This window comes from Hevea brasiliensis, chromosome 14, assembly GCF_030052815.1.
Source record: "Hevea brasiliensis isolate MT/VB/25A 57/8 chromosome 14, ASM3005281v1, whole genome shotgun sequence".
NCBI classification, from domain to species: Eukaryota; Viridiplantae; Streptophyta; class Magnoliopsida; order Malpighiales; family Euphorbiaceae; genus Hevea; species Hevea brasiliensis.
The window spans coordinates 84,685,292-84,829,470 of NC_079506.1; the positions used below are offsets into that span (position 1 = coordinate 84,685,292).

The following is a 144,179-nucleotide window of genomic DNA, read 5'->3' on the forward strand; positions in this document are numbered from 1 at the left end:
TAACTATGATGAAAAGAGTAAGATACAATCACTCAAAACCTCAAGTCCTAACCCGTGTGTTTTCTGAATATCTCACAACTATTCCACAAAGTCCATACCATGGGGCGTTGCCCTACACCTCCAAAGAGATTAGTGATGGGTTTCAGGCTCGGGTCTATCGCCCTTTGTCCTCTGCTACCACCACAGATCTAACTTTTTATCCTAATCGGATCGCAGCGCGAAAACTTTCCGGTCTGATCATTATTCGAGTCCGTGAAAAATATATCTAAAATTCAAGCCATAAAAAAATAACAGAATCTTTATGCTGTTCTTCATCCATGAAATTAAAGCAGAAAGAAAGACCGCCCACTACCATCTTGTAATTAATTTAAGCAGCCTACAAGTTTCCCCGGAAATTTGATAATGAAGGATATCTATTTACCAGATTATGAACTTTTCATGATGCTTCTTCGTTACTATGACGAATGTTGTAGTGCAGATGCTGTGCCAAAACTAATGTAATCTTTGATATGTTGTTCATGCAAAATCTCTATAGTTTAAACTTCACCATTATCACTTTCATTGCTTATCTCCAGCATCACTATTGTCATTATAATATAATGGAAGCGTCGTCTCTACTAACACCAACAACAATTTAAAGTTCCAATTTCCAAGAATTATTGTTCATTTATGCATGGGAATCAACTACTAATTAAGCTTAATTAATAAAAGGGAGATTTAGCTTTCAAACTTCAGTAGACAAGTATGCAAACCCTAATACATGACATAGAAACTCAACTATATTGCTGGATTTGATCTTATTTATTCCACGAGAAGTGAAACCTTGATGCATACATTTTGCATAGTCATTTAGGTCTAATTTCATAGCTATTTTATTCTATTATTAGTTATTTTTAGCTAATTTCATTAGTTAATTAGTTAGTTTTCCATAATTGTCGATTTTGGATTAATTTGTATCTTTTACTTTGTTTTGTAGGAAAAATAGTGTTTTTGAAGGACTGAAGAGAAATTTTGCCATTGAGGAGTGACTTCTACAGCCAAAGATGTCAAAAACAAGTTTTCAAGCTGAAATATGCATTGATCAAATTGTGCATAACTTGCCGCATAAGCTATGCAGATCTGCATAAGGAGAAAAATTACTGTTCCAGAACCAACCGAAATGTGCATAAGGAGACTGCATAGCTTATGCACATTCTCGCCTCCCTTATGCACCTTCACGGAATTTTGCATAGCCTATGCACCAAGTCATGCAGTTTCGCATAAGTGAACCAGAATCAGCCGAAAACTGCATAAGGGACTGCATAACTTATGCAGTCCACTTATGCAGTCCCATAAAGAGTTCATTAATGAGCTGGCAGAAGATTTCCTCAGATAATTCCTCCTAGAACATACCATTTTAGGGCTCCATGTCAGAAAAATGCTATAAATAGTCTCATTTTCCCATTTTAGAAGGGGAGAAGGAGTAGAAAAGGAAAGGAGAAGAGAGGCAGAATTTGAAGAGTCACTTTCACCTTCCACACCATTTTCAACCAAGATTTGCAGATTTCTTTCTTCCCTTATATTTTTCTACATTTCTAGTGTTTAATTTCTTATTCCTTAGCTTAGATTAAAGCTTTATTTCCATTTAAACTCAATATATCTTGTAAGCATTATGGATAGTGAGTAGTTTTACCTTTGATTCTGGAGTAAGAGCTGTAATATTTGAGATATTTTGTGGATTTTGATTGGGTAATCCATATTTTATGGTCTTAATGAGTTTTATTCATTTCTTGTGTACTTAATGACATGCTTAGTGTAGGATCCCATTAAGTGATGTTCTTAATCCATGGTTGAGGCACCGAAAGGAGAAGGCCTTGTGATAGATAATCAAGGAATTGGACTTAATTAACTTAGACCTAGAAATAGGCTAAGGATTAAGAGGATTCACAGATTAATTAAAGAACTTAATGGGTCTTAATTAACTCTAAGTCCACGAAAGTAGGATTAGATTGATTAAGACACTCTTAGTCTCACTCGAAAGGGAATTCAAAGGATTTAAGAATTAATCTCCTTAAAACCCATTAGTTTCATAAGATTGGATAACCAATTTAAAATCCCAAAATAGCTCGGATATGAAATCCCGAACTCCGGAATCGCTTTTTTACCATTGTTAATTTCTAATCGAATTTAATTACTTGCCATTTTGAATATTGCCATATTTGAACTTGCTTATTTCAATTTGATGAAATTTTAGTTTAGTTAATACATTGTTAGATAGATTATTCATTTTGCACATATAGATTTCATACTCCAATACCCATTCAATCTATTGTTTTAATTTTGAAATTAGTTCAATTTAGTCAACTTTTTATATCAAAAATTCAATCATTAACACAACTCCTCGTGGGAACGATATCTTTACTATATTACTTGTACGACCCGTGCACTTGCGGTAGGGACGCATCAAACCTTTATCAGAATCCACAGGAGAAGCAACGATCAGTTCTGAATGAGGTTCAGGCCAAATGAAGGCAGAGATGGCCAACTCTCTCTTGTAACCCAAGTCTCCTTGAATAGGCAACCCATAATATTGAAGAAGCATGTCAAGTTTCCACTCGGGCATGTACTCGTATTCCTTCTTGGTGTAACTTGGGTAGTGAAGAGGAATCTTGAATGTCTTACTTCCGCTGAATTCTTGGCTGGTTCTTATCATCATCACCGACTTATTCTTTATGAGTTCCACTGGTTCTTTAACCTCTGCCAATTCCGAAGCTGCCGTGGTCGTGCACCTAGAGTCCGGGAAAATTACCGTAGAAGTGTGCCGTGAGAAAGAAAATACGGAAAAAGGGTCGATAATCCAAATTTTACCGAAATGGGGTGGGGAGAAAATAAAGACGCTAGTCAAGATAGCGTTTTAGAGTGGGATGCTATCAACAATAGCGTGCAGAGAGCCAGCAAGCTTGGACGCTAGTCAAAGAAGCGTCCCACTGCCTGCACGCTAACAACAGAAGCGTCCAACTCTCCTGCACTCTAACAACAGAAGCGTCCAACTCCAGTAACACATGCGGGACGCCACTAACACAAGCGTCCAGCAGTATTCACGTCCAGAACGCCAGTAACACAAGCGTCCAAATGCGGGACGCCACTAACACAAGCGTCCAGCTGAGATTCTCTGCATCAACCAGCCCCGTCGCCTGCGTGTTGGTCATGCAGCCCCGTCGTGCAGCCCCGTCTCCTGCATCGCGTGCCCGTGGCGTCCCGTCGTGTCCCGTCAAGGCAGAACCACAGTGGACGCTTCTCAAACTAGAGTCCCAAGCTCCCACTGATTTAAGCACCACTGCCTCTCTCGTCTCTCTCATTCGTCCCTCTCTTTTACTCCCTTTCTTCTCCCATGTTCAAGCTGCTTCTCCCTTCTCGCGGAACTGCTTGTTGAAGCAGGTGGTGGAGGTGTTCGGTGGACCAAGAAATTTTGTTGTGCTTGCATCCTGATACGTATTTTAGTTTTTTAATGAAATAAATATATATTATATTTAAATATTTGAGTGTTTATATTTGTTTAAATATGCATGCATTATTTAAATATTTGAGTGTTTATATTTGTTTAAATATGTATGCATTTATACGTAGTTGTTGAGTAATATTTTACAAATGTTAGGTGATATTGTCATATATTAGAAGAAAAATGAGTGATTTATTATTAATATTTTGAAATGAATTTTTTTGAATAATATATATATTTAATTTTTATAATTTTTAACTAATTTATAGATAATCTTAAAAATTAAAAGAAATATTTTTAACAAAAAAAAAATATATATATATATATATATCAATAATAGTATAATATTTTAATAAATGATGAAATTTATTAAAAATATAAAATTTTATATAAAAGAATAAATGAATAGGAAAATTCTTTTATGATATATTATATAAAAGAATGAAATGAAATAGATAAGATAATAGTATATTCTTAATAAAAAGTTTAATTATGAAAGAAAATAAATTTAATGTAAATTAGAAATTTAAGGATAATAGGAAAAGTTAATTTAATCTAAATAGTGGTTTAATTGAAAAAAAAAATTAGTACTAGGTTAAGATTCGAAAGATATATATATATACTTTGAAAAATTGTAAAAGTTAGTGAAAAAAAGAGAAAAATAATAGGAAATTTAGTTTATAATATATTATATTAAAGAATAAAATAAAAGAGATAATATAATATTATATTCTTAATATAATTAAAAAAAATTAATAAATACCATAAATAGCCGAAATAAAGTTTATATTAGTTAAAACATAAAAGATATATTTTTTTTAAAATATAGTAGTTGAATATGTAGATTAGAAATATTTAATGTTAAAATTATAGAAAGAAGAAAAAATTTCAAGCAAAATAGTGTTTATAATATTTTATAAGAAATAATGTAGAGAATATATAATATAAATGAATATTATTAAGTTGATAGTTCAAACAAAAATAAAAAAATAAAAGAAATTAAAATAATTGAATATTTATGGTTATCCTAATCGATTATGAGAATTCAGAAAATCAAAAAATAATTAAATGAATCGAACCAGAAAACCAAAGTGGTTTGATTCATTTTATTATTTTTTTCCAACACATTTAGTTGAATATATGAGGTGAACCGGACAGTTTATCCAAGTACTTATAGAATTTCTTAGGTGAACCGAATCAAATTGCAGCAGCATTAGGTTTGATTTTTTTAAAAAAAATTAGATTTGAATTAAAAATTTAATAGGTTTGGCCGAAATAAAGAACCAAACTGCATATTTATTTGAATTCCTTTTTTTTTTTACAAAGTTAGGCAATACTATTAATTATAATTTTTCTTATGTGTCATTCAAATAACTAGGATTCTTATTTAATCAGAAAAATGTCAATTCCATCGTTTGCTACCTTATATTGGGATGGAGAAATTATTATTGATGGTGAAGGCTGCGACTATTGTGGGGGTTCATCAACAGTCATTACCATTGGTAGATGCATGGATTTTGGTACTTTAGGTATGAAAGTAGTACGTGCAATTGATCTTGAAGCTGGTTGTAAATTTATATCGAATATCTTTTTCAGACAACCCATTGAAGGAGATGGTTCAGTGAAATGGGACTGTATGGGTTTGACTAACAATGATGATGTAAATATTATATTTAATTTTATTGATGAAATTGGAGGTATGTCATCGATAGAATTATATATTGATATTTTTCGACCGGATGCATCTAGAAATGTTGTTGATGAAGCGGGACCATCAAATGTTGGTACTACTGATGAGGTAGTTGTTCGCTATCAATCGTCTGAACTTGATAGTAGTATGTTTGAGGATAAAGTTTTGGGGGTTATCAATGAATCTGAAGATATTTGTGAATGTCGATGGGTGTACGAATCAAACGAATCATACTTTTCTGATAGTCATTATTGCCCCAATAATGGTGTCGATGAAGAGGATTCTGATGAACAATGGATTGATAGTGATGAGGCAGACTTCAATCAGGATGTTGAGCATGATAATGAGGTAGTAGTCAACTTGCCTTCATACTATAACACTCATGTTGCAAACCCAATAATGCCTATTGTCCATCCTCCACCTTACTGTGAATTAGATTTTTCATTGCTAACAGTTGATCCATGGTCAAAACCGCAATATAGTTCAATGTGGGATCCATCGAATGAGTTTGAAGTTGGAATGACATTTCCGTCTAGAGAGGCTGTCCAAAGAGCTGCCAAAGAATATCATTTACTTAGGCACCATGACTTTTCTTATGATGAGACAAAGAGCAAAACGTATGCTATAAGGTGCAAATATAGAAACAACAATTGTAAGTGGAGAATGCGTGCGTCTCGTCGGGAAGGATCTGATATATGGAAAATTACTCGATATAACGGACCCCATACATGTGTTAATCCATCAATCTCACAAGATCATAGGCAATTGGATAGCAAATTTTTATCTGATTTCATCCTAGCAATTGTACGAGAACAGCCAAATGTGAAGATATCTGCGTTACAAGCAGAAATCAAAGATAAGGTTGGATATATGCCGAGTTATCGGAAGATGTGGAAGGCTAGACACGATGCAGTTGTTAAGATATTTGGTGGTTGGGAGGAATCTTTTACAAGATTGCGTCAATTCATGCTTGCGTTGTGCAAACACAACCCCGATTCTTCGTTCTTGATTGAAGATGACCCTCTGTTTGTTAATAATAAATTAAAACCTGAGAATCGGGTTTTCGATAGGATGTTTTGGGCATTCAAACAAACAATTGAAGGTTTCAAGCACTGTCGGCCAGTTATTTTTATAGACTCCACATTTTTATATGGAAAGTACAAAGGGTGTTTATTTTGTGCTACGGGACTGGACGGCAATAACCATATTTTTCCTATTGCATGGGCAATAGTTGATTATGAAAATACAAGGAACTGAGATTGGTTCATGTCTTGTTTACGGGTGTTTGTGACTGATCGTTCTGATATTTGTGTTATATCAGACAGACATATTGCCATTAAAAAAGTAATGCAGCAAGATTGGTGGCAGCCTCCTAATGGACATCATCGATACTGCTTAAGACACGTACTGAGCAATTATAACATGAAGTTTAAAAATCCTGACATGAAAGAAGCTCTCCGAAAGGCAGGTTAGTTTTTGCCAAAGAATATTATTTTTGCAAGCATTAATTGCATTTTCAATGTTATATAATACAAAAAATGTCAATTTTTTTTAACAGCTCACCAAATTCAGAAAAAGAAATTTTATGATGCCATGGACACAATTAAGAGCGAGCATCCAGATACATTTGAATGGGCCAGAAATATACCATTGGAGAAATGGACACGTTCTCATGATGGAGGAAAAAGGTATGGCTCCATGACAACCAATACCGTTGAGTCAGTTAATGGAATGCTTAAGGGGATTCGTGCACTACCAATAACTACAATGGTAGAGAAAATATTTTTCCAATGTGTCCAATATTTTGACATACGCTGCATGACCTTCCGCGAACAATTGCAGTTGGGCTTCAACTTAACACCGGCATGTCGTCAAATTTTGAATGAAAATTTGAATGAAGCAAACTCACTTAATGTTCGATTATTTAATCGCGATTGTGGTGAATTTGAAGTTTGGAAGGATAGAACTGGGGACAACCACATCGTCAAACTTTATGAGAGGACATGCACATGCGAGAAGTTTCAAGAGATACGTATTCCATGTTCTCATGTCATAGCAGCATGCCAATCAATGTCAATTAATTATGAGCAATACGTTTCAAATTATTATACATTGGAACGAATGCTTAAGTGCTATGAGTGGCAGTTTCATGCACTTGGACATCATGATGATTGGCCAACAGACAATGATCCAATCCTTGTACCTGACCCAAATCGGAAAAGGTCTAAAGGAAGACCAACTTCTTTAAGGAAGATGAATGAAATGGATTGGATGGTGATTCAAAAGAGAGGGGATCCGTCTAAAATCCATTGAAGGACACTATTTTCAAATGCTTTGTATTATTATCATAAATTGTTGGACATAGTTTTCATTATTATGTTTTCATTTTATGTGTATTATTACCCCCCAGTTGTTAGGTTACGTATTTTTCAATTTTATCTTAAATTATTGCATTATTTAATATAATTACTGCATTATGATTTATTTCGTATATATTTATTTATGCTCTCTTTTGTTCATGACTTAGATAAAATAATGGCTCGTATAATGCGCACTCCGAAAAGAATTGTCAGTCAACAACAGCGGGCAAGAGTACATGGTTTAATTAGGAATTTGATTAATCTACCTATGGAAGTAACACCATCAACTACAGGAGATTACCTACTCTGCATTGTTAAGCATATGATAAGGGTGAATGGGCTAATTCAACAAATCATATGGGAAGGAGAGCTATTAACAGATAAACCTAGATATTTGGCTTTAAAGTCAGCTTTTAGTTGTGTCCAGGATAAAGGCATACTTGACAGTGTATGGCACCATCATATTTACTATTTCTTAAAGGATTTGTCAAAGAATATGCTAATTGGGTCGCTACAAGGACAATGTGTCGGGCGAGTGGTATAAAAATGCGTGATAGGAAGAAACATACTCTGGTAAAGCCCTGTTTACCTAAAATCGACTACACATTGGAGAAAGATATTTATGACAAGCTAATTAGATCATGTCCTGTAAATCAAATAGTCAGACTGACCTAATTAGTTGATGTAGTAAACAATGTTGATGTAGTAAACAATGATGTACTTTTATCTTTGCATTGACTATGTAATGTAGACTTATTAATTAATGCATTGAATGAGAAATTTTTATTTATACCATTTTATATGTGTATTAAATATTTTTGTTACCATTCATGTTTTATTTACTGTATAAGGAAAATATGTGTATTGTTTTACCTGTCACAAATACAAAATGAAAATGTATATTTAATATAATGAATAGGTATGGCTAATCAACAAACAAGAAGAGATTACATTGTGCCAGGTCCAATTGATCCAGAGCTTCTACGACTCCAGTCACAACACCGTTCTGAAGGGATTTGGACTGGTACAATGGAGCATGAGGTGCTTACGTGCAGAAGGCAGGGGAACATATTGCATGCTGACATTGATGACCGAATTATTCCTCATCTCCACGATTCTGGATTTATTGGAATTGCTAGATTAGGATTTTTTTCCCCTTGACTGGCACCTTATTAGTGCCTTTGTAGAGCGATGGCGATCGGAAACTCATACATTTATGATGCCAATTGGGGAGTACACAATCAGTCTTCAAGATGTTGGCATTATCACCGGATTGCCAATACATGGTTCTGCAGTAACTGGAATGTCACGAGCCGAATGGCCAGAAGTTTGTGAGCTCTTGTTAGGAGCTAGACCACCTCCAGAAATGATTCGAGGACATACATTAAAATTATCATTGCTAACTGATGAGTTTGGAGCTATTCCACATGAAGCTGATGATTTAACAGTGTTATGGCATGCAAGAGCATTCATATTACGACTCATTGGTTCGATATTTCTCGACAAGACAAACTCATGTGTGAACTTGATATTCCTACCCCTATTAGAAGACTTGAGGCAAGCTGCGACATACAGTTGGGGTGGAGCTTGCTTAGCCTTCCTTTATCATGAGCTTTGTCGTGTTGCAGTTACTGAAGCAAAGGAGATTTCAGGACCCCTGTTCCTATTGCAAATCTGGGCTTGGGAGAGATTTAAAATAATCTCTTCATCAATAAGAGATCCATCGGCACCTCATGATGCACCCCTAGGTGCTAGGTATGTAACTAAATTTATATTTTTTTCCATTAAACAATCAAAAAATTGATTTTTATTGCATTATATTTTAAATTTTCTTATCAACTAACAGGTGGAGTAGAGCTCGACAAATCACTGAAGTTACAACCCATGTACTACAACAAATTTGATACAATCTTGATCGAATGCGACCTGAAGATGTAAATCAAAATTCGCAAAATCTGACTTAAAATAGTGTTATATTTTTTTCCTATATTAATCACTTTATGTTTTGCAAATTTAGTACTTCATGTTTTGCTCATTTTCACTTGCAGATTACATGGGAACCATATAATGAGGAATTGTTGGATAAGCTGCCCGACATGTGCATACAGGGTCGTCCCATATGGAAGGCAGTGGTGCCATTAATTTGCTTCCATATTATTGAATGGCACCAGCCTGATAGAGTGATGAGGCAGTTTGGTTTGGCCCAACCTATTCCACGACGACCGATGCAAACAGATGAGTTACATGAGATTACTCTCCGATTTAGTGAGAGTAATTGGGCGCACCACCATGCGACGTACATTAATTGTTGGAATAGGCGAGAACATTACATTGTTCAAGGGCAAGAAATGGCACAACCACTCCACCATCATTCTGAATATATGGAGTGGTATCGTCGAGTTGCAAGACGTTGGATCTCAATAAGTGGAGCTTCCATTGGTTGTGTGGTAATCATTTACAATACATATTTTTTCATTATTAAATACTTAGTAATAATAATTTTTAATTACAGTGTTTAACACAAACTGTAACATAATACATGGACTTCATATTTTTACAGGAGGATGCAATTGAGGATTGTTTGCTAAAATTACAGAACCCATCAACAGAAAATGTGGCTGAAGTTAAATGTACATTAAGAAAAATGATGATTGCTCTAGAGGAAGAAAGTCGGCTTTGCCAAATGCCACCTCCTCAATCCGCACCTCAAGCAATAACCTTTAATGATGAATTAGAAGAGGACCAACCCATCAACCAGCCTGAGCCCTCACATAGAGCAGCACGACGCCGATCACGTCCTGCTCGAAGTTGTCAACATCCAGTGCGTCCAGCCTCTCCTCTCGATGATGCTTTGCCCCCACCTGTCGCATTCCACCCTTACTGCATCACATCAGCGCCTGATCATTCTGATCCTATTCCCTCCGCTCCTGCACTATCTGACCCTGCTCATTACACTGGTTGGATGGCTACCCCATCAATGCCTGGCCCATCAGCACCATGGATGTCATATCAAACTCAAATGCAAAACAGAAGCACATTCGACTTTACTGAGAGTCAACAGCCGCAAACACCATTCGGCGGCTTATTTGCTCCATTTGGCAGACCATCAAGCATTGGGCCATCACAGTATACGTCAGGTCAATTTAGTGGATATGGGTCAGAACAATACTTTGCACCATATCATTCTGGTGCCTTAGGCCATATTCCATCTGCTGCGGGTCTATTTGGATACCATGAACAAAGTCTTTGTGCATTATCTTTGCGGGGAATCATCGGGACAACATCAAGTGCAAGCTAGCCAACCCAAAGATGCACAAGGTCATCCAGCAGAACATCAAGAAGGGGGAGAACATCGAGTTCTTCGACCGAGACGACATATACGAAGACCTGGTTGTGGCACATGACTGATTTAAATATTTGTTATCATTTATATATTAATTATGAAAACTTCTCTCAAGTTATTTCTCGCTTTAAGTCAATTGCTACAATATGTTAGTGACAAATTTTATATTTTTTGCACAATTAAATTTTCTACAAATTTTTAATAACTTAATTTGGCACTAACTGAAAATCAATTATAGTATTTAAATTTTATATTGTTATACATGCCAACACATAATAAATAATAATTTCATTTCTTTTAAAATTTTAATATTAAAGCAACGAATTTTACTTAATTTATTATAAATTTCAATTTTAATTTTTTTAACTTGTATTAATTATTGCAAATTTTTATATGAGTATGATGCTAAATACTTTCCATTCAATTGTACAACATTTAATTTATTTAAATCTATAAATTTAATTATTCTTTTAATAATTACAATTTAAATTTTTATTCAAAAAATTTAGTTCAAATAATATTGTTATTTTATAAAACTAACATATTTTTAAAAAAAATTATAGTATATATATTTTTTTTTCACATAAAATTTATAGTAATTTGAAATTATACAATACCCTTTTACATTTAACATTTAATTTCCTTAAATATATAAAAATAATTATTTACACTTTAATAAAAATTATACTACATATTTTTTGTTAATTTAATACAATTACAATTTTACACTTTAATATTTTAAATTTATAAAACTATTATATTTAAAAAAAAAAAATTTGTTTGGCAGAAATGCTTTGTGAAAATCGCTACTCATAGTAGCGTTTTCACACTTTAATATTTAAAAAAAAAATTTTTTTTTTTGGCAGAAACGCTTTGTGAAATTCGCTACTCATAGTAGCATTTTGGTAGAAAATTGTGGCAAAACGCTATTATCAGTGGCGTTTTGGTAGAAACGCTGGCGTGGCTAACGTTTTGAATCAAAACGCTATTATTAGTAGCATTTTTATACTAAAATGCTATTATTAGTCACGTTTTTATACTAAAATACTATTTTGTTTTGGAACACTATTTTTAACAGCGTTTTGGACATTAAAACGCTACTAATAATAGCGTTTTTAACGCTCTGACTTTTCCTCACCCCTATCTGGTAAATTTTATACATCACACACATTTTTAGTAATTTTAGTTTCCAATTCATCCTTGTACGGTCAATTTCCCCCTAGAGTCTTTTGTGCTGCGTTCTTCATCCATGAAAAGCATAGAAAGCCCACCCACCAAGAGCTTGATTCTTTACAATCTAAAAGCTTGATTTCCTTGGAATTCGATGATGATGAATATATGTATATATAGGATTACTTGTGAAAAATGTAAGATCTAGGGAGGATTTTTTCTTTATGGAAAGAAATTTTCCTACAAGTTCGCTAATTTAATTCAAGACTTGCAAAAAGGAAGGTTCGCACTTATTATTAATGAGGCATATCTTGAAGCTGCATTAATTCTTCTCTGATTCTTATCATCATCATATTCTTCTCCTTCATGTGTTCCGCTGGTTCTTTAACCTCCGCAGATTCCACAGTGGCCATGGCTCATGTAGGTAGAATATTTAGCGTTCTTTGTAACACCCCAAATTTTATTATTTATGAGTATTTTTGATATTTTAATTTTATTTAAATTTTAGGAATTTTTTGAGATTTTTCGGATTTTAAAAATCGGGTTCGATTTTCCGAAAATATAAACTTTGATGATTTTTAAAAATTAATTTAAAGACCACGTGGCAAAACTAAAAATATATTTGGAGTCTACGTATTTTTCTGAGTTTTACGGAATTTTTTCTAATTTTGGACCTCGTTTTTGGTCCGAGGCGATAAAAATTCAAAATTTTGTATTTCGAATCGAACCGGCCGAATCGAACCGGACCGGATCGGACCGGTCGAATCGAACCGGCTCCCTTTCCTTTTTCTTCTCCCGCGCGCGTCGTCCCTCTCTTTTCTCTTTCTTTTCTCTCTCCTCCCCTTCCCTGCGCGCGCGCGTTGCTCCAGTTTCTCCGGCCAAATCCGGCCGATCCGGCCACCGATTGGACCGGGTCTTGTGTCTAAAATCATCTACTCGGCGAGAGCTTTCCATAGACACCAAGAACGCCGAAATCCATCGAGCGGTTTGTCCGATTTTTGCTCGGGAAGATTTTAGCCCATTTCGACTTTTGGGCTAGATTTCTCGAAAACCGTGAATCACGAGGAAACCTAGGCCACCAGCACGCTCAATTCGTCGAGAGATTATAAACGACATAAATTTCGAATTTTTCCGACACCGTTTTTCGGTGGGTCCCACGGAACTTCGCAGTGTAATTTCGAGCATTAAATGAGCTTAGAAAATTCTGAAAAATTTATGTGCTAACCCCCGTGTTATGGGCTTCGTGTAGGTATCCTCGATTCGCGGAAATTCGGCGATTGACCGGGTTCGCAAATTTCGGGCGAACGGACCGTGGCGGAAAAGTCTCGAATTGGGCCGAGTTTTGGCTAGCCCCATTGTCGGACGCCCCGAAGGCCCCGAAGTCGGAATCGGAAAAGGTAAACCCGAACCTATTATTTAAGTAATTTTCTAGTGCTTAAATAGGATTAAAAATACATAAAATATTAGTGGTAGATTAGAAAATTAAGATTCTTTTTTCAATAGCTTAGTAATATTGCTAAGGACCGTGGGGCAAAGTTTTATAATTTTTAGAGCTTGTTTGGGCGTTTTGCAAAAATGATCAATAATAAGGACTAAATTGAAATTTTTGCGTATTGTGATGGATGATTGATTTGATGGGCGGGAGGCTGTGTGATATGATTGAACTGTTGATGTTTGGTTTGTGTTTATAGAAGTGCGTTTTTAGCCCTTTTGCAGGTTGGGTAGGTCCTAGGTATAGGGGAGACTCTGCCGGATTTTCTTCACGACTTAGGACGTAATTGGTCTTTTCTTTGTTTGTATTGAGTCAGATTTTATTAGATAAATGTAATATGATTGTCGGTGAGCCGATGACCTTCTTCCTCCGCCCAACCACGGTGATTGTCGTCAAGTCGTGAGTAAAATATTAATTTTAATTATAATTTCGATATTATTATATGTTCAAGATGCCCATGCATCACTTATATGCATATATTTATGTAGTTAAACTCTAGGCACGATTTATGTTGCATTCATAGCATGATGTACCATGGATGTTGTTGTGGTAATTTGGAGCAGCGGTGTCGTGCGTTGGCGTCGTGTGATGTGGTGTGGACTATGGATAGGACGGGGTAGTCACGGCTTGAGTAATTATTTGGGACCCGTTCCTTGAGGGGTAGTCACGGCTTGAGTAATTCATTGGGACCCTCGATTTGGTTATTAAGTGGAAGTCCGAGCTTGAGTAATTATTGGCACCGGGTTGGATTTAAGAGAGTCAGATAGGGATCGGCTCCATATGTTATGATTGATACTACAGGGTGTGTGAGTGCTCCAAATTACCTTTTTGATGTTATGATGTGAAAATGTTGTGTATGTTGCATTTCACTCTACAGGTTGCATTAGTTTCAGATAGTTATAGAGATTATAGTTAAGATTGATATTCTACTCTCTGAGTCGAACGCTCACTCCTGTTCAAAAATTTTTACAGGCCACAGGAGGATATTTATTCTGGGTTAACCTGCTTTTATACTTCGCAGGTTGTTTATTGATATTTGTGTAATTTTATTTACTCCTAGAATTTCCGCATGTGTTAGCAGTAATTATTTGAATTTGGTCTGTAATATTATATTCATGTTGGACCTGTAAACTTAATATTTTAAGTCTGTTTTGATGGATTGGATGAGGGAGCTGAGCTCCCATTTATTATTATGTTGATGAGTATGTGGAGGGTGAGCTGAGCTCCCCAATGGATTGTTTATTGTGTTTACAGGTCGGGTGAGTCGAAAACTCCCCGTTGGAAAGTCCATTTTATGGCCGGACTCTGTCCGTTTGTTTTCTTGATATTGGGCCCAAATGGGCCTTAGAGTTGGGTTAATGAATAGTTAAGGCTTACTACGGGCCTCGGGGGCTTTAGGCTGGCCCAGGTCCTAGTGCCGGTCCGGCCCATAGGTTGGGTCGTGACATTCTTCATCCATGAAAAGCAGAGAAAGGCCGCCTACCACCATCTTGTGATTGATTTAAGCAACCCACAAGTTTCCTTGGAAATTTGATAATGAAGGATTTGTATTTACAAGATTTTTCTGTTTTCTTTGTGGAAAGAGAGGAATACTTCAGGAAATAGGAAATATCATAATTAACTCTAGAACAGGAATACTAATCACAGAAGAGGAAGCTTAAGATTTTTTTTCCTCAAATTATTTGATGCATTCAGAGTATTAAATTTTAATAATCTCTGTACTTAAATAAATGTGAATGATTTTATAAATTATAAAAAGTGAATTTTACATATATATTTTAATTAAATATTTGAAAGTATAAGTATATTCATGGAACTGTAGGTTCCACGTTCTTAATTTTATGGTACAACTGTTTTTATGTAGTATTTGATGTACTATTTTTTAGTGTATCAGATGCACCCAATAATTTGCCTATAAATATATTTATACTTTCAATATATTCATATAATTATTTTTAAAAAACTACAAACAAATGATTTATATGATAAATTAATGTTATTAAATTATATTTATTATTACTAATGAGGATTGCTTTAGTTAATAAAACTGGATCAGGTATTAGGTTAAGAGTTTGGAACTTAACGATCATTCCTTTCGTTATAAATTATGTTTACTACTTATATTAATGTAATTTCTTATTGACCTTGATCAATTAAATTTATTTATAATTATGATTTTTAGTTTAATGAGAAAAAATTTTATGATTGTATATTTTATTTACTTGGATATATTATTTACATGATTTTTTTAAAGCAAGAATTATAGTTTTTTTTTTCTTTTTATCTTTCAACACTAATTAATTAATTATTGTTTCGTGAGTTGAATTATTATAATTGTTCGATTATTAGTTGTAAAATAATAGTTGGATTATGATTCAAAATTTTTCCAATCTTCAAAAAATATATAGTAATAATTATAGTAACCAAATCATACTGGCTTATAATTAATTTTAAGTTAACGTAAATGACTCAATTTTTAAGCTTTTCGTGATGCTCCTTCGTTGCTTTAAGGAAATGCTGCAGATGCTGTGAAAAAACTAATGAAAATTTTGATATTGTTGCTTATAAAAAAAAATCTTTGATATTATTAGAATTATGATTCAAAATTTTAGTGGGATTTGAAGAGTTATTTTTTTAATTTGACTAGAAGAAAAATTTCTAAATAGGATAAAATAATATTTCTTATATAGAGTAAAACTCTTATTTTAGTGTTATTTCTAAATTGAGTGGAACTCATAATCAGATTAGGATTGAGGGAATTAATGGAAATATTATTTTATTTTTGGGGGAATTAATGGAAAGATTATTTGATTTTGTCCATGGAGAGTAGCTTTGACTTTGCCTATAAGAGTGGCTTTCAGCCCATAAAGTGGAGTTATTACCCGTTGTAGAGAGAGGTTTTGTCTTGTTGAGGATTTGACTTTACCCATTGATAAAGGGCTCTTACCCATTACAATTTTATGAAGGAAAAGAAGCTTCGGTTTAAAGTAAAGAAATGACATAATCCAAAAGAGATTGTTATTCATTGTAATTAAAGATACCTTTTATAGTGTAGCAGTTGTAATAGTAAATATATTAGTTTATGTTTAGAGGAGATTAGGAGGACTAACTAATATATTTACTATAAGCAGTTTTTTGCAAGGATAATTGAGTTAATAGGTAGTATAATTTGAGTTTGTAATTGATAATTATATTTATTGATGGCGTAAGATGGCATGTCCGTGAATATAACTCTATGTTAAGAGAGTGAATCAAATAAATATTAATATTTTGTGTATTTTCTTTATTTTTTTTAGTTTATATACTTCCACGATTCACAATAAATATGTTATTTATTGTTAAATTTAAAAATAATATTAAGTAAATTACGAATGTATTTATTCATTATTAATTAGAATTTATATAAATAATTGAGTTGCTTTATCCATTAATATGGCAATCCCTTCATTTATATTTACCCTTTATTTTATTTTTATTTTCTCAATGTGGATTAATCCCAACACTTATACAAACTCTCTATCACCATTGCCGAGCTTCACCATTAATTGCCATTGCTCATCTCGAGCATCTCTCTAGTCCTAATTGCCATTATCCCCGTCTCTACTAACACCATCAACAATCAACAAATAAATTAAATATAAATCATTATGTAAATCTTTCTTTGTATATTCTCATTTTATTTTATTTTTCATTCCATTTATTTTGTATAACAAATAATTATGCTATTGAAATTGATAAATTTGATATTTACTTTGACATGTTTAGAATTTCAGAAATTTATTTGAATTATAACCAAATAATAAAGAAAGTTCCAAATTCTAAGAGTTATTGTTCATATATGCACATGGCAATCAAATACTACTTAAGCTAAATTAATAAAAGGGAGATTTTACTTTCAAACTTCAGTAGACAATTATGCAAACCCTAATACATGACATAGAAACTCAACTATACTGCTGGTTTTGATCTTCTTTCCCTGAGAAGTGAAGCCTTTATCAGAATCCACAGGAGAAGCGACGATCAGTTTTGAATGAGGTTCAGGCCAAACGAAGGCAGAGATGGCCAACTCTCTCTTGTAACCCAAGTCACCCTGAATAGGCAATCCATATTCTTGAAGAAGCATGTCAAGTTGCCACTCGGGCATGTACTCGTATTCCTTCTTGGTGTAACTTGGGTAGTGAAGAGGAATCTTCAATGTCTTATTTCCGCTGAATTCTTGGCTGGTTCTTATCATCATCACCGACTTATTCTCTATGTGTTCCACTGGTCCTTTAACCTCTGCCGATTCCGCTGCTGCCATGCTCATGGACCTGGAGTCTTTTCTGCTGCGTTCTTCGTCCTTGAAAAGCATAGAAAGCCCACCTACCACCATCTTGAACGATCGATTCTTCACAATGTAAAAGCTTGATTTCCTTGGAAATTAATGATGATATATGAACATATGTATATATAGTTGCCTATGCAGGCCTTCTATTTATAGGTTTTTTCTTTTCTGTTTTCCTGACGAGAGGAGGATTCTTGTGGAAAAAGGAAGGAGGATTTTTCTTTGTGGAAAGAAATCTTCCTACAAGTTCGCTCTCATTTAATTTAGGAGTTGCAAAAAGGAAGGTTCCTACTTCCTGCTAATTAATCCAGCGGAAGCTGGGAGGGAAAAACGACTGCCGTTTTACGCCTGCCCCCAAGCGTCTGCAATATCTCTCAAATTAAATTCTCACCACTTCTCTTGTAACAAAATAGTGACATATCACTTAGTGAAAAAAAATTCATACATTTGAAATAATAATTAAATTTTTAATATTTGGAAAATAATTAAAAGTAAATAAATATAATATGAAGTACATATATTTAATAAGTGAATCTTACTATATATTATGATAGACTAAGGAGGTGTTTAGTTCACCTGTTAGATGCAACTGATAGTTAATAAACACACAAACATATGAATTAGAGTGTTTGATAAACTTTAAAAAATAAAGCTGATAACTGATAGATAACTAATATGAAATTTATCAACTGCAGTTTATATCAGTTTTATTAAAACAATTTATCGTCAGTTGAAAACTAATTTAATTTTATTTTTTATTTAGATTATATTATTTTTTTTATTTAATTCAAAAATTAATATCATTAATACTTTTATCTTTTTTATTTATAATTTTAATATTTTAACTAACGCATTATAACCTTATTAAAATATTTTTTTATTAATAAAATAAAATATAAAGTATTTATTTTTTATAAAAAATATATTTTTTTACATCTAAAAATTTAAAATTAATTATAAATTTTTCTTTTTTCAATAATAATAATTACTTTATTTTATTATAATTATATTTTTAAAGTTATATAATAATTTTTAAAAAAATTTCATTATTTTCTTATTTTAATAATAAAATAAATAATATAATATATTAAATTAATAATTATATATTTATTTTAATAATAAAATAATATATTATAATATAATAAATTTATAATTTATATTTATTTTAATAAAAAAATAAATTATATAATATTTAATTTTATTAATCATTTTACATAATAATAATAATAATTAAACATAATTTTAATAAATATTTAATATAAATTAATTATTAATATTAATTATCAATTAATAATTATCCATCGTGCCTAACAATTAAACCAAAACCAAACACGTCGTAAGCCTAAGCTAGCCACCGTATACGGGCTCGTGTTCCGCAAGAAGACTATCAAGCTGCCACTTGGGCATGTTCCGGTAATCTTTCATAGGTAGAAAGCTCGCAGTAGCACCTATCTTGGGTATTAAAAATTTTATTTTTAATTTTTTTTAATATTGTATTATTTATTTATTTTATAATAACATGATTAATTTTTTATTATTTTAAATAATTATTTAATTTTTAGTTAAGGAAAATATTAGCATAATTACAACAATTATTATTTTTGTCTAAATTAGCTTATATTCTCATGTATAAATAGATGTAATATCTCTATAAATAAGACACAGATAAGTACACAATCCTTTTCTTCATTACTTGTATTCTTTCTTCTAACATAGTATCAGAGCCGTAAAACTTTTATTTCTAGTTTATGGGGTCTCTCTTCTCTCTCTACAACCTGTTCTGGTTTATTCTTTCATTCTTGTTCTGGTATCAGACACAGATATATACTATTTTTTTTTTCTCCTCATTTTGTTATCAATGGAGAAATCTGATATTTCAAAACCTATTGCAACAGTTCTGACTGGTTCCAACTATAATCTTTGGGTTCAAGGAATGAAAAGTTTTTTGATAGATCGCAAGCTTTGGCGTATTATTACCGGAGATATCACTACGCCGACAAGAGAAAACGATGAAACTGATGCAAAATTTGCTGACAGTCTTGAGGATTGGGATAGTAAAAATCATCAGATCATCACCTGATTTCGCAATACCTCTGTCTCGTCCATCCACATCCAATTTGCTAATTATGACTCTGCAAAAGAAATCTGAAATTTTTTAGCTAATCGATATCAGACCACTGGACTTGCCTACTATTATCAGTTGTGAACTACTCTTCATAATCTGAAACAAGAAGCAAGTCAATCTGTGAATGATTTTCTTGCCCAAGTCCAACCCATTTGGAATCAAATATCTCAGGCCAAAATCAATGAAGATCATCTTCATCTCATTCAAGTTCTAATGGCTCTTCAATCAGAATATGAGGCCGTTCGAGCGTCCCTGCTACATGGAAATCCACTCCCATCATTGAATACTGTTATTCAAGAGATTATTTTTCAAGAGACTCGTCTTAGTTTGGATAAAACTCCTCAATTTGAAACAGTTCTTGCAACTACTCGATCCTCACATCAGAAATCTGGCAATCAACTCTGTAAGAATTGTAATCAAATTGGTCATGCTTTTTGTATATTGTCCTACTATAGAGTGCAGATATTGTCATGGTTACGGTTATATTATTGAACATTGTCCCACACGCCCTCCAAGACCAAAAGGAAGGCATTCTAAATTCAAGAATGTCTCAAAGCCTGGATCTTCCTCTATCGCTGCTGTTGTTGCTACTGAGGGTTCTACTGGCATCACCATGAGTGATCTTGAGGCACTATTCAAACAGGTTATCTCTTCTAATTCTCCTGTTGCCATGTCTACCACTCCGCGTAATTCTTATTGGCTTTTTGACTTTGCATGTTGTAATCATATGACCACTAATCTTAAATTCTTGTCTTCTGCAAAACCTGTATCTTTCTTACCACTAATCCATACTGCAAATGGTACTAAAATGAACATTACACATATGGGTCATGTGTCTACCTCAAATCTTCTTCTCCCTGACACCTATTATATCCCTAATCTGGCACTCAATCTTATTTCTGTTGGTCAGTTGTGTGAAAAATGACTAAATATTATTTTTTTCCCCCATGGTGTTCAGGTATAGAATCCACAAACGGGACAGATTCTTGGGGAGGGTCGCATAGTGGGTCGATTATTTGAGCTTGTATCTTTACATCTTCCTCATAGATTTGTGTCTGCAGCTACAATCCCTAATTCCTCCATTCACCAATGGCATTTTCGTCTTGGTCATGCTTTTGCCAGTAAAATTCAACCTTTAATTTCTCGTGGATTATTAGGATTTACTAAGTTTGAGTCATTTAATTGTTTAAATTGTCAGCTTGCAAAACAACCTGCATTATCTTTTTCTCATAATAATACTACTTCAGACACTCCTTTTGGTTTAATTCATTTTGACATTTGGGGTCCTTCTCCTATTTCTTCAATAAATAGTTTTCGTTATTGTGTGATATTTATTAATGATTATTCTCAATTTACTTGGATATATTTTTTGAAACATCGATCTGAGTTATCACAAATTTACATCATATTTGCAAAAATGATTAAAACTCAGTTCTCTTGTGACATTAAAATTCTCCGAATATACAATGCCATGGAATATCGGGATTCTTCTTTACTTCAGTTTCTTAGTCAACAAGGCACCGTTGTTCAACATTCTTTCCTCACACCTCTTAACAGAATGGGCGAGCCGAATGCAAGCATCACCGTATTCTTGATTCTGTACGTACTCTTCTTCTTTCTGCCTCATGTCCAGAAAAATTTTGAGGAGAAGCAGCTCTTCATGCTGTTTATATTATTAACCGTCTTCCTACCTTGGTTCTTCATAATTTATCTCCTTTTGAAAAGTTGTTTGGACAACCTCCTGACTATTTCATCCTTAAATATTTTAGATGTGTTTCTTTTGTTCTTTTACAACCTCATGAACATACCAAATTAGAACCCCGTGCTCGTCTATGTTGTTTTCTTGGTTATGGCATTGAACACAAAGGGTATCATTATTGGGATCCTGTTTCTAATAAGTTACACATCTCTCATCATGTTACCTTTTGGGACAATACTATGTTCTCTTCTTTTTCCAAATTTCATCACTCTGTCAATACTGACTCTCTATTTTTCACTGACTCCTCCAAAGAGCTGTTTCTAAGTCCTTATTCAGGTGATTGTGATGTGCTCAATATTAGCCCAACTATACCTGCCCCTGTTGAATCTGCACTAGTTGTTGATCCAGTATCTGCGCCTGCATCTCCTCCTAGCACTACTCTTCATCGTTCTACCCGTGTAAGAGAAACTTCTCATTATCTTTCTGATTTTCACTGTTACTCTACTATTGCAACCCTTCATGAGCCTCGTTCTTATCGTGAGGCAAGCACTGACCCTCTTTGGCGAGAAACTATGGTAGCGAACTTGGGCTTTAGAGAAAACTCATACTTGGGATTTAGTTGATCTTCCACCAAACAAGACCCCTATTGGTTGCAAATGGATTTACAAAATCAAGACCCGTTCTGATGGAACTATTGAACGCTACAAAGCTCGCTTAGTAGCCAAAGGGTACACTCAAGAATATGGTATCGACTATGATGAAACTTTTGCTCTAGTGGCCCGATTAACATCTATTCGCAGTCTCTTAGCTATTGCTATAGTTCGTAAATGGAAACTTTTCCAGATGGATGTCAAAAATGCTTTTCTTCATGGTGATTTAATAGAAGAGGTTTATATGCATCCTCCTCCTGGTTATCATTCTCCTCATAAGGTTTGCAAACTTCGGCAAGACTTATATGGATTAAAACAAGCTCCTAGGGCCTGGTTTGCCAAATTTAGTTCCACTCTTGCTCAACTTGGTTTTCTCTTTATTCCACATGATTGTGCATTATTCACTCACCGAACTTATAGTGGTATTGTTCTTCTGTTGCTTTATGTTGATGATATGATAATAACAGGAGATGATTCATTTGGTATTTCAGAGTTACAACATTATCTCAATCAGCATTTTGAAATGAAAGACCTGGGTTCTCTCAGCTATTTTTTGGGTCTTGAAGTTTCTCAAAATTCTGATGGCTATTATCTATCTCAAGCCAAGTATGCATTCGACTTACTTTCTCGAGCAGGCATCATTGATAGCAAAACAGTATCAACCCCATTGGAGCTCAATTGCAAACTTACACCTCTTGATGGCACTCCTCTTGATGATCCTACTTTATATCGACAGCTTGTCGGGAGTCTTGTTTATCTCACAGTTACTCGATTTGATATTTCATATGCTGTTCATCTGGTCAGCCAGTTTATGTCTGTTCCTTGTTCAACTCATTTCTCTGCAGTACTTCGAATCCTTCGTTATATCAAAGGCACTCTTTTTCATGGTTTGCACTTTTCTGCTACCTCCTCCCTAGTATTATCTGGCTACTCATGTCTTGATTGGTGATCCACGCATTGTCGCGCTCTACAATCAAGTTATTGTTTATTCTTGGATAATTCTCTTATCTCTTGGCGTAGCAAAAAGCAAACTGTTGTTGCACATTCTAGCACAGAAGCTAAATATCGTGCTCTTGCTGATGCTATATCTGAATTACTTTGGTTACGGTAGTTATTAACTGATTGGGTGTCACTCATTCTTCTGCCACAATGCTTCATTGCGATAATAGAAGTGCCATACAGATTTCTCATAATGATGTATTTCATGAGCGTACCAAATACATCGAAATTGATTGTCATTTTGTACGTTATCATGTTGCTTATGGCACCATATGTTTGATTCATGTCTCCTCTGTCAGCCAAATCGCTGATATATTCACCAAAACGCATCCTCCCGCTCGCTTTTAGAATCTCTTAAGCAAACTCAAGTTGGCACCTGTGCTATCACCTTGAGTTTGAGAGGGAGGGGTGTTAGCATAATTACAGCAATTAACATGATTATAGGAGATTTGTGTAACATAATTACAATAATTATTATTCTTGTCTAAATTAGTTCATATTCTCACGTATAAATATATGTAATATCTCTGTAAATAAGACACAGATAAATACACAATCTTTTACTTCATTACTTGTATTCTTTATTATAACAGAAAAATTACAGTATAATTTTGTTTATAAATTATAGAAAATGGTTGAAAAATAAGATTTATGCTAAAAAAAACTATAGAGATTTATTTTTTCTTTTTGTATTTTGAAAAATTAATAAAAATGAAATTACAATTACTGAATATATGAATTACTCATAATTTTCTGAAAATATCGTCTGCCAAAAACATTAATAGAGGCCGTTCGGCAGACTATAGCCGCAAGAAAACTGCGGCGACCGCCATGCCACATGAATTTGTCTCGTGCCATAATTGAGTGGAATACTGTACACAAATGTTAATCACTGAGAATCCTTCAACTCGATCACAAACTAAGCTTGATATTCACAAGTCCATAGAACTGCCGGTTTTGATCTGGTTTCATATTTGAATCAATGATTTTATTTAAAGTTTAAAGAGAATAAGAATTGAACTTTTAAAATTCTCAGTTTTAATTTGATTTTAATTTTATGTTAATTTAGATTTTGATCTAATTTTAAGTCGGTTCTAAATTCAATGGTTGAAATTTTTTTTAATTTTTTTTTAAAAAATTCAATTTAACTTAAAATTTAATTAATTAATTTCGATTTGATCTAATTTCGAGTTTAATCAATATGATTTGAACTTATTTTGATCCAATATCACTCTAAACAAATTTAATTTAAGTTGAATTTTGATTTCAAATCAGCGGCAACCAAATCTAACCATATATTGAGTAATTTTTTTATGCACAGATCGAATATAAGACTCTGCTATTAGATAAGAGCAGAGTCAGAAAATTAAATTAGTTACATAAAATAATTATTTTAGTAAATTAAAAAAAAATATTGTGCACAATAATAAATTATTTTTATGAAAAAAAATATTAAAACTTTTCAATAAACAAAAATAATAAACTAGAAAAAAACATAAATTTCATAAAATAATAAATTCTTCTACAATATTCAATTTACAATCGTTTTCATATCGAAAATTATAAGAATTTCAAAGGTAAATTAGAAATTGGAAATTTTTGTCAATAGTAGTATTATCAATTTAAATGTATTATTATTTATTAAATTGGAAAACATTATATAAATAAAATTTCTTTGGGAGCGAACCAGAAGGCAAACCTCGGTACCTCAGGCCATCATTAACTACAGGTGAAATTATTGTAGGGTCATGCAACCGAATTACGTGGCAGTTTCTTAGATCGGTAACGTTTGTCCTAAATCTGCCCACAAACTCCAATTTGCAAATAATAGACCACAATCATTGGATCCCACTTCTGAGCCACATTATCACCTATCCAAAACAGCTAACCCCATCGAGACCAACTGCCCAATTGTGGGTCCTCTCACATACAATCATAGAAGAAGTAGTCTAAGCCACACGATGGCTTACCCTAGGCATCATTGCAGATATATACACGTGTTTTACAGGGCCCCATTTTGATGATTGGTTTAGTGCTTTGAGGCCTAAATATCAGGCTTTTCCTTTTTTTTGAGGAGAAAATATGAGGCATAATTTGTGGTTTACGGATCCGTACATCACAGACCACTTGAAATATTAGTGGCTGGCAGTTAATTCGGTTGATTGCCGGTGATGTAGTAACTTGTCGCTTTTGGTGAATTTTATAATTATTTTGTACAAATAAAAAGAAAATTTTAAAAATTTTATATTTTATTTTTTTTAATTTTATGCAAAATATTATTTAATTTTATATTAAAAAATTTAATAGATAAAAAATCAATTCTTTTTAATTTAAAAAAAATAAAAATAAAAAAATAATATAATTATGTTATAAAAACTATATATATATATATATATATAGTTTTTATAATTTATTTCTTTTTCTTGAAGAGTCCTGGTCCACCAACAATAATTCATCTTTCTGAAGTATCCATGAGCTCAACTTTTCAAAACTTGGTATCACATTCTCTTGAAAGAAATTTCTGATGAAGAGGAAAAGCTTAAGGGAGAAAAGAGGAAAGTGAAGCATGTTTTGCCCCTTGTAGGAAATAGATTTTATTTTGCTTGAATTTAAATTCAAGATACAAATATTCAAAAATTTTACGTATATTTCATTATACATATTAAATATTGAGTTATAATTTATCGAATTTAAATAAAATAATTTAATATCTTTTCAGAGAAAAAAAAAAAGAAATTTAGAGTGGAGAAAGTGAATCCATATAACCGATCCTAAATTTATAGGATAAAAGTTTAGTTGAGTTGAGTTTCAGAAAAAAAAAATAATTGAAAATTTTCAAATTCATATTATTATATGCATATTTTTCATATTAATTAATGTAAAATCACAGATATAGTTGTGTATTTAGTCTCTAAAATTGGCAAAACCTATCTTTTATTAATTAATTAATAATAAATTTAAATAAAATATAAATAGAAAGACTTGAACTCGATATATTTCTACTTTCTATATGTCACACCCCGGCTTAGGGGGCCCCAGCTCAAGCCCCTCTATGGGTAGCCTTCTTGCCAGCGTACCCTTCTAGAGGCCGGACCTGCGACTCACAAGGTACTGTCCGCTTTGTGGAATTTAATCCCTTCGCTTCTGCAGAGCTAGGATTCGAACCCTTATCACTCACGGTTTTGCTTCGCCTCTCACCAATTGAGCTGCACACCCCGGCTTAGGGGGCCCCAGCTCAAGCCCCTCTATGGGTGGCCTTCTTGCCAGCGTACCCTTCTAGAGGCCGGACCTGCGACTCACAAGGTACTGTCCGCTTTGTGGAATTTAATCCCTTCGCCCTGCAGAGCTAGGATTCGAACCCTTATCACTCACGGGTTTGCTTCGCCTCTCACCAATTGCGGACAGTACCTTGTGAGTCGCAGGTCCGGCCTCTAGAAGGGTACGCTAGCAAGAAGGCCACCCATAGAGGGGCTTGAGCTGGGGCCCCCTAAGCCGGGGTGTGACACTATACTTTAAAAGTGAATTCTACTTTCTATACTTTAAAAGTGAAGGAAAATGAATCAAATCAAAGGACTACCTTTAATTGATAGAAGAAAATGTAACAAAACATAATTATATAACAAATTGTATATTTAATATCTATCAATAATAAGCATTTAGAATTGAAGTTTGTGCTCTTGTAATTAGGAGACTATTAGCGATCTTATAATCCATCTTTGTCTCAATAGAGTCTTTCAGTTACATGTTTTGTTTTTATTTTTCACTATTTTAAAAAAATAAATTACTAATTCAGGTACAAGATATTTTCATTACTGTTTAAATAATTAAACATCCAATCTGTAATTGCAATGATCCAATTATAAAAACGGAACTCGACTCACTGAGTTATATTCCCTGATAATGAGTTTCATTGAAAAACCATATAATGAGCATTCATATGTGAAATATCAATCTTCTCATGGTTTTCACAAACAAGGATTAGTCTCAAATTTGAAGAATTGTTTGTGTTATTGACATATGCCAATAAATGAAATATATACAATATATCTTAGGTAATTTTACGTTGTGAAGTTTGGAAAAAAAATTATTACGTATTTAAAAATGATAATTAAAAAATAATATTTAATTTTATTTATATATTCTAATAAATAAAAATTTCTTGCTTGTAAATATTAAATTATGTCAACTATCATATATAATAATTTAATAATTAATCATAAATTATATATAATGATTTAAAATAGTTTCATCACATACAAAAAATAAAATTAAAAAAATTGGCAATTGATATATTTTGGATACGCAAAATCATATGGCAATGCTATTATGTTCAATAATTCCTGATGGGTCTATTTTGAGAGACACAGCACATGCTCATAACTTATCATCTTCATATATAATTGCTACCAATTACGCACATAAATAAATATTAAAAAAAAGAAATTATAGAAAAATATCTTTTAGTTTTGCTCTTTTAATATTTTAAATTAAAAAAATTAAATTCTTTTATTTTAAATATAATAATTACTAAAAAAATTAATTAAATTAAATTTTTATAAAATTTATTTTTTAAACAGGATAATAATTCTACCATAATTGAATGAAATGTAAAAATAGATCATTTAAATAGAGATTTAAATTAAAATTAAAATACTTTATGATATAAGCATACTCTAAAATCTAAATAGTCCCTAAAGGGTTTGATCCTCCAGATTTGATCCGATTCAATCATGAAGAGTTCAAATTCATCAATCAAACAGTTCGAAAATAGTTTGATGTTAGGACTGAACTTACAAGACTAAACACAAGGAGGTCAAAAAAGATATTTCAAGGATTTAGTTCGGATAGAATTTAGATAAATAAGATTGAGATTGAGAGCATAGAGATAGGACAAAAGCTATTAAAGCAAGAGAAATTACAGTAAAAAATATCGCTAATAGGGTATATTTTCATAACATATAGGGATGTATAACTTGTAACTAATCAGCAGAATCTCGATGATCATGTTAATGTCCTGCTCTTTATCTTATAAATAGGCTCTTAACGCTTATCTAGAGAAATAATTCATTATTCTTTTCCGTCAGCTATTACTCTAATATATTTTAAAAACACTTTCTTACTTGAGCATCAGACTACTTTTAGGCCACCAATTTCACATATTTCTTTGATTACAGGTCATCTAAGTTTTATTATAATAATTTTTCAACCCAAAATCCATAGACAACATCACTTTCATTTATTAAACCCTAATCAATTGAAAAGCAATCCTTTCTCACAATATATGCAATTGTAATCAAGTTAATTAAATTAGAATTGATTAAATTTGAATTTAATTATAACTATTTAAAACTGAATTAGATTAATTTTAATTAATTTGATCTAAATAAGAAATTTAAAATTTTATTTATTACATTTAATTAAACTAGATGAAACTAAAATAAACCGTATTAAAACTAAATAAAAATTAAACCTTGGATTTGATCTTAAATTCTCTTACACTTTGTTTGGATAGGTGGAAAAGGGAGAAGAAGGAAAATAAATAGGAGAAAATAACTTTGAAAAGACTTTTTCATTGTTTAGATAAGAGAAGGAAAATAAAGAAGGGAAGGAAAATAAATTTTATTTTCCATTAGTTATTTTCCCTCCAAATTGAAGAAAAACTAAGAAATGAAAGAAAAAAAAAACTAAATTTTAGTGCAACTCTTTTACTTTTCCTCTTTTATTTTCCACTCATCCAAACACAAACAAAAAAAATAAAAAATAAAAAATAAAAAATATTTTCCTTCTTTTATTTTCCCCTCTCTCTTAAAATTTATCCAAACATACTCTTAAGTCTCAACTCTTAAAACTTGAATTATTGATCCACTGCGATTCCAATTCAAAGCCAGACAGCAGCTGTGTACGTATGTAATGAAGCCCCAAGACCCAAATGAAGAAAGCAAAATGGCCCCACCTTTCATCACCTTAAAAAACCTATTCCCCATAAAGCTGAAACGTGTCCACCTATAATGATTGCAGTAGCATAGGAGGTGACCACGTGCTTTCCAGCAAAACCTCCACGTCAGCTACCACGATTGATTTCCCCAACTGTTTATCGTAAGCTTACAACGACCTTCCAGAAACTTCTGGGAATTCATGGATAGAATTCATCGATACATCTACTGGCCAATATTGACACACGTGTTCCTCGATTCCCACGTAAGCATCCGACGTGTCACCCCCATTCCACTGAAAATGATACGCCCCCTTTTTATTGCTCGCTTTACAAATTACTTCTCCGCCAAATTCCAACTCACAAGAGCAAGCAATTTGGTTTTCCCTTCCTTTCTTTTCCTTTCCTTTCCTTTGTCTTTTCTTCTCTTTTCCTTTCTGCTCTGCTAGACATGAATGGGGAGGGAAGAGGGGGAGATGAGAGATCGAAAATGGAGGAAATGGTGAAGGAAAAGCTGGTCTTTATGTGGGGATACCTTCCGGGAGCCTTGCCGCTAAGGGCGCCGATTTTGTCTCCAGTCGTTGTGCGCCCCGATGAATACACTTGGAAGGACGTTTGCGGCGGCGGTTGCGGTTTCGCCATGGCTATTTCTGGTTCCTTTTTTTTTTTTCAATTTTTAAATAGATTCTATTTTTCTAGATTTTGATTGTTTCGATTTATTTGTTTCCCATTGTTTTATGCTTTCGTGCTTTTGACCCCATGGATTTGGGAAATGCGATTGTTTATTTGATGTAACAGGAGCTCTTCCCTTCGACTAAGTAAGATAGTTTACTGTTTGGTTGCTGAGAAAGTGTAGGAAAGGAATGGAAAATAGCTTTTTGATTGATGTATTTGATGCTGCTTTGGTTATAATAAATTGAAGCTGAGCTAAATTAGTGATATTAAACTCAGTTGAAAGGTCTTTGCTTCGTTGGTTTCAAATCGGTTATTTATAGTCGGCTGTTTTTCTTGAAGGTTAAAATTAATGTGATTTAATCGTTTGTCTTCGGGTAAAATTCAATTGCAGTTTTCAATATGAACAAATCTGTACACTAACATTGAACTTTAGCTGGATTGGTAGTTGTCGACAACATTACTTCGTTCAATTGTCCTCTAATTTTGTTGTCATTGGTCATAAACCTATTTGCTTTCCTTATTAGTTGAAGTTTTTAGCAGTTGCTTAGTATAGGATTATGGGTATAAACAAGTTTGCCTTTCCTTGCCTCCCCTCAAAGTTAATTAAACCATGTTGTTTAGTTTTACAGTGAAATGGATTTTCCCCCTTGATTTGGAAAATAGTGGTATTTTTACTTATTCTTCTTTTTCAATCAGAGTCTGGAAAACTCATAACTTGGGGTTCAACAGACGATCTAGGTCAAAGCTATGTGACATCCGGGAAGCATGGGGTAGGGTAGCGCTATGTAATACTACAATTTCACTTCATATCCATCTTTTATTTTGCTTGAACTAACCTGCATTTTCTTTTTAATTTTTATTATTAAGGAAATTCCTAAGCCTTTCCCTCTCCCAACTGAGTTCTCTATCGTAAAAGCTGCAGCTGGTTGGGCCCATTGTGTAGCAGCTACAGGTAATGCTGATCTCCTCATTGTTTCTTCAAGGGCATAGAAGTAGCCTGATTAGTTAGTTTCTTCATGGGCATAGATGAAGCCTGATTAGTCTGTTTCTACTAATCTGATTTATCTGTGACCAATATTTTCTTAGGTAAAAATCACTCTTTATAGACTAGTAGGCTGAGCAGTTTTTGATTTCTTAGACACAGATGGTGGAGAAGTTTATACGTGGGGTTGGAAAGAGTGTGTTCCCTCAGGGAAGGTATTTGGAGAACCATCACCAGGGAGCATGGAAAGGGATGTGTTAGAAAGGCAGAGTCCATTTTTAGCAGAGCAAGGTAACTTCATTATTTTTTTTTTAATGGTTAACTGGTTAATGATTTGGCTGATTGATGGAAAATAACTTGTTGCAGTGACCCCTCGCTCTCAACGCTCAAGATCCGCTGGTGGAATTGATAGTCGTGGAGTTGGAGAAGAAAGTACAAAACGCAGGAGGATTTCATCTGCAAAACAAACTGCTGAAAGCTCGTCTTCCAATGATGAGACACTCTCAGCATTGCCATGTCTAGTAACGTTAAATCCAGGGGTGAGGATGGCTACTGTTGCTGCTGGTGGTCGCCACACTTTAGCATTGTCAGGTAAGTTCCATCGCAGAAGAGAGCTTTCTGGTCCAGAGTTCTGTAGTGTAGTCCTCTCTCTACAACATATGCAGTATGAAGCTTGAAGCTATGGAAGATCTTTTATGTAAAGCAAGAAACTTGATGTATCCTAATTTTACCAAAGTTTCAGATATAGGACAGGTGTGGGGTTGGGGCTATGGAGGCGAAGGGCAACTTGGTTTGGGGTCCCGGATACGCATGGTGACCTCACCTCATCCTGTACCTTGCATTGACTCTTCTTATGGAAAAGATAGGCCTAGAGCACTTTCTCGAGGATGCATGGCTTCAGAAGGACATGGTTTTAGAGTTCCTGGAAGTTATGTCAAGAGGATTGCCTGTGGAGGGCGACATAGTGCAGTAATCACAGGTATGCATCTAACAAAGTAACCTTTTTAGGATCATTGGGTTGCTGACTTGATATCCTTTCATTCATCAGTATGACAAATCAGTTTAGGATTGAGAATCACAGATTTATTACGTAATACAGTGGGTGATTAAATATCTGATTAGTTGTAATCATGTGTTTTTTTACATCTATCATATTACTTAGTTTCAATATATCCGAACGTATATTGATATATTTTATTTCCTCATAAATTTTCTTGCATTACCAGATGCTGGAGCACTCCTCACTTTTGGCTGGGGACTCTATGGACAGGTACTCTGGGAAGCTATCCTTTTTGCAGTGACTTAATTTTTTTTTTCTTTGCCCTGAATAATTTCTTGTACATGTACCAATATATGCATGCACTTGTGCATTTGAAGAATTTCTTGTGTCTGTTCAACATATTCCAAAGTGCTGATTATAGTTTTCATTCAACATGATACTTGGTTGTGTTTATGTTAATCTTGATTCTGTTCTTCTGCTGTATCAGCTCAGTAAACGGTATTTTGCAGAAGCATCACTGTTTAATTAATTGTCTTTTGTTTAAGTTATTTGAAAAATCCAACAGATCCACCTGATGTTATTCACCATTTGATTGATTAGTTACTGTACTGTCTTGCTGAATGTTGGGTCAATGTCTCGCAACATTTTAGCTACTAACGAAGGCTATTAACATTGTAGCATGTAGCCTAAGTTTGTAGATATGTCTTCTGGTGTAGACCAAGCACCCACCAGTGACTAATTGACTTAAGCAAACATAAATAACAGACTCTGTAAAGACCATAAAATAATAAATCCCAACTAACCACTATGAATTCTAGAATTCAACTGTAAGTTTGTTGAGTCTTTTGATCTTTCACGATCCTTGTTTTTTGTTTGCATAAAATAGTCATTTGAAGTATTCCTTGAATGATGAATATTGAGATTGGTCCCTACAGTAATCAATACATGCTTGTTTATAATAATACCAATAACAATAATCGTTTGAATATTGAAACTGATATAATCAACCAACTGTTTTGCCTGTTCTTGTGTTTATTTTTTCTTCACATATGAATTCTTGATTATCAAACTCGTAGGTGCTAACTTTGGAATTGAGTAATCAATCTTCCTAAAATATATTTTCTTAAAGCTGTAAACTTCTGCATTAACTGCTTGTTCGAAATGTCAATATTTGTATCCTTGACTGACACTGGTTGGAGTTTTGGAGATTAACTTTTGTTCAGGATCACCATGTAAGTAAAGTAGATAATGGTGGAGAATAAAGCACTGTAGATGTTGAAGATGAGGTTCACCTAATGGGGGATAATCTACTTGATTTCTTTTAAAATGCTTATCTCCTATTTTCTTGTGACTAGTTTCATTCTTGCATGTTTTAGTATATCATGAAATAAGGAGTAAAATTAGTTTTGATATCACATTGTTTTTGTAAGTGTGGACAAGGGAGTACAGATGATGAACTGAGCCCAATTTCTGTATCTTCATTGTTGGGCATGCGGATAGAGGGTGTTGCTGCAGGCTTGTGGCACACTGTTTGCATTTCTGCTGATGGTGATGTTTATTCATTTGGAGGGAATCAGTTTGGGCAATTGGGTACTGGTGGTGATCAAGCAGAGGTACAGTACAATGCCAATTTCTCTCCATCATAGGATAATAAATGAATATGTTGCCATATCATGGTGTGATAACTTGGTGTGCTTATAAGATCTTCAAAGAAAGATGGGACCAGCCATATTTAAATATTTAGGGGAAAAAAAATGGTGAAATGGATTGTTGTTTATAATAAGTGGTCAACTTTTAGTTTTGAATCAGGTTACTGCAAAAGATCTCTAGACTTGTAAAAATAGTACCCTGGCATGTTTATTATCACTGCTTCAGAGCCTCTGCACATAATTATAAGATTAAACAATTTACTGTTGTTATTTCTGCGCTATATTTTTGAGTCATCACTACTGTTTCATGCAGGCTTTCCCATAACCCTTATGTTAATTAATGATTTGCATCTTGTGGAAATTTGTGCAATTAACTGTCACAAATTTATTGAATTTCTAAACCAGACTACACCCAGGCTCTTGGATGCTTCATGTTTGGAAGATGCATATGCAAAAACAATCTCCTGTGGGGCTCGTCACACTGCTTTAGTCACAGGTATGCAAACCATATTCAAAAAACCTTCCATGTCTATACATTTTGCGATGTTGTACCCATATATATGTCATTTTAGTGCACATTTGACCTCTACTTAATATTGTTTTGAGTGCACATGCTTCTGCGTGTGAGAACATCCCAGCCAGGGGCGGCACTTTGTGTGGGGGGTTGTGCAAATCCAATGTCTGTTCTTCCCTCTTGTCAGCAGCAACTTACAGAGTGTTAGTTTGTTGGAGTAAAGTAAAAGTCTAAATGATTTTCTTAAATTGTAATTTGATGATTAGAAAGATTAAGAAGTGGCATTGCTGAAAAGTTAATTATGGCTAATGAGAGACGAAGGTTAGAAGGATTGAGAGGACCAATTTCTGGTTTCTAGATGTAGTAACTGGTTTGACTTCTGAATTAGGACCAACTGAGATGAATGGACAACTACAAAATTTGGCTCAACATATATATGCAAGGCACACTCTTGGTTGAGATGAAGTGGATAATTTTATTTGCCTATGAATTTTTAATAGTTACATTTCATCGAATCTCTTTGCTAGCCTCATCAATTCATTTGAACCTTTTATTCTTATTTTGAGAGTGATATTGGAATTGTTTTTTTTAAGCGTTCCACAAATTTGATGCCTAACTCTCTACTTCTGTCTCATGAAGAGGATCGGAAAGTGTTTTGCTGGGGATGGAACAAGTATGGTCAGGTATTATGCTTAACACACACCAAATGTTAAATTTATGGAGCATCTGGAACAATTTTGGATTAATTTCATTTATGTGCTTCATGGGAAGCTAAATAAGAATAATATTTATGCACATATGTCAAACTTTGAATACTATTAGTTAATATTTGAGGGGAAAAAAAGAATAATATGGAGCAATATATATTTCCAGTGATGAATAAGTTTTCACATGTTTATATGAGACAATTCTAATACAAAATATATTTTTTAAAGTGGGTATAGGGTTGGTGAATCGGATCAGAGGTAGGAAGAGAAATTATTAAGTGCATCAGGTTACTATCTCTCACAATCATGTGAGACCTACTCTCTATGTTATAGGAAGGGTCAACATTTCTGTGAGGAATAAAATACTATTTTTTAGTATTCCCGGTATATCTAATAATTAGCCGGATTAGGAAAAGGTTAGATAGCCCCATGCAATGTCTCTCCAAATTAAATTAGATAATAACGTTTAACATCGAGGTCTGTGTGACAGCTTGGATTGGGTGATGTGATCGACCGCAACATTCCTTCTCCAGTTACTATAGAGGGTTGTGTCCCTCGAAAGGTGGCATGTGGCTGGTGGCATACCCTACTTTTGGCCGAATCACCTGCTTGAGTAGCTGAGCCATGGCACAGTTTTGTTAGGTTAGATGTTTTTCTAATTGTTGTATGTATAATAACTAGAATACATATGCATATGCTTGTTCTCATTCTTCCTTGGTTCAGGCTCACCTACTCACTTCTTTTGACATTATTATAAGAGCTATAATTGCAATTCAGATGTAAAACATAATGTAGGTCCATTATGTATATATTTTTGACAGAATATATTTTTAACAGAATTTAAACATTAAATGTAATCAGATGTGTAGGAAAAGCTAATTGTTGTTACGTGTTGGCTGTTCTGAAGTTTCTTAGCTAATGCAAGTTCATTTTGTGTGCTTTTCATTACTTGAATGTGCATATTCTGACTGTAAGTTGTATTTCTCAAAATCCGCTACTATGGATTGTTTCGATACAACCTTTATGGAATTTGCCTGCATTATTGTTGTCCCTTTGTTTCCATAGACTAGTACTTCTCATTGTATGGAAAATCTGAATCATAGACCATATGTACATCTTAGTTGGATTTGGAAAAATCCAGACCACTGATAATTACTAAGAAATTGATTTAAGAGTTCAGAACACGAAAATTTATACGCATTTTAAGTAATAATTTACATGAAAACAGAAGAAATCACTCTGAATTTTTGTTGAGATAGCAACTTATCATGCCTTGATTATAGATCTTCCTTCCCTTTTTTGTTTTATCTATGAAATTACACTACAATCATTTTGGAGCTGAAAGATTAAACTATGCAAGCAGTAAAATCAATCTTGAAAATCTAATTAAATGGTATTTATATGCTAAGTAAAGGTCTCACTGTTCCAATATTTATGTGAAAGTCATAACGGCAACAAAAACTCTTGTGATGAAGAATCCTAGATGATGCATCTTATAGTGAAGAAAACAAACCAGGAAAGGTAAAGAAACTGTTGAAGCATGTGATACTATTGCTTCAAACTTCACATTTTCTACAAGTTCAAGGATATTTTTTCCTTGGTTTTTCTTCCTTCAAATCCAAAAGAAATATACAAAGATTACATGAGGTAAACAAGCAACAAATAAACACAGGAATACATCATCTATGGAACAATTCAATTTAAAATTCCTTATTTTGAGAAGGTGTAGGAAAACCACTCCAAATAGGATGAAAACACGGAAACTGCACTCTTAGCCTGATTGTAAAGTATGAGTTGAATACTGCCAAGTAACAGAAGATAAAAGGGAGAATTAATATAAAAGCAGATAGTCAGGCGAAAGAGAACATTATAATGTTCACCTCGATGAGGAGAGAAGAGAAATGCTCACCTTAAGGTACGGTAGCTTCATTATTCACGGACAATAATCGAAGGTATGTACGATAATAGAAGGTATGTGGCACACCTTGTCAAAGTCCTCTCCTTCTACTCCATCTATGACTTTAACCCTTTTTGTAAATTCTTGTGCCATGTCAAAGAGATCCAATTTTTGAAGGGAAGAAACAAATTTCAATCCTTCAGGAATCGTCTTCAGTTCCCTTAGAAAAGTTAAAGATAAATCCTTGAGAAATGGCATTGCACCTTCCTCTATTTTCCATTCTAGTACATGTAACCCTGAAAGCCTAAGAGTCTCAAGTTGAGGAAATCCATGGGCAGAGCATACCATTTCAGACCCCTCGTATGACTTAGAGCCCAAATCCAGAAACCTTAGATTAGGCTGCTTATTTAGAATACCCATCGGATCATTCTTTAATTTAGAATTGATCAAACTTAACTTGGCCAGGCTTCCTGGCAGGTATTCCAAATTGTGAAGCGAGGAATGTGGATCTTCTAATATGATTCCATTTAACCTCAATTTGGTCAAATGATGACAACCAGAAAGTGGTTCCAAACTTGCAAATGAACTTTCCTCTGACATGACCATCTTCAAGAAACAAAGACGTCCCAATCTAGAAATGGGAGATCTTAGAACCATCTCAGCTTCTTCTTTTCTCTGGAACACAACTCCTAAATTTCGAAGATTAGTCAAATTGAGTAGTGCATCCTTTCTAATTAGACTCTTAGCTTCTATCCACTTCAAAGTCTCTAGTTGTCTTAATGTATCCAAACTGCACTTCCATTTATCATCTGCATGAGGATCCAATAACAGTTGCCTCAAACATTTCAATTTCCACATTACATCAGGTACTTTCCAATAATCATTCTGCTCATGTCGTCCTCGTCGTAAATCAAGCGTGTATAAACTCTTCAAATTGCCAATGGATGCAGGCAATGGTGTGATCAACTTGGGTAAATATCTGCGTTTTGGGAATACATGTAATATGGTGTTCCTCAATCCAAGATATCTCAAGTGAATCAGATCACCAATTTCTCTAGGTATATAACTCTCTTTTGGAATCACATTTTGAATATTTAAGACTCTCAGCAATTTCAAATTCTTGAAAATAAAAATTACTTGATTCCTGTCCAGTGTAAATACAAACTCCTTCCTTGGGTTGAGGTAGAGAAGAGAACGAAGACGTGGACTACATTCTTCTGAGGGCACAAAGCGTATCTTGTGAACGGCAATTCTGCGTGACTTGCTCATGGAAGCTGCTATGTCCTTTTGATGCTCAATAACTCCAAGAAAACTTTCTTCTCTTGCTTTTGAGACACACATATCTCGCATAAGATCGTGCATGCGGCACTTTTTGATACCAATTCCAGTGTGGTCTCTTTCACTCACTTGAACCATACACCTATTTGCAAGCTCTTCCAAAAATTGTTCGCCTACATCTTCCATTGTCTCGTCTCCTTCTCCTCTCAATGGTTGAGGTAAAAAACCTTCAGCTATCCACATCCGAATTAATGTCGTCTTGTCAATCTCCATGTCTTCCGGAAATTGGGAAAGATAGAGAAAGCATGGTTTTAGCCGAAATGGCAGCTCTTGATAGCTTAAAGCTAATATCCAATCCACCCCTGCATACTGATTACGTTGTTGCAACTTGGTGAATTGTGCATTGATGTCTTTTTGCACCATCTCCCATTCCTTTAGTGACTTGTTAGCCAACAAGCCTCCAAGTACAGCAATTGCCAGTGGTAGTCCTCCGCATTTTCTCACTATCTCCTTCCCTATTCTCTCGAATTCAGGTGCATAACCTTGCTCACTTGCAATATCTTCTGGAAATGCTGTCCGGCTGAGAAGTTCCCAGCCCTCTTCATTCGTCAAAAATGGTGGTTCCACTGGAGAGCTCCTTGGATCAGCATACGAAGCAACTTCTTTGACACGGGTAGTGAACAAAACTTTACTTCCCTTCTTCCCTTTTGGGAAAGCACGTTTTAAACTATCCCATGCCTCTTCTTTCCAAATATCATCAAGGACCACCAAGTATCGCTTCTCCTTCAATACATCTTTGAGTGTTCTGATCAAATCTTCCTCTTTCATGCTTCCCATATTCTCCCATTTAGCTCCAACTTCTCTCAGGATTCCCGAAAAAACATCTCCTGGGGAGAATTGTTGAGATATGAAAGCCCAAGACAAACAATCGAAGTGTCGCTTGACATCAAACCGATTATATACCAGCTTGGCAAGGGTGGTTTTACCGATTCCTCCCATCCCCACTATGGAAACAACTCGGCGTTGGTCATCCTCTAGCATCAATTGATCCAAAAGTTCCTTTGTGGTACTTTCCAATCTGATAACATGTTCATCGTCGTCATATGGATCGATTCTCCTGAGTCGTCGCTGCATCTCACTGGCCGAACTAGATCCCTCTGCTTCTCCAACAAATTTGATGCCGTAAGTCTGCATGCTAGTAGAAATATCCCCAATCCTATTTCGTATGGAGTAAATTTGTTGTCCAATATCACGGAGTTGGGGAGCCTTGGTGAGCATAGACGTAGACTTCTTGATGAGTCCACAAAATCCAACTTCTCTTCTTGGAATGGTGAGCAGGAAGGCATCTATGACATCCTCTGCATCATAAGCAACTTCTCTGATATCAGCTACCCAGTTGCGAACAACCTCATCTTGGTCTTGCTTGCAGTCTGTATATTTCAAGAAGCACTGCATTCGCCTCAATTCAGCTTGCAATCGCTCAACTTCCTTTCTCACATTAGAAAGAACGGCTGCCTCTTGGATGAGCAGGTTGGAAATTCTTTCAATGGCAGTGGTGACAATAGCATCTGCCATCTTTCTTCCAGCCTGGTGAAACAGTAAAGAGAAACTGTGTTAAAGAAGACCGATCTGAATGAAAACTTTTGCTGGGCACAATCATGTCTCTAGTGGATTAGTATTTAGAAGTTTCATTCAATTAGCTGGACAGCAATACCATCTATAATTATGATCTAAAGCAAATCACTAAAAATATTATAAAACAAAACTCTTGCCTTAAACTCTTAAATTACTTTGATATTTCAATCGTTTTTAATGTAGCGTATTTATACTCCTAATTTAATTTTCTATTATTTTTTTAATATAATATATATAATATTATTATAATATATTAATTTTAAATATTCAATTAAATTTAATTTTTTATTATTATATTATTAAATTAATATAAATATATATATTTTTATAATTATAATTAATCCGGACTGAAACTCAAACTTGATATTTTTTTAATCCTAATTAAAGTTAATTTAAAAAAAAAATATATATATATATATATATATATATATATATATATATATATAATTAGACTACAAATTTATTTTTTAAATCATTCTCTTTAGTTCTACAATTTACATAGTTTATTAATCCTCCAATTTATATATATTTGTATAGTTTAAGTTAAACCATCTTTTTATACGGTGCTTTTGTAAATAATATTAACAATGCATGTATTCATTAGAATTTTTTTTTATATTTTAATTAAAATATTTTTTTTTTACTTGTATTATATTAATTTTATAAATAGTATTAACAATACACATATTAGGTTAGTATTTTTTCTTGTTCTAATTTTATATACTCTTAGTTTACTTAAAATATATCATTTTTAATATTTAATTAAATTTAGTATTTTATTGTCATACTACGGATATTTTTGTTCATCTCATTATTCTCCTATTTTCATTTTTTTTTATTGCCATAAAAAATAATCACCTAAAAATTATTTTTTTATGAGAAACGCATGTCCATGTTTAAATCATAAAATGTTATTTGGGAACCCAAATTAAATGAAATAAAAGCCTAAATATTGATGCAAATCAAGATAGTATAGGAATTCACATTGATTTCTCCACAACCCTAGCTTTAGGATCTTCCCAGAAAGTTCAGCTTCAATTTCTTAATTAAAATATTCTCTTTCTATATATATATATATATATATATATATATATATATATATATATAATGGCCCTACTATTACTTTATTTGCTGGGGATTCGTGCTTCTTTTCGCGTGAAAAGCACTGCCCTTTATTGAAAGCAAAGAGAAAAAGAAAAAAAAATACTATAATTGATTAATTTTATTAATATTATTTAAATATTTAAAATAATAAATTAATTTTTTATTTTATTAATATTTATATTTTTTTTAAAATTAAATATAAACTTTAAAATAATAAATTAATAATTATTTTATTTAAAATTTAAAATTTATAAAAATAATAGTTTTTAATTTTCTACAAAACGCTTTTACATTTACATTTTATTTAAATGGATGAAAAAGGAAGAGGGAGAAAAATAATAAAAGAAAAATAAAGTTGAAAAAATATTTTTTTTTGTTTAAATAGAAAAAAAAAGGAGAAAAAAATTTATTCTATTTTTTTCTTTTTAGTTATTTTCTCTTTGAAGAGAAAATAAGAAAAAAAAAATCAAAATAACTTATCCTTTATTATTTTTTAGTTATTTTCTCTTCAATTTAAAGAGAAAATAAGAAAAAAAAATCAAAATAACTTATCCTTTATCATTTTTTATTTTTTATCCTTTATTTTCTATTTATTCAAATACAAAGAAAAAAAAATAATTGATGAAAAAAAAAATTTCTTCGTTTATTTTTTTTCCTCTCCAATAATTTATTCAAACAGGGTGTTAAAGTTAAAAAGAGCAAAGGTGAAGAGATAGTGGGATTTATATTGACCATATCTTTTTTATTTTACTAAAGCAAAAATACTACTTTTCCCTTTTTCTTTTTTACTTTTTAATAAAATTTTATTTATTTTAATTAAATTTATTTTCTTTAACATCTCATGAAATAAATAGCTAACTGAGTAATTCCCTTTTTTTTTTTAACCAAAACTCACTCTTCTGTACTAATCTTATAATTTTTAATTTTAATTTTAATTAAATTGATTTTTGAGAAAGGAAACTTATCATTTTTAGTTAATTCATTAGTCTTTTAATCCTCCATCATAAAAATAGAACAAAAAAACATTAATAAATTTTAAGCTAAATAATTAAAAAAAAATCAAATCTTTATAATTTTTTTTCCAACTTTAATAAACTTTTAATTTTATCAATTTAACCATCAAACTTTTACATTAATTTTAACAATTAACTTAATTAACCTCACATGGTTGAATTCGATAATGAGAAATTAACCTTTATTCAATTACTTAAAAAATAATATAAAATTTATTATTATTTAAAATTTTTAAATTTAATTGATTATATTGGTTTCTTATTTGCATTCTTATTCTATTCTATTAAGAGAAATATATAAAAATTTCTCTTCATAAATACACATTGATGAGTTTAGAAAAACACAGTAGGCTTTCAAGGATGATAGTATCATCAGAAACACACATAAGACGAGCATTTCTTAATAATAATAATAATAATTTTTCTAAAAACATTGAAGCAATAATGGAGGTAATATTAAAAAAATAGTATTTTCATAGATATATCATCATAGTTATTTCTTGACTTAAAGAGTAGTGAAGTTCTATATTTTATGAAAGAGAAAGCATAATCTTTAAAAATAAACTGTAATCCCTCTGAATGATGATGATTATGATGGAAATATTAGTGTGAAAGTAAGTAAAGGTGATAATTGAAAAGCACAGAGAAGAAGCTAAGCTAGTGGCTTGTGGAGGAAAAAATGATAATGGTGGGGCAGAAACGAGGCCTCAATTTTCTTTTGCTGTTTGCTGGTGATGATTATTATTATTTTTAAGACAACTTTTAAAAAAGGAAAAGAAAACTTGTCTTTCCACTTTCATACTCATCAATAATTCCTTCCCACTTTCACATTCAATAATCTTTAACTTATCTTATGCATAAAGATTTTATTTTTATTTTTTTATATTTATGAATATTTAACAATTCAAAAAGCAAGATCTATAAACGATAAACCTACGACAGGAATAAAATAAAGAATTTAAAAGGCCATAAGATTGACGTACCACAAACCATCTTAAAACAAGCTATCAACATTCAGGGACCACAACTGGGCAAGAAGGTAAAAAAAGCATGGGTAAAATTGTCCAACATCAATACAGATGAGACAGAGAATGTCTCCAGACCAAAAGACAAAGGGCAGAAACGTTAGAAACATCATGGCAAAGGTGTAATTCAATTAAGTGTAATTGATTTCACTGTTCAACGCACACCGACTTTTATTATCGTAATATGTAATTTAGGGGGCAAAATGCTAAAATGGATTGTTGTTTATTTTGGTTTTCTAAAGGAATGATATACATGCATATAGTGAAACTGAATAGTCTTTATTTTATTGATTATGAAGTCGTTCATATAATGACATTTTTTTAGTAATTTATTGAAAATTATAAATTTAAAATTTAAAAACATAAAAATTTACATGCATTTTTTTTGTTATAATTTAAAATGAAAATAGGAGAAATCACTCTGAATTTTTTTGTCCGATTATAGCTCTTCCTTTCTATTCTTGTTCCATCTATGAAATTACACTACAATCATTTTAGAGCTAAAAGATTAAACTATACAAACAGTAAAATCAATCTTGAAAGTCTAATTAGATGGTATTAGGTTTATGGACCATAGAAAACGGAGATGTCAATGACATAATGAAAACATCACTGTTCCAATATTCATTTGAAAGCCGAAACAGCAACAAAAAGAAACATACAAACTAGATGATGCTGCTTATAGTGAGGAATACAAACCAGGAGAGCGAAAGAAACATACTCATACAAAGATTACATGAGGTAAATCAAGCAAGAAATGTACACACAAATACATCAGTTCAGAATCTGAGAATGTGTAGGAAAACCACTGCAAATAGGATGAAAATCTGAGCCTCGAGAAGAAAACAACCAGTAAGAGTCCCCCATCCTTATATTGATTATGCTATATGAATGAAAAAAATAATCTATTCATTAAATATTTTTGTCCTATTATTTAACGTGCTTATTATGTTTATAATACTTATTTATATAAGATGTTTGTAATGTTTTCACAATTGACTTACCAAAATTCTATGCTAATATATTCATTTTGATTCACAAATTTTATGAAATTCTCCTGACTAATTTATCTTGATAGAGTTCAAATCAAGTGCCATAGAATTTCAAAAGAGTGCTAATATTTAGACCCGTAACAATATAACATAAATTAGGAGACAATCATAATTACCAAAAATTATTAAATACTCTTATATAAAACTTATTCTTTTATATTTATTTATTTATACTTATAATATTAAAATTAAACCTCAAATTTAATTATTTTTATGACTATGGAATGGAGAGCCTCATTGGAATTGGTTGCATCCAACACCAAATGCGCCTGGCGCACCCGGTGGTTCCACGAAACAAGTTGCCGAGGATATTGAATACATCTTATATCGTAACCACAAATTGCATATACTAAGATTAAACAGTGAACATATGATTATTGCATTTGTATTTTTTTTTTTTTTAAGTTAATGCACCTGTATATTTTGCTGCCTAGGTTACCGATTGTCGCTTTCTATTTAAACCAACTCCTCCATACCACCAAACTTGAAGTAACACTCAGTAGGATGAAACATTAAATAACTAATGGACACCTCCTATTACACTCTTAAGCAAATATAATATTTAATTTACACTATGTTTGAAAAGGTAGAAAAATAAGAGGAGAAAGAAAATGTTACGAAAAAATAAATGTATTTTTCATTTTTTTATTTAAATTGAGTAAAAAACGAAGGAGGAGAAAAAATATTATAAAGAAAATATAAATATTTTATTTTTTTTCTCCCTTCTCTCATTTTGGAGAGGAAAATAAGAGGAGAATGTTTAAAAGTACAAAAACACCCCATACTTAATAATTTTTTTTTAAATTTAGAGGTAAAGTTATAATTTTACCATTTATAAAACAAATTTTACTCTCATATTTTCCTCTCCCAATCCAAAAAACGGAAGGAAAACAATTTTTATTTTCCTTATTTTTTCATTTTTATTTTCCTCCCCTCTTTTATTTTCCTATCCCCCTTCGAGAAGTTTAACAAACAAAATTATCTCACCAAATTAACCACTAAGCTACTATGAATGGATACCATTCATAGTGCTTTCTAATTTACTTTCATATTGAAATGCAGAAATCCAACAAAATAATAAGGGTTTATGTCGGAAGCACTGTTAGAACAAAGTACCATGATTCACACAGATGCTATTGCTTTGTCATAAAATAGCCAATTAAAGTGGATTTTAGTACTGAATTGCAACATGAAGGTGGGGCTTGACAACCTTCCTAAGCATTTGATGCGACTGCACCACCACTCAACATTCTAAATACGAATCAAAAAAGGTATAATGAACTATTTACTAAAATGACTTCATAAAGTATGCCCATTTGTAAAACCAATTAACCAATTATGATAAGCAATAAAAATAACAATAACACAAGGGGAAAAATTAGCATTCATTCCTCATGCCCTAAAAATATCCTATATCAACTCAATCTTAAATATAAATAACTTTATCAACAACAAAATCTTCGAGAATGAGAACAGAAAAGGGGCCTCAAGAAGAGAATGAAAGAGCAAAACTGTGCTCACCAGAAGAATTAGCCGGCAACTCTTTCTACCTAGTTGGATCTGGGTGTTGCCCATTCAACTCGAAGGATTAGATTGTCATAACCATATCCATTAAGCTTATTGATAGCCCTCTCAGCATCTTCCTTGTTTACAAAATTCACAAAACCAAAACCCCTGCTAACACCAGTCTTCTGATCAATAGCAACATATACTCGGCTAACAGGACCAAATGTACGGAACAGTTCAAGCAAGTCAGGCTCTCTAGTATCCTCTGATAAATTGGTGACACGAACTGAATTCTCTTCATTTCTGCGCCTCATATCTGATCCAACGGTTCTTTCTGCACCTGCTCGCATGCTTGGTGGCACATATGCACCCTTGGTGGCTCCAGCAGCAGCAGTAGCAACAGGCTCAGCTGCTGCTGGTTTATCAATGAAGCCTTCAGGCTGCGGTGCAAGATCCTTATAGGGGCATCGTGACGTCCAGTGGTCACCTTTCTTACCACAAGTTCTGCACACCATAAGAACAGCTCCAGCTTTACCTAACTGAGCCAAGTTATCCCCAGGCATCTTAGTTTCTTCCACTTTGGTGCCTGTTGGCATGTCAATACTAGAACATTAAAAAAAAAAAAAAAAAGATAACATATAATAACATAAACTATCATCAATAAAAGATAGCTACAATCACAGGATTATCCTAGATCAGAAGCTTAGCCAAAGTAAGAATTCTGAAAACAAAAGAACCATCAGATGAAAAGTTCTATTAAAAACCAAAAATCAAGACCAGAATAATAAGTGGTGTAGATATTTAAGTAGAATATGCTGCAACATAGCACAACAAGAAGATTGTCCCTTTGAGATCACAAGGTCAAAGGTTCAATGACACTTTTGGAGTGTTGTGCTATCAAAGTGAAGACAAAAGTGTAATTGGCCACCATAACCGAATAAAGCAAGTCCTAGTGAAAGATCGAACATCTTACAAATGTACTTGATGATCTCAAAAGGAAAACCAAAATTCTTGATAACCATAAAAGGCCAACGACAGGTTGCTAGTTTTGGTGGCTTACTGACCATTCACACTCAACAGCAGCCATGCAGCATTATATGATTGGCTAATTATCCACCATAACCAAATAACATGCAAGTCCTAATGCTTTCCGAGCATTTTACAGATGTGGTTGATGACGTAAAAGTGAAACCAGATTTACAGTTCACCATGAAATGCCATCAACAGAAAGCTACTTTTGTTGAGCTTACTGCCAATTCACATAAAAAAACAGCCTCAAGGCAATATGTGATTGGCTAACTGGCCACCATTAGTCCATTACCAAATAAAACATGCAAACCTTAACACAGCAAACATAAACCAGATGGTGAAATACAGTACAGTAAGAAACAAAATAATACCAAGAAAGTGACGTCAACAGTACCACTGTCCTACAAAATTAATTTACAGTGGATGTAGTTGGTAACATAAAAAGAGAAACCATACTTTTTGTTCACCATTAGATGCCACCAACACATAATTTTGGTGAGCTTACTGACCATTCACATCAAATAAAAGCCACTTGGCTAATATGTGATTGGCTAATTGGTCACCACAACCAAATAATACATTGAAATCCTAAGGAGGTAAACTCAAACAACGTAACCAAATTAAACACAGCTAGAAACACTTAAACACAGGAAAAAGAGGAGGAAAACATCACCAACACTCTGTTGCACTGAGCATAAAATGCTTAAAACCCAGACAAGTTAATGAACACAACTCAGCATAAGTTGTGTGCAAAACATTCACTTCTAAAGTTAGTGTTTTTCATCAAAATTTTCTCTCAAAAAAACATAGTTGCACTTCATCTATGCAATATATCCCCAGTTCCTGCTTCTGTAATATAAACTAATTATTCTTGTCATGCACAACTATAGAAATTCCAATATAATAGTACACAAAAGAACCAGATAATTACCCAAATTTATTTTCCTTTGCTCCCTCACAATTCTCAACCGAAGAGAAAATCACCAAATCAATTCAACAAAGATCACAGCTTTCACAACCATTAAATCTAAAACAATTCTAGGCCAAAACAAAACAATTTCAATTATCTTATTTTTCCTTGATTTTCCATAAGAGCATCCAAGTAACGAAATTATCATCACGTCAAAACTTCATCCTTTATACATAAAATCCTATTAACGCCATAAAATCAATACTTTTGCTGAACAAAACTGCGAGACATACCAAAAATAAAGCCTAAATCAATTTAATTTACCTACCTCATCTGTCAAAGTAATCAAGAAAAAAAAATCAAATAAAACCAATCCAACGTCAAATATTATATACAGAAATAAACCTGGAGCCCTAGGTCTTTCAAGCAGGATCTCCTCGGTGGAAACCATAGTAAGCCTACTTCCAACATCCTCATGGACGGCATCTCCAAACTTTGCCCAATTTCTGCGTTCCATAGCTCTCTTACTCAACCTAGCCTTGGCGAGCTTCCGGACACGGGTAGTAGTGGTGATCTTAACCTTATTACCGTCGTCGTTAAACTTGTATTCGATTACCTTCTTGATCCCATTCTCGTCGGGACCGATTACTTGTTTGGGCGGCAAGAGGAAGTCCAAATCCTCGCCATCGTCCTCGTCCAGCTCACCCCACCGGAGCGGCTTGGTCTGGTTTAAAGAGGATTTGTCGAGAGACATTGCTACGGTGGAGAGATCTAGGGTTTATTGAGCAGAGTGGTGGGTATTGCTTTGCGTTGGGGGCTCTTGGATTTCCAGATGAAGCCGTAAAGCGGGAGTGGAGACATATATAGGGTTTCGCCCTCGACGCAATTGGGTAGCGATGTGTATGGGCACACTTAGTCCGGCCCTGTCAAACATAGGGCCGAACTTGGGCTTCAGGCCCATTAGATCAGGCTAAAAAAAGGAGGCTTTAATTAATTATAAATTTTTTATATATTTATATTATTTTTTATGGCTTTAATTAATTATAACTTTTTTATATATTTATATTATTTTTTATAATAAATTACACAAGTTTTTCTTCTATTAACACTTAATATTTTAGAAGAAAATCTAAATAATTTCAAGAAAATTTAGAGTAATAAATTAAACTTTAATGACATTTAAGTGCATTTGGAATAAATTTAGTAATGATTGTGAATTAACCAAATGAAAAATTATATTACCTATTACTATTCTGTTACTTGAATCATTAGCAGATGTATTGTATGATTTTATGTATTTAATTTTAAATTTATATATTTTTTATTTTTATTTCTTATATAATATGATATACACTAAATTATTATTAAAAAAGTTTTATTATAATAATAAAATATTTACAATTATTAAGAGAGGGGTTATGCTTTCTATCTAAAAATCTCTTCTTCTTCCTATTATTTTTTTTTTTTAATTTCTCCTTTTGATTTCCTTTTTGATGGTGACTGGTGAGTGTTTTCACTTGTAACAATTTATTTCTTTTTTTTTTTAATTTTTTTTAATAATTCCCAAATTTATGTCATTTTGAAGATATTCCTTAGATATAGAATTATTAATAAATTTTAAATAAATAAATCCTTATATCTGATTTTATTGGTGGATATTAAGTTTCGTGGTGGTTTTTCTTCTTTAATATAATTATTATGCATTATTTGTTTTTTAGAGAGAAATACTCTACAAATTATAAATTAAATAAAATTTTAAATATATCTAATTAAAATATAGCGTAAATATCAGAGCCTCTTACTATATTTGATTTTATTAAATAAGTAGGTCCAAACAATTTAATTTGTATCAATTTTCTCAATAATAGCAACACATGATTGAAAGAGACATATAATAAAAAAAATGTATAAATAACTCTATATAAACGAAAGAAATATGTCCCCTTTTTAAAAAAAATAAAAAATATAAGAAAAATAAAGTGAAAAATATGAGTTTACTGATGATGATATTAATTAATTTTTTTTAATTGCGTGAAAAATAAAAAGTGATCAATAAATATTAGTTAGAATGATAAGGCGATAAGGCGCACTACATTCTTATTATTGAAAGAACTCAAGTTCAATTAAGATATTATTAAGAAGGCTAATCATAGTTTTACGCTCTGTTTAGATGGAGTGAGAGAAGGATAAATAAGGGCAAGAAAGAGTAAGTAACTATTATACCGCTGTTTGGGAAGAGATGAGTTAGTAAAGGTAAGGATAACCCTTACCCTTTTTTACCTCTTAAATTTCAATTTTTCTTATATTTCAAATTGAGGTGTAAGTAGAAGAAGGTGAGAGCTAAAAATTACTTTATTTTTTATTTTCCTATTGTGTTCTTAATTTTTTATTAACAATCCAATTATACCCATTAAAACTAAACCTAATTTAGCAATACAAATAAATATCTTCTCTCTCAAGTAGTCGTACCTGATCTTTTTGCTCTCTTCCGTGGAGTTTGAATTCTTGTAGAAACGAGACTAGTTTTACTTTTCTATTTAATTTCAATTGTTAAGTAATTTGTTCTTTCAATAGTTTGTTGTAATTGTTGTACTTCAATTATCATTTTTTTTTCTAAATAATGCATTTTAAAGAATAAATTTTTTTGTAATAGAAAAGGGTATTTTTGTACTTCTAATAACTATTTACCTTTTTTTCACATATTTTCAAACATAAAGAATATATATTACCTCTACTTACCTTTTCATTAATTCACTTCTTTTTAAACATGAGAATTTATTTTTATTGTAACTCTCCTTACCCTTCCTTACTCTCCCATTAATTACCATTCCTTCACCCATCCAAACAAAGCTTTAGAGGGATTAGTCTGTGCGGACCGGACAACTAAATTTTGCATATCTAATTTCTAGTTTCTTATGATCATGACTAAGGGTCAGTTGCTGAATCCCTTCTTATGGTATAGATAGAATATTGCAAATAAGGGTAATTGAATATTGTCAAATAAAACTTGAATTGGGATTTGAAGACCTAACCACAAACTCTTGGAGTTCATAATATTTGCATTGTTAGCTACTTAACAATAATCCCATGAGTGATGGCAACTTTTGTGCATCAGAAAAAGGGAAATGCAAAACTTAAGACACCTATTAACATCTATATAAGAGTGTGTGAAGGAGAAGTTGTTGCTGCACATTTCTGAGGGAAGAAGTTAGGCATGGCTATGTTTCCTGCTAATGGAATTCTCCAGAGCGAAGCTCTAAAGAAGGTCAGTGTATTTTTCTTAATTCTGCATACAATATTAATTCAAGCAATCAATCTTCAGCAGCAGGAATTGGACCTCTAATTCTTTTATTATTTTTTTTATTCTCGTATTAGGTTAAATGTTGAATTCTATACCATTTATTTTCAATTTTTGAGTATGCAAATTTGATCTTAATTATCTAAATTTGCCTACCAAAATGCACTGTTCTTGAATGAATCTTGCCGATTAATGTCTCGTAAATGCTGGATATCACTTGAATTGATTTATCCATCACCTATGTATTTCATGAATTATAATTTTGCATTACATATTTCTGAGAATTTAATCCAAAATCGTTTAGAGCGAATAAAGAGAATCCATGTAACTGACCCCAAATTTTTGGGATAAAGGGAGTTGAGTTTATAATTTTGAAAATCTTGTGGCAGTACATTTATGAAACTAGTGGATATCCAAGAGAACACAAGGAACTCAAGAATTTACGAGAAGCTACAGCAAAGAAATATGGCGACAAGTTAGTGTTATAGTGTTTGTGTGTATATATAAATTTAAAGAAAAAAAATTAACTAAATTGTGAAGTTATACAAATATTTGAATTTTTAAATTGCAGGATTTTGATGTCTGTTCCAGTTGATGAAGGGCAATTCTTATCATTGCTTGTGAAGATTATGAACGCCAAGAAAACATTAGAGATTGGTGTTTTTACAGGCTATTCTCTCCTTTCCACTGCAATTGCCTTGCCTGATGATGGCCAGGTTTCCTCTCTCATTTGTCTTCCTTTGACATTATATCATAGTGATTGTTTAGTTTGATCATCATCATCATCTTTTATGAACAGGTAACAGCGATAGACATGGATCAAGAAGCTTATGAAGTTGGATTACCATTCATTCGACAGGCAGGAGTAGAACACAAAATCAACTTCATCAAATCAGATGCTAATTCAGTGTTGAGAGACATGTTGAACAATGTAAGTTTCTTTAACTTGCATTTATAATTAAGGAAAATGATATTTGGGATTTTGTTTGTTTTAAGAGTTGATAATTATACATATAGCAGAAGGACAAGCAAATAGCAGAATTTGACTTGGCATTTGTGGATGCTGACAAATCCAGCTACAAGCGATACCATGAACAATTGCTGAAACTAGTTAAGGTTGGAGGCATAATAGCTTACGATAACACCTTATGGTATGGCTTTGTTGCTCAAAAAGAAGATGCATTGCCAGAGAATCTAAGAGATGTAACAAAGGCCATTAAAGAACTCAACCATTATCTAGCTAGTGATCCTCGGGTGGATATCTCACAGGTTTCCATTGGTGATGGTGTTACCTTATGCAGGCGGCTCTATTGAAAAATAATCTGTATTAGTATTATTACAGTATTGCTACCATATCATGGACAATTACCCAACAATTTCCGTTTTCTTTCTTTTATTTCAATGCTATATTGTGATGATTATTCTGTTGATCATACGTTTGCATGCTCGGTCTATAAATAACGCTCGGAATACTCAATGTTCATCGAAGCAGCTCATAAAATTTTGACATTGCACCACATTTTCCATCTACATGCTACTTTACTAGTAAAATACTTTCGTTTGAAATTAAAGCAAGATTTGCTGAGAAACTTCTGAAGACTGGAAAGCAATATGTAGTTGAAGGTGTAAAATCATGAATCATAATCTGGACCAATTTGGTGAGACCTACCAATTGGTCAAATCAAATATGATTTCGATAAATATATATATAGTTGCAAGGTAGAATTATGGCCAGTCTTGTTTTCCATCATCACCTACACCAATATACAGGCTTCAAAATAAAGATAGCTTAAAGGAGTCCATGTTAATATTCCTGCTAGGGTTTGGCCATGAATAATTAAGCATTAATATTAATTTTATTTTTCAATAAATATATGTAATGATGACAAATTAAAAGATATTGGATGAAATTTACTTACCCCCTTCAAATAATTAATGAAGGGCCTGAATTCAACCCTCCGATTAATTACCAGTCGTTCTTCAGCTTGTAATGGTGGACACTGAACAGCTTTGCTTATGGAAACTTGAGTTTAGGTAACAACCATTATTGACAGATGATCATGATTAATAGGTAGAAAACCCATTTAATTTGCCTAATGAAGTGGGTAACATGGTGAAACAAAAAAATTTCTTATTCTGAATTATTTGAAGATCTATCAAAATGTATATATATATATATATATTCGACCACTAAGGCAGCATCTAGATTTAATATATTTCATTCATAATTTGAATTTTTTTAAAAATTTTTTATCACTTAAAAAATTTATAAAAATAAATTTTTAATTTTTAATTTATTTGAGATCATAACAAAATAACATGAAATTACTAAATTTTTTTTATTTAATCAGATTAATTTTTATTAGACTTTTCTTTTTTTTTTTTTATTATTATTATTATTAAATGTGAGTCTTATATTATAGATATGCCAATATTCAATCTATTTTCAACTGAAAATTATATTATTGATTATATTAATGAGACTAAATTTTAATAGTTACTTATTGTTAGACTCCATAGTGTAGATATGGGAAGATATCCACATCTACTCGTTTTGAATTTGATTGCTTCTATAATTGAAAAATAGTTATTTATTATTATATAGTTTATTTGTTATGATAATCTTTTTAATTTTTATTAAATGAAAAAAAAAACACTTAAATATGTATACTTACATTATAATAAGCAAACCCATTTATAAATGAATCCAATTGTAAATTAAATTCGCTAATGTTATCCGATTGTAAATTAAACTCATTTAAGTAATTCAATTCGATTTATTAGATTCGAATTGAATAGTACTCATCTCTAATATTAAGCTACTAAATCGAAAAAGCCTTTCTTCAGATTCCGTGCAGTCCGGCCATAGATTCAGTTGCGTACGTCGTCCAGTGAGCTAGTTTGACGAAAAATAAGGTAAATGAAAAGGGGTTGATTTCAATATTTTTTAAAGGATTTTGCAGGCGACATGCAAAAAAATTATATCTCACGTCAAGGCTTTGATGAGTTGCGTGTTTGTTTTGTGATTGTCGGTTTTAAAATTTTAACGATTTATATAAATTCAAAATCATCATGGACCAACTCGCCATTAATTGATTGTTATATACTAATTCGTTAATAATCCATGCGTGTACGTAATAATTAATAGCTACATTTAATAAAATAAATTAATGATAATTACTTTCATTTTTATTTTTATTAATAATATTAAAATAATATCATGTCATTTATTATACTTGTGATTATTTATTATTTTGTAATATAAAGAAATAATTATTCTAATTATGAGATATATAATTTTATAAAGAATTGGAAAAAGAAATCAATATATTGGCATCTTGAGAACGGTGTTTGATGAGCATCAACTTCACACAAAAACTTAACAGTGGACCTAAGAGAGTTGATAGAGGACTTATAGTTTATCTTAAAAATTTTAAATTTTTTAATTAAAAATAGTTAAATGTGATTATATCTTTAATATGTTCTCACTTTTAACTAATTAAAAAAATTTAAAATATCAATATTTTTATGAAAATATTAATCTATTATTATTTTTTTAAATTTAAATATAAAACATTTAAATTTAAATATTGCATCTATCACGGCGTCTTAAGTATCAAATTCAAACATTACTTCGTTGGAAATAAAGAAAGGGAAAAAAATTACATTAATATGAATGTGAGAAAAAATATTTTAATTATATTATATTGCATTAGTGGAAAAATTTTTAACAATGAATTTATTAATTCTGAAGAAAAATCACGAGTTACTCTTACTTATATTTAATTTATTATATTATTTTATTTATATTTTGATATAATTTCATTATATTGATGTGCTATCAGATTATAGCGTATCAATCTTAAAATTTCATTAAAATTATGCTTGTGTAGCCGGCCAACTACCACAACAGCTACGTACACGTTTATTGTCCAATCATAACGAAAGCATCTCTCCCTCCACCAATTACAATGCGCCACTAATTTTAGATAATTAAAATTAATTCAAAATTAGATATGACTTATCATTTCATTTTCATTTTAATTTATTCTCACCCACTTATTTTTTTTTTAAATTCAAATTTAAGATTAAAAAGTATATTACTTACCCACTTGTCCAATCTCTACTAAAAAAAAATTTGGGTGCAAAATTCAAAATGGTAACTTATAAAATAATTTAAAGATATTATTTTTTATTTATATATATATATATAATATTAAAATATAATTTTTGAGTATACTCAATAATTATATATACAACAGTGAACATAGTTTTATATTAATTACATAAATAATAAAAAAAACTATATATTCTATAGTGCTTGTTATCATTACTACTTTATCTGCGCCCTTAAAATCTGCCAAACTATGAAACTGCCTCGAAACTTCTATCAATTTAAATTCTACCCCTTACTTTAATTAATTGAAAGGAAAGTTATCTCAAAATAAAATTTAATATTTTATTTCAAATCCGCTAAGTTCACGGCAGTTGATGATTTTTACTTCCTCCTTTGTATAAGTACCCCGTCATCGTCTTTCTCTTGACCAACGCTCTGTGTGCATCTCAGACTCCAAAGCAAAGCGCCGAGTCGGCTCAGTTACCGCCGCGCTGAATCGCCCGGGATTCTGGTTCAGGCACCGGTTCTGGGAATCGATTCGGATTTTTGATTGGATCTGGTTAAGGTAATCATTTATTGATCTTGTGTTCTGTTACTTTTGCTAATGTGATAATTACGAGCATTAATTTGATCTGTGGTTTACATTGCGGTTTAGATTGTGCTATTATGTTTTTATCGAGATGTGAACGGTGTCGTTTGGTGTCGGTTTCATTTGGATCTTCAGCTAAATACAACAATGTGGATAATGTTTAACTATATTATGACTTTTTACTTTTTCATTTTGTTATTTCTTTTGTTTTTAATTGTCATTTTATGTGTTTTTCCCCCTACTCTTTAGGGAATTTATCATTAATTAATAAGAATCTTCATAGTTTTTTGTTAGATCCAGTATTTTTAGAGGGATTTGTTTCGGTTTTAGTTGCTTCAGTGCAATTTCGTGTGTGTATGGTCACTTCCATAGAGTTTTTTGGCCTTTTATGAGCCAATCAGAGTTCTATTTGATGTTTTTCCTATTACACAATATTCCAAATTGGAGGTAAACATTATTCATTTGCGGGGTCTTAAGCAGTAAAATTGGGTATCCTTTTATACTTGAATTGTGTGGAAAAATTATTTTAGCCTATTGATTTGTTGGATATCTGTTTTCATTCGGTTGAAGAATTCTCTGGATTTCTGTTCTCTTCTGTGTTTTAGAAGTGTACTTTTCGTGGAAGACAGAAGTCTATAATGGCTCCAATAATTTTACGATCACGGGGAATCTGTTGCCTTTTGATACCTTTCTGTTCGAGTATAGTGTAGGAAACCTCCTGGCAATTTCGCTTCTCGTTGGTACTTGTGCATGTTAGTATGTTACTGCAAATTTTATTTCTTAAATTGCTTTGTCAAATTGCCGAATTGGGGATTATTGCTTAATATTACATAGGAAAATCCAGCTTAAGCTTAGCTATTACATAGAATAGTGGACCCTTCTTAATATTTCAGTCAACATTCTAATTCATCCGAGTATGCTATTGTGGTCATCTTCTAGGTGCTACAATGTTGGGTATCATCAAAAAAGAAAATTGAGTAACATTCAAGTTAACTGAGGACTTTTTCCCCATTTTAAGAGTGATAAAGCAGTTGAAAGCTATAGTCATTTACGTGAAGCTCGAATATTGTAGCTCAAACTTGTTTGCTAACACCAGCTAACTCATTTAAACTGATTTACATTACTCTTTTAGCGTTATGGTTTATGTTATGACACGTGTGTTTAGAGTTTTACGCTATGTTCTTCATTGTTTTAAATTTGTGTTCTTCCGTCTTCAAATTCTCATGATGGAATTGTTCCTCTTCATGCCTGTTGTGAATTTATATCAAGCTTATTTACATAGCTACTAGTTGAGGTTTAACAGCTTTGCCACGTGAGATAATTCATGAGTTCCTTCTTATGTCTCTTTAGATCTATAAATGTCATTGCAGAGTATCTGTTGCTTCTTATTATGATGAATAGAAGAGAGATGGGGTTCGGCTGTTGATAATATATTTGGTTCTATTTTGCATTAGTCTCTCTTAATCTGCTGTTTCTTTTTTTTTTTTTTTTTTTTCCCCGACCTTTCAATTTACAGGAAAAGCAGCAGGCATCCACAATGAAGGCGCTTATTCTTGTTGGTGGGTTTGGGACTCGGTTGAGGCCATTGACCCTCAGTGTACCTAAACCACTTGTTGAATTTGCCAACAAACCTATGATCCTGCATCAGGTATAAATTTGAAAGTGTTGTGTTTCTTCAAAGTTGTAATGTATTTCTAATTAGATTCATCATTCATATATGTTGTGATGTTGATTTCCATTATCTCGAGATCGATTGAGAGTCAACAGGTTTTTGTTAAATCTTTACAAGTTTAGTTTCATGTAAAACTTGCATCTCCTCTTCCCCCCTCTTTTTCTCAATTTATGGCTTGACTTTAAGTTCCTTGCAGATTGAGGCACTTAAGGAAATTGGAGTGACTGAAGTGGTTTTGGCTATTAACTACCAACCAGAGGTAAAGAATGGGTCTCTCACTTCCCTCCTTCCCTTTCCTTGCCATCAAGTTAAGTTAATGAGTGAGAGGCTTGATTCAACTGAAGTTTGGTTATGTTGCTGTGTCTTTCTGCAGGTGATGTTGAACTTCTTGAAGGAATTCGAGGCTAAGCTAGGGATCAAGATCACATGCTCTCAAGAGACTGAGCCACTCGGCACTGCTGGTCCTTTGGCTCTAGCAAGGGACAAATTGATTGATGATTCTGGTGAACCATTTTTTGTTCTCAACAGTGATGTCATCAGCGAGTACCCACTCAAAGAAATGATACAGTTCCACAAAACCCATGGAGGAGAGGCTTCAATAATGGTGACCAAGGTAACAATTCCATTAACTAATTAGTTTATAACTAGGTAAATTCTTCCCTAGAGATACTTTGAAACTAAAAGGCAATTGTCGATTGATTGATTGAAATCGTTTGTCATTACATCATAGGTGGATGAGCCATCAAAATATGGTGTGGTGGTTATGGAAGAAGCTACAGGAGAAGTAGAGAGATTTGTGGAAAAACCCAAAATATTTGTTGGAAACAAAATAAATGCCGGAATTTATCTGTTGAATCCATCAGTTCTTGACCGAATTGAACTGAGACCCACCTCAATTGAGAAAGAGGTCTTCCCTAAAATTGCAGCAGATAAACAGCTCTATGCAATGGTCCTTCCAGGTTTCTGGATGGACATTGGACAGCCAAGAGATTACATTACTGGCCTGAGACTTTATTTAGATTCTTTGCGAAAGAAGTCCTCGTCTAGGTTAGCCACCGGCCCCCATGTTGTGGGAAATGTTTTGGTGGATGAGACTGCCAAGATTGGAGAGGGATGTTTGATTGGACCTGATGTGGCAATAGGTCCAGGCTGTGTTGTTGAGTCAGGAGTTAGACTTTCTCGCTGCACTGTGATGCGTGGAGTTCGCATCAAGAAGCATGCCTGCATATCTAGCAGCATTATAGGGTGGCACTCCACTGTTGGCCAATGGGCTCGTGTGGAAAACATGACAATCCTTGGAGAAGATGTGCATGTATGCGATGAAATTTACAGCAATGGGGGTGTGGTTTTACCTCACAAAGAGATCAAATCAAGCATTTTGAAGCCAGAGATAGTTATGTGAGGGAATGGGATCCAGATGGGGTGTACAATATGTTTAGTCAGAGAGATGGTGATGTATTCGGTTCTTTTTCCTTGCCTTTTTCTCGTATACGAGTGTAAAGGTCAGTGTGTGCTGGTTTGAATGATGGGAGTCAAGCTTCTGGATGTCTCTGTTATGGAGGGCACGAGTGTTGATCTTGGTGTGAGAAATGTGACTTAGCTATGTAAATAGAAATAAATTTTCTGTTTCTCAGGCGTTTCTGTAATTTATCAATGGCAAATTCATTGTTTAATCCTACCATTTTAATATGGATTCTTGTTGTTTGGTGGGATGTCCCCCTCCCCCTCCCCCCTCTCCTTTTTTTTTTTTTATTAATTTTATGAAATATGATTCTCATCAATTGTCGGTGGCTGAAATTATGAATTTTGTTCTTTAGTGATCTCCAAATTTTCTCAGTACTTCCCTTTTCTGAGTGGAGTCGCAGCCATTGTCTCATCATCATGTCCTCATGCAGAAAATAAAGAGCGTTTTTATATTGTTGCTTTAAAGAAAATTTAAAGACTCGTTAGGCCCATTTCCATTGACTGACCTGTGCTGTAGCTGGTGGGTCATGACATTAAAGCCTAGGATAAGTACTTCCAAGACGAAGACACGGCGGACCTAAAAATGTAGCAGCGTGTGAAGTGGTTTTCTTTCACATGAATCGGAGGTTATTATAAAAGTTGGAGACGTGGGCATATATAATCATGGACACATAAGGGTCCCAAATTGATTGCTGTGTTGGTCTTTTAGTGCCTAATTCGATTTCAAAGAAAAGGCAGCTTATCAAGGGTTAATTGCTTGTCTATTTCCATACTTAAATCAGTGATCACCACTGATTTCAATTATGTGGATCTTAATCATCAGCTCACTCAGTCAAAACTTAATCCTTGAGATAATTTTATTTCAACATGTGATCTACCAAACACGGCACTCAAAGTTTATTGCAATTCTTAATGGGTAAAATACAATTGGAAGGTCAAATATTGCAATCTGACAATTTGATAATCATGCTTAAGGCAAATAAAATATGTAATTCCTAGGTGTGTTTTATTTTTCTTCTGCTAAGGAAAAAAAAATAATAATAATATTGACAATGCACAACTGGACAATTTAGCAGGTAGTGGATAGGGAATGGTCTGAAAGATCCATTTGGAATCTTGACTATGGATAATTGCAAAGCTTCTTTCAAATTTTAATAATGTTCTCACAAGCATCAGCAATTTCTCTTTAGACCCTCAAATTTTCCAATAATTTAGAGGGTTTTCCAAGTAAATAATGCTTTAATTAGGAGGTAGCATTGCAAATATGAGTCTTTTTAACTATAGACTAGTTGAATTATTGCTTTCATATGTTTGAAAAGAATCTTGATCCAATGGTGTCATCTCTTATCAAAGGCACATTAAAAGGAATACAAGATTACAAGGTATCTATGGGTATAATTGTAGAGGCACCATAACAAATTTGAGTCTTTAGTGCATTAAACTAGTTTAATCGTAGTTTGAAGAATTTGAATTGAATGTTAATGCAATGGTGATAGCTTCTGCCTCAGGCTACCCAGAGCCTGAGAGCCATAAATAACTACATTATTCTTTGGCAACTTGCATAGCAAACTAGTTGGACAAGGATATGTTGAAATTAGACTGCCAACCACACTAGAGGTTAGAGGTACTAAGTGGGTAGGGTGACACAAAGTGTCAAGACCACTCTGCAGGTCACCTTCATTTCTATTTTCTACCTCAACCTTAATCCATGCAGAAGCTAGGCAACAATCATTCACTAAATTCAATTTGCTTTTCACATTCTTAAATGGACAACTACATATCACAGACTAGCATCAAGCATCACAAGTACAATGCTTTAATCAAGAAACAAATAGCAGGGGGTTCCGTGTCTCTAAACCTATCCTTTGCTTCTTTATTATTGTTTTTGGGTTCAGGGTACAGGGAGGGGGAACTAGGGAAGGAAGGTTTTCAAAAACTTGACAGCCAGTTTTACTAATTACAATGGTGTTTTCCTTATTAACAAAATTTACTTTCAATCATCGATGTAGAAGGAGCAAATGGAGCAGCAAAACAATGTTTCTTCTCTCAAATTTTCTCAATCTTCAGCTTGTCAAAACAGGCTGTTGCAACACAAGATAGCAACAAAAAATATGGGTTGGCCTAAGAAACTTGCTATTAAAAAGGGATAGTTCTGACATTTCCAAGAAAAACAGATGTGTTCCAGAAATAACAATATTTACTAGGTAAAATGAAGAATATTGCAATGTGGTTGATGTTGATTAATTCATACGTTAGCCAAAAGCCAAAACATAATATGAGAAGATATAGCAAGGAGGAACCATGAGATAAATGCCAAAGCAATGGAGATTTGGAACCTGCTGCATGGGAAAAAGGGCGGTCTGTTGCAGTAATGCAAGTCTTTTGTGTACAAAACTGTTACTCCAGCTGATGCACACGCAGCTGCAAGTGATAGAATAGATGTAACCTGCAATAAGCAATCATTGCAAAACCATTTAGTTTATTATATGCATATTGAATAAGTAGATACTAATCTCAGATGAGGAACTTTGTGGGATAAAATTTTTTTGAAGAAGCACAATTGTTTAAATTAAAATCTAGCTCTACAACACTGTAATGCAACTAGATGAACTAGTACTGTGTAATTCAACCATACAAGAGAACTTGCAATTACTTGGAACAAAATATACTGTGTAACTTGCACATGAATTCTGAAATATCATAAAGAGGTTACGCAGCTATTTTTGACCAAAACTTCACTTATTCAAAAGAAAGAAAGACATGATAGAGAGAGCAACTAGAACAAGAAAAGGAAGGGACAAGTATAGGGCTTATGGACATGAGAGGGGAATATGGAAGAATGCCATTGCTCTGAAATCAATTAAAAAAACTTGGGGATTTTGCAAGCAATTCAAGAGTTTTTCTCATTGTGATATTTTCAAAAAATTCACCAATTATTTTCTTAAACATTATTGTAATGCGAAGAAAAAAAAAACCATAAAGTCAAATCTGCCTAATAAGTTCAATGCAATTGCAGTGACAGGTGCCAAAACTGTTCATATTTATACTTAGTTTGGACAGTGGTCCTTCCTGATCAAAGACAAATATCTAATTGAGGGGAGGAAAAGGGAGTCGATGACAGAGAAAAAGGAACTAAGAACTATAGGACTCATATATCCAAATCTGGCCTCACTCTTTCAAATCTCAAAATAAGGCTCTCCTACCACGCAGTAAAAACTAAACACCACACAACCCTAACAGCAATCAGCATGTATGATAGAAGATGAATGCACAGGGGTCATTTTCTTCTCATTCAAGAGTTTTATGCTTTTTTACACAAATTTAAGCTTTATTTAAATTTTTGCCTTAAGCTTAAAGTTTGCATAAAACATTTCACTCGGTAATACAATTTCCCTCAGCTATTTGATGTTATTTTTATTTAATTACAGTAGCAGCTGTTCCATCCTGTCAGTGATTAATGTATAGCCATAAACACAAAAAAATACATAAAGGAACAAACATAAGAGTAGAAGTAATATATTTACCCAGTCACCAACAACAAATAGGCTCACTAAGACAGGATTTTGCAGGTTTCTCTTTGATCTCAAAGCATGAAGATCAAGGCATGCAAGCCCAAAACTCCAGAGAACTTGAAGCCCCATTGACGCAATCAAATAGCTGAATTCAATATGCACATGTCAATATTGTAATAATACCACATAGAAGAAAAGATGCACTGTTTAGAACATGTACCAGAAGAACATACAAAAGAGAAAAAAAAATCAGCATGCATGAATAGCAGAGACTGCATTTTTAACAGATTTGAACATACATCCATGCATATATTTAGAATGTCATGCACGCTAGACACTAGTTTGTCTTCCAATGGCATCCGCAAATCTTAGCATTCCTCCTATATGACCATGTACATTAAACATCAGTTTTTTAAATGAAAAGCATACAAAGGAACAATCTTGGACCCCAAAGGCTCAGATGGGTAAGCACCACTAAAACAGGAAATCCTACCATTAAGAGCTTAACAGAAAACTACTTTCTACACTTATGGATAAAATAGATTTTATGCAGAGTTAGAGAAAGGAATGTAAGAGATAATGGAGGGAGATTAATGCAATTAATACCATTCATTAACATCTCAAAATGCCAGGGGGCTCCGAAATTAAGGTTGGGGACTCAGAAATTAAGGTTATCTGGCTAGCTGGGATAATAGAAGAATGACGAATATTCAACATTTTACGTGCTCAATTGTGCCTACATGTCCAGAACTCAGGCTACAACATGTAACCATATCCTATCGGTAACAACACCTAGATCATTAATCCAAACTGACACCCACAACCTACCACATGACCTCCCACAACATTGAACGTTCACACAAAGGAAATATATGGTGATAATTCTATTCTCAATTCAAAGTTATTGTTAAGTGGTTTTCTATATGAAATTCATATTCCCTAATGTATTTGGAATCACATTAATATGGATTCATTTCATTTGCAACTGAATTCCGTAAAGAATATTCATATATGGTATCTCACATTTTAACACATAAATATTTATTATGTTACAAAGCTTTTGTAAAAAATTTCAAAACCCCATACCCTTATAGAATTCATTTGCAAAATTTACCAATTCTGATAGAATTTAGGTATAACAAGCCTATTACATAAATAGAATTAACAAAAATTGAAGTTGCAAACAACTATGTGCAAATTAATTCCATAAACTTCTTATATCATTTGTTCACAATAAGCACTAAGGGTTCAATGAAAAACCAACGCTTGCTCAATTGTCAATTTGTCATCTCCTTTACTGAATTGAGCAACATTTAGAATATTGACTTGGAAATGCTGTGACATTAACTTAAAAATTACCATAACTAAAATGTTTTATGGATATCCATTAACTTGTGGTCATGATTCCTTCTAGGTCCCCTATCACAAAATAATATGGTTGTGCTTGGTTCTCAGTTTGCTAGATAAAGAGATCAATCCTTCCAAATATCAAATATCAATTGGGCTAGTGTACAACCCATAAAATTATGACATAAGAGAAATACTGCTCAACAGAGAAAATACAACATTAAAAGATGGTTAAATATTTATATGAAGCATATTATTGTTCTTCTCTCCATCATTTACTGTTGGTTCTGCCAGTGAATGCCCTACACTCTTCACAATTTGGAATTTCTATGTGGATAATGAGGCACAAGGAAAAATGACCATTTTCTATATTTTGTTGTAAACAGGGACAGAGCCAATGGTCATTTTCTACAACAGCTTATCAACTCCATTTTGACTAATTTTGAGTAAATTATTCAAATTGGGAAGGTTCAATACCATCATGATTTATTTCTCTGCAGTCCATGATAGGTAAGCTCATAGTTTGACATTACCTATCAAAACAGCCAGCTTGAATGTGATCCCATTATGGTCAATGGTGTATAAATAAATCATTGTCAACTAAACCCTTCAATTCTTATTAACGAGGGCTTTCTTCATGTGCATTAAAATTTTGCCCTTTTCATCTAACTCAAAAAAAAATTATCAAACGAAGAAAAGACCTATAATGAAGAGGCATCCTTCTCTAATGCAGAGTACCGATGGAGATTAGGAAAACAATATTATCCCATAATGACTAAAGAGGCAAGCATTGATCACAAAAATAGACCAAATCGCTGCAATCATAGCAAAACATAATAACTCATGGCCTCATTTTCTCTCTGAATCCCTCCATGTATTCCAACCAAATCAACTATTACCCTAAAACGACAGAGAGCCTATTCCAAATGAGTCAATAGAGATAAATGTGGGAAAAAAAGAAAAAGGGCTAATCATTCACTATTGTGATAACACATAAAACAAACATCAGGAGGCAAAGTCCTATGATGCCCCCTTACCCAGAAAAGTTATTGCCATTAAAATCTGCTTAGAGCTCAAATGACTTCACTCGTGAGTGAGAATTCTTAATTCTTAACCTTGCAAGTATCTTTTACCCACATTTCTCCATTAACTCAAGCAGAAACAACAGTGAGCTGCTTCCGAACTAAAATGTGTAGATCAGAAAACAGAATCATAAATGAAAAACAACATAATAATAATAATAAAGGATAGAAATGTAATTACCAGAAAGCAGTGGAGTTAAAGAATCCACGAGCAGAGACCATAACTCCTATTGAAGCAGCTGCAAAAGCAAACTGCCCAATTCTAAGTCCCAGCCCACTGACTCTCCCTGGACTCCCAAACAACTCCTTCATCTCTATCTCTAAAAGAAAGAAAGAAAGAAAGAAAGAAAGTTTCTCTCTCCAGAAAAACACCCTTCAACAATAGAATGAACAAGAAGGTCTTTTTTTTTTTTTTTAAGAAGGTATTGGGTGCTTTTCAGCTTGATCTTTTATAAGATTCCATGAATGCACCACCACCACCACTTTCCTGTGAAGAAATAAAAAAGGCTTTAATGTGAAAGTGGGATTTGCATAGATTTGGATTTGAGTTTCATTCTTACGGGTCTCTCTTAATTGTCATAATGGAATGTTCCTATATCCTTGAAAACTGACACTCTTGCTTTTTAATATTTACAATTATTAGAAAAAGGCAAACACTGATAATTGCTTCACATGCATGCCTTAGCCACTCTCTCTCTCTCTCTCTCTCTCTCTCTCTCTCTCTCTCACAATTCTTTTAAGCGTCTCTCTCTCATTATTTAGCTGCTCTTTTTGTTTTATATTTTAGCAGTAAACGCTGGCGTTTTGTATCGACTTCCAAAGGGCGCGTTATAAGACCATTTTTCTTTGGAAAATTTACTATTTAATTTTTAAATTTTGTAATTATTAACACATGAGTCATGTATTTAAAAATTAAAATATTTAATCCTTTATTATTACCACACTTATGATAAATTTTTATTTAGTTCTTTGGTATTATAATTATTTATAATTTTTTTTTTTAATTTAACAATTATTTATATTTTCATTCTTTAGTTTCGCCTTTTCATCTCTCTCGTTTATGTATCTCTTTTTTTAGGGGAAAGAGAAAATAAAATTATTATTAAATAAAAATTGAATGGTGAAATTATAAATAATTATAATATTTAAAAGTTAAATAGTAATTTATCTTTAAATACTATGGCAAAATAGATGAAAGATCTAATTGTGTGAAGGAAATAAAATCGGATAATTACTATTTAGAGATTAAAAAATAATTTATCCTTTTCCTCTTTTGTAATATCAACAGGAGAGAGAGAGATTTAGCAGTAAGGAGTAAAGCCCAGCACAACCACAACTTCCTGCATGAGTATAAGATCAACAAGGACAGTCGAGAGTTCTTGGGGTGGTTGAAGAACCTTCAGAAGTTTATTAAAGCATAAACCTTTTGAGACCAATTTCTTCTATGAATATACGATCAACAAAGTAATTCTAGAGGCCAGGAGAAGAATATTAGGTTGTGTTTAGTTTAAATAAATTTCACTAAATATTATAAAATTCATTTATAAATATAAAATTTTAATATTTAGTTTAAATAAAAAATTATTTAAATTTGTAATAATTAATTTTATTAATTTTATTACAATTAAATCAAATTTCATAAAAATTAAAAGAATTTGTAAATTAATTTTAATTAAACTTAAAATCATATATATTTCGAGTTATAAAATTATTCTCTTATTATATATTATTTTATTTTATTTTATTTATTTCAAACACAAAATTAATTTGAAATGAACAAACAAAGATAATCATTTGTAAATAAATTCTATTCTATCATTAAATTCAATTCATTTACAAATGGAATGATTTTTACTATAAAGTTGAACCAACCAGAGTCTTAAGAAATTCACAAAATCGCAAGTCTTTTTGGCCTACAAGAAATATCATGTTAACAAGCTTTTCACACCTTTTACCCATTGCCACCTATGATTGTTTTACTTTCCTAGTGAAGTGGACAACTCTGCTGAGGAAGTTCGTTGAACTCCCAGAACCAGTGTCATCAGTATCGTGAAGTATATGTTGGAGTGCTCTGGTATAGATATTCTCCCAAAGGTTACTTGTGTATTGAGCTGGCTTTTTTGGTTTTCCATTTTCAAATCGTTTCTTCTCTCAAACTTCAATTTCAAGTTCATTAACTTTAAGGGCAAGTAGATAATTGTCAGTATTTATATAACAATGATCTATTGCATCAGAGTGATTGATCAATTAAGAAATATTTGTTCCCTTTTCTGTCTCCTTTCTGTTCCTCCTCTTTTTCTCTCAACTTCTCCCATTGCTCATACTTTCTGAGTTACCAAACAGAGTTGAAGACTTCATCTGCCATATCATCTTTCTCTGTATTCTAATGCATCATCTCATATTGCCACATGAAAACAAAATAAACAAATAAAGAAACAAATGTTATGCGATGATTTGACATGATGCATTTTTGAAGAAAATATCACTGCTCAATGCATGAAAATGCAAATAATTTTGCTCTGCCAAGCCAAAAACTTTATTAATATACTGCAATTGAAATAAGATGGATATATAAACTGCCTAAGGAAAGATTACATAGTAATAGCAAGAAGCAACGGTGAGAGATGGACTTTAAAAGAGCACAAGAGAAGGACTACAGCTGAAATAAATGGAGGCAACAGCCAATGATAGAGGCATCATCCATATTTTCAGTGAATGCCAATGCCTCCACCATTTTCTTCTTTTTTCAGTGAGGGCGGTATAAACCCATTTGCTCGACTATAAGTTACGTCCTTGTGGGTATATATCACCCCTTTATCACCATCCACTACCTGTCCACTACCCCTTAGAATCCTGCATGTGTAATGATAAGAGCTTAGAATCAAATAATGAACAACTGACATCACACAACCTTAACATTTTTTTTTTGAAAGGATCATACAGCCTTAACATGGCTCCCTGGATTGCATATATTTAACAATGAGATGAATATAGAAATGAGTTTTCTATGTGAAGCTCAAAGAAACAATGGCAATAACATTAGTCATAAACTACGCAAATGAATATCATAAGCATATTTGTACCATCTTGTTGTTAGCAATCCTTCAACTCCAACAGGACCCCGAGCATGAATTCTACTCGTACTTATTCCAACCTACTCAGTCATTAATGTGAATCAACTATGAGAACCTTGAAGACTTCAATTGATGCCCAAAATAATTGTGAATATTTATTTTACCTCTGCACCTAAACCAAATCGAGCTCCATCACAGAATCTTGTGCTTGCATTATGAAAAACTGCAGCACTGCAAATGCAAATACAAAGAACATGACAGCTGTTTCATTTTAAAGAGCTAACATGCGGGTGATTTAGTATATAACAAATAATTTTTAAACAAGAGACAGATAGTACGACAATATCATGTTAAATATGGCAGTCCAGATAACTTGAAAAACAAGAAGCATGAGGGGTAATGAAATGAGAACATGAGACAAATTTTAAGCACAACAGCAATGACACATCCTTACCTGTCAACCTGATGTAGAAAAACTTCTGCAACATCATGATCTTCTGCTATAATACAATCAGTATGTGCACTGCAACAAGAGTAAGAAAGAATATGAACATCTCCAAATAAATCTTCTGCAGAACCATAACTGTTTTTACATACAAATGGTCCAAGAATAAGAAATATGACTAGTTATTAAGCGTGCCTTCCATGTTCATGTATATGATCAATGGCAGCATACACATCGTCAACAATTTCGATAGTGCAAGCCATGGAATTGTACTCGTGATGAAAAGAATGTGCTTCTGGAAGGTTCAGCTCCTTGCTTGCCCTTGGTCCCCCATACAAATTAACACCTGAAAAAGAAGTATGAGGGCCTTTGAATAATATTGGTACATAATATAAATTATTCATTCTAGAAGGTCAAGAGTCAAGCCACATCCAAGTTTCTAATACTTCTCATCCCTGAAAAATAATATTTTTGGTGGTGGGTATCAAATAGCTCAATTGAAAAGTTTAATAAAAGCATAACATTGTCTAGAATCCATTTAATCCACCCATTATAAGGAAAATAAACCTTTGATTATGCCATTATAAACATGCCTCATCATACAGTTATCCAGATTTCCTAAATTGAAATGTTGAAAAGGACAAAATAAAAATCTTAATGTGCATTCTTATTTCCAAAATATTTTTAAGTCTAAAGAACCGTCTCACTCAATAATTATTTCCATTTCGTAAGTGATTTTTAAGTAAAAGTATAAAGAAAAAGGTATCCCAGCGTGCATGGTAAGCACAGCAGAATATGGGAATGGATAGTATGGTACTTCCAGTGCAGAGAGTTGTACCCTGCATTGCAACTGCCTCCTCCATAAAATACGCAATTATTATTTAGTCCTACGAATTCATTGTTTAATCACTAAAATATGTCATATAATCATCACCTAATTCATATTATAAAATTGTAAGTTAACATTGCTATCCACTAACAAACTTAACAAAGTAAATTGATCACTGGTCTGTAATCAAGCTCACATGAATTATTACTATCTAAGGGTATTTTGAACTAAGATACATACTAATGGAATAAAAATGAAAATGAAGCTGAAAATAACAAAACCATGATGGGATGTTGCTCATAATGGAAACCCTACCTTCAGTGCGAAGATCAACTGTCAGATCATTTATGTCACCAGTCTGCACCAAATCCTTGTGGACAAGCAGTGTTTCCTGTGTATAGCAAAAGAATACCAAAGAAATGCGCCTAGTCAAGAACAAGCAAACAGCATTCACAAATGTGAATTTAGATCCACATATACAACTCATGGAAGTTATCAGCAATAAAATCATATTGAATATATTTTAAAAAAATGATGGATATAAAATTACCATTGCATTGCAGGCTGCTGGATAATCTACTTTTGCATCCAAGACAATGCGCTTAGCCATTTCCATATTGGCAGACTTATCAACATATACATGACAAATTCCATCTAAGTAACAAAATACAGTTTTACTATGAGATCCAGAATTGATCAAGCATCATACTGAGTATATAAGATTCCAAAAATGATCCATCTCACCAGCATGACCCAGAACAGGAATTTTAGTTGATGCTTTGATTTGAGAAACAAGTTTATTGCTGCCTCTTGGGATCACAAGATCGATTACATCATCAAGCTGATGCATTTAAAAAAAAAAAGACTAATAAATTTAGTTTCTAACCACCAATTATCATTCTCAAAGTCCACATGTTTTGCTATTTAGTTGGCTTTAGAAGAATACCCACCTTAAGCAGATCAGGAATTTCCTCTCTTGACGTCACCAGTCCAATAAGTCTTCCACCAACAGTATCTGGGATGGCTGCAGTGATAACCTGTAAATTTGATGGAGAAAAATAAAATATTAGACATGATTTTTTTAATTTTCAGACTTTTGCCAAATAAAACTACAGATAAAAATTTCCAGAAATAATCGTCGTGGAAGCACCAAACCTTGTGCAAAATTTCATTTGACCGCTTGGCCTCTTTTCCTCCTTTCAAGAGAAGCCCATTCCCACTTCGAATTGCCAAGGAAGATATCTATTGAAACCATAACAAGTTAACAAGAAGCAGAAAATCAAAGCAGATAACTTATAGTGTAAAACATGTACAAACAATAAGTTCTTTTACTTAAGAAACTCTTAGGTATCAGTACCAAGACTTTCAGGCAGGAGGAAAAAGTAGCCTTTAATTTGTCAGTATGAAGAGAATTAATATGCTGATAGATGTTTTAAATTTTTTAATACATTTTTTAACATATGTCGACCCTATTTATTATTGAGATCAACAACATAGCATCAGCATGCAGCCAGATACCCCAATCCACAATATTGCCTGCCAACTCACACACAAACCCATACATTCAGGAAGGAAAATTACAAGAATAAATGAAGATTTTCTTTTAAATAAGTACCAAATATAAGATCTGAATATTAGAATTTCACTTTAGCACGTCCTCATCCTAAGGCCAAGAATATAAGTAAATAGAGTTCAACCTATCGCATGATAATAAAGCATTTAAGTTCATTCTCATTGACAGACCCATTCGTCCTCATTGACAGACCCTATTAGCTAATGCAATGCAAATGATATTAAAAAATGCATTCTTATCTACCTGCACCAGCGCATCTGGTCGAGACTCAAAAATAATCAGAAGAACACCTAAAGGAGATGATGTCTTCTCTAAGAGGAGTCCATCAGCAAGCTGAAAACACAAAATTCATTAAAAAAATCATAAATCAATAAGCAACACAATTGGAAATCATGGTAATGTAGAAAGCTTATGGAACTAGTCCAGAACTGATTGCAATTTCACTTTATAAGAGTATTTCCCAATTGTGTACTGACTCATAAGTTCTTCACTTCAAGGCCTAGAAACGCACTTCTATTTCCAGAAATCATAAATTACCCTTTATAGATAAAGCTCAAATGTCTTTTGTCCCTTATCTTGGTGTGTCAAAATACCTAAAGCCTGAATGGAGATCCTTAAAATCAAAACCACAAGGATACAAGTGATTACCTCAGTTCTTTTCAAAATATGACCAATTGGATCTTCCATGTTTGCAAGCACACGAATTGAATTTGCAAGGCCTTTAATCTGTCATGGTAACAGATTTATCCCAAAAAAAAAAAAAAGATGAAATAATGGTTTATGAAACAAAGACATAAAAATAAATGGATCATTATGTAAAATAGCAACACTAATTTGGAAACAAATAACCTGGAAAGAAATCATAAGTAATAATGATTCAATAAAGCCAACTAAATCTAGCAATGTCTTGCCTTTCCAGGCTTTAAAGCCAGCCGAGATATTAAGGATTTTTCCAATCCAGCCTGTTGTGCAGCAGTAACATCAGCTTCATTTTCAATGTTGATCAGTTTTTCATTGGCTTCCAAGGCGTCAGCTATATCCAGCAAAATTTTTCTCCTATCTTGTGAAGACAATGCCTGCAAAGCAAGACTCTATTGTTGTTATGCTGCTGAAAATTAACATATTTGTATGCTAAAAAGTTAAGCAAAAGAGTACAATTTGCAAAGAAACAAAAGCTGCAACAGAATAAAACATTGTATATCCCTATATCAGGCATCTATTGTTGTTACCTGAAGCCGTCTGGAACTCTCCCTTGCGGCAACTGCCATCTCACGTGCACCAAAGTCTTTAACTGGGGCCCATGAATGTGCATCCTGATGAAAGAGGGTGCCAACACACTCTCCTCGAAGGACTCTAATTATGTTCTCAGGAGCATACCCACTTAAAAATAAGACAAAGAAGAAATCATTGTTTAATTTCCTTTGCCTTGAACCATGTATGACAATAGAAAATTGGAGTGTACCTGGTTATAACAACAGGGACACCAGCATAAGCTGCATTGACAGCAGCTTTTACTTTGGCTGTCATGCCCCCTCTTCCAACCCTAGACTTGTCACCAAAAGTAATTTCTCCCTGATGTATTTCCTTAATGTATGTATGAATCAGCTTGGAGCGTGGGTCACTAGGAGGGCCACTATAAAGACCCTCCACATCACTCAACAGGATGAGAAGATCAGCTTTTAGCTCTAAAGCTAGCAAAGCTGATAAACTGTCATTATCCCAAAAAATGCCAGAAGAATCCTGCATGAGTTCCCATGATCAGAACCATAAATACATATCACATTTGGTAAGGAAATAGTTTGGGTTGCAAGTGACGAAAGGGGTCAGAATCAAGATGAAATACCACAAGAATCCTGCATGAGTTCCCATGTTCAGAACCATATATATATATATATATATATCACATTAGGTAAGAAAATAGTATGGGTTGCAAATGACTAAAGAGGTCAGAATCAAGATGACATAAATTAATGCCTTGTATGTGAATAAAGAGACACAAAGATGGTGACTAAAACAAAAAATCAAAGGCAAGGAAAAACATGTGCTTGACATTTTTCTGGGCACAGAAAGAATAAATATGCTTGAATAAGTAGGAAAGAAATCATGAATTAGCCCAGAAGAAAGAAGTGGGGAAAAAGAGAAGGAAACCAAAAGCAGAAATACATTTCTTCCCTGCATAACTAATCTTCATGCACAAATTCACCGCGCGTAAACTGTGCAGCCATAGAAGGCATTAATGACAAGGTAAAGCATTCATAAAAAAAAACCAAATTATAAAAGTCTGAAGCTTTAACATCTCATAGAACCTTGTTATCTATCATGAACAATTAATGTCTCATAGAATTTGGCCCAATTAATAGTCAAAATTTTCTTAACTTTGATTAATATGATCAAGAATTGCATATTGGATTTGACAATGAAATAGTTATGAAATGGTGCAGCTAATTTATATAATTCCACATGCACATATGAACAATGTAAAACATAAATCCTGAAGAGGGAGAGGACAAAGAACAAAGGTTAGTCACATACGGTACATACCTCATATGGAGCTCTCCTAGTACTAACAGCATCATTTTCATTAAATATAGGGATAACCCTCAGAGCTAACAGTGATTTCACAGTATCATTAAGTTGCTTCCTAAACTCTTTATCCCTAAAATCATTATCGGTCACGAGAAGCTGTGCTGATGTCACGTCCAACTGCACCAAACAAACAGTATAGTCTTAAAATTCAAAATAAAACAGGATAAACAGTGAAGAAAATGTTTATTTAGAGAAAGACAATTACACTCATAAAGGGTAGACGATTAAATATGCAAATGCTCAGTGGAAAATTCTAATTAAAAATAGAATATTGATTCAGGTAAAAAAAAGAATGAAAGCCACCTGACTAAACAATGTATCATAAAGAGCCATCAGGCTGTTTTGTCCAACAGCTGCGCATGCCTTCCCATCCATTTCACGTTGTGGCTTTTGGAGGTCAGCAAAGCTGCAATTTACACAAGATGTTTTCAAGCATATATCAAGTTCAACTAGTTTAAAATATGCGGCCAGGAAATCATTTTATAATCTGTAGCTCAGGCAATTTTTTACAAAATAACAGAACGAGATTCACTCGCCTCCCACAACACACCCCCCGCCAAAACAAAATATCCAATTTTTATCATAAAACAATAAAACAGAACAACCACCACCATACCAACAATGACTAAACAAACTAATATACAGACACCAAGTTCAATGAAAGAAAAAAGGAGGCAAAAGAAAGAACCTGCTATTGACTAATGTCCGGTATCTTAGCCTCTGGCGACCAATGCCAACGGCACCTGATGACACCAAAATAACTTCATAACCTTCAGAGTTCAACTCTTTAATCTGCAATTGAAAGAAAAAGGGTCACCATATTAGCCTTTTAAAAAGAATCATCAGTCTGCATGCATAAGCAAAAAGCCAAAAACCCATTATCATTACCTGCTCACAAAGAGCTCCTAGTTTCCCAAGGGCCAATCTCCCATCGCTTCTAGTCACAACAGCAGTCCCAACCTTCAATAAACAAAGCACAAACTCATTAAATATACCCTAAAAAATTCTCAATCCGCATTTCCTTATAATCTGCATCAATTACAAAATATCCAATAATACAACATCAAAAGAAGCTCAGATTCCCATATACTAATAAACCAATTTCTAAAGATAAAGAAATAAATGAAAAGGTTATCACTTTTAAGGAGGAAAAAAAGAGCTGCAGAACCAAGGAGGAAAAAAAGAGCATTGAAATGACATGCAATGCAAGGAATGAAGTAGTTAACTTCCTCCAAGTAACATCATTTCTTCATTCCAATAAACACAAAACAAATCTCCTCAATTACGAATAGAATTTTAAGCAAAAGCAAGAAAATGGAGATACATAGGGAGAGAGAGAGAGAGAGAGAGAGAGGGAGAGAGACCTTGATGACAAGACGCTTAACGTCTTTGAAAAAAGCGCGAGTCCGATCCATGCCATCATTCATGGCGGAGATTCAAGCTTCAAGCTCAAAAAGAGAGAATTTAAGAAAAGCGAAGAGTAAAGTCGAGTCAACTCGGTCGATAATACGAGGGGACTCGGAAGTGCGAGAAACAGATCAAGACAATTACAGCTTGAAAAGGGCGTCACTGGTGATGAGGTGAAGAGCTGCTGAGAGAAAATAAGCGATTGATATAGCAGTCATATGGACCAACAAAACGACAAAAAAGTGGAGTCGTGTCCCGTCTTCTCGCTTGGGTTATATAAATAGGTGTCCACGTTATGATCTTTTTTTAATCATGAAAGTTAGTAATCTGTGTGTGATCTATGTTTTCACGTGAGGGCCTTTCGGCGGCTGGTTGCATCCACGAACAGAGCCCGTAGACCTCAGACACCTAGTGCCGTGGGTTTTTGATTCCTATGGCACTTGTCAGCGAAAGAAATTTGTGGCGAGATGAAGTTGCATCTGTGACCCACCAAGGTGTTCGTGTAAATGCCCAAGTGAACATTTGAGCTTCAATTTCAAAGATTATGTATGCATACCGAATCAGGTAAAAGTTCAATGCGTATACATTAAGTATTTGATGATTTGTTTGTTTGTTTTTGGTTAGGAAAATAACCTGCGTGCACAAATTTATCACTTGAATTTTTCATTTTTCTTATATACACTGCTAGAGTTAATAGATTGTGAAAGTGATGGCTGCATAAAGAAGACTTCTTATTTTCCTAAAGATAAAATTTTGTATTAATAGATGAATATGAGACACTCGTTTTTTTATACCTTGAGGTTGAGAAATTTTATAACAAAATTTATTTATTTATTTATTTCAAAATAAAAGTTCAATTCATAAATTTACAATTTTTTTTTATTAATTACATATTATTCTCACTCCCATATAGTGTGATTAATATATGCAGTTTTTAATAGGGTGTGCAAACGGTCGGTTAGGTTTTGAACCGAACCGAACCGATAAAATCAAAAATCAAAAATTAAAAATTTTAAAAATCGAATCAAACTGATTAATAAGAGAAAATCAAATCGAATCGATAAATATCGGTTCAATTCGATTTTAAACCAATCAAACCGAAATTTATAAAATTTTATATTTTTAACATTAAATCTAAATAATAAAACATAAAAACAAAAAAAAATTAGAAATCAAAACTTAAAAATCTTAAGGTTCGGATCGGTTTCTTTGATTTCGGTTCGATTTGATTTAATTCAATTTCTTATATATTAATAATTTCGATTCGGTTCGATTTTTTTTTATTTTTTATAAAAATAACTGAACCGAACCGATTAACCGAAATTTTCAAAATTATAAATCGAACCAAACTGATTGAATTTTAAAACAGAATCAATTGAACCGAATTGAATCGATTCGGTTCGATTTTTCGATTTAAACCGAAAACTGCTCTCCCTTAGTTTTTAAGAGGATCAGAATTTCAATTCCTAACCTTACCTGACAGTTAAATGACACTTTTACAAATTTAAAAGATATTTCTAATACTAATTTTATAATTTTTCACTAGTACCAAGTTGATAAATTTTTATCATGAATATGTGACCCTCAATTGTCAAGAACTTTCAAATTGATCACATGATTTCTGACCACTGTTGTAAGTTTATGACTATATTTCTCGCGCTAATGGTATGAGACTCAAGAAATTCTTCTCATTTGGTGGGTTTGGCTTCATATTTTATTACTTATTGACTTAGAAAATAATTAAAAAAAATAAAAAGAATTGACTATGTTTAGAAAATACTTATAAATTTACAGTCCAAGTGATTTACCCTCAATATTACTTTGAAAAACAATCTCTTTTGTAAAATTTGGCAGAGATATTAGTGTTAGGAATAGATGGAAAAGAAATATGGACATAGCTCAAGTGATGAAAACAGTCAAGTATCAATGAAGTTGTTTTCTGCATAGCAATCAATTTATAAGTTCTCAATCAGTTTGATCATCCTTGATTTTTAATCAGACTCAGGTATGCTCTGTCAGGTTCCTCAAATGCATTCTTGATACCCAAATCGTATCCAATAATGTAAAATCTCAAGTTCAAAACATAATATGAACTTGATTCGAAGAAAAAATTTTTGATTTCGTAGGCTTGTCTATGCATGCTGCCCTTCAGATGATGGGCTACACAAATAAAACATGGGAGTCTTCATTGATAATACCTTCCATGAAGCAGCATGCTTCTGTTTACCAGAGAGAGGAGGTACACATTTTGATGATGCTCAGACAAATTACTAGAATTTTTTTTAGAAATGAAAACATCACTCCAGTTCTTTTGTATATTTACACATATAAGTTTAAGTGTGGAAATATTCAAGCTAACAGAAAAGAGTTATAGTCTGGAATAAAAAAAAATTGCAGTGTGAGTGTAAAAACTGAATTTTATCAACTGGCTTTACCCATCTACTTGCTTTAGTCTGCTAAATGCTATATGCTAAACCATATCCAAGGCATTCCAATCAAGTCAATTAGCAACTATAATAATTACCACTCGTCAAAGAAACACCTCAGTAGTTTTTTTTTTTATTATTTTTTATGTATCTGTTTCTTTACTAACTGCAGAGCAACTCGGACCATTAACAAAATCTGTAAGATTCTCATAGCCCAGAAAAATTCCTGAGGGTAGTGTTTTGTAGTCTGCAGACACACGTGGTAAGAATAAGGGCTTAGGGAAAGAACCAGGCCTTGATGAAGATTGCCAGGGCTAGCTGCAAAAAGAAGGCTGCAAACACCACTATTGTAAGATCATTCCCCTCAATACAAGACTTGAGGTTCACAGCAACAAAGCATGCTGAGTCAATCCCAGCAGCAAGTATAATGATCCAGTGGAGTATCTCGACTGGAATAACCAGCAGAATCTGAAAATATTCCATGAAGTATGAATGAGAAATGTTATTCAGAAAAAAAGAAAAAAAAAAAGTGTGAAACAGAGCAATGCTGGCACAGACTTACAGAGCTCAGAATAAAAATAAAGAGAGAGTAGCCCCACATACACCAAAACCGTATGAGGCTAGCAGTTGTTCCCAGATACTGAAGCAAGAAATAAAATGCCAATGGTACAACAATTGCATATCCATAGATTGCACATGCTGCTACATTTACATATCCAACATCAAAGCTCCAAGAAGCACTGCTGTCAGTGTGTTTCTGCATGAGGTAAGTGGCGCAATTTCCAAGAGAAGCTAGCACAAAGACCAATGTAGTCGAAATCCAGACAAGCCCATATCTAATACACGATAAAAATGATCATAAATTAGCCCACTGTATGCGCAGGTTAAATATGTCACACATTGTGTTGTCTTCGAATTGATTACATTGTTAAAGCCCAACTATTTAGACGCACTGCTTTTCCCCATTCTACTCATGAATCTAATTCTCTCTTGATTTTTATTCATCCATCGGGTAGCACAGAGTGACTTGAAACATGCAAGAAAAGGCACCATTGGAAAAGCAAAATGAAAGATCTACAGCTTAGTAAGCAAACTAAAACCTGGAATCTAGAGTTCCAGATGATGTAAAGCTTTTATGGCTTCCATTAAAAGGGGAAGGTAGAGAGGGCCCTTAGGAAAAGAGATACAGAGACAGAGGAAAAACAGAATCTACTATTACAAACTCACAAATAAAGCACATTTAGCCTGCCATTGCCACCTCACTCTTTTCTTCTTTTCCATCTGTTCTCTCGTCATTTTTGTTACAGCAACTTCCACATGCCTCAGATAATAACAATTAAAAGAAAATAATAAAACTGTCCTGTTAAGTTTCCTGATCAATATTTCAGATTTCAAATAATTACGTTTCAAGCTTTCAAGTTAATGGAAAAGTGAAGAACAGCCATCTTCTACGCTGACAGCATTGTTGTGTATATGCTTTTGATGTCATGCCCACAAATCCTCCTACCAGATCATAAACTTATTCCTTCCCCCTCCCCACCCTCCCTTCTCTCAACAATAGTTCATCCAACTTTTGGATCAAAATAACATAAGTACATGGAAATATGTTGAAAAAGAAAAAAGATTTTCTAATATATGAAAAATTTTTAATCTCAAGATACTGGACAGAGCAGGGAAAAAGCAAAACTTACAGATCAGGGTTCGCATCAATCTTGCTGAAAAAATCCCCACCAACAGGATAAAAAGAGCTCATCATTCTGTTTATGACAACGTCTGTATCCACATTGAAATACTGTGTGTATGATGAAACACTGAATACCCCTTTCCAATTGTTAGGTGGTTGTTGCTCAAATCCTTCTGCACAAGATGAGATGTTAAATAGGAGCAAGAATTAGTAACATGCAGATGAATGCAACAGAATATGCATCACCAATAACTTATGTGAAATTGTACCACATCAAAACAAAAGATAATGCATTTTCACTCTCCTTCAAAGCCCCTCACAATGCTAGTCAAATTCTCATTAAAATGCTCAGACATTCCTATTCCATACATGCATTAATACCTACGTCATTGAAGATCAATAAATAAATAATTAAACAAGAAAAGGTATACCATAGATCTGGATAGGAAAAATAGGAATTTCACAATATTGAATATAGGTAATAGCAAGTGATCATCCAGAACTATTATGTTCTTTTACAACGATGATTTCTATTTTTAAGATCATTGTTTTTTTATGAAATAAAAAGATGCCATGCATCATTAGTTTCATCCTCCTATTAACTAATATCTCTATTGTATTTTATCTTTCTTTTTGTTTCCGCTTGGGATTTATTTTAAAGGAAGAAAAAATTATATGGCAGCCCCATTTTATTTAAGTAAAAAATAATTCCCCAACCTCAAACTGTGAAAAAAAATCCAATGTCCCACTGGACAAATTATTATTTGCACTATGAATATAACCTCTACATTTCTAAGCCTCATCATCACTAGGCAAAGAAAAACCCGCCCACCAATTTCAGGTATTCTCTTTGAACCATCCACATAATATAACATTTGTGCTCTTATCAACTTACATCTAGACCCATGTTTATCAGTATTGCACCGAACCTATTAGGCATTCTCAATCACCAAATTAAGACAAAATATTTGGGTAACTGAAACAGGCTATAAACCTAGGATACATATCTCTTTTAGTGATGATGTAAATCTTACAAATTGAGAAGGGGAAAATATAAGAATGGCATTCCTCATTTACAGCCACAATACCTATAAGCATATAGTTATGCTAAGTAAAACTAAATATGATGGGAGAAATTCTTCAATAGTTTCAGTTTTCATGAATTTCACCACAAAGATGATGTTATCAGGCCATTACTTTTCATGTTTCCAAGCAAGTCATTGTTTGCATATTGTTTTTGAGAACCTATTTGCTTACACATAACAAAATATATGACCAAGACTCAGTCTCGGCTACCTCAAGGTAGAAATTTTATTTTGGAAAGTAAATTACAAAAATATATTATTGATCCACAAAATGATTCACAAAAAGTCAATAATAGCGAGAATTGCCAAGGATAAAAATAAGAACATAACCAAGCTTAATAATCCACAATAACACATTCAAAACCATGGAAATAAAATATTTAAACACCATACCCGGTGGACTTCGAAGAGTTTGATAACCCCGGCTGCTACCTCCTCCATTATTATTTGATAGGAATGTTTGCATATTTGCTTCAGGGACTGCACATAAGTTCATAAACAATTTTTATTTCAAATTATTAGATTTTTGATACCGGTTCAATGTGATCACTAGCTAAACAATTTTATCCGAACAAATGAAAGAAAGAAAACACTCATACCTTCATACGTGATGTTACTTTTTTCTTCACTGACCACAGCCTATAAAGCAAGGAAAAAAAAAAAACTAATCAAATTATCTACAAAACAATATTAACAAAAAAAAGATAAATACACCAATCTACTTTGTATCACCAAGCTTCATGAACTTCACTTAATCCCCTTGTTTGGAAACAGAAATTTACAACAACACAATCCAATTGATTTCTTTTTTATTAATTCTCATATGTGGAATAAAAGAATTCAATAAAAAATTTTTCATTTTAAAAGAAATAGAAATCAAAATTGTGTGAGAATTTAATTATCCATTTAAAAGGCTCTAATTAAAATATTTCCCACAAAATTCCATATTTAAGCATTGCATTACCATTAACCTCAGTCACATTTAAACTCCCATTCTTACAAAAGCCAAAAAGCACCGACTTCTCTAAACAAAATCAAAACTTTACCAATTTTATTTCGATGATGCAATTGATTAGGATCACCTCTACTTCAAAATTATACCCCAAAATGCCAAACAAAAAAACATATATAAACACCAAAAAAAATACATTGAGACATGAAAATCAATCATAATCAATCCTAAAAAACCGGTGCTTACAGGAACAGAGCCCAGTAAATGGCTAGTAGGAAGGTTGCTGTGAGATTCCTCCATGGACGTAGTCAAAGATCCAGCACAGAGACCTTTTTTCCTCCTTTTTAGACTTTAGAGAGACATTGCAAATTACTAGTAATAGAAAATAGCGAGAAATTAAGAATTTTAGGAGTAGATTACAGAATTATGGTTTGGAAAATGGAGTCCACAACCGTTGCCTTTTCTTAGTTTGGAAGCGAACTGAACAAGAAGACGAGGGAGGACTGACTGAGGAAGGAGGGACGTTAGCGTACAAGCTCAACTTTTAGGAGAGGGAGTTGGCTTCCACGCGCCAGTGAAGCGTCAAGAGCTTTGTCGTTTTGCTGGTTCCGCATCAGACTTTTTATGTTTCAACTTTCGCCTTCAAGCTCCGGCGCTGCACGCACTAAGGATAATCATGGGCTGGAATTTGGGCTTTTAATCCAAATTTGGGCCGAATTTGACCCGAACTCAAAACCAAAATCACAGAACTTGTTTTCTCACCCTTTATCTCAAAACCCAAATTTAAGGGATGAACCCTTTAGTCCTTTTAAACTTTAAGGGTAAATATCACGGTGATTATTTAATTTTATGAATATTTTTATAAAAATTATTAAATTTTAATTTTTTTATAAAATTTATTAATTTTTAATTTAATTTTATAAAAATTATTATAATCGAAAATTAAAAATTTTCATATTAATTTGTTGACTGGGTAATTATTTTATAAATAAAATTATACTTTTTATTAATTTTTAAAAAAATAAAATAAAATTCATAAAACTCATTCAGCTACCTCCATCTCTATCGTCTCTCTTTTTCTTTGTATTTTCTCTACCAATAATCACTAATTATTAATTTTATTTATAAAATAATTGACAAATCAATAAATTATTTCGAAAACTTTCAAATTTTTGATTATATTAATTTTTATGAAAGAAATTAAAATTCAATAACTTTTATGAAAATACTATAAAATTGAATAAATGCGTGTAATAATTAACCCAAATTTTAATGGAAATATTTTCTTAATATAGGGCAAGGCATGGCTCTGATCATGAAGGCACAACATTGCAAAGGAGGAGGAATTTAAAGAAAAAAAATCAAATTAAGAAGAAGCTTGAAAATGCTACTGACACAAATTAAGAAGAGCTTTATGTCAATTTTCTTCTAAGAATCGATATTTTGAAATTTCATCGTTCCTTCATCCATAGACAGCCATGTGCTTCCTTGTCTTTGGTAACTTAGTTGGATTATGCAAACCATTTTGCTCTTCAATAAATTGAGCAGCTGTTTCGGGCCCTCCTTTGCTCTGTCCAGAGCCTAATGTCGACCATACAGATGGGCGCTTGAAAGTGCTTGAACTGCATTACGTGCCTCTTGCTTTGTAACATACTCCACAAGTACAAAGCCTCAGTGGTTTCTGAACTTCATTGGCAAACTGAAGCTCCTGATCTGGCCTAATTACAATGACAAGAAATTAAAATCTAATACAAGATTCAAACCACGTAGCAACCTCCAAAACTCAACCTGTATACATCGCAAGCTGCCAAATTACAAGCAAATCCGCCCAGCCATAGCACCTCTATTGGTGCACAATGCCCACTGAGGCAGCTTTGGACACTCTTGGAAGTTGGAATAACACTATCGCCAGTATTTACCTTCGCCCTCCTACAGGAAGAGGAACCCAGCCAACCACATTGAAGGAAAAGACCCATTCATCAAAGCTATGTATATATATGTATAAGCTTAAATCATTGCCAATAAATACTTTCCAATGTACCATATATATAAAAAGAGTTTTAAATAAATCAATGTGTTTGGCGATTATTAGAAAAATGAATAAAAATAACCAACCAACATATAATTAAGGCTAATGAGAAATGGAACTCAGCCCAAACATGGCAGCTAAATTAAAATGAATTGCCACACCAACTGCCAAATCTTAGATGTACAAAAACCTTCTTTATCAAAGAGAGAAGCATAACAAGATAAATTTATACATGATAGAACGATTGTGCTAGATTTGCCCTGATCACATTCATATGCAGTATGTATCTGAGACTGTATCTTCATTTGGTCTGATCTTTTTAGTTATTCTTCATCTACCTAACAAGGTAGAAAAAAAAAAAAAAAAAAAAAGAATTGTAAGAAATTCATGGTAAATTGATACAATCTTATAGCAATTAGATCCAATATAGTGCTAATTAGCAATAAGAATATTTTCTTTCCTAAAAAAACAAATTAAGTATATTTAAATAAAAAGAAAGAAAAGGAAGGCTAATTAACCTGAGATTATATGCGAAGCAAGAAATATCACGATATATTACCTGTAAAAACCAGTCACATTGCAAAGTTTCTCTTTTATGAACATTAATTGCTAAATCTTTTTATCTTTCAATGCCCTTCATCTTCAACCATCCTCACAAGCCATGTAGGTTTTCTTGTTTTAAACACAACATATCCCATTTCAATTCCAAATATTACTCCACATGCATACCCTGCCAATATAGCATTCCACCCAAATCCATTTCTAGACTTGGAATCATCTTCCTTTGATGCTGTTGGTTTTTGCCTCTCTCCATTGTCACATTTTTCTAGCGGAAATCCACACAATCCCAAATTTCCTTTATATGAAGTGTTGTCAAATGTGTTGAACTGCTTTCCTCTTGGTATAGGCCCTTCAAGTTGATTATGTGAAACCCGAAATACTTCCAGAAATGTCAAGTATGCTAATTGCATTGGAATCCTTCCAACAAGAAGATTTGAAGAGAGGTCTAATGATTCCAAATTGCTCAAATTCCCTAATGATGGTTGAATATTGCCTGTGAGTTGATTGTGAGACAAGTTGAGCAACTTAAGTGATTTAAGTTTTCCAATTGACTGTGGGATCTCCCCTGTGAATTTATTGCCCGACAAATCAATGGATGTAAGAAGTGTTTGGATTTTCACCAACTCAGTCTCTAAGCCTTTGAGAGTCAGACTCACAGAATAATCATAAGAGGAATAATTTGGTGCCCCCATGTATTTCATATTCAAATCAAAGATCATCATTGCCTTGAAATTATTGAAATACTCCGCAGGTAAAGGTCCGCTAAACGTGTTGTTGGAGAGGTCAAAAATTCGCAGCTTTGAGAATGAATAATTGGCAGAGGTCCCTTTCACCAAACCATGAAATCTATTGGATTTTAGAATTAGAATTTGTAGCTTCGAAAGTGTTTCCAGAAAATGGGGGAATGTGTCATCTATATTATTGTTTCCGAGATCTAAAATTTCCAAATTTATACAATTGGAGATGGAAGGTGGGATTCTACCTTGCAATTGGTTACCATTGAAGTTCAAATATCTCAAGTTGCTGCCTATAGAAAACGTTTCAAGGATGGTTCCATGGAATTTGTTCATGCCCAAGTGCAATACTGAAAGATTGTTGCTGAAATTTCCCAAACATTGTGGCATGAAGCCGTTCAAACTATTGTTTGACAGGTCAAGAATTTCAAGAGAATTTAACTCGCAAACTGCAGAAGAGACTTCTCTTATCAATTTGTTGGATGAAAGAATGAGAATACTCAAGTTCGTAAGCTTGAAAATTGAACTTGGAATTGGGCCATGTAACAAGTTATTGGATAAATCAAGGTACACTAGACTTGAAAGCTTGCTTCCTTTGAAAGGGATGGGACCTGTAAAATTGTTTGAAGTTTGTAAAATAATTAGGAATTTGACCACTGAGATTGTTGTTTTGGAGTTCCAAAATTTGATACTGTAAATGAGGAGGGAAACTCACCATTAAAATTGTTATAGGAGAGGTCCAATGAAGAGAGTTCTTTAAGGCTTTCGAGTGAGGATGGAATTTGACCACTGAGATCGTTGTTGTTGAGCAACAAATTATCAAGCTGTTTAAGGTTTTCAAAGGAGGAGGGAATCTCATCATTCAAATTGTTATAAGAGAGGTCCAATGAATAGAGTTCCCCAAGGCTTCCAAGTGAGGATGGAATTTGATCACTGAGATTGTTGTTGTAAAGGTTCAAAGTATCAAGCTGTTTAAGGTTTCCAAACGAGGAGGGAATCTCACCACTAAAATTGTTATAAGAGAGGTCCAATGAATAGAGTTCCCCAAGGTTTCCAAATGAGGAGGGAATCTCACCATTAAAATTGTTAGAAGAGAGGTCCAATGAATAGAGTTCCCCAAGGTTTCCAAATGAGTAGGGAATCTCACCGTGAAAATTGTTATAGGAGAGGTCCAATGAATAGAGTGCCTCAAGGCTTCCAAGTGAGGATGGAATTTGACCGCTGAGATTATTATGAGAGATGTCCAAGTTAATGAGTTGAGTCAAGTTACCAAACAATTCCAAAGTTGAACCTCCAAAGTTGCAGGCACGAAGTTCCAGTGTTTCCAAGGACTTTAAATTACTAATGAAGTCATGGTCTAAATATATTGGAATTTTTGTCCCAGAAAGAGACAAGGAACGGAAGGAGTTATTCCAATTATGCCTAGGTAGGGAACCAGTGAGATCTTCATTGCCCGATAAATCGAGCAATTGGAGGTTTGGTCGTCGAATTATGTTGTCTGGGAATTTCCCTTGCAATTCACAAGAGGAGAGTGCAAGTGATGATATAGAAGAAGACAAATTCATCAAGGAACTAGTTGCAACCGAAGACAGGTTTACATCACTTAGGTCCAATTCCTGTAACTGGGTTAGGTTTTGAACAATCTCGTTAAAAACAGTGGCTTTGAGTATCAAATCATAATTCCTTGAAAGATCAAGCGAAACCAAACCAGACAGATAAGAAATTTCTAGTGGAATTCGGCCCTCAAAAACAGAGTAGTTTAGGTTAAGATATGATAAATTCAAAAACTGGCCAAACTGAGGTACAATTTGAGAGTTGTTGAAATGATTGTTAGAGAGGTCAAGCTTTTGGAGATGAGGAAGGAAGAAAAGAGTATTATTAGAATGGATGGTACCATAGAGCAAGCTAGAAGAAAGGTTAAGGCCAATTACATTACCCGTTTCTGTGTCGCAAGTGACCCCATCCCACAAGCAGCAATCTGTGCCCTTTTTCCAAGATTCAGTTTTGGGATAAGGCCTGGGGTAAGGGAAATCCCAGGGAGAGGCATTACTTCTAATGGAAAAGGTTTTCTTGAATTGGAGCAAGGCAAGACTCTGGTCATGTTGACACGGCATGGCTGGAGAGGAGGAATTGAAAGAAAAAGGTAAAGAAGAAGCAGCTCGGAAATGCAAGTGAAACAAAAGGAAGCAGAGAAAGTGAGCAAGCCATAGTAGACTAGCCATTCTCCTGAAGTGGAAAGCTAAAGTTGAAAAGTTGAGTTACTAAAAAATCAGTGTAAGCATTTGGTATTTATAATCCGAATGAAAGAATTTTGGAGTTTGGAGGGAGTTTCCTAAAGTCTGCAGGGCGTGATGACTGAAGACCAAATAAAGAAGCAGATAAATGACTCGCTCTTCTTTTACTTTTCATTCTTCAACACTTATAATTGAGTTGGACTCCACACTAACAAAAAATATTTATTATTTTAAAAAAAAATTTCTTAACTCCTATAGTAGGAGACGTAACTGAATTTGCATTGCTCAAGAGTCCACAAAAGTTTAAATAATAACAGTAGTAATCTAATATACATTATAATGCTAAAATTGAGAACTAATAGTTATAAGTAAATGCCAAGTGGTTTAATATGGCATTAAAATTAGTAAATTAACTTTAATTAAAGGAATTGGGAATTAGGAAAATATTATTAGGAAAAAATAAATTATTATTATTTTTTAAAATTCATTCTCCTTTTACCTTTTCTTGTTTCTTAGTTGTATAGTTATTTTATGATTTGTTTGGATTGAAAGAAATGGAGAGAAGGGAAAAAAATGATTTCGTCAATTCTTCTTGTTTAGACATTAAGTGGGATACAGAAAGAAAGAAGGAGAATATAAATAAAATTTCATTTCTCAAATCTTTTAATTAATTAATGCAAAATATTTTCCTTCAAATTAGAGTGAAATAGAAGAAAAATGTAGGAATACTAAGATGTTATTCATATTAAATTTTCTTTCTTTTTTTTTTTCTCTTCATTTTTCCTATTTACTTCCTCTTTATTTCGCTGCACAATTAAGGATACAACAAAGGGTCAGATGCAATATAGATTTTGAAAGTTTAAAATATCCTCTTCCAGGTGCTTCAATTTCTTCTACATCCCTTTTTGACACTCTCCTTCCTTCATTCACTCATTCACAATCAAGGATTGACTAAGCTAAATATGAATTTGCTATGAGGAAAAAAAAAAAAAAATCTGCATTCGTCAGCCACCAGTCTTGCTCTTCCAAATGTGAAGGAGACTTTACATCAAGAAATAGTGTGATCAGTTTCAATCCAAGCATAGGCGTCAATGCCAAGGCAGGGAGTTAATGACCTTAACTAGTTCACTGTTCAAAGTCTAATGGTGCAATTGCTATCTCAATCCAAGCTTCAAGTCACGTCAAGATGATTTATAAATAGGGCCGAGCAGAATTCGGTTCAAATCGAAAAATCGAATGGAATCGAGTCAATTCGATTCAATCGGTTCGATTTTAAAATTTAATCGATTCGGTTCGGTTTTAATTTATAAAAATTTTGGTTATTTCAGTTCGGTTCGGTTTTGAAGAGAAAAAAATCGGTTAAACCGAACCGAACTGAATAGTGATTTATATAGTCAAATCGAACCGAATCGATTTTTGAATTAATTTATTTTTATGAAAAATTTATGAATTATATTTAATTTTATATATATTAATTATTTAATTTCATTGATTAATGGTTATTAGGTTCAAACCAAAGTTAAAATTAGACCAAATAACTTGAAAATCAAGTCTAAAATAAAAAATCAATCAAAAATCAAACCGATTGGTTAAAACCGAATCGAACCGAAATAAAGTGATTCGGTTCGATTCGATTTTTTATCAATTTCGGTTCGGTTCAGTTTCTAAAATTGACGATTCGATTTTTATAATTTAATTCGGTTCGATTCGATTCGATTCGATTCGGTTTGAACCGATTGCTCACCCCTACTTATAACCATCAATATGTTTGGAGTATCAATTTCCGTAGGGTTCACAAAAATAACCTTAAGTACACAAATATATGGTACTAATCAACTGCTTCAATGAAGACAACTGTGGCCGTGATGACAAAGGCATGGATTTTAATGGCTAAACACTCCGTTTTCTCTTGTCCATTTTGCAGAGATAAAGCCTGTGACTTGACTTGTCATTTTCAATCAATTCATCTCTCTTCCTAATCCATTGAAGACTTGCAATTAGGAGAGTTTCTCCGTCGGAATAGAGGCACTAAGACAATGATTAATAATATAATATATAAGTCTGTGTTCATATGTGACAATAGTATCTCAAATTCTTTGGTGAGTATAAATTAAAGTTAAACACATTTTCTGACTTTGCTTTTTCTTTGATTATTAGACATATCAATCGATTTATAAATTGAATGATGAATTCTTCTTTTTCATTATATTCTACACCATTCTTTACGTATAACGAGTGAAATTTAATTTCTATGACATTTATTTTAACAAGCATTTAATTAGATGGATTCTCAAGCTTGATTTTGCTTTTCTTTGATTATTAGACATATCAATCAATTTCTAATTTGAATGATGACTTAACTTTATTCTTCACTGTATTCTATACCATTTTTTTACGCATAACAAGTGAAATTTAATTTCTATGACATTTATTTCCACAAGCATTTAATTAGATGGATTCTCAAGTCATTACTAGCATTTTTTTTTGGCAATTGATTTTGATAGAAACTTAAAACTTCACAGTTTTAGAGACAATTTTAGTACTATTAAGCTTAGCATAAAAATAATGATAAATTAAAAACTCAAGTATATATTTTTTTTTCTTTCATAAATTATGATATGTATGAAAAATATCCCTTGGACCAATTGAAGTGAGATCTTGACAAAGTTGCTGAAAGAGAAAATGTCCTCACCTTCCAACTAACGTTGAGCTAAGTTCAAGTGTTCCATGATGCAAAATAGCTCCTAACCGGTTAATGTAGCATGTCACAAGGTAGTGATTAGGCTTTTTTTTTTTTAAATTATTCATAGGAGCTCTAAAGATTGTATAATATTTGGTTGATTACAAAACAGAAGATAGTCCTTTCTATTAAATAACTTTCACCATATAGGTGATAACTCACAGTTAGTAATTAGGGAACGTCAAATTCGAAAACTTCTTATTTCTTATACCTTAAACATAGTAATTAGCTGATTTTTAGGTGATTAATGCAAATATGTATACATATGCTATAACAATTTCAAGTTTAGAGATTTTGATTTTAAGAATTTCGAGTAGTGGATTAAATTTTTAGTTTATTTTCTTTTTTTTTTAGTATATATTTTATTTTTGATTAATTATGAAACTTCGAAATTTTGTAAATTGTAATGTTCAAAAGTTTGTTATTTAAAATATTTAAATAGTTTTATTATATAAAAGTATAAATTTTTTTCATATCAATTTCAGTTTATTGTTGTTAGAATAATGCTTTTGAATTGCACGTAACCTTGTTTTACTAATTCAAAATTGGAATATTTCCTTGTCAATAATTAGTTCCTATTCTTTAGGAAACTGTTAGTCTTACTTGAGATTTTGTGGATCACGTAATCAGCTGCTAGGACTTAGAATTTTTATTGAATTTCTGTTATTCCAAGTTCTATATATGTAAGCTTGATGAATCAAATAAAATATATCTTCTGCTGCTATATTCTATTATTCTCTTCCATATATACCAACAATTGTCTTAAATTATCACTAGAATAAAACATTTATCCTCATTAGGAGGAATCCATCAACGTATGAAGACAATCCTATAAAAAAATAAAAAAAAAATGAAAATAATCCTACAAGTATTTTTAATTAAGTATTAGTCTTGAGTAGTAAATGATTTTGCCATAATTAAGTATTGTACTACTACATGTCGCTTCTAACCACCAATGCATATAATGTTTGGGAGTATCACTTCCAAACCAAAACAATAAGAAGTATATAAATACATAATAATAGTTGACAGCTTCTATGAAAATAAGTATGGCTTTGAAGACCAAGTCATGAATTTTAATGCCTTCAACACTCTATTTTCCCTTATCCATTTTCTAAAGATTAAAACAGTGACTTGACTTGTCATTTTCAATTATAAAATTTTAATAAAAAATTTTAAGAAATTCATTGACACACCTACCTATTAAGCCAAATTTGCATACCATTTCTTGGGGTTGGTTGGTTTGGGTTGAAAACTACACCACCCATCAAGTGGCGGGGAAAAAAACAGTGATCTAGATTGCTAATTGCTATGCGTTAAGCCATGAACTCTCTTTGGAGTCCTGGAATACACGCCCTACTAACTATTAATTATTTCTGTCTGAAGAAAAAAAATAATGAAGCTGCAGTAGAGTCGAAATCCCAATTGATAAAGAATTATGAAACTTCAGTGCCTTCGAGTCGAAATCCTAATTGATAGAGAATTAAGAAACTTCAGTGCCTTCGGGCTTAAGCTTAAGGAAGTTTAGTTTGGCTCAGTTAAATTTGCAAATAGAGTGAAAATGGTGAAATAGATTCATTCCTGTGCCAAGCCAAAGGCAAAGTGCACAAACTCCTTACCGCCTAGTAACTTCGTTGAATTTATTAGGTTATACAATAAAATATTGGTTTGTAATATATATATATATATTTTATATAATAATAAATGACATTCAAATTTTAAATATCTTAATTAAAATTAAAATATATCTACTTCTAATTAGAGGATATCTCCTCTTCTAATTAGAGGATATCTCCTTCAGAATAGAGCCCCAAGGTTGTGATTAATAACATAATAAGCCTTCATTGGTATGTAGCAATGGTAGATCAAATTCTATTTTTTATCATATTCTGCACCATTCTTTACGCAAAACAAGTGGAATTTAATTTCTATGACCTTTATTTCCACAATCATTTAATTGGATGGACTCTCAAGTTTGACTTCGCTTTTCTTTGATCGTTAGACATATCAATCCACTTCTAATTTGAATGATGACTTAAGTCTTTTATTCACCATTCTTTAGGCCAAACAAGTGGAATTTAATTTTTATGACATTTATTTCCACAAGTGTATAATTAGATGGATTCTCAAGTTTGACTTGGTTTTTCTTTGATTACTAGACAATATCAATCAATTTCTAATTTGAATGATGACTTAACTCCATTCTTCTCCATATTCTACACCATTTTTTAAGCATAACAAGTGAAATGACATTTATTTCCACAAGTATATAATTAGATGGATTCTCAAGTTTGACTTGGTTTTTCTTTGATTACTAGACAATATCAATCAATTTCTAATTTGAATGATGACTTAACTCCATTCTTCTCCATATTCTACACCATTTTTTAAGCATAACAAGTGAAATGACATTTATTTCCACAAGTATATAATTAGATGGATTCTCAAGTTTGACTTGGTTTTTCTTTGATTACTAGACAATATCAATCAATTTCTAATTTGAATGATGACTTAACTCTATTCTTCTCCATATTCTACACCATTTTTTAAGCATAACAAGTGAAATGACATTTATTTCCACAAGCATTTTATTAGATGGATTCTCAAGTCACTACTATAGCATTTTTCTTTTTTACAATTAATTTTCATTGAAACTTAAAAATTCATAGTTTAAGAGATGACTTTATTACTATTAAGCTAAGCATTATTTGTCTTTTTAATTATAAATGTTGACATTACTAACACATTAAAAAAAAAGAAAGAAAGAAAATTATTCTTCTCCAATGTAAAGAGAAGCACAATACCATTAATGTCGTTCAAGGTTTACTGTTAAATAGATTATTCTATCAGTTATTTTAAATGTTATTGTACATAATATCTCTGCATTTATTTAAATATATAGTTAAATCCTTCAATTTTTTTTATAAGCATATATATCATTAACCAAAAAGTCAGGAAAAACATAGCATACCTCGCTCATTTAAACCCTGGCCATTAGACCTCCCCAGTACAACTTTTTATTATATTAATTATCCTTAAACTTCTTAAAATACATAAATGTGCAATTTCTAACTTTAGTATTTTAATTAATCAAAACGGATTTCACATAATCATAACATTTTACTCCATGTAGATATCTCCCCATAATTTGTAGGTTTATATATCATTAATTCTGTAATTTTGAAGACATTATATTAGAGCACTTAATTTTCTTAATTAATTAAAAATAGTGATAAATGAATAAATTGCGATATATATGAAAGATATCCCTTGGACCAACTGAAGTGAGATCTTGACAAAGTTGCTGAAAGAGAAAATGTCCTCACCAACCAACTAACATTGAGCTAAAGTTCAAGTGTTCCATGACGCAAAATAGCTCCTAACCAGTTAATGTAACATGTCACAAGGAAGTGACTATGGTTTTTTTTTTTTTTTTTTTTTTTTTAATTTAATTATTCATAGGAGGTCTGAAGACTATATAATATTTGGTGGATCACAAAGCAAGAGATAGCCCGTTCTATTAAATAACTCTCACCTTACGGTTGATAAACTCACAATTTGCATAATTAGGGAAAGTCTCGAGAACATCTTATTCCTTATACCCTTAAACAATTTAGGTAATTGATGCAAATATGTATACATATGCTTTAACAATTTCAAGTTTAGAGATCTTGATTTTATGAAATTCAAGTACTGGATTAGTTTTATAGTCAATTTTTTTTTTTATTTTTATGAAATATTTTATTTGTGATTAATTGTGAAACTTCGAAATTTTGTAAATTGTAATGTTTAAAATTTTTTTTTATTTTTATTTAAAATATTTAAATATTTTAAATTTTTTCATATGAATTTCGGTTAATTATGTTATATTGATCTCTAGATTAAAACTTTTATCCTCAATAGGAGGAATCCATCAATGCATAAAGACAATCCTATAAAAAATAAAATAAAAATGAAAATAATCCTACAAGTATTTTTAATTAAGTATTAGTCTTGAGTAGTAAATGATTTTGCAATAATTAAGTATTGTACTACTACATGTCGCTTCTACCATTGCTTAAAGCTTTGGAATTGTGTATGCAATGCAATCTTTACTAGTGCCAGAATATACAAAGAAGATGTGTATATATATATATATATATATATATATTTTATATAATAATAAATGACATTCAAATTTTAAATATCTTAATTAAAATTAAAATATATCTACTTCTAATCAGAGGAGATCTCCTCAGAATAGAGCCCCAAGGTTGTGATTAATAACATAATAAGGTTATCATATTCTGCAACGTTCTTTACGCAAAACAAGTGAAATTTAATTTCTATGACCTTTATTTCCACAAGCATTTAGTTGGATGGACTAACAAGTGGAATTTAATTTCTATGACCTTTATTTCTACAAGCATTTAATTGGATGGACTCTCAAGTTTGACTTCGCTTTTCTTTGATTGTTAGACATATCAATCCACTTCTAATTTGAATGATGACTTAAGTCTTTTATTCACCATATTCTACACCATTCTTTAGGCCAAACAAGTGGAATTTAATTTTTATGACATTTATTTCCACAAGTATATAATTAGATGGATTCTCAAGTTCGCTTTTCTTTGATTACTAGACAATATCAATCAATTTCTAATTTGAATGATGATTTAACTCTATTCTTCTCCATATTCTACACCATTTTTAAGCATAACAAGTGAAATGACATTTATTTCCACAAGCATTTTATTAGATGGATTCTCAAGTCACTACTATAGCATTTTTCTTTTTTACAATTAATTTTCATTGAAACTTAAAACTTCATAGTTTAAGAGATGACTTTATTACTATTAAGCTAAGCATTATTTGTCTTTTTAATTATAAATGTTGACATTACTAACACATTAAAAAAAAAGAAAGAAAGAAAATTATTCTTCTCCAATGTAAAGAGAAGCACAATACCATTAATGTCGTTCAAGGTTTACTGTTAAATAGATTATTCTATCAGTTATTTTAAATGTTATTGTACATAATATCTCTGCATTTATTTAAATATATAGTTAAATCCTTCAATTTTTTTTATAAGCATATATATCATTAACCAAAAAGTCAGGAAAAACATAGCATACCTCGCTCATTTAAACCCTGGCCATTAGACCTCCCCAGTACAACTTTTTATTATATTAATTATCCTTAAACTTCTTAAAATACATAAATGTGCAATTTCTAACTTTAGTATTTTAATTAATCAAAACGGATTTCACATAATCATAACATTTTACTCCATGTAGATATCTCCCCATAATTTGTAGGTTTATATATCATTAATTCTGTAATTTTGAAGACATTATATTAGAGCACTTAATTTTCTTAATTAATTAAAAATAGTGATAAATGAATAAATTGCGATATATATGAAAGATATCCCTTGGACCAACTGAAGTGAGATCTTGACAAAGTTGCTGAAAGAGAAAATGTCCTCACCAACCAACTAACATTGAGCTAAAGTTCAAGTGTTCCATGACGCAAAATAGCTCCTAACCAGTTAATGTAACATGTCACAAGGAAGTGACTATGGTTTTTTTTTTTTTTTTTTTTTAATTTAATTATTCATAGGAGGTCTGAAGACTATATAATATTTGGTGGATCACAAAGCAAGAGATAGCCCGTTCTATTAAATAACTCTCACCTTACGGTTGATAAACTCACAATTTGCATAATTAGGAAAGTCTCGAGAACATCTTATTCCTTATACCCTTAAACAATTTAGGTAATTGATGCAAATATGTATACATATGCTTTAACAATTTCAAGTTTAGAGATCTTGATTTTATGAAATTCAAGTACTGGATTAGTTTTATAGTCAATTTTTTTTTTATTTTTATGAAATATTTTATTTGTGATTAATTGTGAAACTTCGAAATTTTGTAAATTGTAATGTTTAAAATGTTTTTTTATTTTTATTTAAAATATTTAAATATTTTAAATTTTTTCATATGAATTTCGGTTAATTATGTTATATTGATCTCTAGATTAAAACTTTTATCCTCAATAGGAGGAATCCATCAATGCATAAAGACAATCCTATAAAAAATAAAATAAAAATGAAAATAATCCTACAAGTATTTTTAATTAAGTATTAGTCTTGAGTAGTAAATGATTTTGCAATAATTAAGTATTGTACTACTACATGTCGCTTCTACCATTGCTTAAAGCTTTGGAATTGTGTATGCAATGCAATCTTTACTAGTGCCAGAATATACAAAGAAGATGTGTATATATATATATATATATATATATTTTATATAATAATAAATGACATTCAAATTTTAAATATCTTAATTAAAATTAAAATATATCTACTTCTAATCAGAGGAGATCTCCTCAGAATAGAGCCCCAAGGTTGTGATTAATAACATAATAAGGTTATCATATTCTGCAACGTTCTTTACGCAAAACAAGTGAAATTTAATTTCTATGACCTTTATTTCCACAAGCATTTAGTTGGATGGACTAACAAGTGGAATTTAATTTCTATGACCTTTATTTCTACAAGCATTTAATTGGATGGACTCTCAAGTTTGACTTCGCTTTTCTTTGATTGTTAGACATATCAATCCACTTCTAATTTGAATGATGACTTAAGTCTTTTATTCACCATATTCTACACCATTCTTTAGGCCAAACAAGTGGAATTTAATTTTTATGACATTTATTTCCACAAGTATATAATTAGATGGATTCTCAAGTTCGCTTTTCTTTGATTACTAGACAATATCAATCAATTTCTAATTTGAATGATGATTTAACTCTATTCTTCTCCATATTCTACACCATTTTTTAAGCATAACAAGTGAAATGACATTTATTTCCACAAGCATTTTATTAGATGGATTCTCAAGTCACTACTATAGCATTTTTCTTTTTTACAATTAATTTTCATTGAAACTTAAAACTTCATAGTTTAAGAGATGACTTTATTACTATTAAGCTAAGCATTATTTGTCTTTTTAATTATAAATGTTGACATTACTAACACATTAAAAAAAAAGAAAGAAAGAAAATTATTCTTCTCCAATGTAAAGAGAAGCACAATACCATTAATGTCGTTCAAGGTTTACTGTTAAATAGATTATTCTATCAGTTATTTTAAATGTTATTGTACATAATATCTCTGCATTTATTTAAATATATAGTTAAATCCTTCAATTTTTTTTATAAGCATATATATCATTAACCAAAAAGTCAGGAAAAACATAGCATACCTCGCTCATTTAAACCCTGGCCATTAGACCTCCCCAGTACAACTTTTTATTATATTAATTATCCTTAAACTTCTTAAAATACATAAATGTGCAATTTCTAACTTTAGTATTTTAATTAATCAAAACGGATTTCACATAATCATAACATTTTACTCCATGTAGATATCTCCCCATAATTTGTAGGTTTATATATCATTAATTCTGTAATTTTGAAGACATTATATTAGAGCACTTAATTTTCTTAATTAATTAAAAATAGTGATAAATGAATAAATTGCGATATATATGAAAGATATCCCTTGGACCAACTGAAGTGAGATCTTGACAAAGTTGCTGAAAGAGAAAATGTCCTCACCAACCAACTAACATTGAGCTAAAGTTCAAGTGTTCCATGACGCAAAATAGCTCCTAACCAGTTAATGTAACATGTCACAAGGAAGTGACTATGGTTTTTTTTTTTTTTTTTTTTTTTTAATTTAATTATTCATAGGAGGTCTGAAGACTATATAATATTTGGTGGATCACAAAGCAAGAGATAGCCCGTTCTATTAAATAACTCTCACCTTACGGTTTATAAACTCACAATTTGCATAATTAGGGAAAGTCTCGAGAACATCTTATTCCTTATACCCTTAAACAATTTAGGTAATTGATGCAAATATGTATACATATGCTTTAACAATTTCAAGTTTAGAGATCTTGATTTTATGAAATTCAAGTACTGGATTAGTTTTATAGTCAATTTTTTTTTTATTTTTATGAAATATTTTATTTGTGATTAATTGTGAAACTTCGAAATTTTGTAAATTGTAATGTTTAAAATGTTTTTTTATTTTTATTTAAAATATTTAAATATTTTAAATTTTTTCATATGAATTTCGGTTAATTATGTTATATTGATCTCTAGATTAAAACTTTTATCCTCAATAGGAGGAATCCATCAATGCATAAAGACAATCCTATAAAAAATAAAATAAAAATGAAAATAATCCTACAAGTATTTTTAATTAAGTATTAGTCTTGAGTAGTAAATGATTTTGCAATAATTAAGTATTGTACTACTACATGTCGCTTCTACCATTGCTTAAAGCTTTGGAATTGTGTATGCAATGCAATCTTTACTAGTGCCAGAATATACAAAGAAGATGTGTATATATATATATATATATATATATTTTATATAATAATAAATGACATTCAAATTTTAAATATCTTAATTAAAATTAAAATATATCTACTTCTAATCAGAGGAGATCTCCTCAGAATAGAGCCCCAAGGTTGTGATTAATAACATAATAAGGTTATCATATTCTGCAACGTTCTTTACGCAAAACAAGTGAAATTTAATTTCTATGACCTTTATTTCCACAAGCATTTAGTTGGATGGACTAACAAGTGGAATTTAATTTCTATGACCTTTATTTCTACAAGCATTTAATTGGATGGACTCTCAAGTTTGACTTCGCTTTTCTTTGATTGTTAGACATATCAATCCACTTCTAATTTGAATGATGACTTAAGTCTTTTATTCACCATATTCTACACCATTCTTTAGGCCAAACAAGTGGAATTCAATTTTATGACATTTATTTCCACAAGTATATAATTAGATGGATTCTCAAGTTCGCTTTTCTTTGATTACTAGACAATATCAATCAATTTCTAATTTGAATGATGATTTAACTCTATTCTTCTCCATATTCTACACCATTTTTTAAGCATAACAAGTGAAATGACATTTATTTCCACAAGCATTTTATTAGATGGATTCTCAAGTCACTACTATAGCATTTTTCTTTTTTACAATTAATTTTCATTGAAACTTAAAACTTCATAGTTTAAGAGATGACTTTATTACTATTAAGCTAAGCATTATTTGTCTTTTTAATTATAAATGTTGACATTACTAACACATTAAAAAAAAAGAAAGAAAGAAAATTATTCTTCTCCAATGTAAAGAGAAGCACAATACCATTAATGTCGTTCAAGGTTTACTGTTAAATAGATTATTCTATCAGTTATTTTAAATGTTATTGTACATAATATCTCTGCATTTATTTAAATATATAGTTAAATCCTTCAATTTTTTTTATAAGCATATATATCATTAACCAAAAAGTCAGGAAAAACATAGCATACCTCGCTCATTTAAACCCTGGCCATTAGACCTCCCCAGTACAACTTTTTATTATATTAATTATCCTTAAACTTCTTAAAATACATAAATGTGCAATTTCTAACTTTAGTATTTTAATTAATCAAAACGGATTTCACATAATCATAACATTTTACTCCATGTAGATATCTCCCCATAATTTGTAGGTTTATATATCATTAATTCTGTAATTTTGAAGACATTATATTAGAGCACTTAATTTTCTTAATTAATTAAAAATAGTGATAAATGAATAAATTGCGATATATATGAAAGATATCCCTTGGACCAACTGAAGTGAGATCTTGACAAAGTTGCTGAAAGAGAAAATGTCCTCACCAACCAACTAACATTGAGCTAAAGTTCAAGTGTTCCATGACGCAAAATAGCTCCTAAACAGTTAATGTAACATGTCACAAGGTAGTGACTATTTTTTTTTTTTTTTTTTTTTTTTTTTTTTTTTTAATTTAATTATTCATAGGAGGTCTGAAGACTATATAATATTTGGTGGATCACAAAGCAAGAGATAGCCCGTTCTATTAAATAACTCTCACCTTACGGTTGATAAACTCACAATTTGCATAATTAGGGAAAGTCTCGAGAACATCTTATTCCTTATACCCTTAAACAATTTAGGTAATTGATGCAAATATGTATACATATGCTTTAACAATTTCAAGTTTAGAGATCTTGATTTTATGAAATTCAAGTACTGGATTAGTTTTATAGTCAATTTTTTTTTTATTTTTATGAAATATTTTATTTGTGATTAATTGTGAAACTTCGAAATTTTGTAAATTGTAATGTTTAAAATGTTTTTTTATTTTTATTTAAAATATTTAAATATTTTAAATTTTTTCATATGAATTTCGGTTAATTATGTTATATTGATCTCTAGATTAAAACTTTTATCCTCAATAGGAGGAATCCATCAATGCATAAAGACAATCCTATAAAAAATAAAATAAAAATGAAAATAATCCTACAAGTATTTTTAATTAAGTATTAGTCTTGAGTAGTAAATGATTTTGCAATAATTAAGTATTGTACTACTACATGTCGCTTCTACCATTGCTTAAAGCTTTGGAATTGTGTATGCAATGCAATCTTTACTAGTGCCAGAATATACAAAGAAGATGTGTATATATATATATATATATATATATTTTATATAATAATAAATGACATTCAAATTTTAAATATCTTAATTAAAATTAAAATATATCTACTTCTAATCAGAGGAGATATCCTCAGAATAGAGCCCCAAGGTTGTGATTAATAACATAATAAGCCTTCATTGGTACGTGGCAATGGTAGATCAAATTCTATTTTTTATCATATTCTGCAACGTTCTTTACGCAAAACAAGTGAAATTTAATTTCTATGACCTTTATTTCCACAAGCATTTAGTTGGATGGACTAACAAGTGGAATTTAATTTCTATGACCTTTATTTCCACAAGCATTTAATTGGATGGACTCTCAAGTTTGACTTCGCTTTTCTTTGATTGTTAGACATATCAATCCACTTCTAATTTGAATGATGACTTAAGTCTTTTATTCACCATATTCTACACCATTCTTTAGGCCAAACAAGTGGAATTTAATTTTTATGACATTTATTTCCACAAGTATATAATTAGATGGATTCTCAAGTTCGCTTTTCTTTGATTACTAGACAATATCAATCAATTTCTAATTTGAATGATGATTTAACTCTATTCTTCTCCATATTCTACACCATTTTTTAAGCATAACAAGTGAAATGACATTTATTTCCACAAGCATTTTATTAGATGGATTCTCAAGTCACTACTATAGCATTTTTCTTTTTTACAATTAATTTTCATTGAAACTTAAAAATTCATAGTTTAAGAGATGACTTTATTACTATTAAGCTAAGCATTATTTGTCTTTTTAATTATAAATGTTGACATTACTAACACATTAAAAAAAAAGAAAGAAAGAAAATTATTCTTCTCCAATGTAAAGAGAAGCACAATACCATTAATGTCGTTCAAGGTTTACTGTTAAATAGATTATTCTATCAGTTATTTTAAATGTTATTGTACATAATATCTCTGCATTTATTTAAATATATAGTTAAATCCTTCAATTTTTTTTATAAGCATATATATCATTAACCAAAAAGTCAGGAAAAACATAGCATACCTCGCTCATTTAAACCCTGGCCATTAGACCTCCCCAGTACAACTTTTTATTATATTAATTATCCTTAAACTTCTTAAAATACATAAATGTGCAATTTCTAACTTTAGTATTTTAATTAATCAAAACGGATTTCACATAATCATAACATTTTACTCCATGTAGATATCTCCCCATAATTTGTAGGTTTATATATCATTAATTCTGTAATTTTGAAGACATTATATTAGAGCACTTAATTTTCTTAATTAATTAAAAATAGTGATAAATGAATAAATTGCGATATATATGAAAGATATCCCTTGGACCAACTGAAGTGAGATCTTGACAAAGTTGCTGAAAGAGAAAATGTCCTCACCAACCAACTAACATTGAGCTAAAGTTCAAGTGTTCCATGACGCAAAATAGCTCCTAACCAGTTAATGTAACATGTCACAAGGTAGTGACTATGTTTTTTTTTTTTTTTAATTTAATTTAATTATTCATAGGAGGTCTGAAGACTATATAATATTTGGTGGATCACAAAGCAAGAGATAGCCCGTTCAATTAAATAACTTTCACCTTACGGGTGATAAACTCACAATTTGCATAATTAGGGAAAGTCTCGAGAACATCTTATTCCTTATACCCTTAAACAATTTAGGTAATTGATGCAAATATGTATACATATGCTTTAACAATTTCAAGTTTAGAGATCTTGATTTTATGAAATTCAAGTCCTGGATTAGTTTTATAGTCATTTTTTTTTTTAATTTTTATGAAACTTCGAAATTTTGTAAATTGTAATGTTTAAAATGTTTTTTTATTTTTATTTAAAATATTTAAATATTTTAAATTTTTTCATATGAATTTCGGTTAATTATGTTAGATTGATCTCTAGATTAAAACTTTTATCCTCAATAGGAGGAATCCATCAATGCATAAAGACAATTCTATAAAAATAAATAAATAAAAATGAAGACAAACTTCACTTGTGCCAGAATCATCATAGGCTTGAATTTGGGCTTTTATTCCAAATTTGTGTTTAAAATATATTTTAAAATGATAGAATTCTTTTGAATTTTCTTAAAATAATAGGAGCATGACGAGTAGGTAGGACAAGGCTAGTTTTCTCCTTTTTTCCATCCCTGCCTCATTAGGTATCAAGGAGGAGGACCCAAGTGAAAATGGCCAAGGAGAAGGTAAAGCAGGAAGGGATTTCTCATTTTAATTCTTTAATTTTATAATAAAAAAATATATATACTTAAAATATTTTATCATAACGTACAAATATACATCATATGAACACAAAAATTAAGGTGGATCGAAGTGGAGATGGAGGCAGGAAGCCTTAATCTCATCCTTGCCCCATTACCATTAATGGAGTGGAATTTCTTTTTGATTGGGCTGCTCACGTACTCACATTAGACCCATCCATAAGGGCGCAAATTGGGAGAGCCATGGTTATGATCAATGGGATCCCAAATCTTGAAGGGGGCCTTGGATAGACCTGTTTAAATATGGTGTGTGACCTCGGTGATTTCATTCAACTGAATGGCAGTAAGTCAATTGCACTTAATTAGCTTGGTTAGGTTTGGTATAAGACAAAATTTATTATCTTCATTTTTTCAGAAAAGGAATAGAGAGAAACAAAATAAAGTCATGCATGCTGCAACAATTAAAGAACCTACTCAGAGCCTCTTGCAACCGCATCAATCCAGCTAAAAAAGAATGGGCATAATGTGCCAGTCAATCAGCACATAAGTTGGCGTCACGATAAATATGATGAAAATGGACCTACCGATCCTTGTTCAACAAATGGCAAATATAGTACAAGATTGATATATTGTAGGTCAAATTGCATTCGAAATAAAGGAATATACAGTCAGAATATAGCTCAAGAATAACAAAATAGAAATTAAAATCTAACACAAGTTCCCAATCTTAGACATACAAAAACTTTCATTATTTTAAGAAAACTTATATATGTAGAAAACAGAGACAGAGAGAAGCATAACAAGATAAATTTTTACATGATAGAACAATTGAGCTTGATTTGCCCCCACATTCACATGTGCTATGCATCTAACACTGTATCTTCATTTGGCCGCATCTTCTTAGTTATTCTTCACCTGCCTAACAAGGTAGAAAATTCAAAAAAAAAAAAAAAAAAAAGGAATTGTAAAAAATTCATGGTAAATGGATAAAATCTTATAACAAGAAGATCAAATATTGTGCTAATTAACAATAAGAATAATTTATTTCCTAAAAAAACAATTTATGCATATTTATATAAAAAGAGATTAAAAAAAAAAGAAAAGAAAGCTAATTAACCTGAAATTATATGCAAAGCAAGAAATATCACGAAATATTACCTGCAAACACCAGTCACATTGAAAGTTTCCCTTTGAAGATTAATTGCTAAATCTTTTTGGCTTTCGATGCCCTTCACCTTCAACCATCCTCACAAACCATGTAGGTTTTCTTGTTTTAAACACAACATATCCCGTTACAACACCAAATATTACTCCACATCCATACCCTGCCAATACAGCTTTCCATCCAAATCCATTTTTAGACTTGGAATCATCTTCCTTTGATGTTGTTGGTTTTTTCCTCTCCCCATTGTCACATTTTTCTAGTGGAAGTCCACACAATCTCAAATTTCCTTCATATGAGGTGCTATCGAATGTGTTGAACTGCTTTCCTTCTGGAATAGGTCCTTCAAGTTGATTATGTGAAACCCGAAACACTTCCAAAAATGTCAAATATGTCAACTGCATTGGAATCCTTCCAACAAGAAGATTTGAAGAGAGGTCTAAAGATTCCAAATTGCTCAAATTCCCCAATGACGGTTGAATATTGCCTGTGAGTTGATTGTGAGACAAGTTGAGCAACTTAAGTGATTTAAGTTTTCCAATTGACTGTGGGATCTCCCCTGTGAATTTATTGCCCGACAAATCAATGGATGTAAGAAGTGTTTGGATTTTCACCAACTCAATCTCTACGCCTTTGAGTGTCAGACTCACAGAATAATCATATGAAGAATAATTTGGTGCTCCCATGTATTTCATATTCAAATCAAAGATCATCATTGCCTTGAAATTATTGAAATACTCTGCAGGTAAAAGTCCGTTAAACGTGTTGTTGGAGAGGTCAAAAATTCGTAGCTTTGAGAATGAATAATTGGTAGAGGTCCCTTTCACCAAACCATGAAATTTATTGGATTTTAGAATTAGAATTTGTAGCTTCGAAAGTGTTTCCAGAAAATGGGGGAATGTGTCATCTATATTATTGTTTCCAAGATCTCAAATTTCCAAATTTATACAATTGCAGATGGAAGGTGGAATTTTCCCTTGCAATTGGTTACCATTGAAGTTCAAATATCTCAAGTTGTTGCCTATTGAAAACGTTTCAAGGATGGTTCCATGGAATTTGTTCATGCCCAAGTGCAATACTGAAAGATTGTTGCTGAAATTTCCCAAACATTGTGGCATGAAGCCGTTCAAACTATTGTTTGACAGGTCAAGAATTTCAAGAGAATTTAACTCGCAAACTGCAGAAGAGACTTCTCCTATCAATTTGTTGGATGAAAGAATGAGAACACTTAAGTTCACAAGTTTGAAAATTGAACTTGGAATTCGGCCATGTAACAAGTTATTGGATAAATCGAGATATTCTAACCTTGAAAGCCTGCTTCCTTGGAAAGTGATGGGACCTGTAAAATTGTTTAAAGTTTGTAAAATAATTAGGAATTTGACCACTGAGATTGTTGTTTTAGAGGTCCAAAATTTGAAGTTGTTTAAGGTTTTCAAATGAGGAAGGAAACTCACCTTTAAAATTGTTATAGGAGAGATCCAATGATAAGACGACTTTAAGCCTCGTAAGTGAGGATGAAATTTGACCACTGAGATTGTTGTTGCTGAGGTCCAAAATTACAAGATGTTTAAGGTTTTCAAATGAGGAGGGAATCTCACCATTAAAATTGTTATAGGAGAGGTCCAATGAGGAGAGTTTCTTAAGGCTTCCAAGTAAGGATGGAATTTGACCACTGAGATTGTTTTTGTGGAGGTACAAACTGTCAAGCTGTTTAAGGTTTTCAAATGAGGAGGGAATCTCACCATTAAAGTTGTTATAGGAGAGGTCCAATGAGGAGAGTTCCTTAAGGCTTCCGAGTAAGGATGGAATTTGACCACTGAGATTGTTTTTATAGAGGTACAATCTTTCAAGCTGTTTAAGGTTTTCAAATGAGGGAATCTCACCATTAAAATTGTTATAGGAGAGGTCCAATGAGGAGAGATTCTTAAGGCTTCCAAGTAAGGATGGAATTTGACCATTGAGGTTGTTGTTGTAAAGGTATAAAGTATCAAGCTGTTCAAAATTTTCCAATGAGGATGGAATCTCACCACTAAAATTGTTATAGGAGAGGTCCAATAAAACCAATTTGGATAGATGACAGATATCTGGGAATTTCCCTTGCAATTGGCATTCTCTGAGTTTGAGAGATGTCAAAGAAGAAGACAAATTCATCAAGGAACTGAGTGCAACCAAAGACATGTTTGCACCACTCAAGTCCAATTCTTGTAACTGGGTTAGGTTTTGAACAAGCTTTTTAAAATAAGTGCTTTCTTGTATCAAATCATAGTTATCAGAAAGATCAAGTGAAACCAGTACAGATAGATGACTGATATCTGGGAATTTCCCTTCCAATGTACAAGAATAGAGTTTGAGAGATGTCAAAGAAGAAGTCAAATTCATCAAGGAACTAGTTGCAACCGAAGACAGGTTTACATCACTTAGGTCCAATTCCTGTAACTGGGTTAGGTTTTGAACAATCTCGTTAAAAACAGTGGCTTTGAGTATCAAATCATAATTCCTTGAAAGATCAAGCGAAACCAAACCAGACAGATAAGAAATTTCTAGTGGAATTCGGCCCTCAAAAACAGAGTAGTTTAGGTTAAGATATGATAAATTCAAAAACTGGCCAAACTGAGGTACAATTTGAGAGCCATTGAAATCATTGTTAGAGAGGTCAAGCTTTTGGAGATGAGGAAGGAAGAAAAGAGTATTATTAGAATGGATGGTACCATAGAGCAAGCTAGAAGAAAGGTTAAGGCCAATTACATTACCCGTTTCTATGTCGCAAGTGACCCCATCCCACCAGCAGCAATCCGTGCCCTCTTTCCAAGACTCAGTCTTTGGATAAGGCTTGGGGTAAGGGAAATCCCAGGAAGAGGCATCACTTGTGATGGAAAAGGTTTTCTTGAATTGGAGCAAGGCAAGACTCTGGTCATGCTGGCACAGCATGGCAGCAGAGGAATTAAAAGAAAAAGATAGAGAAGAAGCTTGAAAATGCAAGTGAAACAAAAGGAAGCAGAGAACGTGAGCAAGCCACAGTAGACTAGCCATTCTCTTGAAGTGGAAAGCAAAAGTTGAAAAGTTTGAGTTACTAAAAAATCAGTGTAACCATTTGGAATTTATAATCCGAATGGAGAGAGGAAAAATAATTTCTATATTATGAGTTATTGGTTTGCAATTCTGTAGGACGTGAAGACCGAAGACCAAAGAAGCAGACAAACACTCTTCTTTTACCATTTTTTTTTAATGGAACTTTTTTTTTCTATCTTCAATGATTATAATAGAGTTAGACTTTACACTAACAAAGAAGATATTAGATTTTTATACTCTAGATTAGTTTAAACAACAAGACTACTTCAAATTACAGCCTTTTTGCTTTGATCTTAATTGAATAGCAGATGCTCTATATCACAGCTTTGCATAGTTTATTATTATTAGCTAATATTTTTTTTTGTTATATATTAATTTTTAAAACATTAACAAAAAAGGTTTTCTCAACTCCTCTATGAGGAGATATACAACTTAATTTGCATTACAGTGGTTATATATATATATAAAATTAAATGCCTATACTAGTTTTAATATGGTCTTAAAATTAGTAAATTAGCTATAATTAAGGAAAGAATCTAAAAAATATTATTTATTAACACGATATTAAACATCCGATCCTATATCATTAAAAATAAATAAATTAGTACATAATTATGTTAGATATCAAATACCTAGCCTCTTCATCCTTTTACAGGGTGCTTTGATTTCTCCTAGACACTCATTTTCTTTCTTTTTTTTACTCTCCTCTCTCACTTTCTTCATTTTAAGATTGATATTTTACATTCTCTCTTTCTTCCTCTCCAAAATTGAGATAATAAACACATAAAACATAAAATTAAAGAAATTTTGTATGGTGTAACTTAGTTAATATATTTGTACTTGTTTTTATATTTCTCTAATATATATATATATATATATATATATATATATATATATATATTTCCAATTTATCATAGAAGTGAATTATTTCCAATTTATGTATTTATTCAACAAGACTTATAACTACTAATGAATATAATTTTTAGGAGTATCACTTGCTAAAGGATTCACAAAAATAGTAATACATTATAAAAGTCGCTTCTATCATGACAAGTATGGCCGTGAAGACCAGGGCAAGCATTTTAATGGCTTCAATTTCTCCAGTTTTTAACAATGAAATATTAAAAATAATAATTTTAATATTAAATAATTTTTGTTTCATGTACTTCAATTTCTTTTTTTAATTTGTTTTTAATTAAAGTTTTAAATAATTTTAATATTTAAAAATTTAAAATTATATTTTATTATTAAAAAATTATTTTATTAGATGTTGAAAGTATAAATTTATTTGGTTTTTTTTTTTTTTTTTTTTTTTTTTTTTTTTTTTTTTTTTTTACAATTCTCTTTAAAAATAAAGAAGATTGTATACTGGTAATGATTGCATTCAAACCTCTAATCAATAAATTGATGCATGAGCATGAGGTGCGGATTAGCTAAGCTAAAATCTGAATCTGCTATTAAAAAATAATATGTATTCGTCAGCTTCCAGTCTTGCTCTGCCAAATATGAAGGAACTTTGCATCTAGAAATAGTTTGATCTATTTCAATCCAAGCGCAGGCGTGAACGCCGGGGCAGGGAGTTAATGAGTAATGACCTTATCTATTTCATTGTTGAATGTCTACTGCTATCTCAATCCAAGCTTCAAAGGAGGTTTCAGTTAAGTCAAGACGACTTATTTTGAAGATAATGTTCGGGAGTGTCAATTTCCATAAGGTTTCAATTTCCATAGGGTTTCACTTTCCATAGTCGACTATTTCTATCAAGACAAGTATGACTACGAGGACGAAGGCATGGGTTTTAAAGGCTTCAACACTCTATTTTCCCTTGTCCATTTTCTCGAGATAAAGACTTGTCATTTTCAATTATAAAATAATGAAGCTTTAATTAGCAGAGTCGAAATCCTAATTGATAAAGAATAATGAAGCTCCTTACCCACTAGATTAACTTCATTCAATTTATTAGGTTATGCAATGAAAATATTGGTTTGTAATCTCAAATTATATATATATATATATATATATATATATATATATATATATATATATATATATATATTACAATTAAAATATACATACTTTTAATTAGAGGAGTATCTCCATCAGAACAGAGCCACTAAGACTCTGATTAATAACATAATAAGTCTTTATTCACATGTGGCAATGGTAGACCAAATTCTTTGGTGCATGTGAATTGAAGTTAAGAAATTTTCTGGCTTTGCTTTTCTTTGATTATTGGACATATCAATCAACTTCTAATTTGTATGATGACTTATGTCTAGTCTTCATCATATTTTGCACCATTCTTTAGGCAAAACAACTAGAAATTAATTTTTATGGCATTTATTTCCACAAGCATATAATTAGATAGATTCTCAACTTTGACTTAGTTTTTCTTTGATTATTAGACATATCAATCAATTTCTAATTTTAATAATGACTTACCTCTATTCTTCACCATATTCTACACCATTCTTTAAGCATAACAAGTGGAATTTAATTTCTATGCCATTTATTTCCACAAGCATTTAATTAGATAGATTCTCAACTTTGGCTTAGTTTTTCTTTGATTATTAGACATATCAATCAATTTCTAATTTTAATAACGACTTAACTCTATTCTTCACCATATTCTACACCATTCTTTAAGCATAACAAGTGGAATTTAATTTCTATGCCATTTATTTCCACAAGCATTTAATTAGATGGATTCTCAAGTCACTACTAGCATTTTTCTATTTTACAATTAATTTTGATGGAAACTTAAAACTTCATAGTTTTAGAGATGACTTTAATACTATGAAGCTAAGCATTACCTGTCATTTTAATTATAAATGTTGATATTACTAACATATAAAAAAATAAAAAAGAAAGAAAGAAAATTATTCTCCTCCAATGCAAAGAGACCAAGCACAATACAATGAATGTCATTCAAGGTTCACAGCTAAATAGATTATTCTATCAGTTTATTTCAAATGTTATTATACATAATATTTCTAGATTTATTTAAATATATAGTTAAATCCTTGAATTTTTTTTTTTTGATAAGCATATATATTATTAATCAAAAAGCCAGGAAAAAATTTAGCATGTATTGCCATCTAAACCTCGATCATCAGGCCTCCCCAGTACAACTCTTTATTGTATTAATTATCCTCAACTTCATAAAATACGAAAATATGCAATTTCAAACTTTAGTATTTTAATTAATCAAAACGGATTGCACATAATCATAACATTTTACTCCATATAGATATCACCCCATAATTTGCAGATTGATATATCATTAATTCTGTAATTTTCAAGACATTAATCAGAGAACTTAATTTTCTTAATTAATTAAAAATTATGATAAATGAAAAACCCCAGTATATATTTTTTCTTTCATAAATTATGATAAAAATGAAAGATATCCCTTGGACCAACTGAAGTGAGATCTTAACAAAGTTGCTGAAAGAGAAAATGTCCTCACCATCCAACTAACATTGAGCTAAAGTTCAAATGTTCCATGACGCAAAATAGCTCCTAACCAGTTAATGTAACATGTCACAAGGCAGTGATTAGGATTTTTTTTCTTTTTTTTAATAAATTATTCGTAGGAGGTCTGAAGACTATATAATATTTGGTGGATCACAAAGCAAGAGATAGCCCGTTCTATTAAATAACTTTCACCATACGGGTGATAAACCAGTATTTTAAGTATTTAATTGATAAAGAATAATGAAGCTCCTTACCGACAAGATTAACTTCGTTGAATTTATTAGGTTATACGAATGAAAATATTGGTTTGTAATCTCAAATTATAATTAAAATATATATATATATATATATATATGAGATTTTATTTTTTTTATAAAATGAAAAAAGACATTCAAATTTCAAATATCTTAATTATAATTAAAATGTACCTACTTTTAAATAGAGGAGTATCTCCATCAGAATAGAGCCACTAAGACTATGATTAATTACATAATAAGGTTTTGTTCGTATGTGATAATGGTATACCAAATTCTTAGGTGCATGTAAATTAAAGTTAAACACATTATCTAACTTCACTTATCTTTGATTTTTAGACATATCAATCAACTTCTAATTTGAATGATGGCTTAGCCACAACTGTGAGTTTATAGCGGTTCTATAGTTGACACTGGTCAAGGACTGCATTCTATCTTTCGTTTTGGTCTGATGGATGTGCATCCTGGTTAATTGCTTTACTGTGACTCTGGTTGTAGCTTTGCGTTATGTACACTTGTTATCATTTTTGTTTTCGGACTGTTAGTTGTCTTGCTCCAAGTGTACCATGTTTCAGGTTTTTTTTTTTTTTTTTTTTCACTTAGCATTGTTTTAGGTAAGATGCATCAGGTAGGTCTGCTGATCGGGGCTTAGCTAGATGATGCAGACTAAATTTTTTCTAGTCTTTATTTCATTTAATAAAATTTCTTACTTATAAAAAAAAGAAAAAAAAAACTCTATTCTTTATCATATTCTGCACCATTCTTTACACATAACAAGTGGAATTTAATTTCTATGACCTTTATTTCCACAATCATTCAATTGGATGGATTCTAAAATTTGACTTTGCTTTAGTTTGATTATTAGGCATATCAATCCACTTCTAATTTGAATGATGACTTAACTCTAATCTTCACTATGTTCTACACCATTTTTTACGCTTAATAAGTGGAATTTAATTTTTATGACATTTATTTCCCCAAGCATATAATTAGATGGATTCTCAAGTTTGACTTTACTTTTTCTTTGATTATTAGACATATCAATCAATTTCTAATTTGAATGATAACTGTATTCCTCATCATATTCTACACCATTCTTTAGGCATAAAAGTGAAATTTAATTTTTATGACATTTATTTCCGCAAGTATTTAATTAGATGGATATCAAGTCATTACTAGCAATTTTTTTATAATTGATTTTGATTGGAATTTAAAATTTTACAGTTTTATTAAATTAAGTATTACTTGTCTTTTTAATTATAAATGTTGATATTACCAACACATAAATAAAAAAGAAAGAAAATTATTCTTCTCCAATGGAAAGAGACCAAGCACGATACCATTGATGTCGTTCAAGGTTCACTGCTAGATAGATTTTTCTATCAATTATTTCAAATATTATTATACATAATATTTCCAGATTTATTTAAATATATAGTTAAATCCTTGAACTTTTTATTGTATTAATTATTCTTGAACTTCTTAAAATACTTAAATGTGCAATTTCTAACTTTAGTATTTTAATTAATCAAAACAGATTGCACATAATCATAACATTTCTAAGCCTAGGATATATATCTATTTTAGTGATGATGTAAATCTTACATATTGAGAAGGGGAAAAATATAAAAAATGGCATTCCTCATTTATAGCCACAATACCTATGAGCATACAGTTATGCTAAGTAAAACTAAATATGATGGGAGAAATTCTTCAATAGTTTCAGTTTTCATGAATTTCACCACAAAGATGATGTTATCAGGCTATTACTTTTCATGTTTCCAAGCCAACCAAATGCCATGTTCATACATTAGCTAAAAAAATCATTAAAGAAGTAGAAAAGCAAAGCTCTAATGCAAAGGAATGTGAATGTAATGTGTGTACGAATTCTGCATAGAATGTGCAAGTCATTGTTTGCATATTGTTTTTGAGAACCTATTTGCTTAAACATAACAAAGTATATGACCAAGACTCAGTCTTGGCTACCTCAAGGTAGAATTGTTATTTTGGAAAGTAAATTACAAAAATATATTATTGATCCACAAAAAGTAAATAATAGCGACAATTGCCAAGGATAAAAACAAGAACATAACCAAGCTTAATAATCCACAATAACACATTCAAAACCATGGAAATAAAATATTTAAACACCATATCCGGTGGACTTCCAAGAGTTTGATAACCCGGGCTGCTACCTCCTCCATTATTATTTGGTGGGATGTTTACATATTTGCTTCAGGGCACGTAAGTTCATAAACAATTTTTATTTTGAAATTATTAGATTTTTGATACTGGTTCAATGTGATCACTAACTAAACAACTTTATCAGAACAAATGAAAGAAAGAAACACTCATACCTTCATAGGTGGTGGTACTTTTTTCTTCACTTACCACAACCTATAAAGAAAGGCGGAAAAAGGTAAAAAAAAAAAAAAAGGAAAGATGCTAATCAAATTATCTATAAAACAATATTAACAGAAAAAAGATAAAAAGCCAATCTATTTTGCATCAACAAGCTTCATGAACTTCACTTAATCCCCTTGTTTGGAAACGGAATTTTACAACAATACAATCCAATTGATTTCTTTTTATTAATTTTCATATTTAGAATAAAAGAATTTAATAAAAAAATTTTCATTTTAAAATAAATAAAAATCAAATTTGTGTGAGAATTCGATTAAATTGTTTTAGATGAAATTATCCATTTATAAGGCTCTAAGTAAAATCTTTACCACAAAATTCCATATTTAAGCATTGCATTACCATTAACCTCAGTCACATTTAAACTCCCATTCTTACAAAAGCCAAAAAGCACTGACTTCTCTAAACAAAATCAAAATTTTACCAATTTCCACAATGCAATTGATTAGCATCACCCTTACTTCAAAATTAAATCTCAAAATGCAATTGATTAGCATCACCCTTACCAATTTATATGTATATATGTATATGTTTGCTTTCTGTTAACACTTTTGATTGTCCAAAGACATTAGAAAGGTGAAAAGAAACAGAGAAATATTCTGGCCCATTAGATATATATATATATATATATATAATGGGCCCAAATGATTGTGGACTTCAACAAAATGGGCTCTTCACATAGGAAGGGACCCAACCCAACAATTCTCCCCCTCCCGACCATGTCGAGGAATTTGCCAAACTGGCAATTAAACGGCATGTCTCAAATTTCATTCTTGGTAGAACTTTTGCAAACATATTAAAACCATTATCATCGGTGTGTATTTTGTCAAGCTCAAGCACTTTGTAGTCCAAAACATCTTGAATCCAATGATACCCTGTATCAATATGTTTATATCTACCATGAAAAGTAGGATTCTTACCAAGATGAATAGCACTTTGACTGTCACAAAATAATACATACCTCTTTTATGTTTAGATCTACATAAAAACACAATGATCAGAAGTAGTCTTCTTATAGCCTTGTTGAACCATAACTAACTCAAACTTCTTATGCCATTGCCTGAGTGCTTATTTTAAACCATACAAGGTCTTCTTTGATTTGTAAACAATTCTTTTTTCCTTTTACCACAAAACCTTCAGGCTATTGCATGTAAATTTCCTCCTTTAGGTCACCAAAGAGAAAAGCTGTTTTCACATCCATCTGTTCAACTTCTAAGTCAAGACTTGCAGCTAAACCCAAAATAACTCAAATTGATGACATTTTGACCACTAGTGATAAGACCTCCGCAAAATCAAATCCCTTTTTCTGACTGAAGCCTTTAACAACCAATCTAGCTTTGTATCGTGGAAATGAGGAATTTTCTTCATGCTTCACCCTAAAGACCCACCATTTCTTCAAGGCTTTTCTATCTTTGGGAAGCTTAACTAGTTCAAAAGTATGATTATGGAGCAAAGACTGCATTTCATCCTTCATGGCTGTAACCCATTCTACCTTCTGCTCACTCTCAATAGCTTCTTGGTAGCATTCAGGTTGCTCAACATGTGTCTGTTATTGATCATCAATTACTTCATGTACAGGAGAATCTACCTCATCTGTAACTTCATGTTCACCCTCAGCTTCATTATTCTGAGTATTATTTTGCACATCAACCTCAACTTCATTAGGCATATCTATTGTAGGAGTTGGATCCAAATCAATCAAACCATTAGTTTCAGACTTTGACCTCTTTGCCTTGTCAATATCTTTAATGGTCTGATCCTTTACAAAGATCACATCACGGCTTCTACCAAGTTTCTTTTCAACTGGATCATAACACCTATAGCCAAACTCATCTTGACCATAGCCAATAAAGATGCATTGCCTTCTCTTGGCATCTAACTTGGATCTCTCATCTTTAGGGACATGCACAAAGCATTTACAGCCAAAAACATGTAAGTGGCCATAGGAAACATCCCTAACATACCACACCCTATCAAGAGCATCAGCCTCCAATGCAACAGTAGAAGTTAAATTGATTACATGTGCAATAGTTTACAATGCCTCACCCTAAAAAGATCTAGGCAATTTTGCATTTGCAAGCAAACATTTGACTCTCTCTATTAATGTTCTATTCATCCTTTCTGCCAAACCATTTAACTGAGCAATCTTAGGAGGTGTTTTCTGATATCTAATACACTATTTTGTGCAATATACATCAAAAGGCCCATAATATTCTCCACCATTATCAGTTCGGATACATTTCAGCTTCTTTCTTATTTCTCTTTAAGCAGAAGCTTAAAATTCTTTAAATGCATCAAGCATTTGATCCTTTAACTTCAAGACATGAACCCAAAGCTTTCTTAAGTAATCATCAATAAAAGTCACAAAATGAAGTGCACCACTAAATGATTTTACCTTCAAAGAACCACAAACATCTGAATGTACCAGCTCAAGCAAATCCTTTTTCCTGAAAGGAAGATGATGTTTGAAAGAGACCCTTCTCTGCTTCCCAATCAAGTAATGATCACATCTGTCTATCTTTGCATTTAATCCTGAAAGCAGATTCTTCTTAGCTAGACAATTAAGCCCTTTTTCACTAATGTGACTCAACCTCTTATGCCATAATTCTGAAGAACTATCACTCTCAACTGCATTTACAAGATTGGTAGAGATTAAAGCTTGCAACCAGTATAAGCCCGAAGACTTCTTTCCTCTAGACACAACTAGTGAACCTTTAGCGAGTCTCAATTGCCCATCATTGAACATGCCAGAGTATGCATCCTCATTAACAAAGATCAAATGCAATCGAGCATCTGGTGCATGTCTGACATCCTTGAGCAGTAATTTGTTCCAGTGTTGGTCTTTAAACAAACAGTTCCAGTGCCCACTACCTTTGACATTCCATCATTACCCATCTTCAAGACCCCATAATCACCTTGAGTATAAGATGTAAAGAATTCCTTCCTTGACGTAACATGAAAGAAAGCATCACTGTCAAATACCCAACTAACTTCATTGCTGGCAACATTAACCATGTTTTCATGATAAACAACAACCAAATCATCTGAAGTAGTAGTGTTGACATGATCATTATTATCATCATTACCCTTCCTTTCTTGCTTGCCTTTGTTAGCTTTATTCTCTTTTTTCCACTTGAAACAATATTTCTTGATGTGCCCTGTTTTACCACAGTGATGACATTCAAGGTTTTATACTTTGACTTTGATTTACTCCTACTACTGCTTCTATTATTTTGATCATGACTCTTGCTTTTACTTCTCCTCCTACTTTCAGTAACCAAACCTTTGTATGTGATGAAGAAGCCTGAGACCTTCTTCTCAGTTCTTCATTTAGAACACCTCCCTCAGCAGCTTCGAAGGAGACAACACAATTAGGAGCTGAATTTGTAACTGATACTTAAAAAGTCTCCCAAGAATTAGGTAGAGTATTAAGCAACCAAAGGCTAAGAATCTCATCATCAAATTTTATGCCCATACTAGACAGCTAATCTATAGTTCCCCTGAACTCATTCAAATAGTTAGCTATAGAACTACCTTCTTTAAATTTTAACTGCTTCATTTTGTTCAGCAAAAATAATTTGTTATTACCACTCTTTAAAGCATACAATGATTCAAGCTTATTCCATAAGGTTCTAGCATGTTTTTCATTGCAAATGTGGTTATAAACATTATCATCAACAAATTGCTGAATAAACCTGCATACTTGCTAATGCTCAAAATCTCATTCTTCATCACTTTTAGAATCTGGCTTTTGCCTAGCAAATGCAGGCAAATGCAATGACTTAACAAATAAAAGGTCTGTCATTTTATTTTTCCACAATTGATAGTTTGTGCTATTCAGACAAATTATTCTACTTGCATTAACTTCCATTGTTTTACATAAGGCAATCACTCAAGAAACCAAGCTCTGATGCCAGTTTGATAGGAAGTAAATGGACAACAATTTAAACCAAAAAATTATTCCTACTTGTGTGAACCTATGAAGAACAACAATTGAGTATATATGTAACAAATAATCACAATAAAAAGCTGCTCAACAGATGCACAAATCAATCACACAAGAACAAGGCAATTTTTTATGTGGAAAATTCCTTCAAAGTGAAGGATAAAAACCACGGGACCTCTCTTGGTCCAATTGAAACAACTCCACTATCACAAAATAAAGTTTTACAACAATTACAAATACCATAAATAATTCTCAACTAAAAATCTCAAGACAATTCAAATGAATTAACAAGAGAAAACAAAGTTTTGGAGAGAATTCACCAAAACACAGCTGCTGCCCATCCAAATTGAACACCTTCTAATTGTCAAAAAATGATCTCCACCGTATAAATTAAAGAAAAATATGTCCCCACTGTGTCCACCAAAATTCAGCTCAATCGGACCACAAATGAAATTTCGATTGCTGTAAATGATGAAACTAGTTTGTGCTGAGAATCAATAAAAATAGTAACTATTCAAGCAACCAAAAGCATTAGAACTAGAGCTCCAAACAAGATCTTCACTATTCATAATGAAGAACTAGATGTGAAGATGCTATAGACCAAATTTAAGTTTGATCCAATTGTAAACAAGCTCAGAAATCTCAGAAATGTGAGTTGTCCACCACGAAAATTTCTGCAGAAAATTCTGTAGAATACTTCTCTGTTTTTTTCCACCCTTCTAATGTCTTTGGACTATAAAAAGTGAGAATAGGGCTGCTGTAAATGTGTAACAGAAAGAAAACATATATATGCGTGTGTGTGTGTGTGTGTGTGTGTGTATGTAGCCCTAATGGGCCAAAATGATTGTGGACTTCAACAAAATGGGCTCCCCACATAGAAGGGACTCAAGCCCAACAGTTTTCTCACTCTTTATTGCAAAACCCAAATTTATGGTGTCAACCCTGTAGCCCTTTCAAAATTTAATGGAAATCTTTTCTTGATATAAATCAGGTCATGGCTCTGATCATGAAGGCACAACATTGCAGAGGAGGAGGAAGTAAAAAAAAAAAAAAAAAGGGCAAATTAAGAAGAAGCTTGAAAGTGCAAGTGAAACAAATGGAAGAAGTGAGCAGGCCATAGTAGAAGTGACACATCATCTCACTTTATTTTTTTTTTCATCTACCTCAAATTATATTCGCTTTTAGGGGTAGACACTTCTCTAAAAATATAAGAATAACATTTAAAAAGGTTGTCCTTATTAAAACATGAGTAGCCCTATTAGTCATCATCCTCTTGCGTCATGTTTAAAATAATTATTTTACTCCCATTATCTGATAAAGATCCATTATTTCATAAAGATAAATTTATTATTATTTTTTTTAATCTGTTTCAAATTATAGTCACTTGTGGAGGAGCGGTCTCTTCTTTTAAAATGTGGGACTAATATTTGAAACGCTGTCCTTATTGAGGCATGATTAGTCTTATTAATTAGTTTGTCGCCTAATCCAAAGTGGAAATACATTAGAACCTTAAGTTATGATTATTATATTAATTATTACTTCAAAATTTTGACTTTATAGGGATAAAATAGGCTAAATGAATAAAAGAATCTAAAATTTTCTAAGTTTTTTCAGCTTTAGTCCAACATTTTAGTATTATCAATTTGATTCTAAACCTTTCATATTACTTTCAATTTTTAACATTAAATTTAATAAAAACAATTGAATTCATCAATTTGCAAAACTTACAAATGTTTAAATTTTTTTTAACCATTTAATTGATAAAATAAATAGAGACAACTTTTATACCATAAAAAAATAAATTTAATCTATTTTCATAATTTGTGGTAAAATAAATTTTAAATATTAAATTTATTAAAATTATTACTCTCAAAGGAGGAAAAATTTTTAGAGACAAATTAATAAAATTAATTGTGCTTCATCGTTCCTTCATCCAAAGACAGCCATGTGCTTTCTTTTCTTTGGTAACTTAGTTGGATTATGCAAACCATTTTGCTCCTCAATAAATTGAGCAGCTGTTTCGGGCCCTCCTTTGCTCTCTCCAGAGCCTAATGTCGACCATACTAATGGTTGCTTGAAAGTGCTTATCTTGCTTTGTAACATACTCCACAAGTACAAAGCCTCTGTGGTTTCCGAACTTCATTGGCAAACTGAAGCTCTTGATCTGGCCTAATTACAATAACAAAATCGAAATTAAAATCTAACACAAGATCCAAACCACGTAGCAACCTCCAAAGCTCAACCCGTACACATCGCAAGCTGCCAAATTACAAGCAAATCAGCCTAGCCATAGTCCCCTCTATTGGCGCACAAGGCCCATTGAGATAGCTTTAGACACTCTTGGAACAACACTATCGCCAGTATTTACCTTCGCCCATCCTACGGGAAGAGGAACCCAGCCAACCACATTGAAGGAAAAGACCCATTCATCAAAGCTATCTATATATGTATGAGCTTAAATCATTGCCAATAAACACTTTCCAATGTACCATATATAAATATAAAAAAAGATTTTTAAATAAATCAATGTGTTTGGAGATTATTAAAAAATAATAATAAAAATAACCAATCAACATATAATTAAGGCCAATCGGAAATGGAACTCAGCCCAAACACGATAGCTAAATTAAAATGAATTGTCACACCAACTCCCAATTTTAGATATACAAAAACTTTCTTTATCGAAGAAAACTTATATATGTAGAAAACAAAGACAAAGAGAGAAGCATAACAAGATAAATTTATACATGATAGAACAATTGTGCTAGATTTGCCCCCACATTCACATGTGCTATGCATCCAAGACCGTATCTTCATTTGGCCGCATCTTCTTACTTGTTCTTCATCTGCCTAACAAGGTGGAAAATTCATAAAGAAAAAAAAAGAATTGTAAGAAATTCATAGTAAATGGATAAAATCTTATAACAATATAAGATCAAATATTGTGCTAATTAACAATAAGAATAATTTATTTCCTAAAAAAACAATTTAAGTATATTTATATAAAAAGAGAAAAAAAAAAAAAAGAAAGCTAATTAACCTAAGATTATATGCAAAGCAAGAGATATCACGAAATAATACCTGTAAACACCAGTCACATTGAAAAGTTTCTCTTTGAACATTAATTGCTAAATCTTTTAAGCTTTCGATGCCTTTCACCTTCAACCATCCTCACAAAACATGTACGTTTTCTTGTTTTAAACACAACATATCCCATTGCAATACCAAATATTACTCCACATCCATACCCCGCCGATATAGCTTTCCATCCAAATCCAATTTTAGACTTGGAATCAATTTCTTTTGATGCTGTTGGTTGTTGCCTCTCCCCACTGTCACATTTTTCTAGCGGAAATCCACACAATCCCAAATTTCCTTCATATGAAGTGCTATCGAATGTGTTGAACTGCTTTCCTTCCGGAATAGGTCCTTCAAGTTGATTATGTGAAACCCGAAACACTTCCAAAAATGTCAAATATGTCAGCTGCATTGGAATCCTTCCAACAAGAAGATTTGAAGAGAGGTCTAAAGATTCCAAATTGCTCAAATTCCCCAATGATGGTTGAATATTGCCCGTGAGTTGATTGTGAGACAAGTTGAGCAACTTAAGTGATTTAAGTTTTCCAATTGACTGTGGGATCTCCCCTGTGAATTTATTGCCCGACAAATCAATGGATGTAAGAAGCGTTTGGATTTTCACCAACTCAATCTCTAAGCCTTTGAGTGTTAGACTCACAGAATAATCATAAGAAGAATGATTTGGCGCCCCCATGTATTTCATATTCAAATCAAAGATCATCATTGCCTTGAAATTGTTGAAATACTCCGCAGGTAGAGGTCCGCTAAACATGTTGTTGGAGAGGTCAAAAATTCGCAGCTTTGAGAATGAATAATTGGCAGAAGTCCCTTTCACCAAACCATGAAATTTATTGGATTTTAGAATTAGAATTTGTAGCTTCGAAAGTGTTTCCAGAAAATGGGGGAATGTGTCATCTATATTATTGTTTTCAAGATCTAAAATTTCCAAATTTATACAATTGCAGATGGAAGGTAGGATTCTCCCTTGCAATTGGTTACCATTGAAGTTCAAATATCTCAAGTTGCTGCCTATTGAAAACGTTTCAAGGATGGTTCCTTGGAATTTGTTCATGCCCAAGTGCAATACTGAAAGATTATTGCTGAAATTTCCCAAACATTGTGGTATGAAGCTATTCAAACTATTGTTCGACAAGTCAAGAATTTCAAGAGAATTTAGATTGCAAACTACAGATGAGACTTCTCCTATCAATTTGTTGGATGAAAGAATGAGAACTCTCAAGTCCATAAGTTTGAAAATTGAACTTGGAATTGGGCCATGTAACAAGTTATTGGATAAATCGAGGTATACCAGACTTGAAAGCTTGCTTCCCTGGAAATGGATGGGACCTGTAAAATTGTTTAAAGTTTGTAAAATAATAAGGAATTTGACCACTAAGATTGTTGTTTTGGAGTTCCAAAATTTGAAACTGTTTAAGGTTTTCAAATGAGGAAGGAATCTCACCTTTAAACTCGTTATAAGAGAGATCCAATGATAAGACGTCTTTAAGCCTCGCAAGTGAGGATGAAATTTAACCACTGAGATTGTTGTTGCTGAGGTCCAAAATTACAAGATGTTTAAGGTTTTCAAATGAGGAGGGAATCTCACCATTAAAATTGTTATAGGAGAGGTCCAATGAGGAGAGTTTCTCAAGGCTTCCAAGTAAGGATGGAATTTGACCACTAAGATTGTTTTTGTGGAGGTACAAATTGTCAAGCTGTTTAATGTTTTCAAATGAGGAGGGAATCTCACCATTAAAATTGTTATAGGAGAGGTCCAATGAGGAGAGTTCCTTAAGGCTTCCGAGTAAGGATGGAATTTGACCATTGAGATTGTTGTTGTCAAGGTATAAAGTATCAAGCTGTTTAAGTGATACGGTGTCCGCAAGTGCACGGGTCACAGTAGTATAGTTTTAAAAATTGATATCGATCCCACAGGGAATTGTGCTTAAATTGGAAATAAAAGTATAAGCAAATTAGAATGACAAAAATTAAAAGATATTAAAAATAAAATCTAAAAATTAAAATTAAGACAAAAATTAAAGATGTAAAATGAAATTTGGAATTAAAATTGGTATTTGAGGAATTAAAACTAGATCAATCAATTAACTAAAATTAATTAAACTAGATTACCCAAAAATTAATTTGAAATATCTATTTATGAAATTGAGAGAAATTAAATCTAAATTCAATAAAAATAAAAATAAAGTGATTATAGAAATTGGATTTAAATTGGATTTAAATTTAAATTGCTATTTATGAGGTTTGGAGGATTTATATCTAATTTCAATGAAAAATAAATTGATTCTAGAGATTGGATTTTCAATATTGTTTGCATGTGGTTTTTCCCTAATTTAGCCAAACACATGAGAATTGCAATTTTGAGGGAAATCAATTCTTAAATTTTTGAAACCTTTTTCAAGCATCTCAAAATTGGTTTTCATTAAATCAAACCCTGTTTTCACGGTATTTCAAATCTAACAAAAACCCAATTAATGCTCTAATTGATTTTTGGAAAGTTCCCCTTAATCTTCTTAGCTTATTTCTAACACCAAGAAAATAAAGTTTATTGCAAGATTATCCATCCCCAATATTCACTTTTCAGTCCATCTATTAAGGATTAAAACTTAACTTAATGAGGGCCCATTCATCAAGCAAGGAAATAAGCACACAAGCAATAAATCAAAATATAACAATCTTCATTTAAATGGCTAAATCAGTTCAAAACCACAAAACAAATCAATATTTACAAACCCATCTCTAGAATCTCAATCAACTACTCACAAATCATTGTTTAAAGACAAACCCAAATGAAGAAATGAAGAAATAATGGAAATGTAAGCTAAAAGGGGTAGAAAAACCCAGCAAATTTTGCAGCAGGATCTCTGCAGAAAAGTGCAGAAACTTGATCCTTCTTCTTTCTTTGGAAGAAGATGCAGAAGATGCTCCTCCCTTTCCCTCTTTCTATCTTTCTAAAAATGCCTCCCTTGCTCTCTTTCTATCTTTCTAAAAATGCCTCCCTTGCTCTCTATGCTCTCTATATCCTAAGAAAGTGATAAAATGGGTCTTTATATAGGCTAAGGGATTGTTCTAGAATGGGTAAAAGGGGGAAGGATCTAGAAAAAGTGAGGTAAAAAGGCTGGAGTAACGGAAATGCCACGTCAAAAAATTTTCCAGTAAAAACGACATAAGCCGAGTCAGTTGTGTCGCGGGTTGTGTCGCTCTCGGCCATTTTTTTTTTTCTCAACTTCAAAATTTTTTTTTGCAATTCGATTTTAATCTCCTCCAAATGGCTACTCTGATCAAAATACATCAAATTTCTCCAGATTTAACCTACAAAACAAATAAATTCCAAAAATTAAACTAAGAAATGTGAAAATTGTAAAATTGACTAAATATATACTAATATCTAAAATAATAGCTATGAATAAGGGTAAATTATGTGCAAAAATTACTCCTAAATGATGATATAAAATGCATGCATCAAATTCCCCCATACTCAAACTCTTGCTTGTCCTCAAGCAAAATTTCATTAAAACTCATTTGGAAGGGAATAGAATCAGTCTTTGAAAACACAAAATTCACTAATCCAAACCACCAACTTACCTCTAGCCACCAACATTCCAAATTCCCACCAGCAAAAGCACAAAGAATGAAGCAAGCACTCTCAACTATTACAGAATAGCTAAGAATTAACCAATCAACCCAAGCAACAAATACCAACCAACTACAAGAGTCAATTGTGCCAAAACAAACCTAAATGAAATAGATAGCCAATGTGTCTCAAATAGATGGTGAGTAATGTATGGAAGATTATATTGCCAAACCCATATGCAAGCATAAAAGATCTAACTCTACTAATGTAACAAGCATTTTTCAAAGAATCATTAGGTCTTTTTAAGGGTTGTAATGGGGTCTAATAGGGTAAAATTGTGGTTAACAAAGAAAGGGAATAAGGTAAACAAAATATGAGAATAATATTAATCATGAAACTCAAAGTGCATCCAATATTTTTTTTTTTTTTTTTTTTTTATATCAAGAGGAAAGAAATTCACAATGAATCTCAAGTGCTATCACAATGATTATACAAAGGGACTATTTTTTTATGCTTATTTTATTTTATTTTATTTTGATTTTGTATGTGTCCCTATTTCATGTCACACCCAAAATTACCTTTGGGATATTTTGGTGACCTTTTCAACTTTTGACAATTACTCTAGCACTTTTCAAGATGTTTCAATCCTCCGAGATTTTTTATTTTTATTTTATTTTTTTTTATTTTTTTTTTTTTTTATATCATTATCATTTTTTTATGCACTTAATTGCTAAAATACTATTCTCATAGATAGGTGGTAGTGTTTAGGTTTAATGGCTAGGTAAATGATTTGGGTTCCAAAGAAATTAGGAGATTAAGGTTCAAGGGGTTTGCAAGGGTTAAAATGAAATTGAGGTAGGTTAAGGCTAAATGTGAGGTTTAAAATATGAAGGAATGCCTAAATCATATTCTTATCAAATGCAAGTTAAAAATTTCGCTTTGAAAGATCTAAGATGCTTGTTCTAGGAATGGTGAGACGACAATGACCATTTTCTTCCTTAAAGGCTTATCCAGACACTCAAAACTCAAAATAACTAACTAGCACTGCATACCTAAATTGATATATTAATTTTCAGCTATTAAGTAAGAGAAAGAATAATGCTTAAGACTTTGTACCCAGCTGGAACTTTCATTCCACTAACCATCTAAAGGCAAGCTGGATTGCTTGAATAAGTGGCTTATGGAATTCAAAGATCGTTTAAAAATTCAAAAATTTTAAATGAGTGAATGATATGCATGAGTGTAAATGTATAGTCAACCTAATTGCAACTAAGTATGCGTAACTAAGTATATGAGGCTATATGCAAGTGTATATACGTAGTAATGAATGTGTCACTATATGAAAATGAAAAAGGAAAAATAATTTTTGCAAAAAATTTACCCTCTCCCCCATACTCAGAATGAACATTGTCCTCAATGTTAGAAGAGTGCATGGAATGGGATAATGTGCAGAAAATGGGTAGATCATATGTGCATAAAGAATTATTACCCTGTTGCATAAGCGATAGCACAACTTGTGTTGACAGTGACACAAGCTGAGATGAGAATTGTTACCTCATTGAAGTGCAGCCAATTTAATTAGATAAAATTTGATACCACGCACTCATTGCAAAAGAAACAAAGGCAATGGAATCCATTAATTAAATCGATTAATCTCAAAAATTTGGAATAGGGAAGTTAAGCTCAAAAATATAGCCATCAAGTGTAAATCCGAAGTAGCACATAAAAGCAAGTGAGCAATGTACTAAAAATATAAAAGAAAAATGTATTTTATGAGGAACTAAAAAAAACTGAATAAGTAAATGGTTCAAGTAAAATAAAAACAACACAACCAAAATAAGTTCAAAATATGAAGTAATTAAGCAATGAAATTAAACACATGAAATGTTTTTTTTTTTTTTTTTTTTTTTTTTTTTATATGCTCATTTGCTTGCAATGCATTGTATCCCATCTGCACAAGGAAATTAGAACAATGTTAAACTCTGAATAAGGAGTATATAAAAAAAAAACTTAAAACAAATGAAAGAAAAATTGGGAGTTATGCACAAAAATGCTAAGTTTAGGTCTTTAGCTTGACCATACTTACTCAAAATTTCATAGAGAATGAGAAAGATAGCAAGTTGCTATTTTCTCAATTGGCTCACCGGCTAAATAATGCCTCAACCTTTGTCCATTTACCTTGAAATTACCAGATTTTTCACCAAAAATTTCCACAGCACCATGAGGTAAAACTTTCACAATTTTGAATGGACTGACCACCTTGATTTTAATTTTCCGAAAAATTTTAACCTTGAATTGAATAAGAGAACCAAATCTCCTTCTTTTAAGTCCTTTTTCTTGATATGCTTATCATGCCATTTTTTAGTTATTTCTTTATAGATCCTAGCATTTTCATAAGCATCAAGTCTCAATTCTTCTAATTCATCAAGTTGCAAAAGTCTTTTATGTCCAAAGACTTGCAAATCAAAATTGATTGCTCTAATGGCCCAATAAGCTTTGTGTTCTAATTCTACGCAAATGGCATGATTTCCCAAAAACTAACCTATAAGGTGTAGTTCCTATGGGGTTTTAAATGCTGTTCTATATGCCCAAAGAGTGTCATCTAATTTAAGGGACCAATCTTTTCTGGACTTATTGACAGTTTTCTCCAAGATTTGCTTGATTTCTCTATTTGTGATTTCTACTTGGCCATTTGTTTGAGGGTGATATGGTGTGGCAATCCTATGCTTTACCCCATATTTTCTCATCAACTTTTCAAATTGGTGGTTGCAAAAATGGCTACCACCATCACTGATTATGGCACGTGGGGCACCAAACCTGGTCAAAACAAATTTTTTCAGAAATTTTACCACAACTTTTGCATCATTGGTAGGTGTAGCTATAGCTTCTACCCATTTAGATACATAGTCCACCCTACCAAGATATATTTATTCCCATATGAAGATGGAAATGGCCCCATGAAATCAATTCCCACACATCAAATAATTCAACTTCTAATATGGACTTGGGGCATCTCATCTCTCTTGGAAATGTTGCCTACCCTTTGGCACCTATCACACTTGCTTACAAAGTCTCTCACATGTTTAAACATTTTAGGCCAATAGAAACCTGATGTCAAGACTTTTTCAACAGTTTTTGAGACACTAAAATGACCACCATATTCAGAGGAATGACAATGGTAAATAACATCATGCATTACTTCCTCCGTATACATCTTCTAATTATTCCATCATTGCATCTCCTAAACAAAAGCGGTTCTTCCAAGAATAAAATTTAACATCATGCAAGAATCTTTTCTTTTCTGCCAAGATAAATCAGGTGGCAAGACACCACAAGACAAGAAATTCACAATATCAAGAAACCATGGAAGTGCGAATTCAACACATACAATCGCTCATTCATGAAAAATTCATCAATTGGCACAATTTCATCATCTTTATTTTCGCTTTTATCCTAGAAAGGTGATCACCACCACATTCTCAACACCCTTTTTATCTCTTATTTCCAAATCAAATTCTTGAAGTAATAAAATCCATCTAATCAACCTAGATTTAGCTTCTTTCTTGCTCATTAAGTACTTTATTCTTGCATGATCGGTGAAAACAATTACCTTTGAGTTGACCAAATAAGAACGAAATTTATTGAGTGCAAATACTACCGCAAGGAACTCCTTTTCGGTTGTGGCGTAATTGACTTGAGCTTCATCAAGGGTTCGGCTTGCATAGTAAATGGCATAAGGTTTTCTATCTTTTGGCCAAGGACACTCAACAAGAAACTCACTTGCATCACACATAATTTCAATGGCAAAGTCCAATGGGGTTGCATGATAGGAGTCATTGTTAATGCCGTCTTTAACCTGCAAAAAGCAACCATACAATCTTGATTAAAATCAAATTTAACATCATGATTCAAAAGATTTGTTAAGGGTTTAGCAAGTTTAGAAAATCCTGAATAAATCGCCGTAAAACCCAAAGATGTCCAAGGAAACTCCGCACTCCTTTGACAAATGGTTGGAGGGGCATTTTTCAATAATTTCTATTTTGGCTCTATCCACTTCAATTCCCCTTTTTGAGATTAAATGCCCTAAAACGATTCCCTCTTGGACCATAAAGTGGCATTTCTCCCAATTCAACACCAAATCATTATCAGCACATCTCTGCAAGATTTTAGACAAATTAGTCAAGCATGAATCAAAATTAGTTCCATATACTGAAAAGTCATCCATGAAGACCTCCATAATTTCTTCAATAAAATCAGACAAAATAGCCATCATGCACCTTTGAAATGTGCCAGGCGCATTACACAATCCGAATGGCATCCTTCGATATGCAAAGGTGCCATAGGGACATGTAAAGGTAGTTTTTTCTTGGTCATCATGATGTATTGGAATTTGAAAGAAACCAGAATATCCATCTAAGTAACAAAAGAATGAATGCTTGGCTAATCTCTCTAACATTTGATCCATAAAAGGAAGAGGAAAATGGTCTTTTCTTGTGGCATTGTTCAACTTCCTATAGTCTATGCACATTCTCCAACCTGTAATAGTTCTAGTGGGTATCAATTCATTATTTTCATTTTTAACAACTGTCACCCCACCTTTCTTTGGTACAACATGCACAGACTAACCCACTCACCGTCGTAAATAGGTAAATAATTCCAAAGACTAGTAATTTTAGGATTTCCTTTTTCACAACATCCTTCATTGTAGGATTCAATCTTCTTTGATGTTCAATGGAAGGTTTACTATTTGGCTCAAGGAAAATCCTATGCATACAAACCGTTGGACTAATTCCTTTATATCATCAATTGCATAACCCAAAACTCTTCTATATTCTCTCAATACTCTCAACAATTTGTCATTCTCAATATTAGTCAAACATGCATTAATTATAACAGGATATGTTTCATTGGGTCCAAGAAAAGCATACCTGAGGTTGGAAGGAAGAGGTTTAAGATCTACCTTTGGGGCATCCTCTACCTTTAATGATGGTGGTTTGATCTCCAAATTTTGCACTCCTTCAAGTTGAAAAATTGTGGCTTCAGGATGTGGTGGAGAGCTTTCCAAGTATTGCGCAAAAATAGCCATGTTATCATCATCAATGCTCCCACCATGGACTAAGCAATTTTCAAGTGGGTCTTGTGGATAGCTTTTTCAGAAATGCTCTTGAACAATCTCATCAATAATGTCTACCCGCAAACAAGACTCAACTTCTTCATGTTTTCTTTTCATGGCTGGATTGATGTTGAATATCATTTGATCATCTCCCACTCTAAGTGTCAATTGCTCACCCTTTACATCAATTAATGCACCAGCTGTTGCCAAAAAGGGTCTTCCCAATAAGATAGGAACTTTTGTGTCTTCTTCCATATCCAAAATGACAAAGTCCACCGGAATGTAAAATTTTCCAACCTTGATAGGCACATTTTCAAGAATGCCTTCCGGATACTTAATTGAACGGTCAGCCAATGAGAGATACATGTTTGTGGGCTTCAACTCTCCCATATTCAATTTTTCATATATTGAAAGAGGCATTAGGCTGACACTAGCTCCAAGGTCACATAAGGCATTTGCCACACAGTTATCACCAATATGACAAGGAATGGAAAACACACCCGGATCTTTGAGTTTGGGAGGTAACTTCTTCTGGATTATAGCACTGCATTGCTCTCCCAAATTGATGGTGTCATAATCTTCTAGCCTTCTCTTGTTGGAAAGAATCTCCTTCAAAAACTTGGCATAACTCGGCATTTGGGATAGTGCCTCAGTGAATGGCACATTGATATACAATTTTTTTAGCACTTCAAGGAACTTGCCAAATTGCTTGTCTAGTTTGTGCTTGATGAATCTTTGAGGGTAGGGAAGGGTGGGTTTGTAAGGTTCAGGTGGGATGTATGGTTTCTCTCCCTCATCTTGCTCACTTTTGCTTTCTTCTTCTTTTTCATTTTTCTTGCTCTCAACTGAATTTTCTTCTTTTGTGCTTTCTTTTTCTTCTCTCTTGTTTTCACTCTCTTGACCTACTTTCTTACCACTTCTCAAGGTCACCAACTTACATTGTTCATGAGGGTTTTGTGGTTGGCTAGGTAGTTTCCCATAGGAATTGCTTCCTGATGAGCTTGCTTGTTGCGCCAATTGAGTCTCCAACATGCGGTTGTGGACTTGTAATTGATCCATGGTTTGTCTCATGTGTTGCATTTCTTCCTCCAATTTGCTATTCATCTTGCTTTGTTCAGCAAAAAATTTCTCCATCATGTTCTCCAAGGACGGCTTCGATTCATGGGATGGAAGGGATTGTTGTGCTCTTGCTTGATATCCAGGTGGTGGCTGCCTTGTGGGCTGAAATTGAGGCTGAAATTGAGGCTTGTTCTCACGCATAAACTGCTGGTTATGAGCATAATTTGAGCTTTGGCCTTGTTGAGCAAAAGTTGCTTGTGGTCTCCATGTTGAGTTGTTCATATTAGAATAAGAATTTCCCATAGGTTTTTGTTGATAACCTCCTGCATAAGCAGCTTGCTCTTGCAAATAATCATCACCATAAGAAGAATAATTAACTCCACAACTTTGAGTTCCATTTGTGAAGGCAACTTGTTGCATAGTTGTAGGAGTTGAGGTTGTTGCCTTTGTGCAAAAATCACTAAGAAGCTGAGTCAACTGATCAAATTTTGCATTCATGTAGTTAACTGAGTCAAGTTCATAGATCCCAGCTTTCTTTGGCTCAAGTGCTCTAGGATTTCCCCATAAATGGGTATTGTGAGCAATCTTCTCTAATAGATCATAGCATTCTTCACTTGTCATTCTCATGAAATCTCCTCCTGCTTGTGAATCAATTGTGTTTCTTATGGCTGGAGTAACTCTGGTGTAGAAATTCAACAATCATCCATTTGGGTATTTCATGATGAGGACATTGCCTTTCAAGCTCCTTAAATCTCATCCAAGATTCATACAAAGTTTCATCATCTCTTGGTTTAAAAGCTACCATCAAATTCCTCAAATGAGTAGTTTTCCTGTGGGAAAAATTGAGATAGAAAAGCTTGAGATAAATTGCTCCCGTGTAGCTATAATAGCTTGTGGGAGTGAGTCATACCACTCCAATGCTGAATCCCGAAGAGAAAATGGAAATAATGTGAGCCGAATAACTTCATCAGAAACTCCAGGTTGTCTTTGTGTACCACATATCATCAAAAATTTCTTCAAGTGAGAATGAGGATTTTCAAGTGGGCTACCTCCAAATTGTGAATTCTGAACCATTTGAATAAGACCAGTTTTTAATTCAAATTGATTAGCTCCAATAATAGGTCTGTTATCTCTCACATCAGTACATCTAGGAAAAGCATAGTCTAACATGGATCTTCTTTGAGGATCATTTTGATTAACCACAGCATTTTGCCCATTTTGCTCATTTGCTCCATTGTTTCCACCAATAGCTCTATTTTGATTCTCCATATTTTCTATTGTCTCCTCTTGCTCAAATATTTGTTGTTCTTCTTTTTCTGCTTCTTTTCTTCTCTTGTACTCCTTTTTGTTGGCTCGATGTAATTTTTCAATTTCAGGTTGAACATCAATTCAGTATCACTTGTGCTTTTCGATCGTCTCATAAACAAGAAAAGTACCTGAAAAACACAAGGAACAATAGTGAAAATAAAAGAAAATAAAAATTCTAATTAGCTTAAAACAATTAAAATCCAACTTAAAAACAAACAATTCCCCGGCAACGGCGCCAAAAACTTGATACGGTGTCCGCAAGTGCACGGGTCACAGTAGTATAGTTTTAAAAATGATATCGATCCACAGGAATTTTGCTTAAATTGGAAATAAAAGTATAAGCAAATTAGAATGACAAAAATTAAAAGATATTAAAAATAAAATCTAAAAATTAAAATTAAGACAAAAATTAAAGATGTAAAATGAAATTTGGAATTAAAATTGGTATTTGAGGAATTAAAACTAGATCAATCAATTAACTAAAATTAATTAAACTAGATTACCCAAAAATTAATTTGAAATATCTATTTATGAAATTGAGAGAAATTAAATCTAAATTCAATAAAAATAAAAATAAAGTGATTATAGAAATTGGATTTAAATTGGATTTAAATTTAAATTGCTATTTATGAGGTTTGGAGGATTTATATCTAATTTCAATGAAAAATAAATTGATTCTAGAGATTGGATTTTCAATATTGTTTGAATGTTTTTTTTCGCTTATTTATACAAACACATGAGAATTTCAATTTTGAGGTAAATCAATTCTTAAATTTTTGAAACCTTTTTTCAAGCATCTCAAAATTGGTTTTCATTAAATCAAACCCTGTTTTCACGGTATTTCAAATCTAACAAAAACCCAATTAATGCTCTAATTGATTTTTGGACAGTTCCCCTTAATCTTCTTAGCTTATTTCTAACACCAAGAAAATAAAGTTTATTGCAAGATTATCCATCCCCAATATTCACTTTTCAGTCCATCTATTAAGGATTAAAACTTAACTTAATGAGGGCCCATTCATCAAGCAAGGAAATAAGCACACAAGCAATAAATCAAAATATAACAATCTTCATTTAAATGGCTAAATCAGTTCAAAACCACAAAACAAATCAATATTTACAAACCCATCTCTAGAATCTCAATCAACTACTCACAAATCATTGTTTAAAGACAAACCCAAATGAAGAAATGAAGAAATAATGGAAATGTAAGCTAAAAGGGGTAGAAAAACCCAGCAAATTTTGCAGCAGGATCTCTGCAGAAAAGTGCAGAAACTTGATCCTTGCTGCTGCTGGAAGAAGATGCAGAAGATGCTCCTCCCTTTCCCTCTTTCTATCTTTCTAAAAATGCCTCCCTTGCTCTCTTTCTATCTTTCTAAAAATGCCTCCCTTGCTCTCTATGCTCTCTATATCCTAAGAAAGTGATAAAATGGGTCTTTATATAGGCTAAGGGATTGTTCTAGAATGGGTAAAAGGGGGAAGGATCTAGAAAAAGTGAGGTAAAAAGGCTGGAGTAACGGAAATGCCACGTCAAAAAATTTTCCAGTAAAAACGACATAAGCCGAGTCAGTTGTGTCGCGGGTTGTGTCGCTCTCGGCCATTTTTTTTTTTTTTCAACTTCAAAATTTTTTTTTGCAATTCGATTTTAATCTCCTCCAAATGGCTACTCTGATCAAAATACATCAAATTTCTCCAGATTTAACCTACAAAACAAATAAATTCCAAAAATTAAACTAAGAAATGTGAAAATTGTAAAATTGACTAAATATATACTAATATCTAAAATAATAGCTATGAATAAGGGTAAATTATGTGCAAAAATTACTCCTAAATGATGATATAAAATGCATGCATCATTAAGGTTTTCAAATGAGGAGGGAATCTCACCATTAAAGTTGTTATAGGAGAGGTACAATGAGGAGAGTTTCTTAAGTCTTCCAAGTGAGGATGGAATTTGACCACTGAGATTGTTTTTGTGGAGGTACAAAATGTCAAGCTGTTTAAGGTTTTCAAATGAGGAGGGAATCTCACCATTAAAATTGTTATAGGAGAGGTCCAATATGGAGAGTTTCTTAAGGCTTCCAAGTAAGGATGGAATTGTTAGAACAAAAATAAATGCAGAAAAATAAAGAACATTTTTATTGAATAGGAAGAAACAATCTATATAACTCTCTTAATTTAAAGACTATTAAATGTGCTATTTATATAGCAAAAGTCTAACTAAATAAAATAAAATCCCACATAAATCTCAACACTTAGTCAAGATTAGATCATTATTTTAAAAATTGAAATGCAACAACCTTAAAACCTATTATCCCTAAAATCTTGAAGGATATTATGAAGACTAAATCAATCCTGTTTGAATTAGGTTCTAACATTCTCTCCCTTAATTCAAACATGGACTTAAAATAATTTTTTTTTTTTGAATGGAGCACTTCTCTCCATCTGGCAATTTGAGTCTTGGAGCACTTCTCTCCAGTCGACAAATTTGTGTGTTAGAGCACTTCTCTCCAACTGACAATTTTGGTGCACTTCTCACCATTTGTTGATGCACTTCTCACCAACCTTTGCTTTTGATCTTCTTGGAGCACTTCTCTCCAATCTCTTCATTATTGATGCACTTCAAATTTTCTTGGAGCACTTCTCTCCAATAACCCATGATAAATTTGTGTTTAAAGTTTTCTCTTATTTGCCCATAAGATCATTGAGGCTCTGATACCACTGTTAGAACAAAAATAAATGTAGAAAAATAAAGAACATTTTTATTGAATAGGAAGAAACAATCTATATAACTCTCTTAATTTAAAGACTATTAAATGTGCTATTTATATAGCAAAAGTCTAACTAAATAAAATAAAATCTCACATAAATCTCAACACTTAGTCAAGATTAGATCATTATTTTAAAAATTGAAATGCAACAACCTTAAAACCTATTATCCCTAAAATCTTGAAGGATATTATGAAGACTAAATCAATCCTGTTTGAATTAGGTTCTAACAGGAATTTGACCACTGAGATTGTTTTTATAGAGGTACAAACTGTGAAGCTGTTTAAGGTTTTCAAATGAGGAGGGAATCTCACCATTAAAATTGTTATAGGAGAGGTACAATGAGGAGAGTTTCTTAAGTCTTCCAAGTGAGGATGGAATTTGACCATTGAGATTGTTGTCTTCGAGGTCCAAATAATAAAGCTGTTTAAGGTTTTCAAATGAGGAGGGAATCTCACCATTAAAATTGTTACAGGAGAGGTCCAAATAATAAAGCTGTGTAAGGTTTTCAAATGAGGAGGGAATCTCACCATTAAAATTGTTATAGGAGAGGTCCAATGAGGAGAGTTCCTTAAGGCTTCCGAGCAAGGATGGAATTTGACCACTGAGATTGTTTTTATAGAGGTACAAACTGTCAAGCTGTTTAAGGTTTTCAAATGAGGAGGGAATCTCACCATTAAAATTGTTATAGGAGAGGTCCAATGAGGAGAGTTCCTTAAGGCTTCCGAGTAAGGATGGAATTTGACCATTGAGATTGTTGTTGTCAAGGTATAAAGTATCAAGCTGTTTAAAATTTTCCAATGAGGATGGAATCTCACCACTAAAATTGTTATAGGAGAGGTCCAATAAAACCAACTTGGATAGATGACTGATATCTGGGAATTTCCCTTGCAATTGGCATTCGCTGAGTTTGAGAGATGTCAAAGAAGAAGACAAATTCATCAAGGAACTAGACCCGACCAAGGACATGTTTATTTCACTCAAGTCCAATTGCTGTAACTGGGTCAGGTTTTGAACAAGCTCGTTAAAAATAAAGGTTTCAAGTATCAAATAAGGGTTCTTAGAAAGATCAAGCGAAACCAAAGCAGGCAGATAAGAAATTTCTAGTGGAATTTGGCCCTCAAAAACAGAGTGATTTAGGTTAAGATACCTTAAATTCAAAAACTGGCCAAATTGAGGCACAATTTGAGATTGGTTGAAGTCATTATTGGAGAGGTCAAGCTTTTGGAGATGAGGAAGGAGGAAAAGAGAATTATTAGAATGGATGGTACCATAGAGCAAGCTAGAAGAAAGGTTAAGGCCAATTACATTACCTGTTTCTATTTCGCAAGTGACCCCATCCCACAAGCAGCAATCTGTGCCCTCTTTCCAAGACTCTGTCTTGGGATAAGGCTTGGGGTAAAGGAAATCCCAGGAAGAGGCATTACTTCTAATAGAAAAGGTTTTCATGAATTGGACCAAGGCAAGACTCTGGTCATGTTGGCACGGCATGGCTGCAGAGGAGGAATTGAAAGAAAAAGGTAGAGAAGAACCAGCTTGGAAACGCAAGTGAAACAAAAGGAAGGAGAGAAAGTGAGCAAACCATAGTAGACTAGCCATTCTCTTTAAGTGGAAAGCTAAAGTTGAAAAGTTGAGTTATTAAAAAATCAGAGTAACCAGTTGGTATTTATAATCCGAATGGAGAGAGGAAAAATAATTTGTATATTATGAGTTATTTGTTTGTAATGTCTGTAGGACATGATGACCGAAGACCAAAGAAGCAAACAAACACTCTTCTTTCACCATTTTTTTTAATGGAACTTTTATTTTTCTATCTTCAATTCTTATAATTGAGTTGGACTATATGCTAACAAAAAAAATTAGATTTTTATACTCCAAAGTTAATTTAAACAACAAGAATACTTCAAATTACAACCTTTTTTCTTTGATCTTAATTAAATATCAGTTGCTCTACATCACAGTTTCCCATATTTATTATTATTAGATATTTTTTTTATATATTAATTTTTTAAAAAATTAAGAAACTGAATTTGCATTGCGCATGTGGTTAATATATATATATATATATATATATATATATATATATATATATATATATATATATATATATATATATATATATATAAATATCAGTTGCTCTACATCACAGTTTCCCATATTTATTATTATTAGATATTTTTTTTATATATTAATTTTTTAAAAAATTAAGAAACTGAATTTGCATTGCGCATGTGGTTAATATATATATATATATATATATATAATTTAAAAAAAAATTAATGCAACAAATAAAAATAAATAGAGATAGTATAAATTTTTTGAAGCATCACTTACCAATGGATTAAAAAAAAAACAAAAAAAATATACAAATACATTATAATACTTGCTTCTATCGAGAAAAGTGTGGCCGTGAAGACCAAGGCATGGATTTTAATGGCTTCAACACTAATCTATTTTCCCTTGTCCATTTTGCAAAGATAGAAGGCAACAGTGATTTTAATTTTTGGCCATTTTAAAAAAAAAATTACGTATAAAAAAAATTAGGATAGCATTAGCATTATTAAATGGCACCATACAAAGAGTAAAATGGCCATGTTCTCTTCACAGTAAAGGAACCGAATGAGGAACTTGATGATACAGAATGCCAATTCTATTTATTAAAATGTTATATTTTCCCAAATTAAAGTTTAGTTTTAGTTTTGTTATTTATAACATACTATCATTTATTATTTATAGAGAACTTGCAATTTAATTTTATGTTTTAAGAGTTGGTAAATATGAGATTATATCATTAAAATTATTTTGTTGTTTTTACTCGTATGTCTGCACATGCTATACACATCTTTATCATGAAATCTTTATCATTGTTGTGAAAATTATTAACACATTAAATTAAATTTTCCGAAATGAGCTTGAATTATTATTTAGGTCAATACAGGGAGAGGGGAAAGCGAGGTCTTGTAGAAAAAGAACAGTCGTCAGAATAGAAAAATGAAAATTTTATTGCTAATATATGGACTCTGGAAAAGGAAAGCCCTAATCAATCCCTTTGATAACCTTTCCTATGGATATTCAAGTTGAGATGGCCACCCATCGGCTTCATGGCTTCAATTCAAAATTTAACAAAATTATAAAAATAATAATTAGTTGGGATATCCGTCCGTCAATTATAAAGTCTTTTTTTTATTAATTTTAATCAAATTCAATTATTAATTTTTTTTTAAATAAGTACTCAGTCAATCCACTTTTATTTGTTACCTTTCAAATATTATTTTGTCTAAAATTATTTATCATTTTGAGAAGACTAAAGAAAATTTTTAATTTGACTTATAAGTCGGTTAAATATACTTATAAATAGAAAATTATAAATAAATTAGTATTTGATTTGACTTATAAAAAAAATTATTTAAAATAAATTATAAGTCATAAGTAAGTATCTACTTGTTTTATAACTACTCTTTAACTATATTATCTTAATAATTTTTGAAAATATTAACATTATCCTTATTTTAATAAATTATGGCACCTAATATATATATATATATATATGAAGCAGATAAATTTTTTCCTTGATATTACCATATAAGATTCTCAAACTATCACATTTATGCCAAGTGACAATTTTAAATTGAATTTATTAATTTTTTAATTTATTAAATAGTTGTAATATATATAATTATTATAGAATTTAATTTTTTAAATACAATCCTTAATTAATTTAATCTTCAAATTTAAATAATAAAAAACATTAATTAATAAATATAATTATCATCCATTATCATATTCCCTAATTTTTAATTTAAAAACATCAATATCAGTAAAATCAAAACTCAATTTTTACTTTAAAATATTTTTAAACACATTTATTATTATTATTATTGTTGTTGTTGTTGTTGTTGTTGTTGTTGTTGTTGTTGTTGTTGTTGTTGTTGTTGTTGTTGTTGTTGTTGTTGTTATAAATAAAGAATAACTTATGGTCATTTAACAAAAAAAAAATCTTATGGTCACTAGAAAAAAAATTTATGGCCATTAAGGCTATTGATTTGAAAGCAATTGCCAATTTATTTAGCAAAAGATTATGGCTAATATTTTAGAGTTTTAATATTAAAGGGATAAGTGCCAAAAAAATTGTACTTTTCAAATTTTTACAATTCTACCCCATGTTATAAAAATTACCAATTAAATTCTAAATTTTTTAACTCTTACTAATTCTATTCTACTATTAATAAAACCATTATCTCACTAATGAATAGCCGCGCCAGATGTCACATCAGCTGCCATGTCACGCCACAGTAGGGTACAATTGGTAAGAATTAAAAAGTACTTGATTTAATTAGTAATTTTTTTAGTATGGTACAATTGTAAAAAATTTATTAGTGTGGGTATTTTTTGGCAAATTTCCCAATCTATTTTAATTTATACAAAATTTAAATTACTTTTAAAATTGAGAGTCAATTAACAATTTGATTTGGATTAATTTGCTTGACCTAAAAATGATTCAACACTAAAATATGATCACATAGTGGTGAAAGAAATGAAATAAAAATGGAGATGCTTAAAATGACATGAAAGAAAGTAATAATAAAAAATTTATAACTTTTAAATATTGATACAAAATTGGTTTTGAGCATAATTGAATGGCGAAAATTGATTTATATAATAAATTTTAACTAGTTTTAAAAACTTAACTGTGATTGTTGTTATATATTTTTTAATTAATTTTATATAATTTTTATAGTAAATATTTAAGGAAAATTTATTTTTTAGTCTTTAAATTATGTTAGAGATGGCAACGTACAAAGTACTTTTAAAAATTATCTATATAAAATATATTTATAATTAATAATTCATATTTTAATTTTAATAATTTTAGAAAAAATTTACAGAAAAACCCTATACTTTCAATTTTTTGTAATCATACCCTATACTAATTAAATTGCCAATTAAATAATATACTTTTTAATTTTTACCAATTATACCCTATTATTAGCATGACATGGTAGTTGATGTGGCGGCTGATTTGGCATCTCCATTAGTAAGATATTGATTTTGTTAACCGTAAAGTAAAATTGGTGAGAGTTAAAAAGTTTAGAGTTTAATTGGTAATTTTTATAGTATAGAGTAGAATTGTAAAAATTTAAAAAGTAAAGGGTTTTTTAGGCAATTATCCCTATTTTAAATAGTAATGTTAAAATTATTTCAATTAAAGAATAACTTTTTCTAATTAATAATGATTTAGTGACCTAATTAATTTTGTTTTGAATTTTCTCTATTTCTACCTATAAATAGTTAATGTAGCAATTTTAATTGAATTAAAGCAAACAGGTTATCCTTGGTGGTGCTGATTTCAAAGCTAACACATTTATATCAAGTGGCAATTTTTAATTCAATTTATTGAATTATTTTTATATTTCCTACATAGTTTGAAATAGTTTAAGTATTCGTTTAAAATGTGCTTAAAAGTAACTTAATTTATTAAAATAACTAAAAATGATATATCATTGAATGTTGTGTTTTTTTTTTTATGAGTAAGGGGAATTTTATTAAAAGGTTTGTAGTTGTTAAAATAAGGATAATGTTAATATTTTTAAAAATTATTAGGATAATATAATTTTTTTATTTGATCAAATAATTTGTATATTATGAGTTATTTGTTTGTAATGTCTGTAGGACATGAAGACCGAAGACCAAAGAAGCAAACATACACTCCTCTTTCACTATTTTTTTTAATGGAACTTTTATTTTTCTATCTTCATTTCTTATAATTGAGTTGGACTTTATACTAACAAAAAAATTAGATTTTTATACTCCAAAGTTAATTTAAACAACAAGAATACTTCAAATTACAACTTTTTTTTCTTTGATCTTAATTAAATATCAGTTGCTTTACATCACAGTTTCGCATATTTATTATTATTAGCTATTTTTTATACATATTAATTTTTTAAAAAATTAAGAAACTGAATTTGCATTGAGCATGTGGTTAATATATACATATATAATTTTGAAAAAAAAATTAATGCAACAAATAAAAATAAATAGAGATAGTAAAAATTTTGCGAAGCATCACTTACCAAAGGATTAAAAAAAAAAAACAAAAAAAATATACAAATACATTATAATACTTGCTTCTATCAAGAAAAGTGTGGCCGTGAAGACCAAGGCATGGATTTTATTGGCTTCAACGCTATTCTATTTTCCCTTGTCCATTTTGCAAAGATAGAAGGCAACGGTGATTTTAATTTTTGACCATTTTAAAAAAAAAATACGTATAAAAAAAATTAGGATAGCATTAGCATTATTAAATGGCACCATACAAAGAGTAAAATGGCCATGTTCTCTACACTGTAAAGGAACCGAATGAGGAACTTGATGATACAGAATGGCAATTCTATTTATTAAAATGTTATAAATTCCGAAATTAAAGTTTAGTTTTAGTTTTGTTATTTATAACATACTATCATTTATTATTTATAGAGAACTTGCAATTTAATTTTCTGTTTTAAGAGTTAGTAAATATGAGATTATATCATTAAAATTATTTTGTTGTTTTTACTCGTATGTCTGCACATTCTATACACATCTTTATCATGACATCTTTATCATTGTTGTGAAAATTATTAAAACATTAAATTAAATTTTCCGAAATGAGCTTGAATTATTATTTAGGTCAATACAGGGAGAGGGGAAAGCGAGGTCGTAAATTTATTATTATATATAACAAATCAATAGACTTGTAGTCCAAATGGGAATGAAGTCTTTGGCAATTAGCAAGTCTTCGGAGGGAGGGTCAAGCTACAGAAATTGCAGTGTAGAAAAAGAACAGTCCTCAGAATATAAAAATGAAAATTTTAATTATTAATGTCTGGATTTTGGAAAAGGAAAGCCCCAATCAATCCCTTATGTAACATTTCCTATGGATATTCAAGTTGAGGCAGTCACCCATCGGTTTCACCGTTTCAATTCAAATTTAAGAAAAAAAAAATGGTTGGGATATCCGTCCATCAATTGTAAAGTCTTTTTTTTATTAATTTTAATAAAATTCGATTATTATTTTTTTTTTTAAAAGTGCTCAATCAATCCAGTTTTACTTGTTACTTTCCAAATATTATTTTGTCTACAATTATTTATCACTTTGAGAAAACTAAAGAAAATATTTAGTCTTGACTTATAAGTTGATCGAATACACTTATAAGTAAAAAATTACAAGTAAATAATTATTTGATTTGACTTATAAATAAAAATAAGTATTTACAATGAATGAGAAGTCATAATTAAGATACCCTTCTAGCTTATAACGTATCTACTTATTTTAGGACTATTCTTTAACTTAATAAAAGACTATATTATTCTAAAAATTTTTAAAAATATCAACATTATCTTCATTTTAATAATTACGGCACTTAATATATATATATAAAACAAGCAGATTTTCTCCCTGATATTGCCATATAGAATTTCAAAACTATCATATTTATGCCAAGTGATAATTTTAAATTGAATTTATTGAATTTTTTTATTTTTTAAATAGTTATAATATATATAATTATTATAGAATTTAATTTTTTAAATAGAATGCTTAATTAATTTGATCTTTCAAATTTAAATAATAGAAAAATATTAAATAATAAATATAATTATTATCCAATATCATGTTCCTTAATTTTTAATTTGAAAACGTCAATAACAATAAAATCAAAGCTCATTTTTACTTTGAAATATTTTTAAACACATTTATTATTATTATTATTATTATTATTATAATTATTGTTACTATAAATAAAGAATAACTCATGGTCATTAAAAAAACTTATGGCCATTAGGGCTATTGATTTGAAAGCAATTGCAAACTTATTTAACTAAAGTTTATGATTAACGTTTTAGAGTTTTAATATTTTAAATGGATAATTGTCCAAAAAATCCTGTACTTTTCAAATTTTTATAATTCTACCCCATATTATAAAAATTATCGATTAAACTCTAAACTTTTTAACTTTTACTAATTCTACCCTACCATTAACAAAACCATTATCTCACTAACAGAGAGCCACGTTAGATGTCACGAAACGTTAGTTGTTACATCATGCTACGGTAGGGTACAATTAGTAAGAATTAAAAAGTATTGAGTTTAATTAGTAATTTTTTTAGTATGGGCATAATTGTTAATTATGTATAAGTGTATGGTTTTTTTTGGCAAAATTTCCAATCTATTTTAATTTATACAAAATTCAAATTACTTTTAAAATTAAGAGTTAATTAATAATTTGATTTGGATTAATTTACCTGATCTAAAAATGATTTAACACTAAAATATGATAAAATAATAGTGAAATAAATGAAAATGAAAATGGAGATGCGTAAAATGACATGAAAGGAAGTAATAATAACAAAAATTATAACCTTTAAATATTGATGCAAAATTGGCTTTGAACATGATTGAATGGAGAAAATTGATTTATATAACCAATTTTAACTAGTTTTAGAAACTTAATTGTGATTGTTGTTGTATATATTTTAATTAATTGTATAACTTTAATAGTAAATATTTAAGGAAAATTTATTTTTTAGTCTTTACATTATGTTAGGGATGGCAATGTGTAAAGTACATATGAAAATTATCTACATAAAATATATTTATAATTAATAATTAATAATTTATATTTTAATTTTAATATTTGTAGAAGAAATTGGCAGAAAAACCCTGCACTTTCAATTTTTTGCAATTATAATCTATATTGATTAAATTGCCAATTAAACCATATACTTTTTAATTTTTACCAATTATACCATATCACTGGCATGTTGTAGTAGTTGATGTGGTGGCTAACGTGGCATTTCCATTAATGAGATAACGTTTTTGTTAATGGTAAGTAGAATTAGTAAGTGTTAAAAGGTTCAAGGTTTAATTGGTAATTTTTATAGTATAGGAAAGAATTGCAAATTTTGAAAGTACAGATTTTTTTAGCGGTTATCCCTATTTAAATAGTAACATTAAAATTCTTTCAATTAAAAAATAACTTTTTTAATGAACATTGGTTTATCCCTATTTAAATATTAACATTAAAATTCTTTCAATTAAAGAATAACTTCTTTTAATTAACAACGGTTTAATGACCTAATTAATTATGATTTGAATTTTCTTTATCTCTGCCTATAAATAGTTAGTGTGGCAATTTTTAATTGAATTAAAGCGGGCAGGTTATCCCTAGTGCTAATTTCAAAGCCATCACATTTTATGCCAAGTAGCAATTTTTAATTGAATTTATTGAATTATTTTCATATTTCCTAAATAGTTTAAAATAGTTTAAGCGTTTGATTAAAATGTACTTAAAAGTAACTTAATTTGTCAAAACAACTAAAAAGATATATCGTTGAGTGTTGTGTGTCTTTTTTTTATGTATATAAGCAAGGAGAATTTTATTAAAATATTTGTAGTTGTTAAAATAAGGAGAGTGTTGATATTTTTAAAAATTATTAGGATGATATATTTTTTTATTTGGTTAAAGCGTAGTTTTAAAATAAGTAAATAAATAATAAATAAGGTATTTTACTTATTATTTTAGACATATTTTAAGTAGTTATTTTAACTTATAAGGCAATTCAAGGATTAATTTACTTATAACTTTTTATCTATAATAAGGTTTGATCAATTTATAAACCAAACTGAATACCTTTAAGGAGTATTACTTTTTTTTTTTTTAATTTTACTTTTATCTTTATTAAATGCAATAATTATTTTTACAATTTTCTAAAATCCATCTTATCACCTCCCTCTCTTAATTAGTTGAGATAAATATAGATATCAAACTTAGATTTTGATAGTTTAAAATACCTAATAATGAATATAATGGCACCATACAAATAGTAAAATGGTTCATGTTCTCTACACTGTGAAGGAACCGAATGAGGAACTTGATGATACAGAATGGTTTAATTTTAGTTTTATTATTTATTAAGGAACTTACAATTTAATTTTCTATTATAAGAATTAGTAAATATGAGATTATATCACTAAAATTCTTTTGTTGTTTTTACTTGTTTGCCTGTACATGCTATACACATCTTCATCATGACACTTGTTAATACAATCTTTTTGTTTGGAATCTAAAATTTTATAAAAATTTAATTCAATTAATTAATATTTAGTCAATTCTCTCGTTTGCAATAATAAAATTATATTGTTGTGAAAATTATTTACACATTAAATTAAATTTTCCGAAATGAGTTAGGTCAATGCAGGGAGAGGGGAAAGCGAGGTCTTAAATTTGCTATTATTTATAACAGATCAATAGACTTGTAGTCCAAATGGGAATCAAGTCTTTGAGAATTAGCAAGTCTTCGGAGGGAGGGTGAGTAGAGTCAAGCCACAGAAATTGCTGTGCAGAAAAAGAACAGTCCTCAGTATAGAAAAATGAAAATTTTAATTATTAATATCTTGACTTTGGAAAAGGAAAGCCCCAGTTAATTCCTTTTATAACCTTTCCTATGGAAATTCAAGTTGAGGTGGTCACCCATTGGCTTCATGGTTTCAATTCAAAATTTAAGAAAATAAAAATAATAATACTTGGTTGGGATGTCTCTCCATCAATTGTAAAGTCTTTTTTTTTTTTTACATTACTTTAATTTTAATCAAATTCAATGATTAAAATTTTTAAATTGTTTTTATATTACTTAATCTGTCCGCTTTTGTTTGTTTTTTTTTTAAATATTATTTTGTCCAAAATTATTTATCGCTTTGAGAAGGTGAGGGTGTTTGACTTGGATAGTTATTTTAATTTTTTATTTAAAATATATTTGTTAAATTATAAGTTAATTTAAAAATAATAAATTAATTATTTGATAAAATTATTTAAAATTAATTTTTAAATAACTTAAGATTCGATCAAAAGACATTTAAAAGTAACTTAATTTATTAGAATAATGATAGTAAAAAAATATATATATCATTGAGTGTTGTGGTTGTTAAAATGATGATAATATTAATATTTTAAAAACTTATTAAAATAATATAGTCTTTTACTTAGTCAAAGTATAGTTTTAAAATAAATAGATAAGTCATAAGTAAGAGATACATTATTTATGACTTCTGACTTATGACTTATTTTAAATAGTTTTTTAATTTCTCATCCAAATCAAACACTAGTCCACTTATAATTTTCTACTTATAAGTAGGTTTAACCAACCTATAAGTCAAACCAAACACCCTCTACTTATGACTTTTTACATATAAGTAGGTTTGAACAACTTATAAACTAAACTGAATACCTCTTAAGAGTATTAATTAAATTTTTTTTTTTTAATTTTACTCTTAATTTTACTAAATACAATAATTATTTTTGTAATTTTTTAAAACTCATCTTATAACCTTTTTATCTCTCTTAATTAAGTGAGATAAAGGGTAATTTAATCAAATCAAAAAGTATTTTGTTACTCCCTCTGACCCATAAAAATAGACTTGTTTCTATCTTTACATGGATTAAGAAA

The 144,179-nt window shown here is 31.7% G+C and overlaps 12 protein-coding genes, 2 long non-coding RNA genes, 1 other non-coding gene and 2 pseudogenes across 21 annotated transcripts; 5 read left to right on the forward strand and 12 right to left on the reverse strand.

Annotated features, from left to right (window-relative positions):
- The first annotated feature begins 8,989 nt into the window (after positions 1–8,989).
- On the forward strand, positions 8,990–10,826 carry LOC131173022 (uncharacterized). Its single transcript, XM_058134675.1, has 4 exons — positions 8,990–9,283; positions 9,375–9,462; positions 9,577–9,975; positions 10,089–10,826. The coding sequence occupies exons 2-4, from the start codon at positions 9,448–9,450 to the stop codon at positions 10,824–10,826; spliced, it is 1,152 nt and encodes a 383-aa protein (XP_057990658.1). The 5' UTR covers positions 8,990–9,283; positions 9,375–9,447.
- A 6,620-nt stretch (positions 10,827–17,446) lies between these two features.
- LOC131173023 (uncharacterized) lies at positions 17,447–17,934 on the reverse strand. The gene has a single exon (XM_058134676.1). The coding sequence runs from the start codon at positions 17,903–17,905 to the stop codon at positions 17,447–17,449; it is 459 nt and encodes a 152-aa protein (XP_057990659.1). The 5' UTR covers positions 17,906–17,934.
- An 11,666-nt stretch (positions 17,935–29,600) lies between these two features.
- LOC110645231 (ultraviolet-B receptor UVR8) lies at positions 29,601–35,663 on the forward strand. Of its 4 annotated transcripts, none has more exons than XM_021798300.2 (11): positions 29,601–29,915; positions 30,634–30,707; positions 30,805–30,889; positions 31,082–31,210; positions 31,286–31,510; positions 31,656–31,898; positions 32,146–32,189; positions 33,350–33,532; positions 33,974–34,064; positions 34,722–34,765; positions 35,280–35,663. In XM_021798300.2, exons 1-11 carry the CDS (start codon positions 29,714–29,716, stop codon positions 35,400–35,402), a joined length of 1,443 nt encoding a protein of 480 aa, XP_021653992.2. In that variant the 5' UTR covers positions 29,601–29,713; the 3' UTR covers positions 35,403–35,663. The 4 variants fall into 4 exon arrangements, with proteins under 4 accessions (XP_021653992.2, XP_057989598.1, XP_021653995.2 ...); XM_058133615.1 differs by having other exon boundaries at positions 29,602–29,915; positions 31,076–31,210; XM_021798303.2 differs by having other exon boundaries at positions 29,602–29,915; positions 31,662–31,898.
- A 648-nt stretch (positions 35,664–36,311) lies between these two features.
- LOC110645230 (probable disease resistance protein At1g58602) lies at positions 36,312–39,787 on the reverse strand. The gene is made up of 2 exons (XM_021798297.2): positions 36,699–39,787; positions 36,312–36,590 (listed from the first exon to the last, which is right to left on the reverse strand). Exon 1 carries the CDS (start codon positions 39,537–39,539, stop codon positions 36,723–36,725), a length of 2,817 nt encoding a protein of 938 aa, XP_021653989.2. The 5' UTR covers positions 39,540–39,787; the 3' UTR covers positions 36,312–36,590; positions 36,699–36,722.
- Positions 39,788–45,160: 5,373 nt separating this feature from the next.
- Positions 45,161–48,085, reverse strand: LOC110645229 (uncharacterized). The gene is made up of 2 exons (XM_021798296.2): positions 47,644–48,085; positions 45,161–45,885 (listed from the first exon to the last, which is right to left on the reverse strand). Exons 1-2 carry the CDS (start codon positions 47,990–47,992, stop codon positions 45,344–45,346), a joined length of 891 nt encoding a protein of 296 aa, XP_021653988.1. The 5' UTR covers positions 47,993–48,085; the 3' UTR covers positions 45,161–45,343.
- Positions 48,086–50,390: 2,305 nt separating this feature from the next.
- Positions 50,391–51,966, forward strand: LOC110645234 (caffeoyl-CoA O-methyltransferase-like). 2 transcript variants are annotated; one of them, XM_058135304.1, is made up of 5 exons: positions 50,391–50,503; positions 50,926–51,011; positions 51,108–51,252; positions 51,336–51,467; positions 51,554–51,966. In XM_058135304.1, exons 1-5 carry the CDS (start codon positions 50,453–50,455, stop codon positions 51,848–51,850), a joined length of 711 nt encoding a protein of 236 aa, XP_057991287.1. In that variant the 5' UTR covers positions 50,391–50,452; the 3' UTR covers positions 51,851–51,966. The 2 variants fall into 2 exon arrangements, with proteins under 2 accessions (XP_057991287.1, XP_021654001.2); XM_021798309.2 differs by having other exon boundaries at positions 51,557–51,966.
- A 2,925-nt stretch (positions 51,967–54,891) lies between these two features.
- Positions 54,892–58,603, forward strand: LOC110645219 (mannose-1-phosphate guanylyltransferase 1). Of its 2 annotated transcripts, none has more exons than XM_021798287.2 (5): positions 54,892–55,218; positions 56,759–56,890; positions 57,111–57,173; positions 57,288–57,527; positions 57,645–58,603. In XM_021798287.2, exons 2-5 carry the CDS (start codon positions 56,780–56,782, stop codon positions 58,314–58,316), a joined length of 1,086 nt encoding a protein of 361 aa, XP_021653979.2. In that variant the 5' UTR covers positions 54,892–55,218; positions 56,759–56,779; the 3' UTR covers positions 58,317–58,603. The 2 variants fall into 2 exon arrangements, with proteins under 2 accessions (XP_021653979.2, XP_057989599.1); XM_058133616.1 differs by lacking the exon at positions 54,892–55,218 and adding an exon at positions 56,068–56,554.
- A 1,796-nt stretch (positions 58,604–60,399) lies between these two features.
- LOC110645221 (CASP-like protein 5B2) lies at positions 60,400–64,979 on the reverse strand. Its single transcript, XM_021798291.2, has 3 exons — positions 64,501–64,979; positions 61,903–62,035; positions 60,400–60,824 (listed from the first exon to the last, which is right to left on the reverse strand). The coding sequence occupies exons 1-3, from the start codon at positions 64,629–64,631 to the stop codon at positions 60,624–60,626; spliced, it is 465 nt and encodes a 154-aa protein (XP_021653983.1). The 5' UTR covers positions 64,632–64,979; the 3' UTR covers positions 60,400–60,623.
- A 1,852-nt stretch (positions 64,980–66,831) lies between these two features.
- On the reverse strand, positions 66,832–74,478 carry LOC110645217 (delta-1-pyrroline-5-carboxylate synthase). Its single transcript, XM_021798285.2, has 20 exons — positions 74,191–74,478; positions 73,715–73,786; positions 73,515–73,618; positions 73,130–73,232; positions 72,782–72,943; positions 71,703–71,980; positions 71,470–71,620; positions 71,152–71,316; positions 70,889–70,966; positions 70,484–70,573; positions 69,823–69,909; positions 69,618–69,704; positions 69,412–69,508; positions 69,218–69,321; positions 68,983–69,058; positions 68,034–68,184; positions 67,848–67,916; positions 67,558–67,624; positions 67,403–67,473; positions 66,832–67,172 (listed from the first exon to the last, which is right to left on the reverse strand). The coding sequence occupies exons 1-20, from the start codon at positions 74,251–74,253 to the stop codon at positions 67,028–67,030; spliced, it is 2,220 nt and encodes a 739-aa protein (XP_021653977.2). The 5' UTR covers positions 74,254–74,478; the 3' UTR covers positions 66,832–67,027.
- A 2,156-nt stretch (positions 74,479–76,634) lies between these two features.
- On the reverse strand, positions 76,635–80,909 carry LOC110645220 (uncharacterized). 2 transcript variants are annotated; one of them, XM_058133618.1, is made up of 6 exons: positions 80,627–80,909; positions 80,028–80,067; positions 79,822–79,908; positions 78,351–78,516; positions 77,222–77,495; positions 76,635–77,127 (listed from the first exon to the last, which is right to left on the reverse strand). In XM_058133618.1, exons 1-6 carry the CDS (start codon positions 80,678–80,680, stop codon positions 76,936–76,938), a joined length of 813 nt encoding a protein of 270 aa, XP_057989601.1. In that variant the 5' UTR covers positions 80,681–80,909; the 3' UTR covers positions 76,635–76,935. The 2 variants fall into 2 exon arrangements, with proteins under 2 accessions (XP_057989601.1, XP_057989600.1); XM_058133617.1 differs by lacking the exons at positions 80,028–80,067; positions 80,627–80,909 and adding an exon at positions 79,350–79,431 and having other exon boundaries at positions 78,351–78,515; positions 79,822–79,923.
- Positions 80,910–82,754: 1,845 nt separating this feature from the next.
- Positions 82,755–86,034, reverse strand: LOC131172553 (receptor-like protein 9DC3; annotated as a pseudogene).
- Positions 86,035–102,644: 16,610 nt separating this feature from the next.
- LOC131173024 (receptor-like protein 9DC3) lies at positions 102,645–105,639 on the reverse strand (annotated as a pseudogene).
- A 13,258-nt stretch (positions 105,640–118,897) lies between these two features.
- On the reverse strand, positions 118,898–120,100 carry LOC131173025 (receptor-like protein 33). The gene has a single exon (XM_058134677.1). The coding sequence runs from the start codon at positions 120,098–120,100 to the stop codon at positions 118,898–118,900; it is 1,203 nt and encodes a 400-aa protein (XP_057990660.1).
- A 1,836-nt stretch (positions 120,101–121,936) lies between these two features.
- Positions 121,937–123,130, reverse strand: LOC131172554 (uncharacterized). Its single transcript, XR_009143081.1, has 2 exons — positions 122,307–123,130; positions 121,937–122,184 (listed from the first exon to the last, which is right to left on the reverse strand). It is a non-coding gene; the product is annotated as an uncharacterized LOC131172554 (long non-coding RNA).
- A 6,201-nt stretch (positions 123,131–129,331) lies between these two features.
- On the forward strand, positions 129,332–129,438 carry LOC131173602 (small nucleolar RNA R71). The gene has a single exon (XR_009143915.1). It is a non-coding gene; the product is annotated as a small nucleolar RNA R71 (small nucleolar RNA).
- A 1,537-nt stretch (positions 129,439–130,975) lies between these two features.
- On the reverse strand, positions 130,976–131,781 carry LOC131172555 (uncharacterized). Its single transcript, XR_009143082.1, has 2 exons — positions 131,752–131,781; positions 130,976–131,629 (listed from the first exon to the last, which is right to left on the reverse strand). It is a non-coding gene; the product is annotated as an uncharacterized LOC131172555 (long non-coding RNA).
- A 1,133-nt stretch (positions 131,782–132,914) lies between these two features.
- Positions 132,915–134,294, reverse strand: LOC131173026 (receptor-like protein 9DC1). Its single transcript, XM_058134678.1, has one exon. The coding sequence runs from the start codon at positions 134,292–134,294 to the stop codon at positions 132,915–132,917; it is 1,380 nt and encodes a 459-aa protein (XP_057990661.1).
- Between the last annotated feature and the right edge of the window lie 9,885 nt (positions 134,295–144,179).

What these genes read in the sequence shown, in the direction of transcription:
- LOC110645220 (XM_058133618.1), bottom strand. Translation starts at nt 80,680, where the DNA reads ATGGAGGAATCTCACAGCAACCTTCCTACTAGCCATTTACTGGGCTCT. An exon ending in ATTTACTGGGCTCTGTTCCT is followed by an intron (nt 80,068 to 80,626) that starts GTAAGCACCGGT and finishes CTTGCTTTATAG; the next exon opens with GCTGTGGTCAGTGAAGAAAA. An exon ending in ATTGATGCGAACCCTGATCT is followed by an intron (nt 77,496 to 78,350) that starts GTAAGTTTTGCT and finishes ATCGTGTATTAG; the next exon opens with ATATGGGCTTGTCTGGATTT.
- LOC110645229 (XM_021798296.2), bottom strand. Translation starts at nt 47,992, where the DNA reads ATGTCTCTCGACAAATCCTCTTTAAACCAGACCAAGCCGCTCCGGTGG. An exon ending in TGAAAGACCTAGGGCTCCAG is followed by an intron (nt 45,886 to 47,643) that starts GTTTATTTCTGT and finishes ACATGCCAACAG; the next exon opens with GCACCAAAGTGGAAGAAACT.
- LOC131173025 (XM_058134677.1), bottom strand. Translation starts at nt 120,100, where the DNA reads ATGGACTTGAGAGTTCTCATTCTTTCATCCAACAAATTGATAGGAGAA.
- LOC110645217 (XM_021798285.2), bottom strand. Translation starts at nt 74,253, where the DNA reads ATGAATGATGGCATGGATCGGACTCGCGCTTTTTTCAAAGACGTTAAG. An exon ending in TCCTGTTCTGGGTCATGCTG is followed by an intron (nt 69,322 to 69,411) that starts GTGAGATGGATC and finishes TTTGTTACTTAG; the next exon opens with ATGGAATTTGTCATGTATAT. An exon ending in GGATTGCTAACAACAAGATG is followed by an intron (nt 67,173 to 67,402) that starts GTACAAATATGC and finishes TTACACATGCAG; the next exon opens with GATTCTAAGGGGTAGTGGAC.
- LOC131173026 (XM_058134678.1), bottom strand. Translation starts at nt 134,294, where the DNA reads ATGGCTAGTCTACTATGGTTTGCTCACTTTCTCTCCTTCCTTTTGTTT.
- LOC110645230 (XM_021798297.2), bottom strand. Translation starts at nt 39,539, where the DNA reads ATGGCAGATGCTATTGTCACCACTGCCATTGAAAGAATTTCCAACCTG.
- LOC131173022 (XM_058134675.1), top strand. An exon ending in GAGCTTCCATTGGTTGTGTG is followed by an intron (nt 9,976 to 10,088) that starts GTAATCATTTAC and finishes ATATTTTTACAG; the next exon opens with GAGGATGCAATTGAGGATTG.
- LOC110645231 (XM_058133615.1), top strand. Translation starts at nt 29,714, where the DNA reads ATGAATGGGGAGGGAAGAGGGGGAGATGAGAGATCGAAAATGGAGGAA. An exon ending in ACATAGTGCAGTAATCACAG is followed by an intron (nt 31,899 to 32,145) that starts GTATGCATCTAA and finishes TTGCATTACCAG; the next exon opens with ATGCTGGAGCACTCCTCACT. An exon ending in TCACACTGCTTTAGTCACAG is followed by an intron (nt 34,065 to 34,721) that starts GTATGCAAACCA and finishes TGTCTCATGAAG; the next exon opens with AGGATCGGAAAGTGTTTTGC.
- LOC110645221 (XM_021798291.2), bottom strand. Translation starts at nt 64,631, where the DNA reads ATGAAGGAGTTGTTTGGGAGTCCAGGGAGAGTCAGTGGGCTGGGACTT. An exon ending in TTTAACTCCACTGCTTTCTG is followed by an intron (nt 62,036 to 64,500) that starts GTAATTACATTT and finishes TATTGAATTCAG; the next exon opens with CTATTTGATTGCGTCAATGG. An exon ending in TATTTGTTGTTGGTGACTGG is followed by an intron (nt 60,825 to 61,902) that starts GTAAATATATTA and finishes TGCTTATTGCAG; the next exon opens with GTTACATCTATTCTATCACT.
- LOC131173023 (XM_058134676.1), bottom strand. Translation starts at nt 17,905, where the DNA reads ATGGTGGTAGGTGGGCTTTCTATGCTTTTCAAGGACGAAGAACGCAGC.
- LOC110645234 (XM_058135304.1), top strand. Translation starts at nt 50,453, where the DNA reads ATGGCTATGTTTCCTGCTAATGGAATTCTCCAGAGCGAAGCTCTAAAG. An exon ending in GCAAAGAAATATGGCGACAA is followed by an intron (nt 51,012 to 51,107) that starts GTTAGTGTTATA and finishes TTTAAATTGCAG; the next exon opens with GATTTTGATGTCTGTTCCAG. An exon ending in CCTTGCCTGATGATGGCCAG is followed by an intron (nt 51,253 to 51,335) that starts GTTTCCTCTCTC and finishes TTTTATGAACAG; the next exon opens with GTAACAGCGATAGACATGGA.
- LOC110645219 (XM_021798287.2), top strand. Translation starts at nt 56,780, where the DNA reads ATGAAGGCGCTTATTCTTGTTGGTGGGTTTGGGACTCGGTTGAGGCCA. An exon ending in AACCTATGATCCTGCATCAG is followed by an intron (nt 56,891 to 57,110) that starts GTATAAATTTGA and finishes AGTTCCTTGCAG; the next exon opens with ATTGAGGCACTTAAGGAAAT. An exon ending in CTTCAATAATGGTGACCAAG is followed by an intron (nt 57,528 to 57,644) that starts GTAACAATTCCA and finishes ATTACATCATAG; the next exon opens with GTGGATGAGCCATCAAAATA.